Genomic DNA, 144,179 nt, shown 5'->3' with positions numbered 1-144,179 from the left:
TTGCAGACTATTACATCCCCTTTAATTGGCAGGGCAAGAGTCAGTGGGCTGAAACACAGGAGGTTCCTCCTGAACCTCAGGAAACACTTATTCATTGTGAAGGTGGATGAGTGTCAGAAAAGCTCTCCCAGAAAAGTTGTGCAGCCTCCTTCCTTGCAGATATTCAAAAGCCTTGCTGACATGGTCCTGGGAAGTTGGCTCTAGGTAGCCCTGCATGATTCCAGAGTCTGGAAAAATAGCTTCCAGTGGTCCCAGCCTCCACCATTCTGTGATTCTGAGTTTATTTAGACATATCCAACAGTTGTTATTTGCTAACCTGCTGTATTCATATATGCTTGTAGAAATATTCTGTATAGTTAGAAGAGTTTGCTTTTGCTGCCAGATATAGAACATATGAAATTACTTCTTCATGATCCCTTTTAAAATATATACTTGAGTTTTGTTTTCTTCTGTAATCATATTGCAGAGAAACTTCACATGTTTCAGCAGGATAAGGAAGGAAGGATGTTAAGCTGGGAACTCAAGAACATTTTCTTTCTGGATTATATGTAATTCATGGTTTACTAGAAGCACCTATGTCACAGGATGTAAGATGTGCTGTTTTCCAAATAAAAATAATAATAAGGTGAGATTATTATAGAAGAATAATGGAAGTATACAATGTCAATTATTTATTTAACGTTCTTATTTCTCAATGGTCCCTCACACTGGATTCCCTATCCCCATCCCTCTATGATGTTGGGAAGAAAGGCATATTTCTTGTGTTAGAAAAGGACATACACACTGGTTAGACCATCTACTTAATTATATGACAAAAGGTCAAAAGTACTGCATCAAACAATACAGACTATTGCTATGGATAAGATGTGCAACATATAAAAACATACAGCAGAAATTAGTGACAAAAATTGAAGATTAGTCCATGAGATCACCTGCAGCTACCTTTGTTGTTGCCTATGAGTGGCAGCTTGCAACTGTTCAGGCTAATATGCTTAAAGGCAATTCTGTGTAATTTTGGGATCCACAGCTACAGAGGATACTGGTCACTTCTTGCTTTTCACTAGCAGTTGTGGAAACAAATTTCAATTTAATTTGTTTTTAGTTTGTGTACAGCCATAAGAGTGATATGCATGATTATTCAAAAACTTTGCTTCAGATTTATCAGTGCAATGATGAAGATGTGGCTTCCATCGTTTCTATTAATACTTGTCAAGTAGGTTGTGTGAAAATATGATAGCCAGTTATCATTCAGGAATGAAGTATCATCCACTGTGAACTTAAAAAGGTGATATGCAACTTTTAATTTACCCCTCAGTCTTTTATAACAAAGCATCAAGGAGTAGACATCAGTTTAGGTTTTCTGCTCAAAGAAGTCTTGGGGTACTTCTTTACAAGGTGCTTTACTGTTAAATACATGAAAATATTGATGTTAATTTAATCAAATTTAAGTAAATGTCTTTTTAAAAACTGTAAAAATGTCATTGCTAGTTAATAGCAATGAGATATTGTTTGAGTTGTTAGTGTAGTCAGAGAAGACCTTAAAGATTTCCATGCAAGTGTTTTCTAAAATCATATTCCTGATGAATTGTAATAACTAGTTGGCTTGAGTGGGTGCAATTACCTCATAGCATGGGAAGGGAGTAAGGAAAAGTCCTTTTTAAAAGCTGAGCATTAGCATTTTCCCTTGTGGTATTGCCTATTTCAACTTCTATACCAAGTTTAAAAGAGTTGCTCGATACAGCAACTCTGTATTGCAAAATGTAGGATTCACAATAGCTTCAATTAATGTTGATTGGAGACACATGACTGGTCATCAGTGTTACTGAAGTAGTCTCTGTAAGTAATTCAAAATGCAAGAGTCAGAATGGTTTGGGTTGGAACAGACCTTTAAAAAGTCATCTAGTCCATCCTCTCTGCAATGAGCAGGGTCATCTTCAGCTAGACCAGGTTGCTCACAGCCGTGTCCAGCCTGACCCTGAACATTTCAAAGGATGAGGCACCCACTTTTCTGGGCAACCTGTCCCACTGTCTCAGCACCCTTATGGTAAAAAATGTCTATCTATTTTAAATCTACATTTTTTTACCATAAAAACATGACTCCTCTATCACAACACATCCCTCTAAAAAATTTATCCTCATCTTTCTAATGAGCCCCCTTCAAGTACTGAAAAGCCACACTGAGGTCTCCCCAGTGTCTATTAAGACATTAATAATTCTAACCATCTTTTTATTGATTTAATTAAAATAGTAGTTACTTTTTGCACAATCACAAATAATTTACTTATTCATAAGACACAGGGTTTGGCTGAATATTCCTATTATTAATGAACATATTGATTTCAATCAGTCTGCTAAGTCCATGGGAAAATATTGAAAGTAAGTCTTGGAGTAATCCATTAGGAGGATTAAGGGAACCAGGAAACCAATTTGTATGTCCAAATGGCATATGCTTTCAGTCTGAAGAGGGGTGTTAGTGTCAAAGACAATGCACACATGGGCCACATGGGAAATCTTGGTGGCTTGCAGTGGCACTTAAAAAAAAAAAAAATAGGTCACTATTTACAGGTCCAGAAGGATCATTTAGCTGATTTCTGATAGGTAATGAGTTAGGATAAAGTTCCTTGAGATTCTTGTTTCTTTGGTTTCTCTGTAAGGGAATAACACATTCAAGAGTGCTTCAGGCACACAGCGAGGTTGACACTGATGCCATATTTTGAAGGCACTCACACATCCATCAGTGTGCTCTGCTTGTGTTTACATCTTGGGATCAGCTGGAAATCAAAGGAAAAATAAGGTTGTGAAAATTACCACATTATTAAAATATGGCTTCATCAAGTGAGATCCAGGTCGCAACAAATAAGGGACACTTTAATTTTCATTGTTCTCTGTTTTAAAAGTATCTCAGACATGGGTATTTCTCTCTCTATGTGTGTTGTCTGTGGGTTTTAGTAGTAGAAATGAAAGATTAAAAAAATGCCACGAGATTAAAATGCTAAAGAATTCTTGTCAGCAGGAAATGTCAGGTTAGTTATGGTGACAGCACTAGAAACTCAAATGCAAGATTTCAAACTTAAACAGAAAAAAAGGAGGTAGTGTTTGACCTTTACCCACACAATTCCTACTTCATTTAAGCTGAGTCCAGTCATTTAAGACTAATTTACTGGCTACACATGATGGATGGAAATCGAAGCTCAGCTGTAACTGTAGTGGATGTTGCTTACTCACTTTATATTACAACAATTATTCAACCACAAATAGCTGCAGTTCAACAGTTTGCAGCAAATTGTATAATTTAGTAGAAAAAATAAAGAATATAGGAGAGTCAATTTGAAGTAAAGAAAAATGCCAAGGTGGCAGAACATACTTACTTAAACCTGAATTTGCTCAAGAAAGAGAAAATGTGAATATCAAAATGTATCAAATGTATACAGCTGCAAATGAGATATTTTTTTCTATTGAAATTTCAACTGGCATTGCTCTTATGCAGTTAAATGTTGCTGGTGCAACTGTTCCTCTGCTTCTCTGGTGTAAAGCAAAAGTTAATTGAGCCATAGCTTGACTTCAAGCTTACCACTAGTGTAGTAGAAAAGCCATCCCTAACGTTTTGACTTGTCTTTATCCCTGACTTACATATCACATATGTCATCACATAAAGAAGAAGAATTCAAATCTCACTTTTTTATATTTTTACTAAAGTAATAGAATGTTAATTATTGCAGAGATTTAGTTTTTTTGGAAGAGACTAGAGGTTGAAGCATTCACAGCACTTCCCTTTGACTGACAGATTCATATATTCCCAGTGTTCAGTAGCTTCCCACAACAGGGATGGTCAGAGTGGCTACCACTGCCCACTCTAACTTCCATGGGGATGTCCCATTCAGAAAATAAGTCACTCCAGTTTTCAGGTTTTAGTGCATGGCCCTGTAAGTACCTCGCAGTAGTATATTTTCAGGTTTTTTACTGGAATTTTAATACTGTTCTATAAATTACTCATTATTTTGAGTTCCCTCTTACTTTGAAGAAAACAGCTCTCAAAATATTAACCAGACAAAAGCTATGACTAGGAGCTAGTGATGAACAAAGCAGTGTTTTAAAGAACCAATCTAATTAATGAAAATTAATGTGTAGACTCACAAAATACTTAGTAAGTATATCCACATAAGTTCCTGGTAAAGAGAAATTGTGAGTTCTAGTGGTATAGCCTATTATAGCATTTTTTTAGAAATGTAGAAGCTAAGAACATATGACTCAAGTACAGAGAATGTTCAGTTTTAGTGGAGTCAGTTATTTCCCTTGCAGCTGTGTTTAGACCTGTATCAGATTTCAGAAATCCCACTTGGGTGATTCTTGGTTCTCTTTCACTGTTCTTTTGAGTTTATTTATTTTTTTTTGTTTATTTTGAATATGCAGCCTTGGACGTTGCCTTCTGAGCTTCAGAAAGGTTTAAAAAAAACCAAGAGTCCTAGAACTGCTAAAGTATATGTATATGTTAGAATCAGTTTGGAAATGTTTTCTCTTCTATGTACACAAAATTGGAGTTCCCTATAATCTCGCTCAGGTATAATGGGAGAGAAAGGAAAAGCAGACATTTTGCACAACATATTCCCTTTTCCTACTTGCAGTTCACATTTACTGATGTGATAAATGACTGCTCTGCTCCATGCTGCTTCCTCTTCAAAAAACAAGTGAATAATGTTGATTCTTTTTTCTGGAACTAAAACTGCTGTTTCTAGGGTTCGGTTCAAAGTATTCTTCTTCACAGTCCCCCATAGCAAGAAATGGAGGACAGCAAACAAAACCAGGCAATTGTAACCCTTTTCAAACAAATGAAGGAGTACTCTGTACCCAAAGTGACAGCACTCATGACTTTTTTCCTTCCTGAGCAAAAAAAGGAGCAAAATCATAGTAGCAGCTTTTGTGAATACAAGCAGGAAGTCTTGTGCCCGTTTGGCATACAAAACTGCAAAGGATTCCCTTTCCCCATAGAGATTTTGAACTTGTGCTCTCTCTGCTGCCATAGTGGATGCACTAGACCTGACTTGCCTCCAAGGCCCCCAAGGATCCAAAGAACTGAACCTGGTATTTTATAGAAATTAATATGATTTATAGACTGCAGCCTCAGGACTTCCCCTGAGGACACTCATTCTGCCTCTTGGTGGAAGCATAAGCCAACATGTCCTGAAACTAAGGAGGAATAGTACTGTCAGCTGGACATCTCAATGACTGCATGAAGACACCAGTATGGACCCCCTAAAGCATACATGTATTGTTTATAAATGTCCCCCCTGCCCTCCATCCTTCCAGCAGGCTTAAACCCCTTTTCCCACTTCCACCTAATTCCGGATACTACCTGTGTCTTCTGTCTCTCCTTGGAAGTTCCTAAGTACATCTGCAGTCTTATTTATCCCTTTTCCATAAATCAAAGGTTAATACTGAGGCAGGAGAAGAAAATCCATAAAAATATTGCAACCAGAGAAACAACAAGTGCCCTGAAGGAAAGCTGTGAGTTAATCAATGATTGTTGTGGGTATCCTCTGGCATAGCAGTCCAACTGTCATCTTTTTTTGTTTGTTTTGTTGTTATTGTTGTATTCTACACTCAGTTGTTTCTAATTTTGAGATAAACCACAATTTTATATAATAATAACATTTTATTTACATACATGTTACAAAGCAGTTCTCAGGTCTCTTGCCTGCTGCTTAACAGCAAAGGTGTGCACTTGTGTATGTGTGTGTATTTTAGAAAGGTTAGGTGATTTATCAATTAAAAACATTTAAGAACAATGGTGTAAGGGAATAAAATTTAGATGACGTGGTGTGATGTTTCAGCTGTTAGCAACTTAGAAACAGTTGTTCTTGTACAATTACAGTGATGGATTCCTAAGCAGTTTTCTAGCACAATATCCTAGGCTGAGGTGAGGCAGAGCATTTGCTGGTGCAACTGTCTCTGAGCTAAATAAAACTCTGCTCTTGGTGTCAGGCTTCTCAGGAAATGCACATTAACAGAACTGCAGATGTCTGGGGGCAGTGCACAGTCTGAGTCCTAAGTGGAAACACATCACAGAAAACATCCCACAGCAAAAGATCACACTTGTCAACAATTTTGGAATCCTTTGTAAAGGTCCTTAACATTGCCCTTGATTTATGCCGTTGTCTTCACTGCCACTTGAACAGGCTTTTCCCATATGGACCCAATTGAAGCCAATTGAATATCTCACTATTGAAGTGAGATATCTCCTTAAAGAAAAAAATCAAAATCTTAATCTTAAAAGAAATAACAACATTTTGCTACTTCTAAGAAAACTAAAACTCTTGAGAGTATCAGGTAAACAAAACTTGAAGCATTTCTATGAAGTTGCTTAGTGCTGCTTACTTTTAAAGATGAGGAGAGTGAGAACTGATTTAATGATTTTGCAATTTTATGGTTATATAAGGGCCTAGAAGTTTGAATTTGACCTTGATTCTCAGAACTTCCCTCTGGACTCTGCATTTATTTGTTATTGTAATGTGTTTTCTCTTACACAGAAGACTTGTAGCAAGTACATGAAACTTGTGACTGTTTTCTGCTTTCAAAAATATTTCGTTTTGTTGCTTGGAAATGATTTTGTGTGGTGCAGCCAATAAACAAATGAAAAACATGAGAGCCAAACAGTTTCACAGCAAGGACTCCTTAACCATGAGATACGTACAGAAGGACTGTCAGGAAGACCGCTGACATCACTGTGTTTTGAAATCATCTTTTTCTGAAGCACATATTTATAATCCACGTAATCACCATACCAGTGTCACACTAGGCCAGCAGAAGTAGTCTTTCTCTTTAAGAATTCCCTTTCTTGTAAAGTCTTCAGTGTTGGATATAGAAAAGACACATGATAGGACCCTCATAGATTAAACTTGCTGTTGTCAAACTAAGTAACTATCTGGATGTTTGCTCTCTCTGCATATATATATATATATTTATATATATATATTTATATATGTATGTATACACTATTACGTCATTATTTTAGAGAAAGATGCTTTAGTCAGAAAAGTTTATCAAATACTATATCTAGCATTTTTAAAAGCTATAAGGGATCCTTATGGTAAAATGGAATATGAATCTTTAAAACTATATATCTGTAGTTTTAAAAACTATATAGTTTTTACTAAATCCAAAATGATTCATCAGAAAAAAGTGTGCAATGCTTGTATATTTGTAATACATAACATAGAAGAGTAGTACAAACATCCTTAGTAAGAAAAGCTTAGCAAGTCTCCATGAATGCACTTAGATGTATCAATTGCAATCAAAGCACCAAATATAAAATCTTGATACCAGGAAGATGGTGAAACATTCAGGTTGGTATCCATTGAAAAACAAAAAATGTTGAAATCAATATAAAAATTAAAACAGAACAAGATCTGGGGAAATACAGCTAGAATCAAAATCTCCACATTAGTAAAAATGAAGGAAAAATAACATGATTTCATTTCAACAGCAGCAATGAATTGCAGGTAAAAAAGTTTGTATCGATGTACTTTTGCTTCCCAGGGTTCTAATCTATACTAATATTTTTTAAATATACTGAGGGATTTTTAGTTAAGTGGCACTGCTTTTACTTTCCTTCATTTAGAAACACTTTTCATTTTTTGTAGTGCTTTTTTAGAAACTTGACAGGAAAATGCACTTCATGTGTTCCCTAACAGACACTGTCACCAACAAGCAGCACTGGGGATGCATATTGCTTAAAGATGTGTCAAAACAACTTTTTGTTTTTAGTTAGTCAGTAATGAGTTGAAAGGATGTATTTTAAATCTAAAAAAAAAAACAAAGGAAAAGTTTTTCTGTAATACATATGACATTTGTAAAGTTGTCTGAGGTCCTTTTGTTACAGTGAAAAACAAACAGAACCTTTAGATGCAAACAATGTCAGTATAAGAACTTTTATCAGATTATTAAACCTGAATCCAATAAATGTTCTCTGTGTATGACTTGCTATAAAGAATAAGTCTGAAAACATGACAGATTTTATAGAAATTCTACTTACTAACTCAGGAACTGCACCATGAACCAGTCATTCAATTCTTTTTTTTCCATGTCAGTATAGCAGAAAAAAGAAAGCTATATTTATTTGCAAGTTGTCCAGTGTGGGATGCTGAAGATTGTGAGGAATCCACAGCTATGATTTTGGCAACAGAAAAGTTCAATGCAAAGCCTAATGCAAAGGGCTGAGGTGGCTTTTTTTTTTTTACTTTTTCTTTACAAAGACAGCGTTTTTTTCAGTGATAATTTTTTAACAAAAACTGGTGATGAAAACTGTCATCCATTCAGCTCGTGCCCTAGTAGAACTCCCTACATCCTTATCAATTCCAAACCTGTCAAAGTTATATTATGAATATTATATTGATATGTATTAGAATATTAAATACATGTTATGTTACAGGGCAAAAAAAAAAATCTACTAATTGCCTTAGAATATCCTTTCTTTATAAATATGAAAACAAAATCCATTTTGAAATCTGAAAGTATAGCATATTGCAGCAGTTTTTTCCATAAGGAGAATGCTTTCAGGCAAGTTACTATCAGACTTCAGGCAGGTCTACAGAGATAGTGTGTTTCTTGGTGTTTTGAGTGTAGATGGATGTACTAACCAGTTAACTTTCTTTACTGGTGTAGCTGCTGTTGTAATTCTAGACCTTTTCCCGAGAAGCTTGGCTAGAATGCAGCTTGCTTAGGAATGCTTCTTTTACCTATCCTTGCTTCATTCCCTGGAGACAGCTTGGCTAAGTGGGTGAGGTTCCTTGCTGTGAGCTTTATGAATAGAAAACTGCTCTTTGTCAAATTTAGTTCTCAGTGTGCAGCATTTCAGGTCCCACTTCAGACTTCTCAGCTCCACAGAGGAGCATAGCTGAAAACAGTGAGCACAATGCAGGCTCAACACACGTCATTTCAGCAGCACCATTCTCAGTGTTCATATCAGAACAGGAGCTTTAATAAATACACCTTGAAAACTGTTCCCAGACGTTGCATGTAGAGGTTCATACAAGAAATATCTGAATGATTTCCAAAGTAATGCCGTCAACATCAGGAGAAACTCAATATATCTTGAAGTTTCCCTTACCTTCATCAGGTCCCCCGAAAAAAAACCCCTGAGGAACTAAGAATACATGATCCAGGGACAGGATGGGATACTCTGGCAGAACAAGGCTGTAAACATAAGGGATTCTCACCCACTGAGGTACACTGAGGTACACACTCACCCACTAGACTGTTTATTCACTCTGTCTAATTCTCTGGTTTAAGTTTAGGTCAATGAACTTAAATGGAACAGCTCTGGTACAGTAGATCAAGACACCTCTCCTAGATCTGTCCTAAAGGTCTGTCTTTCTATATGAGAAAGACACATACAAAGCAAATCTGGCCTGGGACAGGAAGAGAAAGATCACTGCAGAGGGGGAAGTCACAAGGCAGGCAGTGGTGTATTTATCACTGAAGCAACTGTGAAGAAGAAATGGCAAGAGAAGGGCCAGAGGGCAAAATCTGGCTGGCTGTATGATTCCTTTTGTAAGTGGCTGGGGTGAAGCGTGGGAACTTTGCAACTAATTTAAGGCTAAGCCCTACAAAGAACTCTTTTTTTTTTTTCTAAACTGTCCTTATTTCTTGAAATGAATGACTTATTATTACACACAGCAAGATAAGACCTACTAAGTCTAGGTTGCTTTCTGTTGCCATGGATATTACAAATGTTGGTTGTGGTTTACTCCCCTGATCATGAGCAGTACTAAAATTTTTCAGCTTTTTGTGGTTTGTATTTTTCATTACAAGAGCAAAGTGAGAGTGCATTTTTCAGCATTAGAGCAGCATGGATGCTTAGGCTGACAGAAAACCTCTCATACAATGGGCAATTTTATGATGCTGTGAATGCAACTTACAAGCTTCTGATGCTGCAGAAAGAGCTGTGCAAATTTTTTGTTTTCCCATGTGTGCCATTTCTAGTGAAGTGCACAACCCATGGAGTGTTTGGCCAGCAACCCTAACTGGGCCCACTGGAACTCACTCCAAATTTTGTTTTCTCTAATGATGAGCCAGATTAGAGTTGGTGCTTCAGACTGATGGGAAAGAACATGTGGGCTCACTTTGCTTTCAGGACATGGGGAGGCAGAATGTGAGTAACTTAGTGTAAGTGTAGGGGGTTGCATTTTCTTACTAATATTTAAGCTATAACTGCCTTCAGGTTTTTTACATCAGTCTCTGAAAATAAGAATTTCATTAGCATTGTTCATGCAAGGTGACATTTTGCACATTTTAGATCCTTTTCCTTGATTTTCTTTAATTAATTATTATTCTGAGAATGAACAACATATATAAAACCTATCTCTTCCAAGGAATTGATATAAAATTATGAAGTTCAATCAGCTTAATGCATGGTGTGTCACTACAGTGATTTATGAAGAAGAAATATGGGATTAAATTAATGTCTCAGCCCCATCAGATGTATGTGCAAAAACATGCATTTCTGGGGAAGGAAAGACAGATATGTCAGTACTCTACAGTCATTTACTGGGATCCCCAAAATACCATCCTTGTGCAAATGTTATATGCTTCCACCTGACCAGTTCAAATACAGACTCATGTTTTTATTTTTCTTTTGTGTCTGATGAAATGTTTATGTCTGATATTTGTGCGTGATGAAATGAAAATGAACTGTGAAATCGAAAGAGACTGTGGGATTTAAAGGTTAGTGGTAGACTCATGGGAAGTCACTGACTTTACTTGACACAAGCTCACCAACTGCACTGTTTAAGAGCACTATATGCTCTTGTAAAAAGTAAATAAAGCCATCATAAACTGCCTCTGTTTTTTAGGAAACACATCTCACAATTCAAAACAATATATTTGAGTCTGTGGAGCTTTAGGTAAAGTTCTGACTGGAAAACAGATACCTCTATTGGCACATACAACATTGCATTGGAAAAAAGAATACCATTAAAAATCAGGCTTGAAAACCTTTATGCAAATGCTATATAAACATCAATTACTTAACGTGTTTCTTATTGTTTCCCCTGAGATCAATGCAACATAAGACTGAAGGACATTCCTCTAAGTCACCATCATTCTGTTCATCTTCTTTACCAAAAGCCCCCATATATTTATGCCCCTAAGAAAATAACCTAGCTCTTAGTGTAGTTGAAACTCTCAGGTTGCTTTTGGTTGGATGGAAGATTCGTGTTATCATGAAGTACAAAAAGACTGGTTACTCAGCTGGATAACTTCAGGTGTATTTTTTGGGTTTGGTGAAATATTGAATTATGTTCCACGTTGCTTTCTTAATGCCACCTAAAGTAATGACAATACCTTTCAGATCTTTAAGATTCTTTCTGGACTGCCATACATAGTTGTTATTCTTCAATAGAATTCATAACTCCTGCAGAGGGTACAAGTTATAATCAATTACCCTGCTGTTACTATGACTCAGAGTTTAAAATTCCCTGTTGTATTTTACAATCTTTTAATTAGACCCCTGTTAAAACTACTAGTTTAACATGTGATAGGAGATTAATGATGATTTTTTCTTAAGACTACCGTAGTTGAGAATGATGAATTATTTGATTCAAAGATTAGAAGTAAAGTGAGCTCATGAATAATGAAGAATTTACCAACTAATCTCAGCTTCAAGTTAAAGTTCAAGTACCACATATATAGCAAAATTCTATACTTTCTCAAAATTGTTCTTGGAAAAATGTCTCTTTTCAAGTATTCATACATTCAGAAAAAATGTATTCTTATTTTTAGACTGAGACATGATGCTGCAAGATGCACACTTAAGAAGTATTTATTTGGAAACAAATAGGATATGCCTGTACTATTTAAATGATCTCACTTTGGAAAGTCAGTTAACTGGCCTGAGGAATTTATATTCCAGACAATAAGATGAAACAAACTGAAGTCAAAATAGCAATTCCTTTGAGAGAACTATTACATTGGTGCATAAGACATAAAGTAAGAAAAAAATTCTTCTGCAAGTATTCCTTCAATTTAAGTAACAGGAAATATTTAATTGTCCTCAAAAAAAAAAGCATATTGAAGTCAGAAAACTGAAAGAAGACATTTTCAGTGCTGCTTTAAATGTAAATCATGCTGCCTTGATCAGCCTGCTCATACATAATATTATTTTGTAATGCTGCAAAAGTTTTTATTCTCAGAGAACAAGAAATAACATTTTGGTATTGACATTCTGCAATGCACTTCTTAGCATAAGAAAAATAAAAGTGTTAAATGTGCAGCCAGTGTAGAAACCGTTAAAAGAGACAATGGAACAAAACAAAAAATTGCAGATCAAAAGTTACTGTGTACAGTGTTTCAAAGGGTAAAAATCTTCATTCATTCCTCAAAGAGCACCTTTGCCGGTTTATTTTCAGAGTGAGGCTTTCATACAACTTAAAATTAAAGACTAAATCCCATCAAGCATGTCAAAAATACGTACAAAAATATGTACAAAAATAAGCCTGCAATTCAGTTGGAGAAATGCTGGGAAAATTATCTTTCACCACCTACTGCCACGAGAGAATGCCTGAAGACCTTAGCAAGATTCTTCAGGCTCTAAAGAAAATTTGAAACTAAGATGGAATTTGAACTCTTTCTTTTCAAAGCCACATGAAGATCTTTTGAGTTTTGGCTTAATTCTCTTGGCCTGTCAATGGAGGTAGGAACATAAATGACAACCATTTTTAAAGTTTCATCAGGCATAAGTCTTTTGAGTTTTGTGTTGGGGAATTTGGGAACTTGAAAGCAATGTCTCATTTGTATAGTATGTGGGTAGTATTTGGATGTTATTATAGGTAAATATGTATGTATCCCATTAGTAGTCAAACTCATTGCAGGCTCTGTCCTTCGCACAGTCTGTTGAAGGTAAACCCCTGCAAGGAACTTGGCATCCACAGAACAGGGTGTTGAACAGGGATAACTGGCAGGAAGTGATTATGTTTACTTCAATTCTTTGGAGAAACTGAGCAATTGCCAGTAATGAAAGGCAGATCCTTGGCTAAGAAGTGCTTGCTGTCAGTCACTACAGTCTTTTCTCACTTTCCCACCTCAAAAGAGCTGAGCTTCTGGACAGGTCACAGGAAATTAAATTGCTATTGCTACTGCTTTCTGTCTGCTACCTCCTGGCACCTCATGACTTCCTCAGGGTCTTGTCCTGTCATTTGAGGGTTTCAGCTCTAAAGAAGCAACTTAAGCATCATTCTGATGATTAAAGCCATAATATCTGAAGTGTTTGTTTCTTTCAGAGAACTACAAAAATTTTAAAACATTTCTACATGTACATGTACATAAGTATTTCATGGCAGCTCTAGTACTGATCAGACCAATTATCACTTCTCACTGCAACATGTCTTACAGCTCTGACAACCTAAAACATTATAACTTCAGTTTTACAAACCTTATGTCTCCCCACTGATGTGAACTATTTTGTTTTGTCCACGATTCAAAACACTGGCAAAATTCTGGCAAATGTTCTTTTTAGAAAGCTTAGGTTTGGAATATAACTGGAAATTCCGTGGAGAGCCCTGCCCTTGGGTCACAACAACCCCATGCAGCGCCACAGGCTTGGGGCAGAGTGCCTGGAAAGCTGCCTGGGAAGAAAGACCTGGGGGTGCTGTTTGACAGCAGCTGAATATGAGCCAGCAGTGTGCCTCATGGACAAGTGGAATCCTGGCTTGGATCAGGCATAGTGTGGCCAGCAGGACCAGGGAAGGGATTGTCCCTCTGTGCTCAGCACTGGTGAGGCCACACCTCGAATCCTGTGTCCAGTTCTGGGCCCCTCACTGCAAGGAAGATGTTGGGCTGTTGGAGCGAGTCCAGAGAAGGGCAGTGGAGCTGGGGAAGGGTCTGGAGGGTGAGTCATACAAGGGGCAGCTGAGGGAGCTGGGGTTGTTTAGCCTGGAGAAAAGGAGGCTCAAGGGAGACTTATGGCTCTGTACAACCACTTGGCAGGAGGTTGTAGCCAGGTGGGGGCCGGTCTCTTCTCCCAGGTGACAAGCAACAGGACAAGAGGAAACGGCCTCAAGGTGTGTCAGGGGAGGGTTTGATTGGATAACAGAAAAATTTGTACACCAAAAGGGTTGTGAAACATTGGAAGGGGCTGCCCAGAGAAGTAGTGAAGTCACCATCCCTGGTGGTATTTAAAAAACGTGTAGATGTGGCACTTAGGGACATGATTTAGGGGTGGACTTAGCAGTTTTACGTTTATGGTTGGACTCAATGATCTTAAGGGTCCTTTCCAACATAAACGATTCTGTGATTTAAGGTTTGTCTACCTGTTCTGTGTTCTTAATCTCCCCTTCACAACATTTTGAGTTGTGAAGGAGAAAGGCACCTCAAGGTACCTCAGTGTCTGGAGGTTCAGTATTTACTTGAAGCTAAAAACCACAGGAGTATCTGCCCTTCCTTTAGGGCTTGTCCAGACAGACTGGGAAAATGCCAGACTGCTACTCCATTAGTTCAACCATGGAGGTCTGTGCAGAGAATTTTCTGATTGCCTCAATAGAGGACATTATGGTTTTGTGCAAAGGTAATCCTGTTTTTCCATTTCTTTTTCTTCACCAAGAGATGTGTGATGTTTATATTGTGCACTGAAAGAGGAAAAGGTCTCAAGAAGAAAAATATAGGCAAACAAGAAACTACAGACTACATCAAAGTATGCACTCAAGAGTGATAAATTAATCCCATTTATTTTCAGATTTTGCAACTAGGGTGGGATGGAAAGATATATTCTTGCACATCAGTTTCTGGAGGCAGTAATAAGTAGATTTACAATGGTTTGAGGGCCTGGGGGTGGGAATGTTAACAATTTTCACAGAAACTTTTCCCTCCATGTAGTTTTTCCAAACATTCAAAACCAAAATCAAACACATGAACTATCTATGAGCTACTCTCACCCCAAATAAACATTTATTTTGCTTTTCCTTTTTTTTTTTTACAAATGTTAGCTTGCAGGAAACTAGCAAGATCACGTGGGCTGAAATAGAATAACAGACTTCTGCTTCCCTGCCCCGTGTTAGAAATGACCACGATGCACTTTATAAATACAATTAGAGGAACATATTTGGTGGTTTCTATTCTTTTCACAGCAGACAAAACCCACCTTTCCTAACAGCCTTGTTGCAGAAGCCAAGAACTGAGTGTGGAAATACTGACTGACAGATTTTCCCATCATGTAAATACACGTCCAGGTTTCTGCCAGGGCCTTTTGGTGTGATAATGTACGACACAGCCACGCACACACACGTGTAACAAAGCCATCAGGGGTGGGCGTTGGCTGAGTTTATGAGACTCTAGTTTGCAGATTGAACAACTGTGAACAATTCAGCAGTTTTCATAAATGCTAACGTCATGCTCAGGAAGAGAAGAAAAACATTTAGGCTTGACCAGCTCACAGCCAAGCCGCTGCTGCCCCCCGGTGTCCGCCACGCAGACGAGCGGGGCTGCGGACACAGACCTTTAACGACAGGCAGGGATGGAAAATGTAACCTGGAAGTGAGATAACCTGATTATTTGACTTCGTTCTTACCTCCACATCACAAAAAACAGCAGAACTTTCTCGATCAGTTAGCTCTGTAGGATGAATAGTCCTTATTTAAACCGGTCCTGCAATTCCTCTGAGAAGTCATCTGAGGTGATGACCTTTTCTGATCTTACCAACTGGACAGTGACAGCAACTATTAACTGCCTTCAAATACAGCCAGGATACAAAATCTCAATTATTTTTCATAATAACCCTTAAAGGGCTGCTTTGTTCCACTGTTTGGATTATTCAGGGTGAAGAACCTGCTTACACAGGTTACACACTCTTCCTTGTTTTTAGTTCCTTATATTCAGTTATTCAGTTTGTGACTTTATATGCAAATTTTGAGACAGTTCATTCAGAATTTAATTAATAGGTGCTAAAAATTTGGGGAAGATATGATGAATTCCATATATTCAACACAGAAATTGAATCTTAGCTCTATTAAAAAACCCTGAACACAACTGAGGCTTCACTAGTGTCTTTGTAATGGATTATGCCCTAAAGTCTAAATTTATTCCTGCATAGCCTCCAACAAGAAAAGACAATTGTTTAAAGATCTTAAAGGACTTATGTGTTTCACAAAAAGCAGGGTCTTAAAGTCTGTCTGCACCCAAAACTGACCCAGTAGGACACTGCTTACATTACAACGGCTAAAATCTGCAAACTTATTGGAAACAAAAAATAGAAACAAATCAAAATGTTATTAATAGATATCTTGACTTTATTTATCCCTAAAAATCCTAAAATTTGTTGTAAAAAGGAAATCCCTCTGAGGCAGATAATAAGCTAATACATCTAGGCAAGCTTTCTAAATGTTTAACCAGTCTTGAAAAATATTACAGACATCTACAAATGGAGTATTTTCTTACTCAAAGTAAAGTTTCTGGTTCAATCAGATCACTGCTACTTATGAGTAAATTTCCTAGCATTTGAAAGTTTAATTTATTTTATAGGTCATCCTGGCCATGAAATATGCAAGTGAGTGTGCAGGTGAACAAAAGTCTTTCTATCTGCCTCATGCAAGAATCTATTACAAGAGTTGTGCTAGAGAAGTGCTCATATAAAGAAATATGAAAATAAGAGGTCTTTTCTGCTTGATGCAAAGCTCTAGACTCCTTGAAAAATAAAGTTCACTGAAACTCTTTGAGGCTGGAAAAGCTTTGGTGCTCCAAAAAAAAACTTGTCTTTGTTGAGCATATTTTTAAATGAAGGGTTTTCGAGCATGAGTAAAATCAAATCATGTAATGTGCACAAAGATGGTTTGAAGTGTGGATACCTCTCTTTCTTTGCATTTTTGCTTGCAGGATCAAGGGAGTTTAATCATGAAATTGTTTTCATAACCCTCTGTCATCCTTCGTCCTTTGCTGTGTTTGTTTTAAGTTAAATGTGCTTGTGACAGTTGACAGAACCACAGGTACAAGTTTTAGAATGATGCAGCAGTGTTAACAGTATAGAAAGATTTCTCTTACCCATCTTCCTTTTACATTTCAGTTTAATTCAGTATGTAATGAAGGGGCATGAATGTGGTTATGCTATCATGGTTAATAGAAGAAACAAACATGGAATAATTGCACTTTATTTATAAATGGTAGATAATAGCTCTTGGTCATGTTTATCTCTGTCAGCAACAGAACAGTTCTTGCAGCACCCCACTTACACCAGGATAGAACACCAACACTTGTATTACTGAAATAATTTCAATTCACATGGTATGCAGAATGTAAGAACACTGTGACTAGAGTTGTTCAGGGCTATGATTCCAGCTGTCTGATCAAAACACTACTGAGCTATCCTGTCTGCTGCAGTTCTTCACAGCTCTAATTGTCATGGAAAAATATTTCTCACGCCTCCCCCTTCACCACAAAAAGCTTTTCAGCAAAACAACGGCAAGGTCTGGTTTATGAGAGAGGTGCACAAAGAGTGGGTTGTCTCACAGAACACGTTCTGACATCGGCTCCAGATTTGCATTTCCATTACAAAGTATCCTTCCCTACAAATAAAGCACAGCTGGTAAGTAGACTTACATCCTCTCACCTTGATTAAACAGGCTTTGAAGAGAGGAGCTGTGCAGGGTTGCAGTGAACAGCATCCTACTCTGGAGGTACTAGTGTGCTTATTGAAGCATGAGCATTGTGTTTTTATTCCGTGTTTATGTGTTACCCAGCATGATGTGTTCGTGGTTGATGAAAAAAGACCCTCGGTGACGCACCCACAACGCAAATGAGAAATAGTCATCATGATATTACCACGATGGATCCTTCCAATTCAATTATGGAAGCAAAAAGCCACACTTCTGAATAATATATTTGTTATAAAAACAGATATAGAACAGACCTTCACGTAATTTAGTAGATTTTCTTAGAAAATTAGGACCTTAGGTTATTAATGAAGGTTACTAATGAAAGATCCTGCTGTGGTGCTATTATTTTCTTACCTCAGACTTGAAAAGTTCTTTTGAAATCTAACAAATGTTAGATGGATGTCCAAATAGATGAGTGGTCTGCTCATTTTATAAAATGTGTTTTCTTCCGGGTTTTGAATGGTATTACATGGAAATGGATGTTATTTCATTCAAATGATGCAAAGGATATACTCCTATCTGTTTGATTCAAGGAGGAATGTCATGACCTCTTTTAAATTGAAACAGAGCATGAATCACAAAAATTTCCACCCTCAAAGCAGAACTATTTTGTGCATCTGAAGATTTATTCCAAGCTGCAGAAATGTGGATTAAGGAAACTCAATGATAAGAAGAATTAATACTTCAGTGATAACTGAGCAAACTATAAATATGAAATGAAGATTTAGAACTTCTTCAGAATAGGGAAAGAAACTATACAAAGAGGATATACTTTCTGCTGTATTATTCTCAACTGCATCTAATGCTAGTCTGATTTCCTTGCATTTAATAACCATGCTAATTTAATTAATTCTAGAACCATTCTTGGAATCAGCAGTTACTTCATTCTTTTCAGGTCACACCTTTACTACAGAGTGACACATTACATTTGGAGGCTTTTCTGATGAAAACACATGCTCTACTGATGTGTGTGTATTGAATTTGGGTACCTTTTAGTTTGACAAACTATTCCCTTCGTAAGACATTTAATGTCCTTACATTCTTATCAGCTTAAAGAAGAAGACTTTATTGACAACTCAGTCATAGAATCACAGAATCACTGAGGCTGGAAAAGACCTCCAAAATCATCAAGTCCAACCTTAGACTGAACACCACCAGGTCAACTAAACCACAGCACTGAGGGCCATGTCCAGTTACTTTTCATGCACTTCCTGGGATGGTGACTCAGTCACTCCCCTGACATTGGCCCCACTGATCCAGCCTGTGCAGACATCTCTGCAGAGCCTTCCCACCCTCCAGCAGATCAACATCCCACCCAACTCAGTGTCATCTGTGAACTTACTGAGGGTGCACTCGAGCTCCTCATCCAGATCATTGATAAAGACATTAAATTTCTTTACAATTAAAAATATTAAGCTGTCCCCAATACTGAGCTTTGGGGAACCCCACCAGTGACCGTCCACCAATTGGATGCAGCTCCATTCACCACTCTCTGAGCCCAGCTGCACAGACAGTTTTTAACCCAGTGAGGAGTCCAAGCCATGGGCTGCCAGATTCTCCAGGAGAGAGCTGTGCAAGACTTCAGCTTTGTTGCAGTCCAGGTAGGCAACATCCACAGTCTTTCCCTCTTCCACTAGGTGAGTCACCTGGTCATAAAAGGTCAGATTGCCAAGCAGAACCCACCTTCCCTAAGGCTGGGCCCCACCTCCTGGTTTTGCTGCATATGCTGCATGAAGGACACTCAAGATAATCTGTTCCAGGAACTTCCCTGGCACCAAGGTCAGGCTGACAGGTTTGTAGTTTTCCAGATTCTCCTTCCAACTCTTCCCTGTCATTTGGGACTTCCCCTGTTAACCAGGACTGATGATAAATGATGGAGAGTGGCTTAAGTGAGATTTTCTGCCAGCTCCCTCGGTACCCCTGAATGAATCCCATCCAACCTGATAGACTTTTGAGTGACTAAGTGGCACAGCAGGTCACTAACTAACTACTTCCTCCTGGACTGCAGGGGGTCTGTTCTGTTCCCCATCCATGTCTACCAGCTCAGGGGGCTGGTTGCCCTGACTGATAACTTATCTTTCTGTTAAAGGCTGAAGCAAAGAAAATATTAAGAACCTCAGACTTTTCCTTATTCTTGGTGACAATTTTCCCCCCTCTTCATTCAATAAATGATGGAAATTTTCCTTGGTCCTTTTTTTGTTGTTAATATATTTATAAAGGCACTTTTTATTATCTTTCACAGCAGTGGCCAGGTTGAGTTCCAGCTGAGCTTTGGCCTTCTAATTTTCTCTCTATATGAACTAATTACATCCTTGCACTCTTCCTGAGTTGTCTGCTCCTTCTTCCAAAAGTCATAACCTCTCTTTTTTTCTCAGAGTTCCAGCAAAAGCTCCCTATTCAGCCAAGTGACCTTTTGGCAGATAGGGACAGCCTGCTCCTGAGCCTTTAAGATTTCCTTTTTAAGTGTGTCCAGCCTTCCTGGACCCCTTTGTTTTTAAGGACTGTTTCCCAAGGTACTCTCTGAACTAGTGTCCTGAACAGGCCAAAGTCCACCCTCTGGAAGCCCAAGGTACAGGTTTTATTGACTCCCTTCCTTACTTCACCAAGAATTGAAAACTCCAACATTCTGTGATAACTGTGCCCAAGACCACCACATCTCCCACCAGCCCTTCTCTGTTTGTGAACAGAAGATTTAGTGGGCACTGCCCCTGGCAGGCTCACTTACCAGCTGTGTCAGGAAGTTATCCTCCAGACACTCCAGGAATCCCTTAGACTGTCTCCTCTCTGCGGTGCTGAGTTTCCAGCAGACGTGTGGCTGGTTAAAGTCTCCCACAAGAACAAGGGCTGGTAATCGTGAAACGTCAGCCAGACACTTATAAAATACTTCATCTGCCTCTTCATCCTGGTTGGGAGCTCTACAGCAGATGGATGGTCTCCCACCAGGATGTTTGCCTCATTAGCTTCCCCCCAGTCCTCACCCACAGGCACTCAGCCTCATACCACTGCCCTGGAGCTCTGCACAGTCAGAACACCATCCAGTGTACAGAGCCATCCCACCCCCTCTCCTTCCTCACCTGGCCCTTCTGAAGAGTTTGTAACCATCCACTGCAGCTCTCCAGTCATGAGAGTCATCTCACCACGTTTCCATGATGACAACTATGTCACAGCTTTCCTGCTGACAGTGGCTTCCAGCTCCTCCTGTCTGTTACTCATGCTGTGTGCACTGGTGCAGATGCACTTCAGCTGAGCTATTATTTCACCCCCAACACTGACGTGTCACCCCCGGGCTCATCTCTGTCACGCCTGGTCTTATTCCCTTTCCCCTTCAAACTTAGTTTAGAGCTCTCTCAACCAACCCTGCCAACTCAGCAATGCCAGAGATGCAGAAGACTTTTGCAGGCAACACTGATATGTGCTATGCTCCCATGAAATATTTGTCCTTTGAGGATTATTACTGAAACATTCTTCTCTTCCCCAGTCTTCCTTCTCCTACTCTGGCTTTCACTTCAAGTCGGTCATCTGGAAATTAGTCATTTTTGCTGACATGTTGACATTTTTACAGTGAAACCAGCTTGCTCTAACAAAAATTCATCTGTTGCCCTTTCAGGTGTCTGTCGAGGGGTCACAGCAGAAACTCAGTGTGTTCTTTGCAGTTTTGACAGCATGTCTGAATCTTCCAGGGGTATAAGAAAGAAGTAGAGGAGATCGTTCTCTATTTTTTCATCACTCCCTAGACTGGAGATATTTTTTATTTCTGGTTATCTTTCTCTTGAGAGCTGCATTTCAAAGAATTGAGACTTGTTGGGGAGGAAGAATTTTAAATACAGTTTCCAGACAGGAAAGGAAATAATGGAAATTACATACTTAATCTAAGCTATTTTCCCTCAGGCCATGCAGCAGCAATGCAAAGTCAGAGGAGAAAACCCATTGCAAGGACACACCATTACATTTACAGTACCCTGTGACAAGATAAGGACCGATTTCATCTCCCTGTTGAGAATTATTCTCCTCATGGTGCATAAAATGATACATTAGTCACTCATTTGCAGAGTTCTAACCTAAACAGCATCAATGGGGGTGTCTATGCAGTATTCCACTCTGTGGCTGTTGAACTGCAGTGTGTTCAAACAGCCTCAGTGGGGGACCAAAAGGCACCATCTCCTGCACTCTGATCCTCTCTGAACCCGACTCTGACATCCCTGAGCTATATCACAGCCTTAAGGATAACCTGTTGGCCTAGGTTCCCAAAAGGGCTCTCCAGCTTTTGTCACTCTTAAAACTTCAAGAGAATGATGACTGAACAGCATTACTTTCAGTGGCTCTTTAAAAGTGATCAGTAAAGTGAGCTATTGTCCACATAAGTGAATAACCTCCAGTTGGGAGTCTTACTGATGTCTTTAAGCAGAATTCTCTGTATTTTCAGTAGAATTCCCTGTATCTTTAAGCTCTGAGTCTTTAAGCAGAATTTGCTGTCCCTGCCCCTTCCTTTGATCTCTGTTGCAGATGGAACATGATGGTATCATTCTCACCTTTAACCCCTCCTTTGAATGTAAGAAGATGCTATCAGGTGTATTAAGCAGATGTTGCTCAATGTTTATAGAAAGCTTTTGTAGCTTATGACCTGCCTGGTAATTGTCTGAGAACACGTGGTGCTGAGCTGCAGATCACATCTTCTTTGGCACTCAGCCTGGGGTTCTGCCTGTTCTGAATTGAACTTTGTTCAAAACTGAGCAGGAGACACCTCCCCAGACAACCACCAGAGACCATCAGTGACCCCTGAAGAGGCCCATGCAGGCGCAGTGACCGCAGTATATAAAGCTGTGCAAGTTAAACAGTTATGCAGTAGGTAGGCAGTAACTGTGTACTAAATAGGCATAAATTCTCTCACCTTTTACTTCTTGGTTTGTGGAAAACTTCCACCTTGCACCCTGCACAGAATAAACAACTCTTCCTTTTGAAACCTGACCCTTCGTCCGTATTTAGAGAGTTCCTAAAATCGGCGACATTATAGGACTTTCAGGAGGGATAACAGAGGGACTTAAGACTGTTTTCATCCCTAAAATGGGATTTTTCCAGCACTAAGATAAGGATACTTCTAGAATTTCACCACTTTCCAGGGCTGTATAAGTGAGAGATTAATTTCCAAGAGCAGAGTGCTGCAAGCACTAAGTTCACATCCGAAGAAAATAAGCTATGATTTGCTCGTTTGTTCATTTTGTGATCTCCACTTTTGTCACACCTGCAATCAGCCTGCAGAGGTGTCTATGAGAGTGCTGAATGGAAGGTCTGTTCTTTTGAAAATCCAGACATGCCATGCAGTTGATGGGTAATCCATGTGCCAGAATGGGATCATTTTTAAAACTGCAGTCCAAAATGCTCCTCATTTCCCAAATGCTACAGGTTTCTTTTTCTTTCTAGAAAACACCTAGGATGCCTAAGGACGCACTGAAATTAACTTGAGATATTAAGTTGGGATATTAGATAGTTCCCTAGTTGAGATCTACTTAGGGAATTCACAGTAGCTTTCATCAAATCCCACTTACCTTACATTCTTAATAAGAGGTAATAACTGATGAGCTCCTTCATTCTTTCACCCACTTTTTTCTTTTTTTCCTCCATAAGTGTGAGGAATATTTTTACAGTGCTATAAATACTTGTTTTCATTGGACTTTACATAAGATACTGCTCTGTGTATGGTGACATGCACATTTTATTGCAGGTTACTTGTGTGTTTGGAGGAACATATGGGTCCAAAGATCCAGCAAAGTACTGGGGAATCATATAAGAAAACTGAGTCTACACGAGTACAATTGTAATGATGTATTAGTCAGGAAGCACATTTTTTAACTACTGGATAGAATAATACACCCTACAGAAGTATCCTAGATGAACAGACACCCAGGCAACAAAACAAGGTTGTATTCCTCTCTGTATCTGCTTGGGACTATATAAAAGAACATCCAAACTCAACACTAATCAATTTGTGATCCTTCATTTACCACTTAGCTGCAAATCTGTAGAATGTGAAAATGACCAGGCCTTTGATTTAACAGCATTATCACCACCTCTGAGATTTTGCAGTCAGATTCCAAACATCCCCATCTTCTACATCTGCAGACAGAAACAGAGCACTTGGAAGGGTCTGCAATGCATGGGCTGTGCTTGATCATCTCTCCAGATCCCAGCAGTGTCTATTTTTAACGTCTGTCTTGTGTAGGAAGACTTTTAATAACGGTATCCAAGACTGCATTATTTTTTCCACTCATCTCTGGTGCTGCTTTTGGATTACATAAGTATATTGCCAGGGCAATTCTACACATTTTTCCAGTACTTAATCTTGTGGGATCTTTTTTGATACTGTTTAACTTTTAGTTGCTTTGCTTGCTTGATGCCTTGAACTGCCCAGAGAATGCAAAACCTGTTTGGTGTACATGTTTTCTTTCTCATATTGCCACCTGCAAACTCTGATCACTTTTTCTTAGCTGTTTGACTCCTTATCACTTTCCTTTGAACTGACATCCGTTCTGTTACTTGGTTGTTACTTTACTGTTTCACTGCTCTGAACATACCAAACATTGAAGGTCCTCCTATACATATAAAACTTTTTTAGCCTTCAAGCTGTGTACAAGAACACTGTATGACCAAACATGGGGTGGAGAGACTGGAGACTTCTCCCACACCTTCATTCACACTTCCTAGACAGACAGACATTTTATGTTTTAAGAACTACTCTCCCTGTTCCAAGGCTATAGCATAATTAGGCTGTAGAATAATTAGTAATTTTCATAGAGTTTTCATCCTAAGGCTTTGAAGCAATATTATATCAGAAGGGTACAGAGAATACAGAGGTTTTCAACAAACCTGTTTTTTGTAATTGGGTACACAGCACATGCTTATTTTATTAGGTACTCTTGATATATGCTCTCACTTTCATTCAAATTCCCACCTTTAAGTCTTCAGTAAAGCAAAAGGAGAAAGTACAATGGTATAATGGATGACAGTTATACATCCTTCCAATGGACAGCTGCTAAATTCCTAACTTAAGGTTGAGCCAGTTAGTTGAGATTCTTTGTTTCTTCCCTGCTCTTGTCTAAAACTAGATCCTGTGGGAGCATTCCTCACTGCTTGAGAAGGAGAGCACTCCCTAGATAGGTGGTAAAAGGCTGACTCAGACTCTGACTTCAGGCTGTAATTCAAACCAGAAGTGGGTGCCCTTACACAGAGTGAAAAGAATTCTAGAGCACATTTTGAGAGTGTTCTTGAACCCCACTATAAAAAAATAAAACAGCCACAAAAGGAAGAAAAAAAACCCCAGATTAATCATGAAATTAGAACCCAAGGTTCTTTTCACCTGAAAGTGCAGAATACTCATACACTGAGCTGAGCACTTGAACAAGTCAACATTATTTCTGGTGAAGATTACATCCATGAGGATAATCAAGTTGTCCTTAATTCTTGATCAAAAAAAATTTCTCTAAACATTTTCTTCACACTTTCTCTTTTTGGTACCTTCCAAAAAAAATGACTTAAACGATTGCAAGTTTCAATTTCTTATACAGGTAGAAAAAACTCAGCAAAGTTCCATCATGCCTGTGACAGTAAAAGATCAGCATATACATCCTTGCCCACTTTTTTTCTTGCTAGACACCTATTAAAATGTCCATCTTGTTGCAAGATCTATTGTATAAGACAGCTCAAGCCTTCAGTTCTGCTCTCCATGTTTGGGACTTGATTTAAAAGAGCTGAAAGGAGCACCACTGACTCTCTCAGTAAAAGCTTGGCAAGTTCTCTGAACAAAGGCTGTGAGGGAAACCTAGGGAGTGCAGCTCTGCCTAGAAATACTCAATCCTAAACCAAGAGGGCTTTAAGAGTGTCCCACTTACTCTGCAGAACACCAAAATGGGCAGTGTAACCACAGTGACATACTAACCACAGTGTAACCATGGTCCAGTGAAAAACAACTGTTCTTCATATTCATCCCCACTCTTCTGGTGAGGGCCTGGAGATGTTCTAAAGTGAGCAGAAACAGTGGATTACTTCAAAACCAACAGACCAACACGAGAAGTACCACATCAAGTGTGTCAGGGTTCCAGACATTCTGTCATCTCTGCAGCATTCTGTTCAAAACTAGGACGTCGGTTTGGGACCCTAGCCAGAGCAGATCATCATAACCAATGGTATAAACCATGTCAAATTTAAACCAGTGTGCTGAGGCAGTAACACCACAGACACTCTGCCTACACCTAAGGTTCTAAACCAACCAAGGACAAATGAAGAACCCGCTGCAGCCCATTCAGCAGCAAAAAAAAAGCTGGAAAGCTGGAATACTTTGTCCTCTGGCTGGCATTTACTCTTGCTTCAAGTGGCCATGCCTTTTCAGTGCTCCAGGCAGCCTAAAGCTTAGTGACAACCCTCCTTCAATTCAGTAAACTTTGTAAATGTGTGCTTTAGCCCTATGCAACTGTGCAAGACTTAAGAAAACAGCTAAGTTTAAGTTACATTTTTACATTTGTGAGTGTTCTGCTCAGTTCTGGCCTACAAGAGGCACAGCACATGGTCTTACTGACTATAGTGACTATTTGTAGGGAGCAAATGCTTCTTGCATACAAGAAATTCATTGTAGTAAAGCAGGATTATTTCACCATAAGAGCCTTTTAAAATAGTAGTATAGCAATTTAACAAGACAAGATTATTCTCAAATAGTCAAGCAGTTCCAGTCAGGGAAAAATAGCAAAAAATTTCTATTCTTCTTGTAGTTTTCTGATTGAGAAAAAGTCTACTTACCTGCAGATACAAGAAAGATCAAAACAGGGCTGTAAAAATGCTCCTCTAATACTAATCTTTTAAAATCATTAGAATTTTTTAAAGATCAAGCTGTGATCACTAGAATCTCTTTGCTTTCAAATCTTCTTCTACTGTTAAGCTCGGAGTCTGTACAAGTAGAACTTTACTCCAATTAAAAGTGTAGCTTTAATAAATCAATTTCTACTCACTCCTCAAGCCATTGGCTGTCACTGATCCAAACAGTACAGCATAGGTTTAATGCAAATGTAATCAGCTTTAAAAACCGCTCTCTCCACACTGAAATAATGTGCATGTTGGACACAATATTAGTATTTACGTCTGTAAACACACGCTTGCAATGGTGAAATGATTTTAATTCATTATAAAGACCACTGAACTATCTTAGAGAGTAAGTTCTGTGTCTCATCCATAAAAAGTTGGGTGACAGTACAGATCTCTTCTTGTGAATTACATAGCTTAGTCACCAACATCTCAGAAATATAGTGTCCACTGTATTTCTATCCTGAAACTGCACATTAAGAAGTGAGTAATTTTCTCAGCTGTAATGGAATGTCATCACATTATGCCCCCCTTAGATATCAGCATGGAAACACGGTCCAGCTGCCTTTGCCATCCACTTTTACAGACCATTTTGCTGGCATGCACTCCACAGTTCTGCTTTACCATTCACAACAACGTCAGCAAGTACCTCAGCACATAGGAGCTGAAATGCTGAGCCCTGGACCATTCATAACACATCACAACTTACCTCTGACCAGGCTGCAGCTCTGCTACCCTTTCAGCACAGCTCTGTCTCCCCAGTAGACTCGTGCTCTCCTATCCAGAAGAAGACAGTTTTCCCAGTTATGTGAGCAACTCTCCTGTTTCAGTGGCAGGTCTTTTTTTTGAGGATGATGGTACCTGGACATCTGTGCCCTACACTGATTGATGAGTGTTTCTTATTAGGATCTTGTTATTTTTAGAAATGTATAAACCCCTAATTTAAGAACCCTGCAACTCACAAGAGGAAACAAGTTACATGGGTCTTAAGCTGTGCATAATCCATTCCCTAGTGGCATCTCTTCACCCCATGTGATGAGACCCTTTGCTTTTCATCCTACAGATTCATTTTCATATGTCTTTCTGAGGTCAGGGGTCAAGTGCAATTTTGTATTTGGTGCATTCTGAGACTCCAAGAAGCATAAGTCCCATGAAGGCTATGGATGCACAGTGCAGCAGCTGGAGAGAAGACTGTACGCCTTCTCTATGGGCAAGCTGTCAAACTGAAGGGCAACAACAAAACATTTGGATCAAGAATGATTTTATTCCTGTCTGTCTTTGTTTTCAAACTAGATTTTCAAAACAACAGCTTGAACAAGGGAGGACAGAGCAGGTAAACTTGGCTAATCCTTGTTAATCCTTCATACACAGTAGAAGATTGGTTAAAACCACCAGGGATACACTCAGCCTTTAAGGAATGGGGTTAGTTCTGTCATGTCAAGTAGCTATGATGCACTCAAAATGGGTGAAAAATAACTGAAAAGTAGCAATTATCCAGACAACGAGAGTAAATGTTTTTCCTTGTCACAGAAATCAATGTGAGTGCAAAAAACAGATCTTGTGTATTTTCTGGAGATAGAATAGCATTGCAATGAATAAAAGGATTTTGTGCACTGTTCAGTGCAAACAGAGTAAAATACAAACTACAGGCAAAATAATGACATAATGTGTGCTAGAAACACACCATCATTATGCTTAATTTACACAAAGTTCAACTTTCAAATGGAATTGAGTTTAGCCTGTATTTTCAGACACCCTATTTTCAAATGCATACTTATAGAAAATGGCAAAAAATAATTAAACTCAGAAGCAACGCTAAACAATATGAAAAAAGGAATATCCTTCAACTTAGTGAATATCAGTAGTATGATGTGGACCCTAGGGAGGTGCCCAAGTAGGGGGGAGATGGACTAATAGTTACTAAATACTAGTAAACTGATAATGGATTACAGATGCATTGAGCCATGTGTATGTATATCAAGGTATTCACACTGTTCCTAACAAACAGTCCATAACTAAGCCAGGCTCCAGTATGAATAAAGGGATAAAGGAGTGAGCTGTTCCCCATTCCTCTGCAAATCTTATGCTCAAGAAGAAATATTTACAACTGGTAAGTAAGAAAATGCAAAACTAAAAGGAAGTTAAAGCTAAGAGAGAAAAAAAACAAAAGGCCCAGGAGTTCATCAGCTGATGGGCTGTGCTGATATGGAGAAGCAATTGCTGAAACAGATAGAATTATTAGTAGTTACTATTTGTGTTACCATGGAATGTCCTTTCTGGTGTGGTCCTGTACATTTATGCACCCACAATGTTTTTTTTCTGCATTACCTCATACATTGAAAATGCTGCCATTAAATAAGGGCTACATAAAGGTATTTTCTTGGGCAGCAGCCATCTGGATGCAGTTTATCTCCTCAAACCTTATGTATGGAAATTACCCTGGTGGGATAGAAAAAGGAATATGATAGGCAAAGAGTTAATAAATCCAGTTCAGAATTAACCTTCCATGGACTGCACTCCTTCTCATTTTCCCAGCTTTACAATAAATAAATAAATACATTGTACATGGGTAGTGTATAAGTTTCTAATTCAAGAGTATTAATGAGAATGTAGGGGCAAATTTACAACAAACCTCTTGATCCAGAGTCTTGAGGTGGTCTGTGAGAACCTGTCATCAATCTTCAAGAGGAATTAGTCAGCACTCAGGAAGAAATAGGAATAAACCAACTGAAAGTTGAATAGATATATAGTTTGTATATACATATATTTTTTCATTTATATGAACCACTAATTTTATAACCTCCTAAAAACTGCTTTTCTTTCACCACTAAAAGTTTGGAAACTGGGTTTTAAGTGCTACTACTCTGTGGGCCTTAGGTAGAGTCAACTTTTCTGAAGACAGGGTGGCACTGAAAGAAATCCCACAAATATTTATTGCACCTTAACAACAAAGGTGCTTATGAATTTCCTTATCTCTCAAGTAAATAAAAAGAGATCACTCACTTGCCGTTTTCATACTCTGAAAAATTTATCTTTCCTGGTGCTATGATAAATAGTCACTGTGCATCCAAATTTAAGTTTCAACTACATTACTTTCTCCGTCTTCACTGCTCAATTTTTCAACGTATCATAGTAATTTTCTCATCCATCTCCTCTCTGTGCTAAGCTATAGGTGTTCAAACAATGCTTTACACTGGTTTTTTCAAAGCAGTACTATAGGTAGTTAAATGTAACTTTCTTTTTGGTGAATCCAGCCTTTCACTTTATTACAATACTTATGCCTGACTCCTTTTCCCTCCCACAGCAAACCCTTTCATTTATCACTGGGCTGACTTAAATTCAGAGGTGGAAGCAGGGGGGAGGAAAAGACCTTTGCCAAGTTAACCTTAAACAGCAAGGTTATTTATGTATATCCCTCTCTTTCTTTCTGAGCTCAGATGTGAGCTGATGTTTGCTATTGATACTGAATTAATGACCTGATCAGCAAAACTATTCTGTCTCAAAAATCTTGCAAACCTTAATGATCTGGATGGCTTTCCTACTGAGTGCCTGTGCCATTCAGTAAAAAAATTAAGGTAGCAACTAATTCACTGTACACACTCTGTTTTAAACAAGACTAATGCACACAGAACTTTATTGTCCCTGTTGATGTCCCTTTCATTTTTCACCTCTTCCACATTATGTCTTTCATTTGTGTCAGCACCTGTTCCAATGGTTTTCATGTTATTATAAAGAAATTCAGAGGTGCATACTGTGAAAGGAGTTATTTTATTCAACAAGAAATATCAGTGACATATGATAAGGGTTCCTCATCCTGGGGGTATGAGTTCCTAATTCCTTTCTTCTCTATGTTTGGTCTTTTCCTTTCTTTTTGCTCCATGTTCTTGAAGAACACTTGGAGGTTTTGCTTGGGTCTAACCACATAAAATCCTTTTAAATTTCACTTTACCTTAAAAAACAGCCTGACAAGACTCATGATCTTAATAGCTTCTGTCTTCAACAGTGTCAGTCTTGATGAATCCTTTTTGAAACTGGCTTACCAGAACCATAAATTTCACATAAAGGCGTTTGTGGCTCCAAACCTTGTGTACAAAGTCCCTGCACTATGCTTCAGAAAGTCTTTCTACTCCTTTCCTACTTTGAGATCCCCTTTTATTCTGTAAATGCATCAGGGTTTTGGCTTTCTTGCTATCTTCAATGGCCCATCTACGTTCAAAACCATCTCAGAATAGCTATTGTATATTGTATAGTGTAATAGCTGTTCTCCACTAGAGATCCACTAAGATCCTTCTATTCATATTTCCATTTTCCTGCACCTAAAGCATTTATAAAAGGAGAGGAGATAAAAAAAATCCTACTTCTCCAATTTCTATTCCACCTCTTTTCTAGAGATGCATCTCTCTACAGAGGGAAGAATATAGGATTATTATGGAAAGTCTGGAGGATTGACGTAAATTGATGACGACAGTAAATTTAAATAGGCTCCTGGACACCATATTGAGCAGTAGAAACACATCCTTGTTCCTCTTTTGCAACCTGTACTCTGAGTATGTGTACACTTGGAAACCTTCAGTAGGGTGATGGGAGCAAACTGTTAAAGCTTGAGTGGCCACACTTGCCTTGCAATGCCAAAAGGAGTCCTACCCGTGCCTACAGAAGGACTCCCACCCCTGCCTCCTGCACGTGCATTTGTGCAGCCATGAAATGAAGTCAATTGTGGAACTGGCTGTCAGGAAGAAATGAGCCCAATAGTTATTTTTGATCTCCACAAGTTCCTTGATCTAGTTAACCCTGTAGTCACATAGACAACTGTACTGGAACAAGGGAATGGGCACAAGTCATGTGCAACTGAGAGTGACTGAAGGATTGGCTTGTTTAAAGTATTAACTGAACAGCAACTTCAGCCCTTTTTGGAAGTGTCTTCAGCTAAATTACAGGTAAGAATTTAGTATAAAATAATTTAGTGCACTGAGAAGGAATACTGAAGAAATAATTGTTGCAAAATGTGTTGATAAAGAACAAATTCCTTACGCAGACAGTTCTTGAGTCAGGACTGAAGAGATTTCCTGTTAAAGATTTAGTGATGTGCCTTAAGTGTCATTCAAATGGTTTGTTATAGCTCTTGAGAGTAGATTGTCTGAATTTCCACTGAGATTTCTGCTCCCCATGGAAGAAATATAAAATTCACTTACTCTAAATTATTCCTCTCCTAATTGCCTTGGTTCTAATACTGTCTTGCCAGACACATTCAGTGTTTCACCACTCCACTGAAATATCCCCAGAATGCTATATTTCCCAGCACTTATTATCTTTGTGACAATAGTTGGAATCAAATATTAACATTAGGATTGACCACAGCTTTTACACAGAACATCATCCACTGAAGGTGGAAACTTGAAAGCTGACCCTTTTTCCTTCATTCTTTTGAGCTCAGCTGTTTAACTTCTTTTCCAGTGCTCTTATGTGTTTCTTTTCCATTCTTCTTTAAGCCAGACAAACAACAGCCAAGTAAAGCATGGGCCTTCATATTTTTGCTTGAATGACTCCACTAATAAATGCCAAATGAGAATGCATACAGGGTTTGTAAGAAGAACAAAGAAAAAATGATCTTTCACCAGCTGCAGGGTCACCAATAACACCCATGGATTTAACTGTATTTATATATGAATTACAGTCAAATTCAGCCTAGCTCTTCTTAGCTATATTAACCCTGTAAGACTTACAAGAATAAACAGTAGAGGACCTGGTTACTTGGACAAGCGCAAAGCTCACTCTGGTACTAGCAAGGGATATCCAATTAGACATTTAATCTAGTTTTACTTATGTTCTTTGACTGCTTACATTTGGTCTGTTCCTGACCTTTTAAGCTTGGACATGTGTCTTGGATGGTGAATGTAACGGGTTATGTACATTTTCTAAGAAGATAACATTTTCTATAACCGTTTGATGATTAATTGCTTAATACACATCTAAGATACCAAATTCCCTCCCAGTGGTCAGGGAAAAAAAAAGGAATTTTAAGAACTGTAAATAAATACTTATAATAGTCTATTCATATCTCCCTGATAAACAGTTACTTCAGAATAGCAAACTGAGTAGCCTTCAGAGTAAAGATGGACTTTAGCAGAGGATGTAAACAGCTCCTGTGCATGCATTTCAATAACCCTAAAATTCATATATTTAAAAATTAGTCTATTTAAAGTACAACATCAATAATCATACTGTTCTATTATTCACAGATGCTGTCTGTATCATTTCCAAGGCTGTATATTCTTCTCGTGGTTTTTTTGCACCCATACATTGCTGCATCATTTGCAACCACTTTTCCCATACCCTAACTTGCTAATTCGATTTTAATTCTTATTTACAATTTTTCTGTTAATTTGAGAACAACTTCTTTCAAGTTATATGATAGGACCATTAGCCATACTCTCGTCAGTGCTGAAGTTCAATTTGCAGGCTCAGTTTACGAAAATAATCCTTACTTGTGCACCTTCAGACTTCTATAGAATCTGTCAGTGACCTCAAGTGTGGTTATATCTCTTCTTTGTGGTATTGAAAGACGTCCAGTGCAGCTACAGAAGTGGTTTTAGATTTCACTCACAAGTTCAATTTTCAGGTAGAAACATTCACCAATTACCAAACATTGTGCAAGGAAAACTCAGCCAAGTGAATGTGGGTTGGTTACAGAACATGAACACTCAAATGGCCAATGCCTGCACTTGCAAAGTGTTTCTTATTGCCCACTAAACAGAAAAGTAAGAGAAATACAAGACAGAGAAACAAAAACGTAGATCGAGCTTAAGTTGAATGGGAAGGTGCTTCCAAGAAATTTTATTGTAAAAAGACCTCTCTAATACTGTGGATTACATTTTCCTCTGCTAAACCACGGGAACATGTTGAACTAAACAGATACTAGGCTGTATATTCATTTTTGTAGTCTTTTGTTTATAAAACATGAACTGCACAGGATCCTCAGAAAGCAAGAAAATCCAAAACAGAGCCTGGCTCAAAGTCAGGTTGGAGAAGAATGGTGAGGAAAGAGGAGAAATCCATAACTAAGGGTAAACTTTTTCCAAATGAGGTTGTATAGCAGTAGGTATAACTGCACATTCCACTTGGATCCTTTTTATTTGTGTTTTGGGCACAGTTCTTATGCAAAATAATTTTCGTTTTCTTGACTACTGCATACCAAGATGATACAAAGCCACTATTATCTAAACACTCCAGGGAACTGTTAGAACAATTCACTGACTGCTAGTTCTGGGTAACAGTTTTAATTGCTTTCAAACATTGTACTTGGTTTTTTTATCCGACTTCTTAGTTATGTTTTGCGGACATGAGGGAACGAAACAGTTGCATAAATACTAAGCACATTTTTCTCACCACAGCTCTAATTCAAGCCCTAATTTGTTATTATGAAACTCCAACATTTGGAACTGAAAAGAGTTTACTTCATGGGAAGATAACAAGACAGATTTTCTTATGTTGCTTAACTAGGTGCATACATTTAAAACATCGTAATTGGTCCATGCAGAGTCAAGCCTTTCTTATCATTACTAAAATGCCTTTCTTTTATGACAGTAAGGGCAGACACAGCCTTCTGCAGTTATAATGAGGCAACCTCCACCAGACCAGCAGTGCTCACTGCTCCCTGATGCTGCTCAGATGCCACACCACCCACCTGCAGCTTTCTGCAAACCCTGCTTCAGCCCTTTGGGCTCAGAATGAGAGGTGTCAGGTGACAGAAAAAAGATTCCTGGGAGTCAAGTGCTTTCTGAAGGGGCACTGTCTCCTTAGCAGTGAGAAAAAACCACATATTATAAACAAAAACCTGAACTGAGACAGTGCTGTTCCCACCACCCTGAGGTCATGCTGATCCATGAAGAAGTTGGTTTCCTCCTGAGTCCCTTCAGATGTGACTGACTTACTGGACTTGTGATTAGGCAGAGAACAAGGACAAAATATAGTGGCCTGACACTTTAGATGACAAGGAGAGTCCCAGAGTACAAACTCGTATTTCAGCATACCAGAACAGAGAGTCTTCAGGCCAACTGTTCTGTTCTGGATTATAAAAATAGTGTATGGAACAAATAACCACATGCCTACTGTCTTGAATTTTCCCCAGCCCCCCTCACTTGGTCTTTGAACAGGGGGAAGTGACGTCCCTCCCCTCTGCAGAGGAGGAGGAGGAAAGACCTGGCTGCACCTGACCTGACACATGCCTGTGCTTTCTGATGACAGGAGATGGGATTGCTCCCGTCCTGTAACCCCAAGATGTCTCTTCATGGTGTTGCATCCTCTGCTTCTGAGGATGAGAAAAGGCTCCTTCTTGGCAAGGCTGAATGTACCTGTGGGGTTGAGTGGGGCTGGGCAGAAGAGGAGACATCTGTACAGTTATTGCCCCTTTGTAGTATGTGACCTGTAACACTGGGCAGTGCTAGTTGGGAAAGAAAAAGACTGGATTCAGCTCCTGGTAAACCCACTGTTGGTCCTGGTAATCATGCTGAGGTAAACATTTTCTGTCTTGCAGAGGTATCACGTGAGAAAAGACCATTCCTTGCAAATCCAGAATTGAATTACCCATCCTCTTGTATTTCTTTGCAGAGGGCATGCTTAAAATTACAACTGTGCCACTTGACCATGTGGATTAATTTTGTTAAATTCTATTTCTGGGTATTCCTATGTTTTTTTCTTTGGCTTTGTTGCAGTGCAGGGGGCATGCAATTCGACTTACCAGAGCAGTAGCTCTCTAGCACTTGTAAAGAAAGCTTGGATGGAGGATGACTGAGTTACAAGTCATTCTCCATGTTAATTGCTGCATCTGAATGTTTCATCTAGTTTCATCACCAGTTTCCCTGCAGGAGGAGATTCTCCATGATGAGGAGAGGCCAAAAGAGGAGCAGCAAATTGTTCAGCAGCACGTTCAGCAACTGTTTTCTATTTTGCAAGAGTTTAAAGGAATGAGGGCAGTCTGCCCAAATCCCCCTCATGTGACCAAGATCACAGCAACACCCTGGAGCCAAATGAACAACTGAGCTCTTATGCACTAGTACCAAGACCCAGCTAGAAGACCACAGTGGAAGTCCAGCTTCAAATACAGTGAACAGGATTTTTAATCTCAGCAGGTTGCTCAGCTGGCTGCTTTTCCACTATGGGACAATATTTTAATTAAATTCCCACCTCACCATCTTTAGCGTGTGTTCCCATATGACTTGATGTTTTTCATAAGATCTTTGAAAATTCACCTCTTTGTCCTCTGTGACCTTTAAAAAACAGGAGGGGGGAAAAAAAGGCCGTCTGCCCTATGAAATTTGTGACTGTTGTTTTTTACTTCTACTTTAGTTCTATGATTTTGTGTTGTAGGGTTAGGATAAGAATGGGTTTCATATGCTCAGATGGATACTTGAACTGGATCATTATAAAAATAAAAATCAGAGCCACTGCCTGCAATGCAGAGGTTTTGGAGAAGCTAAGGACAGAATTTTAGCTTCATATAGAAGAGTCTAGGTATAAACCATAATGAAATATGTTAATAGGAGAAAAATTTCTGTTTCTTTTGTGGACAGCAGCTGTCTCCTGTTTCAGGGCCTCTTATTTTTTCACACTTGAAGTGAAAAGCAAGGCATTTCATTCACCTGTTTCTCTGCATTGAGCTATGTCTCCCTTTTGGATATAAATAGGTTGCCTTATACCATCAGTTGTCAAGCCAGCTCACTACTGTTTTAAATCTGCCCTTGAAAATTAATGGTGTGTTGTGTAGCTCTATCAATTAAAAATGTATTTTAGCAGACAGTTGTCAATGTATGTAAATGGGAAGTTATTTATTATATTATATGTTTATTATCTGTTGGAGGAATCCTGGTTACGAATTAAACATTCTGATTGTTGCTGTATGTTTTTAATATACGTATTTTATGCTAGTATCTATTTGCATGCATGTATGTTATACACTAAAATGCATCATTTTATACTTGCCCATGGTAGATATGCAAAAACTGAGCAAAAATCTTCTGTCTTGGGGATACAGGACTTAAGGGGACTATTTTTATGCCCTCTCCTACAAAGTGGATAATTGCAATGTAAACAGCTCCCCTTTGAGAATTAAAAGCTTGTTTCTGACACCCCCACCATCTGATCAGTCGAAATAATGAGCAAAATTAATAAGCAGTATCCTTAAACACGACAGATAGGGTACTTATCAACTCTTAAAATGAAAGGCACTACTTTCAAGAAAAATGTTTACAAAGTTCTTTGCAGTTTGGTTGCAACCAAACTGACACTTTTCTCTAACCCAGGGAAAAACTCCATTTCACACTTTCAATTCCCAGCAGAAAGGAGTTCCTGAACTTTTCAAGCAATGGATGGCAGCACAGGATAGTGAGGAGCCTTCTTTGGCAGTGACAGTACAGGATAAGCCGGGAACAGGAAGATCAAATCTTTAAAAGCTGTGTCTTTTGCTGCTGTCTGACTGCTTTTGGAATCCAGATCTTATCTACCCTCCTACTGTGCCTCGTATTCAACAAGGCAGAAACAAAATACAAAACAGGAGAGGACTACAGTTCAAAGAAATCAAATAATGGATTTTAACATTAAGACTGTAGATGTTATCTTGCTGCAGGAAAAAAATCAAATATTTCATTCCTCTCAGGAAAAGGGACATACCTTGCTGTGAGATGGTAAAAGAATCTCAAATCTATTGTCACTAACTGATTGTGAAGCAGTAAAGTATAATGCCAACAGCTTAGGAACTAATCAGCTATTTAAAGAACTGCTTGCCTTCTTAAATCGTTCTGTAAGAACAGTGTAAGTGGTGAGGTAAGATTGTACCAAACTTTATTACAGGGTGGTAATAAAGTTGTTGTTCCTTTTGAACAAAGGATTTTGAATAAAATATTGTTCTTTGTGGGTGCAAAAGTATACTTATTTTTGGACTGAACAGGCCAGAACTCTGCCCTCCCAAGCATGAATCAGACCACAGCAATTTCAAAAGTTGTCATAAGTTCTAACTGAGGAAAAGTTTCAGCTGACTGTGAGTTTCAGACACTTGTCTATGCCACATGTAAAAGTCAATTTAAAGTTTAACTACCCTTTGTAAGGTGGGTTCTATCTAAATTATTATTATTATTATTAATTATTATTATTATTGTTGTTGTTGCTGCTGTTGTTGTTGTCCCCTCGGCAAAGTATAATGGTAGATGATGACTGGTGGTCAGCTGATGTGTAGGGGTCCTCTTAGATCTGGCCTGGTTGCCAGTAAGTTTTGCTTCAGGTCTGTGCAGTCACATTTATCATTTCTTCTTCCTTGTTTTGTGGGTTTGGTCAGGCTGGTGATTCAGAAATTAACAAACACACACCCATGCTCCACCTCCTTTCTCACTGTGAAGGGCTTTTTTATGAGCTTCCTGCTTCCAGGACAGCTTCACAAGATGATTTGAAGGATCTGTTCATGGTTATGAAAAAGAGATTATTTTACATCAGAAAAATTAATAGGGATTTTCTTAATATTTTGGATCTTGTAGCTAAGGGTGTTGTTACTACCGTGTAAATTAGCAGTACTTCTCATTAGTTGGATTTAACCTCAATCATCAACAATAAGACAGGCACAATAGCATCTTTTTACTAGAATTGTGTGTTGCAATAACTGCTTTCATGGTAAAATATGCTTTTAAAAATTAATTAGCAGACACAAAAAATTTTCCACTCAGCAAATGAATGCATTCATAGCTAGGCTACTTCTGTTTTCCTGAAGAAAACTTATATTTCTAATATGCCTAACCTCCCCTGCAGATGGCTTCTTATCATGCTGGAAACATTGTGGCTCCACTGGTGTTAGAGAGAACAGAACAAGTCTCTATGAGACAATTTGGTAGGCTGACTTCGACTGGCTGCCAGTCTCCCACCCAACTGCTCTCTCGCCCTCCCTGCTCAACAGGACGGGGGAAGAAAACACTGTGAAAAAGCCCATTGTTTGAGGAAAGGACAGGGAGATCACTCACTCACCAGTTACCACCATGGGCAAAGCCAACTCCACCTGGGGACAATTATTTACATTCACTGCCAATTAAGAGCAGGATAACAAGAAAATAAAAAGTCTAAAAACACCCTCTCCCCACCTCCCTCTTCTCTCAGGGCTCATTTTCATTCCTTCATTCCTACAAACAAACACACACACACACCCAAGCAGTGTACATAGTGCTTTGTCTCTAGCACTTCTTCCTCATCTCGTCATGCTCTTCCCTTGCTACACCATGAGGTCCCTTCCATGGGATACAGTCCTTCAGAGACTTCTCCGAGGTGGGTCAAAAACTACCAAAGGGATGTTCCACACCACGGAACGTCCTGCCCAGTGCACGAGCTGGGGAGAGTTGGCTGGGAGGTGCTGATGGCTGCTGGAGGACTGTCTCGGCATTGGTGAGCAATTGTGTTGTGCAACACTTGCCTTCCTTGGGTTGTATCTCTCTTTTTCTCTCCATTACTGTTATTGTTATTAATTTTACTTTGTTTCAATTATTAAACTGTTCTTAACTGAACCCACGAGTTTCACTGTGTTGTTTTGTTTTTCCTGATTCTCCCCTCCGTTCCACAGGGAGCAGGGCTGGGGAGAAGGAAGTGAGGAAGAAGCAGAGGGGGGGCATGGCATGGTTAAACCAGGCTAACTATTCTGGTTTCAGACACTTAAACCACCAGGTGACACCAAAGTTACCCCAGGAAAGTTCTTTAAAACCATCAGAAGAGCTAAGGACTTACCCTAACTCACTATACAAAAAATAGTAGCGTGTTCCCTAATTTCTTAATTATTAATAATGAGAATGCATGTCCTTGAAATATCAGTCCCCAGAAGGATGTTCGTGACTTCTTAAGGCAAAATTATTAAAAATCAACAAAACTGTACAGCAAGGGAGTTGGTGTGATATTTAAAATCAATGTCTTTTACTCAGGTGGTTTTATACAGTCTACCAGCTATGTAATATTGCTCCAGCTTTTAGCTTTCATTTATACTTCTATATGTCACAAGGGTGTATAGGAGATCAATACATCAGGAGAGTTTTGGTCTTCAAAAGAAAACTATACTAAAGTGACACAGACTAACAAGATGCATTGCCAATGGCTAGCTTTTATTTGCCCTCCACCACTGCATTTTCAAAATTAGTTTTTAATAATCTTGCATGAAATTAGCTGCAAGTGAGGAGTTGATGCTGTGCTGGTTGCACTGATGGCTGTAGTTCTCCGTTGTATTAGTCACTAAGGTCCAGCTCATCTGGCTTGAAAGCCCTTTTAAGAAGAGGAGAGAAGCTGAAACCAAAAAGGTGACAACATTTTTCATGCCTATTTCAACACCTTTGGTGTCGTTACACCCCTTGGTCCCTTTAGTGCAAAAATAAAAAGATGGGGTTCTCATCTTTACCCAGGGTTGTTCCTTGGATCTCAGGGCCTGGATCTCACCAGGCAGCTTTCCTGCTTATTCAACAGGATTTTTCTGGTTTCCCTGTGTGCTCTGCAGCCACAATACTCATCTCCCAGGTTTTATACCTGAACTGTTGTACAGGTGCATTCCTGCACCCTGGCTATGCAACTGTGTCACAAGTCTGTACTTGTCCCTTTGTGGTTTAGTGTTATCTATGTATCGATTCAGGCTTCCTGGCATTACAGAACGCTTACAGGTAGGCACCAGTTATGTCATTAACAGCATTATAGTGTTACAAAATGCTTACATATTGCTGTCATTTACCCTATTTTGGTGTATTTATGGCTATGTTCAAGGCACACAAATATTAATTACACTCTTTTGCGTGTAATCCTACTTTATAGGAAGGGACAGTCTTCTATCTTGGCTACAATTTATTTCAAATTAAACGTTTGGCTTCCTCACGCTCAAAAATCAGCAAAGGCAAAAGAGCTCTATTTGCTGATTTCCATGTGAATTTAGCTCTCAAAGATAATGAATCCTTGAGCATGTGAGTTTACCACAGAAATACTGTCAGGCACTTGAGCTGTAACTATTAATTGGGGATCTTTAATTGTAAGAGCACCGTTTTGCTGTGTTGAAGCCCTTGCTCATGCCTCAAGGCCCTCCAAAACTGTAGCATTCCATTTATTGGCAGTTGCTGTCGTGCAGTGCAAACAGCAAACCCCAGTGGTACAATACAGCATAATTACTCTTTCTGCATGGCCTTCTCCAATAACTATTTTTCAATTCCCTTTATTCTGAAATATGATTTGTATTCACTTGTCTTCACCGCAGACAAGCAGTTGCCACCATGCATGCCTACTTTAGCAGCACTTTGGCTACCCTCTGGGACTACCAGGGCACTTAAAAACAAAGTCTTTTACTGAACCAGGACACTTAAAAACCAAGTCTTTCACTGAAAGTGGTTTCGTGCCATCTACCAGTCATGTGACATTCCTTCAGCTTTTAGATTTCCTTCCAATTTCCTTTACATTATTAGGGTGTTATTGCAGGTGGGAGTGGAGGCTTTTAGACAAAGTTTATTACAGAAGCCCTGCCACTGAGTCACAAGGTGCAGAAAGAATTCCCTAAACTCCTTCTCTCTCTAGGTGTAGCTGGATCCAGTCTCAGCCTCAGATTTTGTCTGGTTTAAATTTATTGAATCACTTTGTCCCACAGGTTTTAATGATGGTAAGCTGAAAATATTTATATAAAATAAATAATTTATTATTGCAAATAATCAGACAAAAGATCTTAATCAGAATTATTTGCTACATAATATAAAAGCTAAAATTACTGGTAGTATAGCATAACGTAGTATAGTACAGTATAGAAAATCAATTATTGAAGCAATGATATTAAAGCTAGCAAAAAGAAATAATTATTCATTAGAGATCAGTGTAACTCACCCATACCAACGAGATCTCTTTCTCTTAACCTCAAGGGGTATCCTCGCCCAAGGGAGGAATCTGCACACACACATCTCAAGAAGGGTTATGTTGGAAGAACCTGCCCCTATGAAAGTGGACTGGACTTTTGCAGTTAAAAGTGATTTACTGCCAGTCCTCTGACTCCAGTGCTTGCCTCACCACCAGGATGTTAACTCAGTGTTGAAACCAGACTGGTTTTAACATCTCCTGGGCTGGCCTGGAAGCCCTCTCAGCCCAGAGAGGGCATTTGCAAATAAGGCATTGCCTTGGTCACATTCCAGGGGTGATGTCCTGCCACAGACATAGGAGACTGATACAACTATTAGGACTGGTTAGCTTCAGAGTTTCTACCATTACAATTGAACTGACTTCAAAAAATGGTATTGTTTCTTTATCTATCTATTTATGTATTTGTATATTCCCATAGCCAGCATCTTGTCTTGAAACCGAAAAGTTCTTGGCAATTTCTTTGTTGTACATTTCATTTTGTGAGTCTGCTTATCAAGTGTATGTGACATGCAACCTTCCAAAACAGCTGCATTTTTTACTGAGAGCAAACACCTCTACTACTAAAACATTAAACATCATGGTTAACACATGACATCATAAACTGTGAGATAACTAGACAAATCCATAATATGCTGGGTGAAGAAATGGCTGGCAGGCTGGACTCACAGCTTCAGTGTGTGGGTAACACCAGGCTGGTATTACCAGTCATCAGTGGGCTTCTGCAGGGCTCAGTTTTAGGGACAGTGCTCTTGAGTGTTTTTATAAATAATCTGGATGCAGGAGGCAAACGTACATTATGTAAATTTGCCAGTGATACTGAATTAGGAGGAGCCATGGACTCCCTCCAGGGCAGTACAGAGAGGTCTGGAGAGCTGGGTAGTCACCAACCATTTGAAATTTAACAGGAGCTAGTGTAAGATCCTCCCCCTAGAGCAGGGTAATCCTGCTTATACATACAAAATGGGGGATGAGAGATTGGAGAACAGCCCTGCAGAAAGAGATCAGAGTGTTTGGGCTGATGGCAAGTTGAATCTGAGCCAGCAGTGCCCTGGCAGCCAGGAGGGCCAACCCTGTCCTGGGGGCATCAGGTAAAGCATTGCCAGCCAGAGGGAGGGGATTGTCCTGCTCTGCTCTGACCTGGGGCAGCCTCACCTTGAATATTGTGGCAGTTTGGGGCACTGCAATATGAAAAGGATACAAAGCTATTCTAGAGTGCAGAGGAGGGTGACCAGGATGGTGGAAGGCCCCAAGGACAAGACTTATGAGGAGAGGCTGAGGTCGCTTGGTTTGTTCAGTCTGGAGAAGAGAAGGCTGAGGGGTGTCCCCATCGCAGTCTGCAACTGCCTCAAGGTGGGCAGAGAAGGGGTGAGTGCAGACCTCCCCTCTCTGGTGACCAGTAATAGGACATGAGGAAATGGAACAAAGCTGCATCAGGTAGTCCTGCAATGGGCAGGGAGTTGGACTCGATGAGCTTTATGGGTCCATTCTAACTTGAGATTTTCTACGATTCAATAAACTTCTCATGGGTAGTTCAAATTTAAACCCTGGAAAAACTAACTCAATGTTAATTTTGAAAAATAAGGATGTCACTTGACTTTTACCAAATTAAGACCCCTTAAATTTGGTCTTGTGTTTATCAGTGTTGCAAACAGAAAAGATACCAGTCTAAACCACACATGTTTAAACATGTTTCTGTGTTTCTATATTTCTACCCACACACTAACAGCTACTTGGAAAAAGCCTGAGAAAGATGCTCCAGATGATAACAGCCACAAAAAATGGAAGTGACAAATCTTTTGAACTGAGAGGTGAGAGCAGCATTAGTTTTAATATGTAGCCTCCTGTTTCTCAAGTCAAAGATCCATTTTTACCTAAAGAAGAACTCCCCAGTATGTATTGCTACACAATCAACTAATTGTCATTTCATGACAACCAAATAAAATGCACAAATTCATTTCTCAGGTGAATTTTGTCCCCACATCAAGTCCGAGGGTTCCAGTAGGAACTGGTTGATTTTTTTAAGTAGAATATTTCCTGAAGAAGTGGGGGCTTTTTCAGGTAAAATAAATTTTTTCCATAGGGAAAAAAGAGATCACCTGAGGTGTTTTTTTTTTTTGTGATTATCTATGGAAACTACACTTCTGCAAGTAAGTCAGTATGCTTTTTTACATGCTCATCTCTCTATCTTGTTACCCCAAACAAGTTCTGGACCTGCTGGTTTATTCAAGTTAAACTGTCATTTAAATTTAAAAAACTAAATTTTGAAAACTTTTGTGAAAGCTGTGATTGGAAACAGCATAAAAAAATTTACTAGTGGTCCTTGGTCCAGGTAAGAAGATCACACCAAAACGAAGAAAAAGAATCCTCAATGCCCCAAGTTTTCTCCTGTGCTGACAGTGAAACTTCAGTTCCTGATTATCTGCATGTGTAAACAAAGCCACACATCCACTCATCAGATACAATTGTTTTAAGCAGTAACAAAAAAAAATGCTGCTTTCTGTTTTGTGGTTTTGTTTTTTTTTTTGTTAGACTAATCTGAAGTATTTAAAAGCTTGTTTTCATTTTTGGCAGAAAATAAAATCAAACTTTCCCCCTTTTTTACCATAAAGAAAAAATGTTGAAGCATAGGAGCATAAAAAACTATCGGTTTTGTTGCTAATCTTTTTGTCACTTTTTTTTTAAATAGATAGAGAGGTTTATTTCTACTTTCAGAACTGTACTTGGAGAACTTATTTCTCTGTTTTTTATGAATATTAAGACATATAATGAGCTTATGATTTTGCCAGATAACCAGGGACCTTAATAGAGCCAACATAAAGACTAATTTAGTTCTCAAGGGATTAATTAAGCTGATTTGAAGGTACAACAAATTTTGTTTTGTTTCACTTAGATTGCTAAAATAAGGCCAATAATTTGAGGATTCTCCTCGCTCTTCAACAGATTTACTTCCTTATGGAAGGAAGAATTTAAAAACTGACAAAAGAGGGAATAATGAAGTTCAGTTTCTTTGTCAAGTAGTGAAGAGTTTGCACTATAACTATATACAAATTCAGCACAGTGAAGTACCACCAGTTCTGTGTCACGAATTTATGCAGTAATTGTGTTTCTGTCACACCACTCTAAGTTCCATTCCTCCTGGTTCAGCAGCCTACCAACTTCTTCAGTTTTGTGTGTATGGGTCAAACACACTGGTCAAAATAAAATCACAAAGAGGAAACAAAAAATTGAGAAACAAGGGGGAAAACAAAACAAAGGCAAAGCATATGAAAAGAAGAGAGAGAACAAATATTTCTACAGGTGAGACCACTATCTTAAATATTTGCATTTGTGTACAGTTATGATTTAACTTGAAACCACAAGAGCTCTCAAACAGAATTAAGTCTCCCATCCCCAAAAAATATACAGTTACAAATCTGTTCAGGCCTAGAAGTGCATAGACATTGAGTTTTACTGGCCAATGGTCACAGATCCAGAGGAAACAGAACCTCCAGGGAAAAAGGCTTACAGAGTTATCAGATCAGTCAGTAAGTTTAAAAAAGCTTTGGAAGAACAACCTCCTCAAAGCATTTAATTTCTCTGGTATTCAGGGAAGAGACTTTAGTTAGTATTTACAAATAAACGGTTTTGTATCAAAGGTAGTCTACTGTATCTTCAGCCTCTGACATAATTTTCCCCAAAACTTGTAAAGACTCGAATATCTGACCAGCCACTTCAGTCAAAATGGATCATACAGTGGTTGGGATCACTGTATATTTTCAGTTTCTGAGCAAGTTCTGTTTTCTACATGTTCCATTTACACTGACATGTTCTGAAATTAATCACATTCTATGCATTGTCTCTGAAAACTTCAAGGCAAATGTTTACTTTTCTTGAAAACGTAGGCATGTATCAAGTTTCCAAATTCTGCCATCTAGTGTACTGCAATATATTTGGAGCAATTCCTGATAAAGGTAGTTAGCACAGTTTTGTTCATGTTATAAGTTTGTAGTCCCAGACCGCTGACAGTAATGGGACTGATGCTAGATTGGTTTAATATTTGTGAACTTGGCGTGAAATTTTACTTGCCACTTGTAATTTTGAAATTCTCTTTAATCTTTGAACTCTATGACAAACTGCTACAATCCTGATATATTACTTATACATTGGTAGTTATCAGCTGTATTTAGATCTTTTTACTTCTATTCACACTGACCCTTACAGTCACATTTCACCCATGAATTAGAAGATAAAGAGAAGGAATGTACATGCATGTTCACTTTTCATATAACAGTTATGACCTCATTTGTTTCACAGGAATAGCAGCACACACTTCCCTGGCTTGGAGCAGGGCTAATCAGGAAAAAATTCTCAGGAATTAAGTGGGATTATGTTGACCTGTCATCTCTCCCCAGCTCCCCTCAGAAAATGACCATGAAACAAAAAATCCTCTCCCAAAGTCTTTAACCTTCCTTTTCTCAGCCATTCCCATCCCAAAATAAAAATCCTTCAGATCTCCCTACTTGATTACCCTTTCTCAAGAGATGTTGTCAGTGTGGAATAGGGATTTAGTACAAAGTGGAGCTCTGTAGTTTGAATACCTCAAACTGATATTTATAGGTTCATGGCAACAATTTCACTCTAATCCTGTTTCCATCAAAAGCCAAATTTTCCAAATTGTGTCTAAGTCAAATTTTCTGTTTAAAGACAAGATTATAATATTTCCTCTGATCTAAATGCACTCGTCCTGGAACCATTTCCAAACTAGAGGGGCCAGCGTCTTGTCCGTGGAACACTCTTCCTTGGCTCACAGGGACAGAAAGCCACCTCCCCTGTGATCAAGATGCAAGGCTCAATATTGTCACCCATAAATCAACCAACTTCTAAACAAGCCAGCCAACCAACCAGCCACCGGTGTACAGGAATTATACACTGTCTTTGGAATTTCAGCTCCCCCGGTGGCCCCACTTAGTTCACAGCCCCCTTTCTGAAGCTCACAGATGAGTACCAGAGCAGAGAAAGAGCTCAGATCTTTGATTTGCATATTTTTAGCAAACATTTTTATGCAGACTCCACTGTGGCTGTGTTTTCTTTCCTTCTTTATTTTTTATGCAACAAAGAGCAACACTACACTCACTTAAAAGATCAGAATTAATTAATCACCAATTAGGCTGACTCACTGAATAAAGCAAGCCACAGGCTTCGCTTAGTGAGTCCTGCATCTAATCTTGTAATAAGCACTGGCTTTTGTGTCTTCAAGTGATGTGTGTTGTCTCATATTTGTTCCAGTGTTTAACTATACATCCTGTTAAAACAACAGTTCCTTCCTGAACTTTCCTGATATCATCTGACAGCCATTGAATCTCAACACACCTTCATCTCCAAGACAAAAGAACTTCTGGCCTAGCTGCAGCTGTGAGAGTCAGCAGCACCTCCATGAATCCACACTCTTCCTCCTCTCTGAGGTTTCTTTGTTCACAGGACTGCAGCATTCCTGCAAAAGCATCTGTTGCTGAATGTCGCTGCCATGCTCTTGCTCTTCACACAGTATTTCCTCGTATTTGCATGACTAGTTGTGAAGAATTAAATTTTCACACCGAAGGTGTGTAGGAAGAGGAGAAGTAGCTGTTGTGCGGAAGTAACTTTGCCTAATGAGACCACTTTTCAATCAGATATGCTCCTCAAGTCTGTTAGGTGCCTGTTGCCATTATATCCACCTTTCAAGATCTCAGTTCTCCCTACTGTTGCTGTAATGAGACACAGCCTCTACTGCTGCCATGTGTAAAGAGGCTCTTTCACTGAGGCATGCTGGTTGCTGACACTACATGCTCACTTTTCCTTGCAGCATTATTCTCTTTTCATAAACCTGGATCATTTCTGCACCCAGTAACTCAGGACAGCAAGTCACTGGTGCAACTTCGTCTGCCCCTCTCATTTCCAGTCAGCTGTTCTCCAGTATTTGAGCTTTATCAATGTGATAATCTCATACCTCACAAAAAATCAAATACTATTCTGATAGTGCAAAGTCATCTCTGGGCTACTATTCAAACACCACTGTTCTGTATCTTCTAAAAGTCACAAACTCTTTATAAGTAAAGGAAATGAGAAAAATATGTGAATGGAAATTAAAAATTAACAAATCTGTGTATTTACTCAAGACACTAATAAACTTTCTGACTTAAGAACCAGGCTTGTTCGACGTGTGATTTTTATTTCTCTGTAGGTTTTTCCATGTAACCAAAATATGGAACATATGAAAGAACTTTCCAGCTAACAAATGACTATTACTAACAAAACCTTCTTATAAATTTAAGCAGAAGAAAAAATAAACACTTAAACAGACTTCTCCTGAGCTTGGACAGTTCCTTGCCTGCTAATGATTCATTAACCAAATTTAATTTAATGATTTCTAGAATATGATACTTTTTAAAAAAGAATATTTATTAGTTTTGCATGACATTGTGAACTTGCTATGTGTGTGTGCTCTTCATTGATGTATGCTTTGCTTGAGAAACTCAGGTCTTCTAGTCTTCCTTTCTTTTTTTTTTTTTTGTTTTTAGGTTGTGCTGGTTCTAAGGGAGTGTTCACCCAGTCTAACAATGAAGAGTCCTTAAGCCTGATGACCCTCTCCCAGAAGAAGGATGCTGTAGCCTGTAAGCATAGCTTTTCCTTCAGCTGGGAGAATTGGTTTAGAAGCAAAAGATCACTCAGCACCAAGTCACCAGGCGAGCAGGGACGTGGATCAAGTCAGTCCAGGCACACAGTGGTGTGCTGCTCTAGACTACAGGTAAAATGAGGGTAGTCTGCAGATCCCAGGTGTTTTTCCACCACACGTTCCAGAGGGAACATGAGTCAGAGCTTCATGGGTGTTTCACAAAGAATCTATGTGTGACTGCTCCTAATCTTGTAAGTTAAAGACAATTGCCTTGGTAAAGCTCTGTAAAGACTACCTTCACTGATGGGAACTATGGCTGTGGGCACACTTTTGGAAAGAAAAAAGTGAAAACCATACTTATATTGATGGTAGAATAATAAGCTGGGAGAAAATTGCCATCCATTATTAATTGAGCACTTGAAATGCTTTCTAGAAGGTCTGAGCAAAGGCAAGATTTGAGAATGCTGTCTAGCTCTACCAAGGTGAAAGCACACTGCATTTGAGTTCATGAGTTTCTAACAGGGAGAAAGCAAGTAGGTTACTGGCACCTACACATTCTCATTCTAGTATTTCTACTTGGGAGTCTGTATTACTGCTCAGGGAGCCAATGGCAAACTGGAACTGGCACCTCCCTTTTCTCTTTTATCGGACTCATATATAGACACCATGGCATCCACCATGGATGTGGCTTCCTTTTCTTTCTTATACTTCCCAGATCATTAGGAACTTTCAGGGCTGCAGGAAACTGGAATAGTTCCATGGACCTAAATTCTTTTCTTTGCCAAAGATTAAACAACATTTTTCAAGGATCACTGAATCATGGTGCATGCAAATAAATCAATCTTCTCTGAGGTCTTTGTGTTGAAGGATAATGGCATACTGTCAAAATAGCAAATTAAAAAAAAAATTAACTCTTGAAGAAATAAGAATCTGAAGGAAGAGTGTATCAAAAGAAATGTGTGTGTTCTGCTCATGCTGTCATCATCCTGCAGCTAGTAAACTAGTAGCCATCTCATGAGTCATGCAGAGGGACCAAGGGACTTTATTCACATTGAAAACAAAGTCTTATAATGGGCAGACTGTGTAAATAAATAACTTCCCAGGTTTGATTAGAACTGTCCTCAAGAACAAATATCCATCCACATAGACCAAAATTACTGAGGATGATACTCTATTCACATATGCACAGGCATTCCTCAGCAATTGCATTCTTGAATAAAAAGGGTAGTTATCAGAATTCCTGCTACACTTCTGTTCAATATTAGTCCTTGTTCAATCTCCAGGCTCTCACAACTGCTTGAAACAAACTTGAAACAAACTGGTGCTAGGGAAAGTCAGCAATCTCAATGTGCCATGATTTTCACACTTAAATATAGATATAAAATAAGATAAAATAGATGTAAATCTAAAGTTTCATTAAAAATTTGAAATCATGTTGACAAACCATAATAGTTGTCATTATACAATAAATCCATAGCTATGTGAATTTACATGTGAGATTCGTATGAATATGAATCTTCTTTCCCATCTTTCCTTAATCTTAATTCCCTTTTTCTTCTACCACAGAATGCAAATAGTGAAATCCTCACCCTATTAAAATTTCTGGCAAAACTCTCAAGTCTGAAATGCAGCCAGGATTTTACTCAGTAAATCTGGTTGACTACTTTCAGCATTTTAACACTACTACATCGTATAATTATTTTTTCTGTGTTGTTTTCATGCTACATACCTCTACCAAAGCTTGTATTTGAATGAAGTAGCATGCTAATTACCTGTGAGTGCATGTTTATAGAAAAAAAAAATCTGAATGTTATTTTGCCAGGCTTAAAATAGAGTACATGTGAGCTGCAGTCCTTTGTGCTCCTCTGATTGATATTCAAAAGCATCTGAAAACCTCTTTTGATTTCTCACAACAATGCAAAACATCTGATACTTTCAGCATATTTCATACAAAATGTCCTCAGCGATTTCCAGCTAAATTCTGTGCCTTTCTTTCATTTATGAGGATGATTCTTTTGTTAGGTCTTTTAAATTTCTCCACGATCCCAAGAGATGCTGTGAAGTGAGATACACAGGTATCCCCAGAAATGCCAAGGCAGTGGAAAGAATTCAAAAAGTTTATTTAGAAGGCCAGAACACGAGAAACTTACAAATTACCTAACGGTGCAGTTTATGGACCGACCTCCAGAGAGAAAAGGCGAGTTCCTGCCCTCTCAGGGCCTCTTTATCCTCTGTTTCTCCCCCGCCTTCCCAAGGCCTCTGTGCCTGTCAGTTGGGGTTATCTCCCTCCTCTCACATACCAGAGAGGCTGAGAACTTCTCTTGCTATGTGGGGGGCAGAAAACATTGAAACTGCCTTTGAGAAACAGTTACCTTTTAGGCAGAAAGCCTTCCTAGCAAATACACAGTTTCTACCTTTGGCGTTACAAATTCTTCCGAAAGGCAAACTACCCCTACAGATGCTTTGGATCACTTTGGGGTTAGGGTATACTCAAACTCTTCTCATGTAAAAGAGCAGGCATGGCTGTAACCAGAGCTAAAGACCAGTCAAAGTAAAAGCACTCATAGAGTTATTCTGTTCAACAGTATGCATGTACCACATAAAAGGCAGAGCATTAACAGAATCTGTGAAACAAATAGGAATATTTTAAGATTCTAAACATTTTCAAAAGACGAAGATACCACTGGATTAAAGAGCAAGTAATTCGGGTTAGCTTGCTTCTTATTTAATAAATTTAGAGATGAACCTTCTTCTAAGATGATTTCTACAGACACACACACACATACACGTGCATGTGAAAGGACAGTTACAAATAACCCAGATTAACAAAAAAACAAACCAACCTATTCTTCAATACAGTGCAGAAAGCGCCTGGGAAAGAAAGGTTGTCATGATGCCTAGATCTCTTGCACACACATTTCACAGTGATAAGCCACCTGATAAGTAGGTTTTGATGAACTTCATCTTTCTTGCATGCCAGGGTATTCCACAAAGGCAGAAGCATTAAACTTCCAGCCGTGATTTTCACTATGGGGTTTCACACAGTCTTTCGAGTGTCCTGTACTTGCAGAAGAAAAAAGGCCACGTCTTTCAATTGTGTTGGGAATCAATCCTACAGGAAAACAATGCAGACATTAAACAATTGCTCCTGATATGCTGCTTCTGAGGAAACATTGCACACTGCTCTATACTAGCAGCGGGTTAGCTGAAGCATAATGTTTACACACACCCAACCCTACTCCCTCATTTCATACCAATCCCTCTAAAATTCCCTTAGCCTGTTTAGTCTTCTTTTCAAGGTAGAATTGTAGAAAAACACCCTAAGGCCTGGACCAGAAGATATCACACAGACACAGTGAACTTCAAGCTCAGAACTTTGGAGGAACTCCAAGGACTGTATGTGCCGTGAAGAAGATGAAGATGAGTAGGAAAGGGTCCCACACGCCCCCAGACCCAATTCCCAAAGGGGTGTGTTGGGGGCAGAACGGGGCAGAACCGGGGGTGGACAAATTGGGATTGGATGGACCTTATTATAAAATCATTGAACCTCTGTCTGAGGGCCCCGTGATGTGTATTCCTCTAGACCTACACACTCAACTAAAGGACCTGCTCTCTTTGTCTTATCTCATACACTAAACTGGCCTGGAGTCTTTTTCTCTGAGGTCTTTTAGGCAACAGTTACTGGAGGTTCCTAAGCACTAATCATGCTGAAAGACTGAGGTTTCTGATACAATGAGGCTGTGCCATCATCTACCAAGAAGAGATGCCCAACTAACCAGAAGCAGGATGGAGAATAGGACATAAAGTTTCCCCTACTTATTCAATGGGATCTTTCCTCCAGGAAGAGCTGGAACTGTTTTTGTAAATTGCAATGGACTCTGCCATCTATTACTTACAGCTATGGAATTTTGTACTTCAGTTTTCTCCTACTTCACATTTGAGATCCACCTTCACTAGAAATAAAGCTCTGCTTTGGCTCATTGCTCTGATGAGCTCAAACTTGGCTTTCCAATAGTCACAAACATGATTATTTAGGTTTCTAAGAAAGTGATGTTGTGAAATCCATCTGCTACAGATATAATCTAAAAAAATAATTATTGGTACAACTGTGGCTCATTTGATCCCACACTAAAAGGTTCTTTTAAGTAAAGGGCTCATAGTGAGACTCAGCAGTAATAACTTGACACTGAGGTTTTGGGGAGGGATCTGATTCTTTCCCATGCTGCCAGGTAGTGTTTAACATATGAACAAAACTTTGCTATTCCTGACTAATTGAACTGCTTTTTCATTTTTCTGTACTTACAGGGGGAAAAAAAAATCCAAGTAGTATTTGATACCTTATTTTTTCAGCCTACCTCTTTTACTGTGCTCCTCTAACTGTCCTGCGGCATGTCTTCCACATATAATGATCTGGTTTCATTCATAAGAGGACTGAATTTTTATTTTATTTTATGAATAACTTTAGAGAAAAAGTTGTTTAACTTTCTGCTAAACTTTACTATTGGTTATGAATTCGCTTCATTGAACACTCATTCTTTTTCAAAGTACTTTGATTTTAAGGGTATATGCACATATGAATCCTCATGAAACTTACAACAGAAGTTGTATATTTATGTTATTTTCTTATGTTTTCTAATGTTTGTGCAAAGACTTAAAAGAATTTTTATTTCTATACTAGGCCCTACCTGCTTTAAAACAGCTATCTGTCTTTCTAGCACATTTAAATTCAAAAAAGCTGTTCCAGCAGTGTAAAGTCAAAAAAAGTGGTGCTTTATTCTAAAGCTGCATTGCCTCCAAGCAGTGGCAGAGCCTCCTGCTTCAGTCTTCTCATACAATAGGAAGCTAAGAAAGTGTACTTTGCCTTTCTGGCCCTATGAGAGGGCCAGAAATTCATCAGGAATTTACATTCATATATCTACCAAAGCATTAAGACACAAACCACATGCCCACCATCCTAACCTGCACTTAGTTAACCTTGTTACCTGAGCTGAATTTCATATCTTCTTTCTTTCTTCCTCATTTCTCAAGTGGTGGAAATGAAATGAAACAAGAATTTGTTCCCAACATGCTTGACTGTGGCAGGAAAAGCAGTAGGTGGCACAAAGAGTGTGCAATATGAATAGCTGACTTTTGCAAATTTATCTTCAGATTATCCTGGAAAGGTGAAAGCATTAGTAATAATGTAGGAGAGGAAGTCTGCCGTAGTAGTGGAGGAAAAAATTGTTATTCAGGGCAAAAAGTTTTCACCCTGAATAACAGAATATTATGTTCACAGAATCAGTTAGGATTCCATGGACACTGGACATTTCTGACACTGAAAAGTATATAATTTGTTTATCATTTTTATGTGTCAGTCCTTTAAGTATATTCAAACTTCACTGTAAAGCTAATTTCTCAATACCAGGTACATAAGTATCCTGCTGACATAAACACACCCTAAGCAGAATAAAGTCACATGGTAAGTACTCTATTTTTTTTGCAAAAAGTTGATTCTTCAGCCAGAAAAGGGATTGAGAAGCTGAGATGTCTTGGTTGTGTATACTTCTGAACATAACTTTTTTGATAAAGCTGGACTTTTCATTTTACCTTCGATGTTGTGCATCTGTCAGTAACCCCAAAAGACTTAATACCTTGCACATCTGTGAACTCTATTTATGCACTATTTTAAAACACGTAATTTCTCAAACATAGTGCACAAAATTATATGCTCTGGAAAAAAAAAATGTATTCCAAATCAATTGCTCCAAGTAGATACTTAAAATGCAGGACAAAAGAAAAAGGAAGAGTATGCATGTACAAAGTCTTGTGGGGACAGAGCTGTTTTTCTCACAACAGTCCTCACAGCACTGGGCTTTGCATTTGTGGTTAAAACAGTACTGAAAACACACCCGTGTTTTGGCTGCTGCACAGCTGTGCTTGAAGAGCACCAAGGCTTTCTCTCAACAGCCCCCAGCTACCACCAAAGGCTGGGGGTGGGAAGGAATTTACAAGGGGACAGAGGTAGGACAGTTGCCCCAACTGGTGGAAGGGATTCCCTGTCCCATGGGATGTTATGCTGTGAGAAAAATCTCTTCTTTCAATTTATAAAGCGGCAAAAAAGAAAACACTTGCAGGACAAGGAAACTTGCAGCAAGGAGTCCTTTACTGCAGCACTGGGTGCAGTTCCATATATGTATAGTCAACAATGCTCAACAGTAAAACCTGGGGAAAAGGAGGAGCGGGGGGTGACATTTGTCATTGTGGTGCTGGTCTTCCAAAGCAATCTCTACATGGTCTGAGGCCTGTCTTCCCAGGGAGTAGATGGACATCTGCCTGACAACAGGAAGTAGTAAATAAATTCCTCTTTGTGTTTTGTTTCCATGTGTGGCTTTTGCTTTTCGGGTTAAGATGCCTTAATCTCAGACAATGTTATTTCCTCCTCCTGTCCTGTTAAGGGGTGAGAGTGAGAAAGCAGCTGAGAGGGCCTCTGGCAGCCATACAAGGTAAAGTACAATGTATTATATTTATCCTTTTTCTGCACTCCTTGGAAAAAGAGATTGTATTTGTAATTCTTAACACCAATGTTGTACTGAAAAGATATTGTATCATGCTAATACAACACAATGCTGTTAGGATAAAGGAGTTACAGTTTTGATAGATAGATTATCGCATCACCTGGACTGGTATTCATTTTCTGGGTCATTAAAGTAATTATACATCAAAAGCAGCCCTTGACAGTTTTCAAGGTAGGATGGTGGGAATCGAGTAGAATCAAATTTACTTTAGAGTTTCTGAATCTTTGAGCACTGAATTAATTTCTTCTGACAAATTAGAAACAGGAGTTCAGCACTAAATGTAAACCCTACTATCTTGACAGATTTCTGCTGTGATTATAAAATCTGTTCACAGGTGTGGTAAATGGTCAGAATTGTAAAGTGTTGCTTTAAGACAGTGAAGAATTGATGCAGCTTGTTGGGAAAAACCTGAGCTGGGCCCTTTGCTTATCTTACATCTGGCTCAAACAAGGCTTAACAACTGACTGATGTCTGGAGCAAAGCAAGGACTCCTGTTCCAGTGTGGTTTCATTGAGGCACAGAAAAACATCAGCCTCTGTACCAGACAATTGCCACACTCCCTTCACTATGAAAAGAAAAAACAACCCTTGTTATTAATCTGGTTCATTAAGGAGACAACATGCAGACAAAGACCCTCTGATGAAGGTCAGACAGCCTTTACTCTACCTCAGAATGTGGAGGAGAACCAAAGTGTTTATTCTACCTCTTCTGTCAACTATAAATCCTGAACAAAATTAACCAGACTCTCATTAAGCTCCATTAATATATCAACTTATGCACCCCTCAGGATGCAAATGAAAATGTTTTGTGCAATGCATGCAAGACTAAAGTCACCAAACCCCACCTACAACATGTGATTGTTCCACCCCTTTGGGACACAGCAAAATATATAGTATAAAAGAGGGGTTTTCAGGGCAAAAACCACTGGAGTGGGGAAAAACCTCTGGAGGAGGAAAAAAAATCTCTGGAGAAGGGAAATATCTCTGCTTGCTTGAGATTGGTTGGTGGATTGTGTCCCTTCTCTCTTGAAGGGACACCCTTAGGTGAGTGTCCTGGGTCACACAGAATTCTGGTATCCACCTTTTGTTTTCACTTTTCTCCAAATGTGCCCTTCCGGTCTTTTTGATGTTTTGCTTTCTTTAAAGAGTTATTTTTTGACTTAGATCCAGCTGCACTTCGTGTCTCTCTCTGCGTTGGAGAAACCAGGGGTATTAAATCCAAGGGAGGAGACTTCTGTCCGAGGTCTCCGCCCCTCCAAACTGACCCAAACATTTGAGTGTTATGTACAGAACCTTTGTGCAAAAAATGCTGATCAGTCTGTTCATGTGGGTGTGGCACCTAGCCATGCATATATTCCTGTATGTGCTTTTGGCAATTATATTTGTCAAAGTGGGAAGAGCGATTAGGATTGCTTTGGTAATGTGTTGTCTGAAATGGGTTCATGACACAATGACATTTAAGACAATGGAATTTATTTGGGATGTGTACTCGATGTTCCCTGCCTGCCCTCACCCATGTTGCTACCTCTGGAGGGTTTATTGACAACACCACTCTGCCTGAAGGGGGCACAAATGAAGGAGATTTTGCCCGGCCTTTCTCTGCCTTCTCTTTCAGGTCTGGTAGTGGAATCTTTGGGAACTTAAGAGTTCCCCCTAACTGCCAAAGATTCTGTATTCTTGCTGATGATTCTTCCATGTTTATTCACTCCAGTCTTCTCAGCATTTAGAGACAGGGTGAGGATTTCTTGGGAAGCTACTCCAAGATCTGCCCCAGAGATTAGGGACGCTGTCCAGAAACCTGCCCCAGGGACTGGGGACCCTCCGCAACAGCCAGCTCCAGACATGAACCACCCTGACTGGATGGGGATGGGGGTGGAGATAGGCCGACTGTTGAAGGAATATTCTGTCCCAATAGTTTGGAATCTCCCCCCTGACCAAACAGTGATCCCTCCTAAGATAGCAGAGTGCCTGAGGGAAAACCGCTCTATCAGTTCCAGAGAGGGCCAGCTCCTTGCTGGACCCTGGCCAGTACTTACTGCACAATGGTCTTCACTGTACAGCACCACCTACACTCAGAGGGGAAGGAAAGTAGTGCAACAGAAAACAAACCAGCAGACAGCACAGTCACCCAGCCTCCAGCCAAAACAACAGCCACAGCCAGTGCAAAAGAGAGAGTATAAAACTAAGTCTGTACCAGGAACCAGGGCCCTCACAGCCAGCGGAGGGACCAGAGCTCACAATCATCACTGAGTCCCTGCCCTTAGACGTGCTGTGTAACCTGTGGAAAGACCTCACTCGATGACCAGATGAGCCCATGCAGACTTGGCTGCTCCGAATTTGGGACATGATCCTGGAGAGCACTTCATGAAGGCCACCTGGTTAGTCAACACCAGAGGCTCTGTCAGCCAAGCTGGCCCTGCCCAACCAGAACCCCTTCACACTGCACATGGGGGTAAAGTCCCTATGGTGCACGTGAGACATATGTTAGGGAAAAGTTTGGATGAGTCCTGCCTCAAAAAAAGGCAAACCCATCCCTGGGATTGTTTTTGCTCAAGGACCAGGTTTTACTTGGTGGGTAATGCAGACAGATGGAGAAACATGGTGCATGCACTGTGAGTATTTTTGGGTAAAACTGTCTGTAACATTGTACATATACCTGTATACTAATGTATATAGATGTATATAGATGTATGTAGTTGAAAGGTGTTAATTGGGGATATTTGCAAAAAGCCAAAAAAAAAAAAAAAGAGGGATACAGAGGTGGATAATGACCCGGGTTACATAAAATTCTGGTGTCCACCTTTTCTCTTCTCTTTTCTCCAAATATGCCTTTCTGGGATTTTTTTTGTGTTTTGCCTTCTTTAAGGAGTTATTTTTAGACTTACATCTGGGCGTACTTGGTCTCTCTCTCTATACTGGAGAAACCAGGGGTTTTGAATCCAAGGGAGGAGACTTCTGTCCAAGGTCTCCACCTCTCCAAACTGTCCCAAATTAAGACAGTGAGCTTTACACCTCCAACTGCATTGGAGCACACCCCAGAATATTCATTTTCATACATATATATATAGAACTATCAGAATATCTCTTACTATACTTGCTGTTCTGGCCCATATTAATGATCTGTAGTGACTCTGCATTTATCACTGGCAATCCTGAATACGCTTTTCTGTTGTTCTGTTGCTTCAAGAGACATCACTGTTCATGAATCTGGATTGTGCAAAGTCCTTACTGATTGCAATCACACCTATAGACCTGTTATTGAATGTGATCAGAACTATAATGCTGGATTGGTAAACGGCACCTGTCCTTGTGCAAGTTCTTCTTTTGAACCTGACCAGACTTAATTACAGCGCTAATTGGTTATAATGAGAAGTTAAGCCCAGCCACACCCAGGCCCTCTCATCTCCGAAGACCAGCTGGAACACAAGGGGAGTTATTTTCTGCTAAATTCCCATACCCTTAATGAGATACCAGGTTCTTTATTTACTGTCTTTGAAATGCATGTAAACTGACCTGAATATAACTGCAAAATAGTAATAGTGTTTAGATTAGATTAGACCATGCAGTATTGCTGTGTTGGGTAAGTTACATACCCAAGTAAACAAATAATTAAATGTTGCATACTTTTCCTTTACACTACGTTTTTCCAAATGCAACAGTAGAAAACATCAAAATCATGTATTTTTGTATTCAAAAATATATAGTTTTCTAGAATCCTGCCAGGAACTGCTATATTTTAGATATAATTCTTGATCTTATTATTTATGACATTAAAAAGTGCTAGTGACCTCCACAATGAGGTTGTCCTTTATTTCCAAGGTAGATGCAATTGCACCTAAATAGAGATGAATATGTCTTGGAGTAAATATTTGCAAATTGTGCAGATCAGTCTTCAAAATTATGTTAAATGTCTAAAAGCTAATTAGCAATTCATTCATTACAAATAAACATGGCTAATCCAATCCAAGAAAAAGGTATGTCTCATTTTGTCACCATCTTGAATTCACCTGTTAGACATCCCACCCAAAGTGAACTGATCAAAATTAGGTCAATTACTTTAGTGGTTTTCTGCAGTACTACATGCTGCTACAAATATTTGCTGAGAGATACAAGCATTTGTTCTTTCCTTTAAATTCAGCACAGTCTAATAAAAGATACATTAGTGAATGTATATTTATTCAAAATATTGACCAAAAAGGTCTTTTTTCCTACTTCACTTCAGGTAGTTTTAGAGCTAAATGAACCAGATGCACAGCCGTTGTGAATAGGAATGGTCCAACCATTTATTGTTCTTCTTACCTCTTCCCCCCCCTTCCCAGTATGCAGATCTAAAAAACACCCTATTTTGTGTTTTATGTAGATACATTTTCAATGAAAAGGCAGCTTCAAATCCCCACATAACTTTCTTGTTACCCAACACAGGGTAATCAGTAGGAGTGCACATCAAAAGGGCAAAAGAAGGCAGGACCAGTTGGCAACAGCACAGCTTCAGCTTAACTTGAACCAGTCCTGAAGCATCCCCTGAGAATGAAAGACATGAATAGGATACTTCCCACTCTTATTTTACTTCTTTTCAAGCTCAGATTAATTTTTGACTGCCTAGCAAAGTGGCAGCCTGTAGACTTGTCATATCTGCTGAGCTTACAGATAGCCTGTGGACATCCTGAGTGTAGAAGTGTAGAAGTTCCGCAATTTCACTAGTCATGAGCTTTGGTTGTTGTGCAAACAATTTTCTCTTCCTGAGAAAATGAAGTATAAACTCAATCCAAACACCTCTTCAGTCCTTCTCACTGCATTTTTACTGAGTAATTTACTGTGATTATTATGGTCTTTATCATGTTATCATTAGACAACTGCTGTATACAAATGCGGAAATCAAGTAGCAGTATCAAGATCTTGTTTTTCAAGTAAACCAAACTTGTCAGACCTCTCCATATTATAGATAAGCTGTTCCTTAGAATCACTCCCATCTTGATGATTGATTCAGGAAATTAACTCTCCACGATTCAATAACAGTGCAAGACTACCATTATTTTACTTTGACAAAGAGGCACAAAAAATAACTGCGAACTGACACAACTATTTCGCGTTAATACAGATATAAGAGTGGTTCTCCATTCTAGGGTTAAGATTACTTTCCTGCAACATACCAATTTGTTGGCAACATTATTCAGTTTTGCAGATTGAGAACTATTAATTATTAAAAGAGACGTTGATATAAAACTTGCATTAGTTTGAAAAGGAGGTAGAGGTTCAGTACGCCAGCCATGGGAACAGTCTATCTTCTGCTGCTGTTGGGGTGAAAATCCAGTAAACCTGGGCAGACACTTGTGTATCAATTTGATCTGAGCAACAATGAGGATTTTTTGCATTTTTTGCAGTTTCTGCAGAGAGTGCTCTTAGAGAACACCAATAATGATGCTGTCTTGTGCCAACATCCGCTTTTTAGAAAATGTTTGCAAGAGGAAGCTTTGATCTGCTGCTAATAGAAGGGATTGGATGCTATTGTTAACTCATAAAGTATCCTGTTTACTAACATGGGACAGATTACAAATGGTATGTAAATGAAGGTAAGTTTAGGAGATAGAGGTGTATTTCAGGATTTTGTTTTTAAAGCTGTTACCAAAGATAGGATCTCTCATCTATAATTTAGAATCATAGAATCATTTAGGTTGGAAAAGATCTTTAAGACCATGGAGTTCGAGCACTAATGTAACACTAAGTCCACCACAAAGCCATGTCCCTCACTGCCACATGTACGTGTCTTTTAAATACCTCCAGGAATAGTGACTCAACCACTTTCCCAGGCAGCCTGTTCCAGTGCTTGGTAACTCTTTCAATGAGGAAATTTTTCTTAATATCCAGTCTAAACATTCCCTGACACAACTTGAGGCCATTTCCTCTTGTTCTGTCACTTGCTACCTGGGAGAGGATGCTGACCTTCACACCCTTACAAACTCTTTTCAGAGAGAGATAAAATCTCCCCTCAGCCTCCTTTTCTCCCGAGCTAAACAACCCCAGCTCCCTCAGCTGCTCCTCACGGGAACTGTGCTCCACACACTTCACCAGCTCCACTGCCCTTCTCTGGATACTCTCCAGCACCTCAGTGTATCCTTTGTAGTGAGGGACCCAGAAATGGACACAAGATTTGAGGGTGTGGCCTCACCAGCACTGACTACAGAGGAATAATAACTTCCCTTGTCCTGCTGTCCACACTGTTTCTGAGACAAGCCAGGATGCCGCTGGTCTTCTTGGCCACCCGGGCACACTGCTGGCTCACATTCAGCCAGCTGTCAACCAGCACCCCCAGGTCCTTTTCCACTGCACTGTTTTCCAGATACTCTTCCCCTAGACTGTATCACTGCACAGGGTTATTGTGACCCCAGGGCAGGACCGTCACCTCAGCTTGTTGAACATCATACAGTTGGCCTCAGCCCATCCTGATCCCTCCGCAGAGCCCTCCTACCCTCCAGCAGATCAACACTCCCACCCAACTGAGTCTCATCTGGGAAATGACTGAGGCTGCACTCAATTCCCTTGGTCAGATCAGTGATGAAGATATTAAATACAGCTGGCTCCAGTTCACAGTGGCAACAGGGCTTATGACTGGCCACCAAATGTACTGGATGTAACTCCATTCACCACTCCCTGGGCCCAGCCATCCAACCAGTTTTCTACCTCGCAAAGAGCATGTCCATCCAATCCATGAGCAGCAAGTTTCTCCAGGACAATGGCCCAAGAAACAGTGTCAAAGGCTTTACTAAAGTCTAGGCAGACAACATCCACAGCCTTTCCCTCATCTTGTCGTAGAACAAGGTCACCTTAGCCAAGCACTTCGTTCTTCTCACACCAAAGTTCTCTCCTGATTATAACTATGACTTCCAGAATTCATAAACTACCTACTAGATCACCTGAGCTTATTACACAGGTATTGGTATATCAGTTATATACATGTATTTATACACAGGTAAACTAAATAGCTATGATACAAATATCATATATTATTAAGTATATTATTAAGTTCATGCTAGATAATATATCTATTTCTAATGTGCTGCAAAGTTCAACAAAACTTTAGACTATACAGGTATAGTTTGTCTTTGTCTAGATTAACTGGAAGTAAGAGGACCAGACACTGCAAGAGTATCTGAGAAACCACCTGAGACTTTCTGAAAGCAGGAGTCAGAAGACAACTTAAAGGAAAAAAAAAATAAAAAAAAGAAAAAAAAAACCTGTTTGCCTTACACAGATTGTTAACTTGTTATTAATTATGTCCATTATGTACTTTAGTTTAGATATTGTATGTAAATAATAAGCAGATAAAAGGTATTGGGATGATGTTTCTCTTTCACTAAACTCTGTTCTTCAGAGGTTTTCATCTGCAAGTGCCTGAAATTTTCTTTAGAATTTATTCTTGCAATTGAAGTATACTCAGTGGAGTCACCTCCTTAATAGGCTGACTCACTCACTCAAATTTCTCAGACACAGAGAACTACCATTTTGATCTGTTGCTGCAAGTAATGAACATTTAAGGTGTTAGTCTCAAATCCTTAAAAAAAATAATGCCTGCATAATGAGTCATGGAAGAACATCTCTGACTGTAAACAAGAAAAAAATCTTTTTCATTGAAGACATGATTTTCCTCTTACAGAACAATTTCTTGAACTCCCTATTGGAGACCTAGCTAATATTAGGAAAAAGCAGAAAGAGGTACTAGCTAATATAGATGAGGCTAATCAGTGCCTGATATTGCTTTGAGGAAAAATGTTCAAAACCAACAGCAGCTTCTTGGTGCAAGCAGATAATACCGGTTCACATTAAATCACAGCCTGCAACCATCAATAGCCTGTTGATACCGGAACACAGAGATACAACAACAAAAAGTGTGCTTTCAGAATTGAGCTATTTTGGCCAGCTGGGTTGAAATGACTGGTAGAGAAGAAGCTCTACTAAGTATGTATCTTTGTGTTTTAAAACTCATACCTACCATGCTGAGGCAAGTTCCCCATTTCTCAGGCAACAGTAGGTTTGCAAGGCAGGAATGCATTCCTCCACTGTTATTTGTGATGACAATTTACATTGAAGAAATGTAAATATTCAGCTAGCAAGATTAAACTGAAGTAAACTAATACCTCTGGTGAAATATTAGCTGTCTTCCAAATTAGGAAAGTCATGACATATGCTTCTGACATATTAGGAAGTTCTTATCTTCCCATTGCTCTCTCTTATCTTTGACATCTCTAGGTTCTATTTCAATAGCCATGTGTAAAACACATTAATATGTATCTTCTTTTGAAAGGCATAGTAGCTTATATTCTTAGTGCCACTTTTAACCGTGGCGTCACTTAAATGTATTTGGCATATGTCTCAACCCATTTGTGACTCAAAGGAAGACTGAAGATTTCTGTAGGTACTCTTGAAGTGTACAGATCACCATCATTTTCTTTACTGTTCATCCCAAGGCTCCACCAAGAGTTTCCCACCTTCCTCTTCTAACACCATCATAGCTGTTTTGTAATGTGAATTCAAAACAATTTTTCCTGCAGTATCACAAACTTGCTTTCTCCATCACATAACTATTTAATAGTGTGATCTTCATTTAACAACGTTAGCTACATTACGTACTTTAATTCTGGCATACTCTGGCTGCATTAAAAAAAAGGTGAAGAGTGCAAACTTTCAGGATCTTTGTTTTATAGGACTTTTCAACTTTGGTGATGGGTAACGGGGAGACTGTGGTACCCACTTTTTACACTTGCTGAGTAAATTCCCTGCTTAAACTTGTTACACGCTTCCCAACATCTTTTATATTGGATAGTCCTTGTTTTTATGTGAACATCTCATTGTAATGATACTACACACAGAACAACTCTTTTTTTGCATCCCTTTCTGAATCACTTTAAGTAGTAGTCCTGGTTCTCAATTTGGCAAATCCATGTGAATACCCATTTATTCATGGAAATTAATTTGCTAATTACCATGTTTCCAAAGGTGGTGGCTTTATGCACTTCAATTTACATTTGTGATACAGAAAAGTGTATGATTTTTCAATGTAAACATACACAAGAATAGCTTCTCTATTCTACCATGTGGCCTAATTCCTCATAATACTATCCAAGCTGTAAGAAACAGTAACCAGAGGGAGGAGTGAGTGTAGAATAAAACAGCAGAGCCATAGTAGATTTTAATCTATCAACAACATTTTGCCTTAAGCATACAGGCCATTGGCTGCATTGTTTCCCCACACACTTTGCCTTTTCTTTTCACTTATCCAATTTAACCAGCAATACAAACAGCTATAGGTTCAATCAGGCTATTGTTGATAGAAAGCTCTAAGAAGTCACTCCACCATGTAAAACATGAATATATCTTACACTGCAAATATCAACATCAAGGTAATGCAGACACAAAATTTAGTCAGGAAAGACTTTACAAAATAAAACAAAGAAGTTTTATCTGGTTTGTTCTACAGTAAAAACCTCTAAACTGTACTGTCTCTAAACTAATACTGTCAATTTGGTCATTTGAAAACCGAGCTTTTAAATGTCCTACAATACATAATTGTAAAGCTTATGTCCTTTGCTAGCTTTGCTTTTGATAAAAGAGAGGAAAAGACGGAGAGCCACAACTGTCCATCCAAGAACCATTATGGACAATGGTAAGTTACCACTCCTAATAAATAATACAGATCCACGAAATTGGTTGTCTCTTACATGGAAGGCAGATGAGAGGTGGATATAGCATCTTCTGGTCCTGCTCTCAGGCTGACAGACATTTCACAGACAAAACCAGTAATTCTGAATGTTAAGGTATGGAAGAATGTAGTGACAACCACATCTCCAAAGAGGTTATTTTTCTCATTAAAATAAGCATAAACGAGCACCAACTCCACCCACCCCCAGATTTGGAAGAGTAGGAGCACTTTCTAGGCAAGCTGTAAAGCCCATGAGGTTCGACCTGACCCTCCCCCAAACACACACACACATTTGAGTTGGTTCCAACCCAATAATTAACATAATAATCCAGTGGAAAGGCATTGTGTATGAGCACTGTAAATCTGTTTCCAGTGTTCAAACACACAATAGATGCACTTTGCAGGCAATTCTACAGTTCTCATACACTAGTCATCCAGGCTGCAGGAAAATGTAGTTGGCTTCCTCCTGCCCAACTACACAGATTTTGCACTGCAAAATAATCCAGGATACACATAAGGATACTCTCAGATCTGATTCAGCTAGGATATAGTCTGGACCCAGTGAAATGCTTTTAAGGTTTCCCCATTTGGATGTACTCAGTGCCCTTCAAATCTATTCACTCAAGTCTTACTATACTCTTCTCCAGTATCAGACTTGCTTATCTGATGCTTGAAAGCTTTTTATCCATTAACCTTGTGTGTATGTGTGTGGGTATGTGTGTCTATTTGCAAAAAGCATTTATTTTCAAGTTGATACTTTGGAGACATTACAATCCATTCTTACTACTCGCATATATTTTTCCTTTCTGTAAGACAACAGGTATATAATGTAATACTGAACATAATTAAAAAAGTCTTTAAATCAGACAAGTGGTCTCCGTTCCATCCTTTAAATAATGTTTCATTCCTTTCTTCGATCCCACGCTCACTACCGAGATGCATTAATTAAACAATTAAAAATATTAAACGCTATACAAATACAAAACTCAGTGTCAATTTAGTGGTTGTTTTCTGCTCCTTTCAATCTAGAGACATGTGGTCAATTCACATTTCTTTCACTGAATCTTAACCCAAAGAGAAGTGCCAGAAAAATCTAAACCTTCCTGCACTAATGGGAACAAGTATCTAATAAAAATCTGAAATTATTCAGGCCTGTGTGAGAATTGTCTAACTTGATGTATTTACTAAAATTTGTTTATCACAGAATTATGATGATTTTGAAGTCAAGGACTTAGGCAGAATATAATTCCTTACATGTAACTGTTAAAAATAACAGGTTCTGGATGACATTCACAAGCAATTGCAAAGTCTTAGTAGTTTAGATATTGTGTCTTCAATAAGCTTGTGCAATGACTCTGAAATTATACATTACCAGTAACAAGATAATTAGTTACTTTAACATAAGCAAATTAACTGCAGTAGCACTGTATCTTTAAAAATGCCTGTATAATTGACTGTATTAGTTCCTATTTTCCTCTGTATCTCATGCTCCTCGATCAGTTGAAGTGAACTCAAGCCCTCAGTTTTACTTAGCTCAGAGCAGAAGAATGAAACTGGTTCCCACACTCATGATAAAAGAGGTGGTACAGAAGGGAAGATTTAGCTTTTCCCATCAACTAATGTGGTTGCTTATAGTTCGATGTCAACTCCTGCTTGCTCCTAGAGCCTGCTGGTGTGAACACTGTCCTAGAAGGATGCAGAAGAAAGGAACAGTTGTCTAAAGTTACATCTTGTTTGTATTTATGTGAGGAGTCCAGTTTAATCCTCTGAAATATTTCTGGATAAGATATTTAGTACACATTAGCTAATTACAGTATAGATAACAGCTTTCGTGTCTTTTTATAATTCTTTTTTTTTAACATTAGCACTGCTTTGAGTTTACTAAAAACTGTAGGTGACATTCCCCTGATATCTCTTGATTCAGAGGAAAATAATGCTTCTGTCTCATGCACTTGTATGAGCAGCTCTCAAAAGTTGTTTGAGAGAGTTCAGAATTGCTCTACAGAGAAGGACGCTCAGCCCTGACACAGGATGAAGACATTAAATAACTAGGATTTTCTTAATAGGATAGTATGGAAATTCTTAACTGCACCATAGAGAAAAATTATGTTGGGAGGGACCTCTGAAGGTCACATAGACCAATTAACTGCTCAAAGCAGAGTTAACTTCAGAGTTAAGATGGGCTTGCTCAGGGACTTGTCCAGGTTTGAAAATCTCTGAAGATGGAAATTCCACAGTCTCTGGGTAGCTCATTCCAGGGTCTGATCCCTTTATGAGGAACAAGCTGTTGTTTACATTGAGCCAGAATTTTCACTGCTGCCTCCTGTCCTTTTGCTGTGCACCTCTGAGAAATGTTTGGATGGTAAAAACTATAGCCCACCCATTCACATTGAAGAAAACTGCTTAGAAGCACAAATTTAGATATCACATAATTAAAACAAAGCATATACAGATGGCAAAAAAATACTATCCTTGTGAAGGAAAAGAATAGGTGCCCTGTAATTCATGTTGAATTTACCTCACCTGCCAAAAGTGACTCTCTGTAATATAGTTGTTCCCCCATATTTTGCATTTCCGTTATGAACAGCTAAAATAAATTTTCAAGAAGCTGGTTACACTGGAATACACTGGCATAAATAATTGGAAAACTCATTGCAGGCCTTATCTAGATAGATAGGTATCTTGCAGCTAGATTATGGGATCTACCTCTATCTCTGAGCAAGCGAGACACTTTTAACACAACATTCCTTTTGCGCTCATTCAGCACCCCATTTTTAACACCGCTGTTGGTTAGACAAATTTTATTAATAATCACTCTAGAACATGCATTTCATGTTTCAACTGCACTTCTCACTACAATTCAGACTTAATGGAGGAGCCATATGGGAGCTGTGTTCCAGCCAAGTGAAGTAACAGTCATCCTCATAAGAGGCCTTAATTTATTTATTTGTAGTCTCATTTCTTCTTATGTTCTTTCATTTTTCAATACTCCCTTTGCTACACAGATCTCTGTATAGAAAATAATATTGCAGTACTGGCAGCAAAGCTCAAAATGAAGAACAGGTGTTTTTATTTTAAAATAAAATTGATTTCACCCACACTGTCAATATCCACATACTCAGAAGCACCAAGAAGTGTGTGTCCAAGAGGTCTGTCATCTGTCAAGCACCAGGTGCCACTTAGTGTGCTGCCGAGTGTCTTTGCAGCACTCAGATTTCGTTGACAGTGCAAAGGACAAGGCATGTAGACTATCAATCCTCAGCATTTCTCCTAGGTCCATTTTTAGGTGACTGCTGAAATGCTAGCTTTGGTTGTACTGGTTTTACCTCTTAGAAGATTATAATCACCCTGTCCCACCTCTCTTACTCACTGGGATTTACCAACTGTCCTTTGACTCACAATCTGGGTGTCCTGCAATGATGGACACAGATTTCATGGGATCTTGATGATCTTCTAAGAAAGGGGTCATCAGCACATTCCATGTCTCCACCTCCTCTGCTGCTGTTTCTTGTTTGTCCTGGTACTTTCACAAGCAGACACTCCCATCAATACCAACCTACATCTTCCTGTTACATTTCTCTGTGTCTAGCTAAACAAAGAGTCATTTGTCAGGACTTAGCAGCAGCGATGCAGTTGCTGGCCCCAAACTGCTCCAGTATGTGCTCCAGTATGCATGAATGCCTGCTCATGTGCATGTACCCTGCAGCAGTCCTGACACCATTCACAACCAGCTGCTGTGCAGACACTGTGTGTGAGATGGTGAGAAGGTGAGCACAACACGCTAAGACAGAGGCAGCAATAGCTTCAGCCCCCCAGCTGACAAACTACAGCTGCAATCTAAATCCCTGGCTGGCATTCCCTCTTCCCACACAGGATGCACACGAAGGTTACTATTTGGAAAATCCATGTTCCTTGTCTCCTCTGATTCACAAGTTGTCTACAAAGAAAGAAAGATTTATTTTCTACCTGCATGACCAAAAATCGTACCTTTGGATTCTCTGCAAACATAGGTGAAAAAACTTCAGGAATCACCTTACTCAATTGTGCTACAGTACAAAACAACAATCTCTTAAAACCCAAGGTGTTTGGATACTATCCTGTTGCAAAGACTGATGATTTCTGCGAGCAGTTAAGACTTCCTTGCATGGTAAGCTTTTTTTTCTGGGGGTTAATTCTAAACATCTCCTAATAGCAGGAACTTATACATTATTTTGCTTTCTTAATGGAAGTAAATCCACTCTAGATCAAAAATTAATAGGAAACATTTACCTCAGTATTTTTCAAACAGTCTTCTTTCTGCAATGTCTTTGCTGATAGGCTGGTTGGCTTATTTTAGATTCACTTGGTTCATTAAAAAGTCAAGACAGAACGGTTTGAGTTGACTTTCCTATATTTGTCAATACTGATTTAATTTCCATGGGGTATTATTTATTTTTTTATTATTATTCCCAATTATCATATGATTATATAATTTTTTATCAATGTAGAAGAGAGTTAAATTGAAACTTTCACCAAAAAAAAAAAGTGAAATCCTAACTCTGCTCAGACAGGAATATGTTTTCCACAGTGAAACATTTGAATGAAGATTGTTTGAGTTTGTTTAAAATATGATAGATTGCTTTATAGCCATCTGTATTGTAGGACCTGCAGGGTACAGAAAACAGTATAAAAGAGTAAACTAATGAACTCCATATCATGAGATGTGTTCCCAGATTACAAATTCATATGTTGGATCTGAAACAGCACAGTGAAGTCTTGTCAGTCATTGCTCAGTACATTCCAAAAATACGTTTGTGGAAGATTGAGAGAAAATACATTTTAGAACCATCCACTTACCTGTGACATGTTCACGTTAATTTTGATTTTAAAAGTATACAGTACATGGAAACATTCAAGATGTTTAAAAGGCACAGGTAAGCCACAGAAAAGAATGAAGGAAACTGTCCTGAAATTATAATGACCACTAAACACTATCACTTGGAGGTTGAGGTGATCATTAACTACCTGCTTTATGTAATTGAACCTAAATGCTATGTATGTTTCCTTTCCGAGTTAAGAAGGAAAGAAAAGATTTAACATGTAGGTACTGAGAATCTCTGTAAGTTAATGAGCTCTCTTAAATCTTACCAAGATTTACAATACATTCTTTATTCTGCATATTAACTGTATACTAGAAATATATGTTGTCTAACTGCTTTGTGTTGGCTCCAGACTATGGAAGAGTGCTCAGGCTGACTGCTCCAAAAATGTTAATAAACATAAACAGACTGAAAACAATTATTTTTAGACTGCAGACTATAGAATTTCATTACATGAATTAGTCTAGTTAAGTCTGGCACATGGGAAAGCCTTAAGAATCTTCATCTAGGCACATATGTCCACAAGAATGTTCAGTCACAGTAACACTAACAGGTATTCATGTACGAATTTCTATTATTGCATAATAGAAAGTAACAGAAAGTTGAGGGATAAATCAAACCAGATTAAAATCTTTTGAGAAATCAAACAAATAGCACATGTCAAGGTAAGAACACTTGCTCTAAATTTAACTGAATTGTACAAACCATCATTAAAAAACTAGGCAAAAAAACGTGCTCTGCACTAAGAGTGTGGCAAATATTAGCAAGGGACAGAGTAAAAGTGAGTGCCAGTAGTGAACATTTGCAGTGAAATTTTAGATTATGCATATAGAGAGAAACATACTACAAAAAATTTCTTCACTAAAATGGTAGTTAAGCACTGGAACAACCTGCCCCCAGAAGTGGTGGAATCACTATGGTTGGATTCATCTAAGAGATGCAGAGATGTGACACAGAGGGACATGGTTTAATGGTGGACTTGGCCATGCTGGGTTAAATGGTTAGACTTCATGATCTTAAAGGTCTTTTCCAACCAAAACAATTTTATAATTATACATCAAAATCCAGTATTTTTTTAAAATTCAGTTAGGGATTTTTAGTCCCCTTGTGTGAATGTTTGCTCCCAGTTTTGGTTTTGAAGGTAATTTTTTTTGTAAATCTCCCCAGAAAGACATCGAGGCACACAGGACAGTTATTTTGTGAAAATACTACTACTTGCAAATGGATGACTCCATCCTTCGTTGACTGGTTCAATGCTGATGAGCAGTGTTTGCTCAGTGCAGCATCACATTGTTTCCATGAAGACATATGATGGATGCAATGGAGTGCATCACGTTCTGCTGGGTGCATATATACAATTCTTATATTTGATGGCTCGGCTGTGGAAGGTAATTCATTGAAATAGTTGTGAAGATCTGTGGGTAAGTCTTCTGTCCACTCTTCTGATGCAATTTGGTTCCATTTGTTATATGGTCTCCAGGAGGCCCAACTGTGATGAGTCTCACAGGCCTGTGCAGAAATGAAGTTCCTGCTTTCAATATATTTAATGAATTCTTATGGAATTTTCAAAGCAGAGTGGTATAAAACAACTGTATGAGTTATCACTTCACATTGTATTCTATATAGTTGGCCTTTTTGTAGTTTTTCTTGCCGTGCTAGAAGCGCTGAGCCTCTCAAACTACATTTGCCTCTTGTTAATCCTATTTTGTAAATAACTTTTCAGGTTCTGTTGCAAATGCAGTGGGTGTAAAGTAATTGAGGCTTTTATGCAAGCATATTTTTTTAGATGGTTGCTGGTTTTATGAAGGAACTACTAACGTCTAAGTTTAAATGCACCTCCTAGTCCACAGGTTGCTATTTCTGCTCATGTTCATCATCCTACCAGAAGCTTAGTGGATAAATATCACTATAAAAACAGCCTAATTTGTATCCTTAGACCATCACAGTTGAGACCACTAAAATACCATAAATCATTCTGCCTAGTGTTGTACAGACTCCAGTACCAGCACAGAACAGAAAAAGGCCTAATTTCCTTTTTACACAACCCATGCAAAAGAACCAGCAAATGCATGTGACCTGGAAGTGACATGACTGTAATTAAAAAAAAAAAAAAAAAAAAAGTAATGGAGATATTAGATGAAAAGTGAACAAACAAATGAAAATAATAAATACAAACTACAAGTTATGCAAATACTGTGGAAAACTGAAACAGAATGAGGCATTATGCTCATAATGTAACTTGAAAATAGCTTGTAAGATTTGCTAATTAAACCAACACTACTGGGAGAAAAATCACACAAGATTATCTACATAGTATTTTCCATCTTGTATAGAAATACACTTGCCTTTCTTAAAACTAGATCACTACTTCATATTTTTTCCTCTCCTCTCCTCTCACTACTAAGTCTTTGAAAAAACAGTCTTCCTATCTTATTTGAAAGCTATTAACAAGTTAGGATGACATGCCTCTTTTTCCAAGATTTGTCACAGTGGTTTTTTTTTCCTTCCTGCTGTGTACTTTTTTACATTATTCTTTGGTTTCCCTAGAAAGTTTTAAAGCACATTACAGAGACAGTACATGTGTCTCAAATACTTCTGTACCTCCTTTAAAACAAAAATTCTCAGGATGGAAATGATGGTCATGTATTTGCAAAATAAGTTGTTCATCATTATGTGTTTCAAAGTCCACATAAAGGAAATAATGAAGAAAAGGTATATTTTGGAGCATGTATCTTCCTTGTTGGTCATACAGATTTCCTCTACCTATATGGATACTATAAAGGGGAAAATGCTATACTTTGTCCAGCAAAAGGCTGAGAACTACTGCTTTTGTGTATGTGTGTGTGAAAGTGGGAAGATACAGGAGTGAGAGAAGAAGGGTTTAAATTTCTGCAATAGTAGTACAATCCATTTGGCATTTTCTCTTGCTCTGACCAAAGCAAGTATTTGAAGAAGGGTCTCATCTCACATGACAGAAATTTTTATCTGTTTCAAAAGAATATTGGGTTAGTATCTGTGACTCTTCTCTCATTTATTAGACTCACATTATTATTAGGTCCATTTATTAGACCCTTTCCTTTCAGTAGTGTATCATTCCTTTACACATTGTAATAGATCATTCATTTATTAAAAGGGTTGTAACTACACTGATACAAAGCAAGACTTTTATTAATAGAATTGAGACTAAGCTGTGAAAAAGAATTAATTTTGCCACAAAGACTTCCCCATCAAACCTCCAAAACCTCAGTTAGTTTTTGCATTTTGCCCAAAACGAAGATTTAGTTTATTTTAAACATTTTTTCATTTACTTTTTACATATGTTTCAATTCTAAGCAAATTCGTTGTAAGCCAGGTCCGATAAATTAAATACACTGATCAGAATTCACCCTCTCTGTTAGCAGAGGGTAGACACCTCTGACAGATCTTGAGTCTCATTTCAGTAGTAGTTGGAGAATCCCTTTAAAGCTGAGTTTCATTCACTACTTTCTGATGTATGCAAAGATTAATTTTAAAAAAGGTAAGTTTTAATGTAGATCACCAGTATTTGATGCTTACTGCTGTTTTACTTAAATTGTTAAAAGACAGGTGTTTAGTATCTGTAGACAGGACATTACATAAGTGCAACTATGGCATTCAGTAAACCTGCTAGAAGGCGGCCTCTGTTTCCCTTAATTTTAAATAACTTTTGCATCAGCTTTATAAAAACTTTCTTGGAATAGAAAAATTTACCAGGGCACCACTTAAAGTTACCCTTTAATAAAGAAATTAAGTTCCCTTGCTTAGTATCTTAAAGAAATTTAAACAACAGGCTGGCTGATCCCAGCATTTAAAGATGTTGATTGAAAGTCAGGCCTGGAGGCAAGATGTCATTCCTCCTTCAAATTCACATCAAGCAAAGATTTTCCCACTTGGGTTAAGAGGCTTCTGATTCTACCATCAAGTCAACAGAGCACTGTTTCTTCAGTACTTAAGGCTGATTCTTCTTAGCCTAGGAAAAGAATGTTGTTAGAAAAGAAATTTTTTCTGGAACTGGAGGGAACCTGGTTCCTACCCAAAACATTCCAACTGCCTTCAAAGCTTGTGGGGGATTTCAGCCATACTACTCCCAGGGAAACTGCAGCACTTAAAGCATTTCAAAATTCTAAGAAGTCTTTGTACATCACTTTTTAAAAACAAAACAAAACAAAACAAAACGCTGATTAAGTTAGAAGACAGTTTGCAGGATATTATTAATTAAGTTGCATTCTGAGTTCACAATATGATTGTCTCCAATCTAATTTTTCATGACTCTTAAGGTACAGGAATCCAAATAAAGAATGTTTTGTGGGTTGTCATGCATTAAAGTTTCTTGTCTTATGTTGTTGTATTAAAAAAAGTCACATTATGTCATGCCAAGCTCTAATGGAATGATTTCCAGCCTAACGGAACCTGAAAGCTAGGAGCACCAATGACAGTTCAGCACGTCCATCAGGACTGTGTCAAGAACTTGTAACCTGTGCTTTTTTCAGCAGGGATTTTTGAAATGTTCCTCAACTCTCTTTTTTTGTTTCCCTGCTCCATAGATGACAAAAAAGGCCACAGTTTTAAAGGAATCCTTTTGAAGGAACTACTCATCCTCAATTCCAAGAAATACTGCCATCTCTCTCCCATAAAGAAGAAAATTCAGGACAAAATGTAGTATTTGGTTTTGCTTTTGTCAGCATCTGAGGGCCTCTGTTGCTTACAAACACTTTGCCATGTCATATGAAATGCTAATTAGATGTCAGAGAGCTGCACACTCTGGGGTTTCTCTGTACAGACATGACCACCTCCACCTCCTCAGATAACCTGGACGGACATCAGGAACCAAGGTCTTGCTCTGGCAATCCACAGATTCACACAGTCTGGCTGTGGCAGGAGGTCAGATCCAACGCTGCAAGGGTTACAGAGTTTGTTGTGCACTGCCACGCCTACAGACAGTCAGGCAGGCGCTCTTGGCAATTCAGAAGAAAGAACTCATGGCCTTGATGGGCAGCTAATTTCAAATGCTTCTCAATCAAGTGATCAGTCTCCTATGCCTGGGAGATCATAGCACCTCTGATGGGCATGCAATGGGAATTCATGATTATGCCTTTCTCCTTCCAGGCATGAAAATGCTCTCTCCTTCTGTGGACAATTGCCCGTATCCACAGAGAACTTGGAAGAGTGGGTAGCTCTTGAAAGCATGGATAGCATCCGAGGATCCTTCTACGAGTGTTTTCCAAGGTAATGGCTCTCCCATTGTTCGTAAGAGAAGAAAACAACTACGACCACCCAGACACAGCCCAGGATTACCAGTTTCCCAGTTACAGTTTCTCTTTTAAATTCCTCCTCCCGAACCCCAGCCCCCAACACAATGACACTACAATGTCAGCAGCGTGTGCAGGGTGTGTGCAGGACTGAATGCAGCCCTCGCTCCTAGGACGGCAGGTATCTCTCCAGAAATTAGTCTTTGTTGATTTCACATTTGGTCTGATGACTTCAGGATCAACAGGACAACGCCCGGCTGCAATCAAACAGTATTTAATTCAAGAAGCAGCCACATCCCGTTTTTTTTATGTGGCCCATAAACAGAGAGACAACCCTGTGGTACAGCTGGAAGGCTTGTGAGTCGGGGTGGTAACAGCAGAGGCCAGCAGTGCACACACTGTGATCTGGCTCCCGGGATACTTAGACGCATCTAAACTCAAGAAGTGTATCTGGAATTGGTTCTTATATGTGATGGACTGAACGGAAGCTTCAGACAAAGTTTATCAGAGAGACCTTCCCATTGACACAGAGGGGTCATAAAAGGCTCCTTTGCTTTCTAAACTCCTCAGAGATGAGTCTAGGTGTGGCTGGATCCAATCCTAGTCCCAGACTTAGTCAACAACTTAGGTCTAAAAAAAAATTGCACAGGTGTAATTGAACCTTTATATGACTTTATCCTGCAGAATTAAATACAACCCTGAAAATCAAATACATTTATGTGAGGTAAATAATTTATTTTAATTTATGATAATGATTAAAAGACTTTATTAGACTAAAAGACTATTCAGAATTGCAACTACTAGTATAGTGCACTATTTGTTAAATTAATAATTTCAAAGCTAGCTTAATAATTATTACACAGAGATTGATGCTACTCACTATAACATGCCACACTAGAAGGTGAGGGTAACTGAAGTTCTTGTTAATAGGCCCCTTGAGGCGGATTAGAGTGAGTGGATATTGAACAATCAGTGTTTACAAATATATATAGATAATTAGGGTTTAGTTTAGAACGACTTGATTGCGATGGAAAGCATGTATGTAGCCATTTTGATTATTATTATTTTCAATATAGCAGTATTTAAGCATTAAAATAACACCTTAGAAAACGTATAAGGAAAAGAAGGAAAGAGAAGGAAAGGATAAGAGTAGATCCACCTGTGAATGCAGCACTGAGCCTTGATTGTTGCAATTTAGATGTCCACTGATCAAAGTGGTGGTCACAGTCTTGATCCCTCAGGTGTGAGGGAAGCCCATGGAACAAAAAGTTCAACGGGTTAATATTCAGAATCACAGAATCAGCCAGGTTGGAAAGGACCTCTGAGATCATCAAGTCCAACTCCCCACAATATGTAAGAAGCTTGCTACTTCTCTCCTAGGTGTTTTGGCATTTAACACTAATGGTTCTGAAGATGACCATTATCTGTGGTTTGTCAGTTGCTGAACAGATCTTGACTACTTGCAGGTTTTCCATAAACTGCCCCCTCAGGTACTGTCTCTCAGCTTACTGGGAGCACTGCAGGACAGCCCGTGATTTGTGAAGTGATCCCCCACCTCCTTTTTTCTGTTTCCCTAATGCATAGGTGAGAACATGTCTTTAAAGGAACCCTTTACATTTTGAAGGAACTACTCTTTTCTCCATCCCAGTGGTGTTGCCTCTCTTGAAATGAGAAGACGATTTCATGCAACATGCTATCCTTCGCTTGTATTGTTTACAAAACACTCTGCCTGCTCAGGTGAAATGCTTGTCGGCCTTCTGGCACCCACACTACACTCCTGGGCTCCTTCTTCAGCACCAAGCCTGTCTGGGTTCAGGAGCATTTGGACAATGAGGCAAAAGAGGCAGCTCTGAGGCACACGGGGCATCGCCGAGAGCTGGACTCGATGATCCTCGTGCTGTACATAGCTCAGGAAGGAATAACGGAGAGCGGAACCTGGAGGGTTCCTGTAACAGCCTCTGTAACGAGTCAAACCAGTCCAGTCCAGTTTGTTCAGAGATTACATAACCAGAGCTAAACCCAGCCCCGCACGGGAGGATCGCGGTGCGGGGTCGGCCGAAGTTCAGAGGCTCAGCAACCACCTGGGGTCCACAAAGGATCCCCCAAAAGACCCTCTCAGATGAACTGCGCAGTCTCCAGTGACTTCACGAGTGCATCACCTTGAGCCCGGCACGGACGCCGGGCGGAGTCATCCCACCGTGGGCCGGGAGCTGCGAAAAAGCAGCGCCCGCTCCTTCGTGCTACACTGGCCCTAAGGCGTTTTGTTCCCGATTGGCGGTGACACTCGTGGGTCCCTTTAACTCGGGATATTCCGTGACTCCGCGACTCTGTGCAAACACCACCAGCGGCCCCCCCGAGCGCCGTTCCGAGGTGCGGACGGCAGCCCCCCGCAGCCCCGGCCCCGCCGGCTCTCAGGCGGCGGCGGGCACGGCCCCAGCGGGCCCAGCGCGGGCGGGGCCGCTCGGCGCTCGCCGCAGTCGGGGCGGCGCAGTGCGCCTGCGCGGCGGCGGCGGGGGGGGAGGGGGGGGCCGCGCGGGGGCGGAGGGTGACGGCGAGATGCGGGCGGCTCACTATTTGGCAGGAAGGTGAGGAGGCCTCTATCCTGGCGTCGGAGCTCGCGTAGGGAGAGGGGGATCCAAATGTGGCAGAGGCGAGCAGGAGGCAGCGGCGGCGGAGGGGGACGAGCGAGGCGAGGGGAGCGGCCGCGCGCGCCGCCGCTGCCGCCGCCGAGGAGCTGAGCGGCCCCCAGCCGGGCAGGGGCCGAGCGGCAGCGCCCGCACCCCCCGGGCGCCCGCCCCGCCGGCAGGTGAGCGAGCGGGGCGAGGGAGGGGACGGGGGGAGCGCAGCCCGTCGCGCCGCCCTTGGCCTGGCCCGGCCCAGTACCGGGCAGAGCCGGAGGGAGTCGCTGTGGGGGGACCGGCGCTCCCAGCCCGGCCGCGCCTCGCCTCTCCTCTCCCGGGGCTCACATCGTTCATCCCCCGCCCTCCCCGCCCGGAAGCCGCGGGCGGCATCGGGGCCGCGGGGGCCCCGGTCTGGCATTGCCGTCTGTGCCCTCCCTTCCCCCGCTAGCGCCCCGGCTGCCTGGCAACCCCCCGCCTTTCTGGGCTCCGGGGCTCTGCCGCCCTCCCCCGGCACGGCTCCGCGTCGCATTCACCCCGAGGGGAGCGCTGCCCTCCCCCTTTCCCCGCTGCGGAGCTATTGTGTGCGGGCCGGGGCTGGGGCCCGCCAGGGGCTGCCGGCGGATAAGCGGCCCCCGGGGGAGGTGGAGGCGGGAACGCGGGACGAGGGGCCGTGAGGGCGGCGGGGGAGCGGAGCCGCGGGAGGGTGTGCGCGCCCCGCTCGCCCTGCGCTGCTGCCATCCTTTGTCTGCCGTGCCGCTTTCCCCTCCTCCCTCGCTCCTTTCCTCCCTCCCTCCCTTCCTTTTCCCTCCCCGCGTTCCCGTCTCTCTCTCTCCCAGGCTCCAAACGCTGCTGCAGCTGCAGGTTTGTAAATACTGGACCAACACTCACACGCACACACACACACAACATGGCTGACGCTCGCCCTGCTCCTCCAGCAGGGTCTCCGCCTTCTCCCTCAGTCTCCGCCGCTTAGCCGCTCCTCCGTGCAGGCTTTTGTTTCTTCCCCCCTCCCCCCTCATCGCACATCCAAAAAAAAAAAAAAAAAAAAGGAGGAAAAACAATTCACCCTCCTTATTTGCGCGCATGGCGGGATTTCAAGGGTAAGGATCCTCGCTTTGGAAGCTTTCTCCTTTCGTTTTGCCGTTTACAGCAGAATGAAGCCTAAAATCAGCGGTGATTTGGGAAGCTGGCAAGGCCTGGGGCGAGGGAGGAAGGGAGGGAAGGAAGGGGGGAACTGGGTGAGCCCTGCTGAGAGAGGCTCGATTGGAATGTGCGTATCTTTTTCTCGTTTTGGGTGGGGGGAGGTTGATGCACCGGAGTGCTGGCAGAGATGAAATACTGTGTTACACTTGCAGAATGATCTAGGGCCGTTTCTTTCATTTCAGGACATAGTTCGCTATAAGGGATCAACTCGGCACAGTCACATTAAAAAGACCTGAACTAGTTATGTCAGAATAGGCATTGTGTAGGTAAAACCCGTAGCATAGGCTTTTTGGATTTCTTTGCTTTCCCTATACGTCCTTGTCAGTATCTTGAACAGCTTGCAAATTATGGGATACAAAACTGGAATTAACACTTGCCAGGTCTTTGTGTTGCTAGTTTTCTGTCATAGATTAATTTGCCCGAATTAATTTGCACGAACCGAAGCATTTCCTTTATGCTAAAAGGAGCAGGCCTGCTTTTCGGTCTGGGTTTTTTGTTTGTTTGTTTTTTTCTTTTTCCTTTTTTTTTTTTTTTGGTTGTTAAAAAGGCATGGCATCCTGAACTTAAGTGAGCTCCCAAACTATAACAAGACACTGTGCTGTTGACCTCTCTACTAGTGCAAGGCAAATGCTCCTTTCAGTACCCCCCACCTCAGTTATTCAGAGCACCCCCTTCTGGTTTTGATAAATCTGGTTTGGTTGGTTTTTGTTTTTGTTTTTTTACTTCTTGTGACGTGAAACCAAAACAACATTTGAAGGTAGTTTGAGCATATCTAAAGTGATCTACCATTAAACAGTTTTATTTCTAGATTGGAACCTAAGGGTGAATGCTAGAGGTGAAAAGACAGTGATGCTTTATATTGCTTTCTAGACATGTTACTGTAATTCATAGTAAACGTTCCACTTTTCAAAGATTATATTTAAAGACATGGTCTTTGTTGAATCGTATACACATGGATAGCCATGGCTGAAAGTGGTAAATGTCCTAACGAACTATGTCGTCTTTGTCTGCTTTGCTTTAGAAACTTCTAGTGCAGAAGCACTGATATGACATAGTCACACAGCTTTTACTGAGATAGAAATGAATACTGCAATATAGGAATTAAATATAATATATTAATACTTCTTTCCGCTGCTTTTTCCATCCCCATTAACAAACATTGATTAACCAGAGATGAGGAGGAAATAATACGTAGAGAGTTTAAAACAACGTAAAACTTAAGAGGTGTCATCCAAGTTACAGGATCCTTTTGGAATGTGTATCTACGTCATGGGCCCTGAGCCAACTGTGCTACTCTTAGATGGAAAAGTCCGAGCAGAAGTCTGTAACCTCGGTAGATTCCTGTAACAGTCTGTTATGGGGTTTTTTTTTTCTTTTTACATTTTGCAGCCTGGAGGCAGTATTGGTAAAGCCACCAGTAGAGCTTACCACTTGTAGTTAATTAGCCATTCATTATGATAGCCACTACGTTTTGAAATTATTGCTCTCTTACTGAAAATGTGAAATGTAGTGAGGTATTCAGCTCCTCCCTCACTATAGGCCTTTGCATACTTAAACCAGTTCTTAGGCCGAAGAGCAAAATAAACGAAATAAAAATAGGCCATCCGCAACACATCTGTTTAAATAATTGATCACTTAAAAGCAGTCATGTTTAACTCTTGTATGTTGTAGTTTTTTTGCTATAACTGAATTTTATTCTGTAAAATTTGGCTCTACTTCATTAGCTTCTGTAGCATCTTTAGCTTGCCAGTGCATCCTTCTCTGTGACACCTAGGAGATCTTTCTTTCTGTCTTGTTTATGTTGATTTAGTCAAAAATCAATATTGTGGGCCCATGAGGAGCACATATGGTTGAAGAACTTGCCAAATCTTTGTGCCTAAGTGAAGACACTCCAGTGTTTTTGCCATTGTGAGTAATGCTAGGCTATGTTTAACCAAATTAAAAAACCTGATACTAGTAAAATCTTCTTTTCAAAAACTGTTTATTGGCAAATGGGACTGAGGAAAAAGAAGACTGCAAGAAAAGCAGTTGCAGGGATCAGCTTGCTGGAAGAAGTTAGAAATCAACTAATCTCTTTAAAGAAGGCGTGCTTTTCAAAGCATCTTCTATCAAGTATATCATGACTCAGTCTGGTTCTAAATATTTACAAAATTATCATTTAAAAGATACAGTCCTTAAGGTAATAAACACTTGTAATTGATCTTACTCTTCAGTACTTTCTTTGTATTTTTTCCAGGTATTCCATTGACTTCTTACCCTGTATCTTTCCTTGCTGTCTATTGCCAGGCTGCACTCTTTGACATTTTCAGAGCTGTAAACATCTAGCTGACGCAAGAGCTGTTTTAGAGTGTTTTAATGTAATGCATAATTTGCTTAACGTTTGACAAATGAAAGATTTTTAGTAGGATTCTATTTACTGAAGCAAAACACTGGTTTTAAATTTTTTTCTGAGAATGAAGCCTGTTGCTGTAAACTTCTTGTGCTTCCATTTTGGTTTTGCTTATCTCCTTTCCTTTCTTTCCCCAGATAATAGAAATATCAAACTTGACATCTTGATGGTGTGGCATGAGAATATGTTTTTGTTGGTGCCTAAAACTGATTCAACAAAGAGGTTTAAAAACCATTTTCGGAAGCTGTTCATTGAAGCTGAACCAAAAGAGAGAAAGTTATTTCCTGTTGTATGCTTAGATAGCTTGTTTCTCATGACGAGTGTGAGAAGATTTTTTTCTTTTGCTGTTGTTCTTGTTTTCCTTCTCTTACCACATTCAGAGTTCGGTCATTTTGTGATCTGAAGGCGAATGCTGATCTTTCTTCACATGAGTTTTTGTAATGAGTACTTCCTGTATATCAGAATGTCCCACTTGCTGTCCAGGTGCTGTCTGGATGTCAACATCCCACATGCCTTAAAAGAATGGGGAATGTAGCTTCTCTTGTATAAATGTGTGGACTGCTTCCACCCATATCTCTAAGACATGAAAACCTATTGAGATCCTTGAAACAGTGCAGGTAACTTATGTGTATTTATCTATGAACAGCTGACTGTAGAGGCAAAGGGGCCTCGTCACTGATCCATGTCAAACAGTGGTGAAAGAATTTAATTGGAACTAACTGCTTTCAATATGTGGTGGTTGCAATTAACTTTCTGTTGCAGTGTAACATGTGAGTTTGCTGATGTCATACAGAATTCAGGAGGTGAATGGATTTGACTATCAGGTTGTGGAGTCTGGTTCTGCAAATCCAGGTTGCATTTTTCTGTTTCTTTCCTGTAGTGTATGTTGTGAAACTGCTGTAAATCTATGCTGTATGAGGTCTTGAATGACTGACTGACTTGGAGACTTCACTATTGTAAAGGTTCCACAAAATGCTGAAATGTATAGAAATAGCTGTGATTATCTGTAGTGACTACTAGTCCTAACTATTACCTAACCATATTTAAGTGTTGCAGTTATTGCAAGATGGTTGGGATGTTTTGAAATATTTTCTGATTATTTTTTTGAGATCTGCTTGCAGAATAAGTGTTACTGTAATCACTTGCAAGTAGGTTTTTATAGTCTTTTTGGTAAGACTATAGAGCTTATAAACCCCACAAAACTAATTTAGTATTAGTTTCATTTGCAAAATTCTTTCCTAGTGTGTGGAACCAAGGCAGCTTAAGTTCAGTGCATTATCTTGTGATTTCGTTTGAGATTTTTAAATAAGGAAATTTCCGGCATTCGGATATAATGTTTTGTGAGCTGAGTTGCATAGGAGAAGGCATGTTCTAGAATAGTTCCCCGGTGACAATTCTGCAAAGTTTTATTGATAAACTTTTCAAAATGCCTTGACAAATGTGTTGTTTGCTGAAATTCGGTGTAGTGCCTAGGCTTCTTCTGGTAGGCAAAGGTTAAGTACTTAGCATGGACAGTATCCCGTCTGTTCTTCTACATGTCTGTGACTTACTTCTGGTCTTCACTGTGCACTGTAAAAGTGTCTGCAGATTAGACTACCTTTATTAAATTTTTTAGGAATGATAAAAAATAATAAAAATAATACTTCAAATGTGTAGTTTGTGTAACTCAACTATATAATTATAGTTGGAAGAGAGTTAGCTATGTCTGATTCTGGACAATTGCTTTCCTGTCCTGTCTCATAACCATGTATGTTTTAGACAATGGTCTGAACATCACAGTGAAAACACAATGGGGGCAAACATGTTAGAGATCAAATTACTTCTTTCTCAAAACTTTAGTTGCAGAGAGCTTTGTTAAATGGATGTAATGACTTTTTTCTGCACTAATCCCCCTCAGAAATTCTTTGTTTTAATGGTGAAAGATGACCCACAAACTCTTTAATGGTTGTTTTGCTGTCCAGGGAACTGCAGATGAAATGTTGTGATGATGAGATTTTGTGAGGTGTGATAGGCCAAAACCTCTGACAAGAATATGTTCAAAAGTAGCTTAATGGTAGATTCTGCCTTTCATGCGACTTCATAGGAATCTCACTCTAAGTGCTTTTAGGGTTAAGGAATATGCAGATTTTTGATATTATTGGAAACCACAGATTGTTGGATGCTCTTATGGCTGACCTCTGGGCCATCTCTCTCTACTACTGAAGGGAGGAGTGAATAAGCATAGAAATCTCTTTTTAGTCCCTGGACTGCGGGCATAGATCTCAGGTAAAGTACATCTCTGTCTTCTGCACCTCCATTTTGTCAGTAAAGCATGCTTATATTAGGTGCCAGGCACAAGATGAGAGGGCAAATAGACTTTCCTGCCTGTTCAAGTTGGGGGGGATATTTCACTCCTGCCTTCATTTACACCTGTATGTACACACCAGTGGCTTGTATGGAGATAGATGAGACAGATTAATGTTGCTTCATGTGTGGCTGTGACTGTATTAACAGCCATAACAGTGGATGGAAAGTGCTGTAATCTTGGTGGCTAACTGGGGTGAAATAGGCATTGCATTACAGGTAGTTTTAGGCTGGAGGCTTGTAGAACGTAGTTTGCATGGATTCGTTTGAGGCAGGTTTTTTTCTTTTATTTCCTCTTATGTGTAATTTAATTGAAGCAGGAAAAGTGATGGTGTGAATAAATATCTCACTTTTCAGTCATACTTAGGCCTCTAACCACATTTCTAGAGGACTTTATATTTGGGTGGGTACAAGAAGCAGACATCAGCATATAAGGCAGAGGCATGGTTGTTCTTGTGTGTGCTCTGCTTATCTGTGGGACAGGCTTCTCAAAGGCCTCACCTGCTTTTATGGGGAAGGATATCCTGCCTTCTGTGATCCTGTTTGCTGGAAGGTACCACATTTTTTCCCTTTGCAACTTTCCATTTCTCCCCTGTTGTGCTGCTCAGTTAAATAGACTCAACCTTGTTTGGAGCACCACTGGACAACTTAGTCCTCTCTGCAAATAAGTATGTGCATTTCTGAAAGGGAAAAGGGGTATGGGTTTTTTGGGAGGATTGTTGGTGTTATTACCAATGCCTAGGCTGATGCAGAATCTCAGGAAATACAGTTAAATATTTGTTGGTGAATCTAGTTCAGGTGAAATACAAAGCTTTCTGGAGAGAAAATAAGATTACGAAGCCAAAAAAAAAAAGACTATCTCTACCTGTTGCTGCAAGTTCTAGCTCTGAAGTCCTATCATGATCTGTTTACTTACTCATTTCATTTCCACTTGTGCTGCATGCACAGTGGAGTAATTCCAAAGCAGTGTTTTTGAATAGAGCTTATGACCAGAGTTGAAGAAAGGAAAACATACTTACTGTGGATCAAGCGAGGCATAATAGAAAACAAGTTATTCAGAGGTGGTCCTTACTCTGAAAGCTGTTCTGACTTCCTTCTTGCCATCATTTTTGTCACCTTTCTGCAACTACAGAACAAGAGGAATACAGTGTTTTAAGGCAGCTATTTCTGAGCAAAAGTTTTCATGAACGCATACAGATGTTGTGTTAAAGTCCATTTTTTCACAGTAAATAACTTCTCAGAGCAACTTGAAGAAATTCGTCATTCTCATTAGTTTAATGAGTATGCAGAACCATACTAGTTTCAGAATTAATATTTTGTATGGTTTTCTTCTGTGCTTTTTAAAAAACACCAGCGATGTGATGATTGGTCTGTTCTGATGTCTCCACTGCTTTTAGGGAGAGCCACTGGTTTCAGAGCTTATTTTTTTCCTCTCACTATTTTCTTTCTCATCCCCAACACACACACACGCTTTAAGCAGGACATATTGTGTGTTCCACCAAAACTCTGAAAGACCTGTACACAAGCAAAGAAAATACCATGTAATGTCACAATGCTGGTTGTTCTCGTCTTATAGAAAAATGTATGATTGGCAGTTTAATAAGTTATGGTTGTTCTTGCTGGTGATTTCAGTGTTGACTGCAGTATCTAAATTAATAATAGTGCAAATATCTGATGTAATTTCTCTACAGCTATATGGTTCTTTTAAAGAAACAGTTTTCGGTTTGAAGTAGTATTCTTTCACTGACCCTCCGTATTTATAAAAACCAGTGTAGTTAGCAGTAGCTAGAGCACATAATACAGTGCTGAAGTTTGTTTTCAGTGCCTCGGTGTTGCTGCAGATTACAACTTTAACATCTATTGCAGCTATTCACCATTTAAAGGTGATAATCTCTTTAGGTTGAGATTTGTATAACATTGTAGACATTGAGTGAATATTCTGCAGTTGATCTGGAAAAACTGAGTTTGCATTATTAGCTGGTAGCCATGTCAAGAGACCTGCCATTCTTAACAGCAGGTGTTTTCACTTTAGTGATTTGTGTTTCCAGTGTAAACAGTTATGTGAATGCATTTGAGAGCTGATTTAATAATAAGCTGAAATGGTTGAAGGTGAAGGAAATGGTTAAGACAAACTCAGTTTGTAACTGGCTGCTCAACTTTTTCAAACTGCAGATTAAAGGCAAAAGATGACTTTCCCTGAATCCTTTTTGCAGTTTTGTTGGGGTTTTTTCCTCTGTTTGTTGCAAAGACAGGATGAAAAATAGTAGTGATTTGAATTGTCTAATGCTGTCATAAGCTTTTTTTAAAACCAGGTGTGTAGTTAGAAATTTCTCTGCTTTGAGTATGAACTTAGTATTTATCAGTGTGATCATGCTTCAGTTTGCCAGAATGGTATTGTTTGCTCCTTCATTGCAGTAATTCCTAGCAGAGTTGTCTGTTTTGTTGTGATTAGAGGAGGCCTTAGCTTACCAATAATTTCACTCTAATTCCTCCTCCCAGCTGATTTAAGAAATAAGAGAACTACATTTTTATCAGAGTATAGTCAGTCAGTGTTTGTGTACAGTGGAGACCCAAGTTAATATCTCTGATTCATTAAACACTGTTATGATTGTACTTACTGTGGTGTTGATTATGGGAAAGTACATGTGTCTCAAATCCATGAAAAAATTGACTCATAGTACATCTTGTCATAGTTTTTGTGGTGTATAGAGCTTATGTGGGTAACTGCATTTTCTAACCTGGTCCCTTTTAAGTATTTTGTGGCCCTGCCTTTTGTTTTTGTTTTGTTTTTTTTTTTTAACTGAATTGCTACTTATTTGTCAATAGCCTTATTGGTTACTTATTTTGGGGTTCATAACAATTAAATTTTGACTTTCTAATCAGTGGTGTGAATAATCAATACCTTATCCTAAGAAGAATTTTGAATGCTTACATGTTTGTTTGCTTTTAAAACTTGCAGGTGGTTGCTGGGGCACAAGTTTTAAGTATGGATACATTAATTACTTGGCTTACTTTCACACACACTTGGTGTGTTCTGGCCCTCTAATCCAAATTGGTGGACTGCCACAGCTTATCTTCAAGACAAATGGTGATTATGTCAAGAGCTGCAGAAATTGGACATAACTGGCAAGAATAATAGTATATCATCAAAATTCTTGATCTTGCAAAACCATCTGATGTCACAAATTCTTAAGTTTGGCTTAGGAAAATATTTTTATTAGGCCCTGTTTCAGTGTAGCATTGCAGTGGCATCTTGGCAGTGTACTCAGTACTACTGGATTGTTGAGAACTGGTTGTTGTACACTTCAAATGACACTTAGAAAGATCAGCCAGCCTCCAAAAGAAAAGTAAACCCAAGAGTTTGATTTGCTGTGATCAGTGAACCTAACAGACTTAGCTAAGTGCAATAACTTACCACTCCATTACCTTCTAACAGCAGGGTTAGGTATGTTTGCCCTAGGCTTGCTCTTCCAGAATGTTTTAGTGATCCTTTTGTCTTTGGAACACTGCTTCTTTGACTAACACAATAGAAATTAAACCTAGCCTTCAAAGAAAGGCTGACCTAAGTATGCACAATGAGTAGACACTTAAACAGACAACAGGGAAATGCTGGACTTTTTCAAATACACATTTCCCTCTCTAGTTTCCAGAGACTTGACTTTGTAAATGTTAGCAAACCAAACTGAGTAAACTTGCTTAAAGTTCTTATAAATTATTTGGGTCAACTCCATCTGTAAGAGCATGAGTAAGAAAAAATTACATTATAAGACTTGCATTTACCACAGTGATAGAAAGCATAGTAATTGTACAGTAGTAAGGTGCTGCTGTCATGTCCTGGACAGCTATTATTTTTGTGCATATATTTTTTTGTGTTCAGGGGGAGATAGCTACTTATCAGTAAGGAAAGTTGCAGTATTATGGGGTGATTTGGATTGGAAGGGATCTTGAAGATGATCTAGTTTCAACCCCTCAGCCATGGGCAGGGACACCTAACACTCAATGAAGTTGTTCAAAGCCTCATCCAGCCTGACCTTGAACACTTCCAGGGATGGGGTATCCTCAACTTCTCTGGGCAGTCTGTTCCAGTGCCTCACCACCTTCAGAGTAGAGAATTTTCTGCCAATATCTAATCTAAACGTACCCTCTTTCCCTTGGAAGCCATTTCCCCTTGTCCTGTCACTTCACACCGTGGTGAAAAGTCCTTCTGCAGCCTTGTAGGTCCCCTTTGGGCACTGGAAGGCTGCTGTAATGTTATCCCAAAGCCTTCTCTTTTCCAGGCTGAACAACCCCAGTTCTTCCCTACCTGGCCTTGTAGGAGAGGTGTTCAGTCCTCTGAGGATCTGCTGAGAGGCTCACCTGGTCTATATTTGCCATGATGCAAAAGCATGTGACTTCAGGCAATTGCAGCAGCCTGTGACAACTTGTTACCATGGTGTCTGTGCAGGTTCTTGCCTTGTGTTGAAGTGCAAGGTAATTTGCAGGAGACTGAACAATTACGAGTGGGTTAAAATTTACCTTTGGATAAAGTGATGCAAGGAAGGTTATCATGACTTTGAGTAAGTCATCTCTTCTTCAGATTTTTATAAAAGTCTTGTCTTGTAAGATTTATTTAAACGTGGAGTGCCATATAAGTATTAAATGATCAGTCAGTAAGTTAGAACATACACAAGGTTAAGTATTTTTGCATTGCCTGTTATGGGGATGCTTTAAAAAAAATCGTTGTACTTTAGAGTGGTGGTATAGTATGTATAAGGTTACAAGAAGAATTGTTGCAGTATAGTGAAAAGAAATTAAATATTTGTTACTAAGTATATAATAACTGATTTTTAAGGTGTTCAGATAAATTCCTGTAGCTGTTCATGATGATTCCATAGTAGAAGGGCAAAATAATACTGAAATTGAACCCTGTCTTCTGTTAGTACAGGCAAATCATTCATTAGTAAAAGAGATTGTGCATATCTGTGCTGTTTGAGAGAAGAGTAGACTAGAGCTCTAAAACGAGTCTTTAAAAATGCACTATATGTGTCTTCATTGTTTTAATACTAAGATGTGCATAATATTGCAATAGTGGGCAAATTTATTTTCTTCTTTTCAAAATTAGTTTTGCTCTACCAAAGAGTGACTTAAGGGTATGTGTGTAGATAAAGTGTTAGCCGTTAGAAAGAAAATCGACTAGAAACTTTTTTGTTTAAAAACCGCTACATAGATTAATGTGGAACTTAAAATTTGATGTTGACAAGCACATTGGTTTTGGTGTTTTTGTTTGTTTTTTTTTATTTAATGAAGCTGTTGTAAGCTCATTTAGCACATGTCAGTTCTCTTAGACATTTTCTGGCCCTTTTTCTTCCTCTGAAGAATTCCAGGATAATATAGAGCAGCATATAATTAAATATAATGAAGGAAGTTTTGGTCAGATGTTCCCAAACTGTTTCCAGTTGATTCAAAGACCCAAATAATGGGAGAAGCCTTGATCTGTGAACTGTTGAGCTGGATCAGCAGAGATGATCGTCTCTTGCAGGTGCAAGTGTCTGTTCAGCAAGGGAAGATTGATTAAAACCTCTGGACAGAGGTGGACTAATTCCCACACAGCAATACTGGACTGAATGTTCCATTAGTTTCACTAGAGAAACTTCTTGCTGCCTTTTATATGGAAAACAAAGGATGAAAAATAGACAAAGCATGATTAAAGTGCACCTTATGATGAAAGTGAAGTCATCCACTTTGTCCTTCTTTGTCCATCTTTTTAGCCTGCCTCTGGTTTGCTTATTCGGTAGCAGAATGGGGGTCAGTTCTGTGAGTCTGCACTTCCAGTGTTACTGCAAGGATTGCTCAGTGTATCATGGACATGCAGGTGTTAGAGATGCTATACCAGTTCCTGAGTTCAGAGAGCTGTAATAATTTGATGGTTATATTCAACACAAAACTAAGTACAATTGTGTTTGTGTTGTTTTCAGTCTAGTGACTTCTACTCATGGTAGTTAAATAAGGCTGCAAGTCAAGAGATGGTTGTGGAGCGGTGGAGAGTTAAATGTTCACAGGTTTTACTGAAGCATGGGGTGAGTTTATAGGTGCTTCCCTGAGGGTTGAGAGGTGTCCACTCAATCACTGCTATTAAAAGCTTGTGAGGGCAAGATGGAGAAATTCTTGCTGTTGAAGATGATTGGGTTAATATTTGTCTGTGTTGATGATGCAGGTATTGAGATGTTGCCTAAAAGACCTCAGAGAAAAAGACTCCAGGCCAGTTTAGTGTATGAGATAAGACAAAGAGAGCAGGTCCTTTAGTTGAGTGTGTAGGTCTAGAGGAATACACATCACGGGGCCCTCAGACAGAGGTTCAATGATTTTATAAAAAGGTCCATCCAATCCCAATTTGTCCACCCCCGGTTCTGCCCCGTTCTGCCCCCAACACACCCCTTTGGGAATTGGGTCTGGGGGCGTGTGGGACCCTTTCTTACTCATCTTCATCTTCTTCACGGCACATACAGTCCTTGGAGTTCCTCCAAAGTTCGGAGCTTGAAGTTCACTGTGTCTGTGTGATATCTTCTGGTCCAGGCCTTAGGGTGTTTTTCTACAATTCTACCTTGAAAAGAAGACTAAACAGGCTAAGGGAATTTTAGAGGGATTGATATGAAATGGGGGAGTAGGGTTGGGTGTGTGTAAACATTATGCTACAGGGTGAGAGATATAATACAGCTACATTAAAACCTACATTCACTACACATTTGCTTCTAAAAATCTATAAAAGTTAAAAATCAAAAAAAAAGCTCTGAGGCATCAAGGTATACTGGTAAAATGTGGTGAGTTTATAGGTGCTTGTGTATATGGGATTGTTTGTCTGGAAATTTGTTGTTACTTCACTTACTCGTTGTGGTTTTTAAAAAATCACTGTACTTTTGCTCCATAAGGATCTGTAACTTGAGACAAAATCTGTAATCTCTTAGAACAAAAGGTTTTTTCCTTAAGTACAGTGAAGTACTCTGAGGGAATTGTATCAGAAAAGACATTATTTTTGTCAGTCAGCTGACCTCCTTCAGATGCAAACATCATAGCTTAACTTACTGAAGCTATATTTGTAAGTAATAAACTTTAGGTATGCACTGAGAGCTTGTTTTTGTTAGGAAGATTAGTTTTTTCAGCTATAGAAGATGCTTGTGTAGGTATGACTTGTTGCATGATGTTCTGAGGAGTTCTGATAAACCAGCAAATAACTTCTTCCTAATGCCTAATCTAAACCTACTGTCTTTCACTTGGAAGCCATTCCCCCATTTCCTGTCACTACATGCTTTGTAGAAAGTCCTTCTGCAGCCTTGTAGGTCCCCTTCAGGTACTGGAAGGCTGCTGTGAGGTTGTCCCAAAGCCTCTTTTCCAGGCTGAACAGCCCCAGTTCTTCCCTACCTGGCCTTGTAGGAGAGGCGCTCCAGCCATGCGATCAGCCTTGTGTCCCTCCTCTGGACCCATTCCAACAGGTCAATGTCTTTCACGTGCTGGGGGCCTGACACCAGGGGGGTCTCACGAGCGTGGACTAAAGAGGCAGTATCTCCTCCCTTGACCTGCTGACCACTCTGCTTTTGGTGCAGCCCAGGACACAGTTGGTGTTTTCACCTGCAAGTGCGTGTTACTGAGTCACGTTGAGCTACTTCTCATCCACCAACACACACAAGTCCTTCTCTGCAGGGCTGCTCTTCAGTGCATTCTCTGCCTAGCCTGTGTTTGTGCTTGGGATTGCCCTGTCCCAGGTGCAGCACCCTGCACTTACGTGGCCCTCTTGAACGTCATGAGTTCCTCACAGTCCCACCTCTCAAGCCCATGTTCTTTGTGTGCAGCATTGTGTGGGCTGGGTAGGATTGCAGACGTAATTCAGTGGTGTGTTCGTTGCGCTGCTGAAGACGACCAGTGAGACTTGCTTAGCTTGTGTTCTGCAGTCTGCTTTATGCTTTTTCTGGATGGTTTTTGCTGCTGACTGAAGGGCAGAGTTTTTCGGAGGTGTTGGCTAGAAGTTTTGTTTGCGACAAGTAGCCCTCAGTGAGAAACCAGAAACCACAGAGGAGCGTGTATTGTGGTTGGTTTTGCAGACGGCCTAGGACAGAATGAAACTCTGCAGTGGTCCCAAGACTACTGGTATGAGGAACTATGTAAAAAAAGGTTGAGCTGCTTACTGAATTAGTCACAGTCAAATGACTGAAGGACTTTTTCTTTAAAGCAATGGTAAAATGGTTTATGTAAATGCAAGGAAAACTGAAGGCTGAAGTCAGGGACTAGGATAACGCAAGAAGAATGTAAGGGAGTGCTTGAGAAGTAAGATATTTCTAAGTTGTTTTTTTTTTTGTTAAAGAAGAATTCTTGGCTTGCTTTAGTTCAGTATTTCAGAGTGGCAGATAGCTTTAGAAACTATGATAGATTGGTAAGTGGTTTTGACAGGTGAAGGGGCTCTACCAGTCTGGAAGGGTAACTGAAGTGTGATAAACGTGGGGAGAGCCAGGCAAGCCTGGGTGCTGCCAGTGGCACAGACTTCTTAACCTGATACCCTCAATAGAAGCACTTCAGTGTGTGTATGTGGTGTCACTAGTCACTTTGGTTGTGTGCCTGGTAAGGCTGTTCTCAGCTCATAACTGGTTATTATGCATGTACTTAAAATGCTGTGAAATGTGAGAAGAGCAGAGCTGTAATGAACGTGGAAATAATTAATTTTGGTTTTATAAGGAAAGCAATGTGATTAGAGTGAAGCAAGTTTAAGGAGTGCTCAAATTTGCCTTTAATATTTGTTTAACTTTTACTAAATAGCAGTGCATCATGGCAAGTTCAAAAGGTCCTACTAGGAAAAAGGTTAGTAATGGTTTATAAAACAATGTCCCTGAGTTCTGTGGAACAAGTCTTCAAAAAATGTAACAGTGATTTAGAAACCTCCTTTAACTTATCAAGCAGTTGTCTGTATACAGAAGCTTGAGTTTAACTTCGGTATTTCTATGTTTGATCTTTTATTAAACGTAATTTTTAGATAAGGTTCAAATATTTTAGACTGTTTTGAGGATGCACTGTATCGTACACTTGTTTTGTGTTTAGCTTGCGTACTCTTTGAGCAGATTTTTTTTTTTGTATTGGTCTGAAGTAAGAACTCTAAAATCAAAACGTTAACATTGCTATCTTGGAGTTTCAACAGCTTGGGCAACAGCAGTTCCTGCTTCAGATCTAGGACTTGATTGTGGGCTGTGTTTTATTTACAGTGTTCTTAGTAGTACAGAATGTGCTGAAATAAGATGAATGGAAAACTGCCTCATGCTTTTAACATCTGTGTTGTGAAGTGAGGTTCTTTATCAGCTATTTGATCAAAATCATTTATGGGGGTACTTATTCCTACCTTCTCTTCCATTTAACAACTCTTATTCTCTTAAAAGAGTCTGAAGTCATAGCTTTAGGTAATTTTGAATGTACAAAGTGATTCTGATAAAACCCAAGTGTAAGGACATAAAGAGCACAGTTGCCTGTTTCAGGCACAGTCAGGGCCATAGAAGGAACTTGCCATAAGATAAGTCTCCACAACAGGAGCTTGAGATTAACACAGAAGGGATGAATTTGCAACAGGAAGATGCTATTTCCAGGCCTAGCAGAGATGAGGTCTGTTTAGTGCATCCTGGTTAATGCATCCAGACAAAAATTCCTGCTGTGGCAAGCTGCATGAAAGGAAGCAACTGCTCGTACCTGTATCACCAGTCAAACAAATATCACCTCAAGTTATGGGAATACACCTCCATGGATACCCGAAAGTTGGATTCTCTAAAGCTGGTACCCCCGTGCGAAGCAAGGGCGCACACTGCCAAGAAGCCCAGGGTGAAGAAGGACCAATGGGACACTGCTGGATCCATGGGTGTTGATGTACCTTCTGCTTGATCACCCTCTCTCACATTCTCTTACCTTTTCTCTTTCTATCTCTCTACCTCACATTGATTGTTAAATAAAATCTGTATTGTTGACTTCAGCATATGATCTCATTTTCATCTTATTTTGGGCAAAAGGATCTCTCACTAATTGGATCTTAACATTAAATTGTTGTTGTGGGCAGGATCCCTTTGATATGCTAGTTATCAGTGCAGTGCAAAGCTATTGCAGTGTTTTCTGGTGTGACCTGGAGCTGGTTTTTTTCCTCTAGGAGAAAGTCAGACTGACCTGATGGTTAAGAGGGAGAAAGACATTAACCCTCAGTGAGCTAATGACTGATTCAAAAGGAATGACATTTTGAAGGTCATTGGAAGGAATGACCTTTTGAAGGCTGAGTCAAATGGGTTGTCCCTTCCTGATGAAATTAAAGGGATAATGCTAATCCTTCTCCTCACGGTGTCATCTGGACACATAATGATTGGCATGATCCACAAGCGTTGGCTGATAAAATTACAGTTCTTACAAAAGAACATAAACTAAAACCAGGCACAGTAAAGGCAGTTGTATGTGCTGGTTTGGTGCTACCCTCACAGAAGCACAACAGGGGTCCTGGCTATTCAGAAATCTGAAAGTGAAATAAGATCTTTACAAGATTTGGTGAAAGAATTGAACTGCTAGCTAAATGAGGAAAATGGTGAGGCTTCAGGCAGAGGCAGTGCCTGTTGCTGAGGTTGAAAAGAGGGTGTGGGTGGAGCCATTGCTTGCTGCTGAGCACGATCATATTGGAAGGTTTCAGGCATGACTTTGGGATGCGTATAAGAGAGAATTTTATGGGTTAAAATGGTGCCATATGCAGCTACTGAGATATCAGTCTGGCCATAAATCAGGTGAGAGTGAAATCCAACAATTGGAATCCTGTCAATGCATCCCATGCATTTGTGTTGCAGTTGTTTCTCATCAGCAATAAAATTCCTAATAGATGTGGCAGTGTAACATTCAGTGTCAATGCAATGGGATGTTGAGAAGCTGGGTGTGCAAACTGGATGGCAAGGAGTTAAAATCACTGGAGTAGATGGAGCAAGTATTATTTGCCAGGCTACTAAGGTTAATTTATGGCTCCTGGGTAAGAAGTAGAAGTCTGCTAACCCTAACAAATCCAGGGACTACAATGCGTTTACTCCATGCAATACCTGCACCCCCTGATTTGAGGATTGCTGGGGTATCACGGTGCCAGATTTTTGCTTCAGCACAAAATGGAATTTCTAAAGTTATAGCTGATGTGGCTCCAGTAACAGCTGCAGTACCCAGTATTGCAAACCTGACAGCCACAATACAAGCACCCGCGTGCTGGGGCATTGATCGGGTGGTTTCACACTCCCTTTTCTCCTGTCTGACTGGTGCATGAGCTGAGCAGACAGTTGTAGTTTAGTTTATTACAGGAATTGAATGCTAATACTGCATCTTGAACCGCTACTGAATTGGCACTTACCTGGAAGAGAGGTAATACACCTTTAAAAGATTCCCACAGGGATGTAGGTGTTCCACCACTATTGCACAGGCTGAGCTTGTCAAAATTCTACAGTCTCACTCCCTCTGGCCATGAAATAAATCTGATCAGACCCCCCTGACAAAGTAGGGAGGCAACAACAGCAGTGGGGCAAGTGCTTCATGAAATAGAAGTTGAGATTCCACCTGAGAAATACCAAGTCCAAGCTGTTAAACAGCTTGAGCCCCTAAGGGAAAACCTGTCCACACCAATTGCTCTGAGACTTGTATTGTTTTATTTTTCCAGAAATGATACCAGGAATGCTGCCAGCACACCCCCACTGGAGATCATGAGTCACCCACTAGGGACAGCTCCTCTCAGAATTACAACACTGTGGTCCCCTCAGTCCTTCTGGAAAGCAGATTAACCAGTTTGAGTGGGGGACTGGACAGTGAATTTATATGAGAAAGCTCACAGAAAACAACCAAGGAGATACCATAATCACTTTTCCCCTAGGCCCCTTTAAGTTTTTAGTTAATTGTGTGGTAGGCACAGGAATAGAATTAACACTCAGTGGGTTGTTCCTTCTTTTTAATAATTGGTCTGTAGTAGGCCGAATTTTCACTTTGTATAGGAACCTGCTAACAGATGAAATCGAGCTGTGTGGAACCGATGGAAGTTTTAATTACCACCACACTTCATTGGTGCTTTTATCATAAGCAATTTATTGGGAGACAAAATATTAAAAGGATTATATATGACGGATGGTTTTATGTATTGTTTGATTTTTGCTAAGCTTATTTTGTCTTTTTACTGGGAATAAAACAGTATGGGAAAAGCTTTTACTTTTATATTACAGATGTTTTACTTTGTCTCAACAATTGAGAGTTGGGGAATTCAACCAAATTTAGCCTGGGAGTTGGTACAAGGATTTATGCATATTTGTAAGCATACAAATCAGGGAATATGTATTACTCTTCCCAGTTTTGCCTCAAAAGGGTTTAGATTTATGATGATTTGACTAAATTTTTAGGAGATATTGACAAGTGAACTAGATAATCTTGACAAAACAAAATAACATGTTACATGGGAAATGGCTGAGTCCCTCTCTCTAGACCAGAGAGAGGGATAGCCATGGACCTCAAATGGGACATGGGTGGAATACCAGCTGTATCATGTAACATATCATGTAACTCTTCCTGGAACCATTTATGGAACCAAATGTTATCACTCATTAGGCATAACATTGCAAAATGCCACTTCTGTTCCCTGTGTGACTGTACCATGGTGGGTTTTTCCAGATCTCCAAGATTTGTATTCCTTCTTGAAGATCCGATTGGGTTTCTGTTGGGTTTCCTACCACATGTCTAAGGGCTTTTATCTTTACTTCATTTCTTTTATTTATGCTAATCAGTATGGTAACTACATACATTCTGTACTGCATGTGCATCTCAGTTGTGGGTGCAACAATTTTACAGGAAGGTCATGACCAGTAGTAAAGCACAGTGTTTGTTTTTAGTCAGGATAAAATGACAATAGAGCTCTACTCTGTCCCCCAGAGCAATAGAGTATGGGCCCAGTCGAAGGATGTGTTTGCATGAAAACCTGTTGTATGAGAACTTTTTTGTGTTTTGCATGAGAACTTTTTATGCATAGATGGCCTAGTTGAAGGAACATACCCTAAGTACTGGGACTAGATGTGTTTTCTGAGACCTTAACTTGCAGGTCCAACAAGTGCGGAAAAAGGCTTTACAAAATCAGTTGCCATTAGATACGTTGTTATTAAAGGAACAAGGGGTATGTGGAATGTTAAATCTCACTAAAAGTGTGTGTTACCATTCGCAATGCAGCAGCATCGATTGAAGAAGGCGGAGCCAACATGAAAGAAATCACTGCTAATCACTCCAACCCCAAGATTGGCTTCCAGGAGTTATCCCCAACTCCTGGCTGATGTCAGTACTCTGATCCTTGGGACTCACAGGGTGGGGGCAGAGGCTAATGAGAATTGGGTTGATGACTGTAATTGGATTTTGAGTGGTCAGAATAGCTATTGAATGCTGTATGATTACTTGTCTTATTGCTTCTGCTGCTTCTGTCTTGTCTTCTGCTATCCACTACATGAACATCACCCTTGTGGATAACCTGTGAACCAAGGAAGAGTCCACAGAGGACCATCTTTGAGCCACAGGGTGGTATAATAATACTTGTCTGACAAAGATCACCCCAAGTTATGAGAGTATGCCTCTGTGGATACCTGGCACTTGGACTGAATAAGGGCGGTGCTCCCAGAAGAATGATTTGGGGACCCCCACCACTGAGAAGCCCAGGGTGAAGAAGGACCAGTGGGATGCCAGTGAATCCACAGGTGGTGACTGTCTTCTGCTTGATCGATCAGTCTCTCTTCCCCCTGCCCCCCCTTTTCTATTTCTTTCTGTCTCTCTAGCTCTGATGGTTAAATAAAGTCCGTATTGTAGACTTCAGCATATGGGCTCGTTTGCACCTTAAGTGCAAGACCAAGTGATGAAGTTCAGTTTTAAACTTATACTTAATAATAGCAGTTTTAAAATCATAACTTTTAATCGCTTGGAAATTACATTTTGCTGCTGCATGAAGTATTGATGACACTCAGGATAATATCAAACGTCTGAGAACATTTATTGGACTTTCTGCGTTAAGTGGCAGAGACGTGCAGTTCAGTTTCATAACTTTTGTGTGACAGTCTGTATGATAACTACTAATATTGCGTAACAATTTCTTCTTAATGTCTAGTCATGATTCTTTCTGTAAGCAGTCCTCTGACTGTTTATGAAGTCTGCCAAAAAACAAATGTGGCTGACTTGTTAGCACTTTTAAACTTCTGATTATCCTATCCTATCTATTATCCTTATCATATGATCTTAATTTTGCCCTAGAAGAGAAATCTCTTTATGAGAAGACTTTCTGTGCATTGATCCCACAGATTTGTGAACTTCAAGAGTGTGGTTTCTTTATCATAGCTGCACAGTGATTTCTTGAAGTACTTGGACAGATACTGGCAAATCCATAATGGAGTTTTTTACAGGATATGTTAAGACTCTCACCTGCATGCAGTGAACTGATACTTCCAGGTCTCTGATGGATCAGACTTCAATTTCTGCTTTTGTTTGCTTAGATTTGTTGGACAATTTGTAATAAGGCCTTTTTTTTTTTTTTTCTGCCCTGCAAAAAGAGCAAAAACTAGACTGGTACAAAAAAGAGCAAAACTATATTGGGCTTTTATAACCCTGAAGGTAGAAAGCAGTTCTCTCATGATATGTTAATACATACATACTGTTTTGAGTCATGTGTTCACATATGCTGAAATTGTTATCCAGATGAAAAGTTAAGCAAAGAAAGCAAGGAATTTCTAAGGAATTCCCAGATAGCAGACGAAAACACTGGTACTGGGCAAACAGATAAAGATCATATGAAAATTGGCGTGAAGGAGTAGAGAGGGGGAAGAAATAATATGAAACTCATCACTACAGTGCTGCTAATGTGGTCAACAGTTATGGCCAATAATCTGTAGCATTGGGGGGGAAGAAAAATAAGCTGAATTACACATGAGACCTTTCTGTGCTTTCACAGTACAGATGTCCAGAGAGCTGTTTCTCAGATTGCCATTAGACTCTACCAGGCTAGCAGCTGACCTGCTGTTTGAATCATCTCCGGGCAGTTTTTGTCTGGGGCAGTTTACTGTTCACTCTGCTTGCACTTGTGGCCTGCTGAGTAAAGTCTTTGGTCCTTGTAAGTGCAGTGCATGTCATGGGGTATCCTGTGGAACTGTGTTTATGGTAAGCCACTTGTTGAGACTGTCACTTCTTGAGGCCAGAATTCCACATTTGTGTTGGATGTGGAATTTGTACCGTATCCTGAAGGCTAGCATAGAATATCAGGCCAGTCAGATGAGAATCATGTGACCTGAATTCGTAGTTGTCCACAAAGTCTGAAATAATCCTTTGATTGCAGTAGGATTTAAATGCACTTTAGAAAGTGACAACTTGGTGTATTTCGAAAGAGTAGGCATTGGATTCTAGATGCCTAAACATTCCAAGAATGCTCTTTGGAGAGCCTTTGCCTCCTAAAGCTGAGCTTCCATAATCAGTTTTGGTGATGTGGCACCAGTTAGATCTATGGACTCTTATCTTGGACTGGAATACATTTGGGAAGTCTCACATTTTACAGTGACTTTTTCACCTATGAATTTTATTAATTTTAAGTATGTAGCACATATATGTGAATAAGACAAATGTTCTGTATACTTCTTTGCATAGTGCTTAGAATTTTGAAATTGATCTCTCTCCCAGTCATCCAGGGCTTTTCAAAGAGCATCTGCTCCTACCACCAAATTATGTCCCAGTGTGATACAGTGTGTTCTTCCTGTAATGTAGAGCAGTTGTCCTGCGTGGTAATTGTTGAATGTAATTACTCTGTGTTTTGGGGGTTTTGTTTGGTGTTTCTCTGTAGAAAATGAATGGTCCTATTTCCTTAGATCTTTTGTTTTTCATGCTACTGATGAATGAGTGCTCTAATGCAGACAAGAAGACATTTATTTTCTGTACTTTGAATCTCCCACAATAATGGGGGATATTAAACAATGCATACGTATTTATGTAACCATAAGGGTAATGTAGGCGAGGCTGAAAAATATTTACGCACTTGGAAGAAGTAACATCTTTTTAACATTTGTACTGTAACAATTTTATTTTTTTTTAAATCAGAAATAGCTGCATTCTAACATGGGTGCTGAGAGTCCTGTGCTCTCCTGATCTCTTTACTGGTGTTTTTATTGCAATTTAGAAGTGTAGTGAGGGAGTTCTGAAAGTTAATCTTGCAAGGTAATACTCTGATCCTGGGAATGTGTTAATTAAGTCCCTGAAATTAAAGAAGATAAGCAAGTTTGTTTAAAATATTGTTTCATAATACTGACTCTAATGAAGTTTTTACTGCTGCCTTTACAAAGTGGCTCAATTATACAGTCAGAGTTTATTTCAAATTACAGCCACTGCAAATCTTAAATGCTAAATTGCATTAAGTGAGACAGGCTGCTTTAATGATATGGTATGAGGAAAACATAGTGGAAGTAAAGAACAAACTACAGTGTGGTCTCTTAACAGCTGCATTTGCTAATTCAAAAGGAAAAAAACAAACCTGAATAGGAGACAGTGGAAATTACACTTCCAGGATTTCTCTCTGGCTGTTCTTTCCATTTATTTTGTGTGCATGTGTGTGTGTAAGAACTTTAAAATTCAGTATTTGTAAGTTACCATTTCCATGTGATCTTGTAAAACTGTACTAATGCCTCAAGTTAATGAAGATAAACTAAAAAAAAAAATTAATTAATCCACCTTTCACCTGGATCACTGTTTCTAACTCTATAATAGAGCAATGGTAAGGACATATGTTAAAAGACAGTTTAAATAAAACCTGCTCAAACTGTTGCCTGAGACAGAAGACTTCTAAAAGAGCTAGTGTCCTTTGTAAAGCTACCTGTCTTAATTCTGAACCTTTGGGATAATTCTTCAAAATAATTCCTGTCATAGTTGTTACTGTACTACGGTGCCTTCTGGCACCACCTGGTGGGCTCCAGCGTTTTTACTTGGCTGTCTAAAACATTCCTCCTGTATGCAGCTCCCTGCTGAGAGCTTCCACCGCTCTGGCAGCAGGAACAGACCTGAGAAGATGTGAGCCTGCCACTTTTGTCAGAGACTGTATAATCTGAATACAAGCGACAGGTGCTATTACCATCCCTCTCCTTCCAGGTTTTTACCTGGAAAGCATTTCCGCAGCAAATTGTTTCCCTCTGTGTTCACGATGGTAGAATTTAGGTGTACTGTCAGGAGTGATGCACTTAAATTTGTGGGTTTGGCGTCAATGGCACTAATTATCACTGCTTTTGTGCTACTAACGTCCCTCTTCAGTGGATAGTACGGTCATGAAACTTCATGAAACTTTCATGAGAGCGTGGTAAACAGCATCGTACTGTGTGTTGCAGTGAAATGCATGCAATCTTGTGGAAATACAGGCACGAATGATAACTAATTGGCTAGGGAATTATTTTAGGTGGTTACACTCTTTTCATGGAGTTAAAAGCTCACGTAAACATTTTAATGTTTCCAAACAACTAAGTTTGTAGAGGTTCACAGTGAAAACTGCAGCCTGTGCATGTTGGATTTTCCTTTATTTCCCTTTATGCTGCAAAAATTATTTTTTTATGTGGCTACATTTTTTCTGTCTTAATATCCTGTCTTCCTGCCTAGTCTGATAGTATGATTGTACTATTTTCATTAAAACTCGTATGGTTGACAATTTGTAGGGCTAACACTTGATATTCTCTGAAATACTCCGCAATAATTAGAGCACTATCAGACAAAGTAGTCATCTAATTTCCACATGGTTTTTTTTTTTAAAGTATGCTGTGATGTGGAAAAGTTTGTAAAAAACAAGCAACACACCTGGGCTGGTGAGTAGCAGCTCACAAGTCAAAACAATTTGTCTTTTAAGTGAAAGCTGCAGCTGCCCCGATGGTGACCTGTGGTGTCGAGTGTTGAGGAAACGGGTATCTGTCCTTAAACAGATACCTTAAATGGGTATCTGTCCATAAATTTTGTTTTCAGAAAATCAGGTTTTATGCCTTCTCAGTAATATCTTCAGAACAGTCAATGTGCAATTGCAATGTAAATTTAATTCAGAATGCTAGTGTTAAGCTCAAGTTTCATCTTCAGTAAGGTTTTGAATTAGTTAGTAGCTTAGTTTCTAGAAAATCAGCTTGAATGCCCGAATTACATTTTGACTTCAGTAGCCTTATGTTCATCCATAGGTTCAGAGAGCAGAGTGAAGCACTTAGTATTAAGTGCTAGCATATGAATTGTGACTTTTAAAGGATTAGGAAAAAATTTTCTGGTTTAGAGGTATGATGTCAAACTTGTGGCATAGTAATGATTGGGGACATTCCATTAAAAAACAACTTAACTGATAGAAGACCTTATCCTTTGAGGTGTTACAGTTCTCTTTCTAAACATAGCTATCTAATCAATGCGGTCAAAATACTTTATATTTTTACCATGAATTGGAAATAATGTGAGGGGGAATTATATAATACAGGTGTTAAAAATATTTACAGCTTCCTTGAATAATAGAGTAAAAGGGTATGTTATTTCCTAAATCTGAAGAATTTTCGTGTTTTGCGTATTTATGGAGGTGGTGATGATTTGGTTTATGTTTGGGGGGGTGCTTTTTGGTTTTGTGGGGTGTTCTTAGAGCAGAATATATAATACAATATATAATATATAATACAAGATTGCAGTTGTTTTTCAACTACCAGCTCTTCTGGAATATCTTCAGTTAGCTCTTCCTAAAAACTGCAGATTGCTGAGTGTTTGTCTCCCTATTGCTGTTTCTTCCTAGAGGTATTTCTCTGTGTTGCTTTATTGTTCCTAGAAGTTAACGGGTGGGATTCTTGAAGGAATTGTCAAGTGTGAGATGTAAATGCATTTTTCTGCTTAACAGCTTTACCATACCTCAAGGCATGTCCCTGCTGTGTTCCCTTATGCAGTAAGGCACAAGCTTAAGGTACACTTTTTCCCTCAGTTGGATCACTAGTTAAGGGAATTCTTCTGGTTTTAACCCTTGTATGAAAATTGATAACAGCTTCCAAAACTGAAATAGAAGATGGAAGACCTGTACTGATTCACAGATAAGAGAGAACATGATTGCAGCAGTGATATCTCTTAAGGAAATGATCTGATCTCACTTGCCTTAATTGTGGGCAACGCTGAAGTAGTGAATTATTCTGCATAAATTTCCAGAAACGTTACTCTTAAATGAGTTAAACTGTAATTATTCGAAAATATTTTCTTTTTTCAGGTGGCGACAAATTTCTGGAAATAAATCCTAGAAGGGACTTTTTGAAAGTTGTCCTCACCTCCCTCAACTAGAGGAATGTGATGACTAAATAAACACTCCAGAAATTTGATGAGTTTAGGTGTAGAGAGTTGCCAAAAACTTCATCAGATCTATGAACAATCGACTTACTTGACAAACTGGTGGCTTGAGCAGTCATTGCAGTGGAATATCCTGTTGAGTGTGAAAACAAGCATTAAACTAAGACTTGGTTAAAAGAATATTTTTTTTTCAAATTAAGCTTCTAAAATACTTCACCTGTTTTGTTTTTCAGAGTACTGTAATTGAAAGTGCATCTTCTACATTTGAGGAAGTATAAGTTCATGATTGAATGGTGGATTAATAAATAGTGTAATTCTAAGAGTGAGAAGATATCCTGGGAGTTGGGAAGAACTGGATTTTCACCCTAGTCAAGCAGCTTTGCTGCTCACTTAAACACAGATGAATGAAGACCCCATTTGGAAAATCACCAGGTCAGCGGTCCAGAGCTGATGCAGGTGAGGTATTTTTTCCGGGTGGTTTTTATTGGTTTTAAGGGATAACAGTGATCTTACTTTATTGACCTTTAAAATATGTTAATGATTTTATGCAGATGTTATTATTCTTGTTTTTCAAGAACAATGACTTTGGTTCTAGAAGCTGATAAATTGAAAAGACATACAAAAATTTAATTTAGCAGTGCAGACACGACCTTCATTTTGTGTTGCATCAAAAGCTACGATCAGTGACCTGTAGGGTCATGTCAGTCCCCTGTAGGGAAACATGATGCAGCATATTTGTTGTCACCAACCATTGTAAAGTGAAGCTTTTATGAAATTGTCAAGAAACCAACCAACTGCCATATCTAATTGAGAAAGGTCACTTAACTTTTAAAATACCCAAACCATAGTCCATTCTCGTGCTCTCAAATGCTCATCCGTTGAGAATTGGAGCAACTGATACTGGAAGATTTCTCTGTAACCCTTTGGGAACTTTCAGACCTATATTTTACCTGTGACTGGCTTACAATTTGCTGTTACTCATTTGAAACATTTACTGATTCCAGAGGTAACTACAGTGGTTTCAGAGGAGAGACCCAGGAAAATAAGAACACTTATTTTCCATGAGTTTTCATTCCTTCAGCTGCTGAGTGCTTTTGACACTGTCAGAATGCCTGTGGGAGTAGAGTTGTATCTCTGAGAGAACAGAAGGGAGAACAGGCTTGGGACCTGGTCCTTAAGCTCAGTCTTGTTGACTTCTGAGCATTAATGCGGCGCTGTGCCCAACTTCAGAGAACTGGCATTAGGTTTTCCAGGAAAGTGTTAGAAGAATTTTCTCTGACCACTCCAGTGTGACATGCAATGAACAACAAAAACTACAACACGTGAAACTTGTGTAGAGGATGGTTATGTGGCTGGATTTCTTTTTTCCTAAAATCTAAAACATTAAGCTAGGACGTTTTACTTAAATTTGTTAAGAAAAAAAATTGCTTCCTATTTGGTTCTTTTTACTCTTTAAACAAAATAAATTTTAAAAAAATGACGTACGTAGTTTAGGAGTCGCTTTTTCAATTGTTTGTTCATTATAGTTTGTCCCGTAACTGGCACTATGCCAAATTTGCCATTGAAATTGACAAACAGATTTCTTGAGATGTCATTTTTGCTTTTTAATATGCCTCTGCAGAAGTTAAAATTTGTCTTTTATCTTTTTTACTCTTAAATGGGTAGTCCTTAACTTACATTGAGTTGATTAGCATAGTATCACTGTCATTTAAATACACCCCATAAATCATACACATTTGGTCCATCTCTGCTTCTGGCATAGTTGTGGCCTAGGCTTGGGAATTTGTGGCTTTTGGTCACTTGCTGTTATGTTCTCAAGGAAGGCAGCTGCTGACCTCCTTGCTGTGTAGGGTTAAGGTTGATCATATTTGGTCTCCTGAGGCCAGATAGCTTGTACTGGTACTCTGGAACTCTGCCTGGGGATGGGCAAGGGCTGACCAAGAGGGCTGGGGTTAAAGGGAGGGAGGGACAGGTGACACATCAGTGGGTGCCTGCTGCAGGCCTCCCATCCAGGAGGATCGAGCAGATGAGAAGCTCTGCAGACAGATAGAGGCTGCCTCATGTGCACAAGCCCTGGCCCTCATGGGGTACTTCAGTCACCCCAGTGTCTGTTGGAGGGACATCACTGTGTGGCATAAGCAATCCAGAAGATTCTTGGACTGCACTGATGACCATCTGATCCTCCAACTGATAGAGGGGCCAGTGAGGACAGGTGCTGTGCAGGGCCTGGTTCTCACCAAGAAGGAGGAGCTGGTGGGGAATGTGAAGCTCATGGGCAGCTTGGGCTTCAGTGATCATGAAAGGGTGCTTTCAGCAAGGAAGGTGCACAGGAAGGTCACTGCTCTGGGTTCAGGATATCAGACTTGGGTCTCTTCAGGAATCTGCTTGGTAGACTTATCATGGGCTAAAACCCTGGAGGGAGGAGGGGCACAAGAAAGGTGGTTAATTTTCAGGGACCAGCTCCTCTCAAGCTCAGGAGCAATGCATCCTGACAGGGATGAAGTCAGGCAAAAACACCAGGAGGCCTGTGTGGATGAACAAGGAGACCAGGGAAAATATGGGCTCTCTGGAGGGAAACAGGAGACCTGGTTGCCTGTGATAGAGGTATTCAGTGACTTTATCTCAAATCTTCACCAGCAAGGGCTCCAGCCACATCTTCCAAGTCACAGAAGGCAAAGGCAGGGACTGGAAGAATGAAGAACCACCCACTGTAAGAGAAGAGCACATTCAAGACCGTCTAAGAAACCTGAAGGCGTGCAAGTCCATGGGACTGGGTGGAACTAGCAGAGAAAGTGACACTGTCCATCAGATTTGAGAAGTCATGGCAGTCCAGTGAGGTTCCCGCTGATTGGGAAAAGGGGAAACATAATCCCCATTTTTACAAAGGGAAAAAGGGAAGATGCAGGGAATTACAGGCCAGTCAGTCTCGCCTCTGTGCCTGGCAAGATCGTGGACTTAGATATTCCTGAAAACTATGCTAAGGCACGTGGTAAATAAGGAGATGCTTGGTGACAGCCAGCATGGCTTCATGAAAGGTAAACTCTGCCTGATGTAAAAATATTAAAATATTTCCTTGAAATAATGGATGTTCACACTCAGAGTTTTGCAGTCAGCTGGCTCAGTTTCGAGGTGGCATTTCTCAGTGATCCCATTACGACCAGTGCTGTATAACATCTTAGTGACAGGGACAGTGGGATGGGATGCACTCTCAACAAGTCTGACAGCAAGACCAAGGTGTGTGGTGCAGTCGATACGCTGGAAGGATGGAAGGAAGGAATGCCATCCAGAGGGATCTTGACAAAAACCTTGGCAAGTGGGCCTGTGCAAACCTCGTGATGTTCAGCAAGGCCAAGTGCAAAGTCCTGTACCTGGGTCAGGGCAGTCCTGCACTCAAATATGGGCTAGACAGCAAATGGAACACTTAAGGGTATTGGTGAATGAGAAGCTTGACATGACCTGGCAATGTCCACTCGCTGCCCAGAAGACCAACCACATTTTGGGATGCATGACCAGCAGGGTGACAGGGGTGGTATTGCCTCTCCAGTCCATTCCAGTGAGACTCCACATGGAGTACTGCGTCCAGCTCTGGGGCCCCCAACGTAAGAATGATGTGGACCTTTTGGAACAAGTCCAAAGGAGGGTCACAAAGATAAACAAGGGCTGGGGCAAGGAGCTGTGGTTGTTCAGCCTGGAGAAGAGAAGGCTTCAGGCTGACCCAATTGTGCCCTTCCAGTACCTGAAGGGGACCTAAAAGAGAGCTGGAGAGGGACTATTTACAAGAGCACATAGTGACAGGACAAGGGGGAATGGATTTAAACTGAAAGAGGGTGAGTTTAGATTAAGTATTAGGAAGAAATTCTTTACTGTGCAGGTGAGGCACTGAAACAAGTTGCCCAGAGAAGCTGTGGATGCCCCATCCCTGGAAGTGTTGAAGGTCAAGCTGGATAGAGCTTTGAGCATCCTGTTCTAGTGTCCCTAGTAATAATAGAAAAACTAATGTTGAAGGAATTCTTCTGGACCACGAAAGATTCTACAGGCAGATAATTCTGCTTTTGATCTTCTTATTAGAATTTGCTAAACATAAGGATTCTGTACTGTTCCATCCCCTTATCTGTAGCTACTGTAGAGGACAGAAGCTCTTACAGTTTTTCCAAGTGTCTAGCCAAGCAATTCAGTAGTATAACCTGAGATGTCTTTAAAAGGAGTTTACACATCTCCTTGAGACTTTACTGAATTCAGACAGTGCAGAATAGGAGGTTGAATTGTGGCAAGTAGGCATTTGGTCAGTTATGAGGGTGAGTTTCACATTGCATCTTCAAATATTTACTCTTGATATTTATATTAAACATCAGAATGCCACAGCTTCATTTATTAAACTGGAAGCTTAAGGTAGCCTGAGTTGAGATGACGAGTAGTGCTTAGTTGTCTTTGTTGGCTTTGGTTTAGTGCTCACTACATCAATGAAAAAGTTGAATCGTATCAAAAATATGAGGTTCCCAAGGGAAGAAGTTAGCAAACAAGGCAAATTCCCCTTCCCAGAGGTCTGCGTAGCTTCTGCTGTGTATTTATTGCAGATGCTGTAGTAAAATCTTCTTTCCATGTAGGTCTAGTGTTCCTGTTCTTCACTTTGAAAGAGAAATGCTTTTTACCTCCCTGCTTATGCACAGGTGTCAAGAGTCCTTGAGCAGAGGACAGAAAGCAAGTTCTTGTGCTGAACCATTCTATTATTTTGTAGTGTTTTTAATTACTTGAGCTAGTTTAGCCAATATCTTACGTTTCTCTCATTAGCCGGTAATGTAAAACATAACATACCTGTGCTCTCATTCTGGTGTTGCAGTGTCTCTGTTTCATAAGAACATTCTCTTTTTCTAACAGTTTTTTTAAATAAAACATCACCATATTTTTATCAAAACATGTTTTATTATATTGTGTATTAGTAGAACGCAGCCACCTCATATACAGAAGAGGGAGAAAGCTTTTTCTAGAGGTCGTAGTAAAGTCCAAAAATTTTGTGGGTTTCTAATCAAACTTTCTGCAATACTTTTTTTGTTTTCCAACTAAGTTCTTACAAACACGCAGTTTAATTATTTGGTCTTGTAACAGTCAAAAGTTGCAAGTAGAATCCTTACTGCAGTAATTGGCAGCTGTAGTGGGTTTCTGTGGCTGGATTTTGGTAGTGCAGGGCTACAGCAGTGGCTTCTTTTAGAAGCTGCCAGAAGCTTCCCCTGTCCCCTGGAGCCAATGCCAGCCAGCTCCAGGACAGACTTCCTGCCGCTGGCCAAGGCCGAGCCAGTCAGGAGCAACAGTAACACCTCTGGGATAACATGTTTAACACAGAAGATCGTGGCACGGAAAGAATTCCAGCCAGAGAAGAGTGGAGTGAGAACATGGAAACAGCAATGTAGGCACCAAGGTCAATGCAGAAGGAGGGGCAGGAGGTGCTCCAGGAGCCAGAGCTGAGGTTCCACTGCAGCAGGGTGGGGCAGCTCTGCAGCTCAGATGGGGCAGCTCGGGTTCCCCTGCTGTGCCCCTGCAGCCCATGGACGAGCCCATGCTGGACCAGGTGGATGCAGGAACCTTTAGTTGTATTTTCTCTCCCCTGTCCAGCTCAGGAGAGGGGAGAGGGTAGTGCAGCTTTGGTGGGCACCTGCCATCCAGCCACGGTCAGCCCACCACAGCTTCATGAACATGTTGCCCATGTCTGTCTCTGCAGAGCCTTCTCCCATGGTAGCAGATAGCAGGTCACTGATCAATGTTAACATGACATGTTTGTATTCTTTACGTTTTGACATTCAAAACAAAGACTTTTATGTAAGTTTTAAAATTATTTTTCAGTAATTCCAACATCTTTTATATGTAGGTCATGCAGGAGTGTCTGCCAGCATGATGAAGAAGAGGACTTCCCACAAGTAAGTTGTTAATATTTTTGCTAAAGTATAGCTCTCAGTAACTGCAAGTACTGTTCTAGAAATATATCTGTATTGTTCCACTCACTTTGTTCTTGAAAATCATGTGGAATAATATTCAGTCTATATATGTGTGTAGAGTCAGACTTTTAATTCTTTCAGGAGGGTGGTAGGAAAGAAAGCCCCACAGATAAAGACTTAAAACATTGTTTTGACTGTTAATGTGGTATTTGTCTTTAATACAATTTTGCAGTTCTTTCTGGAATCCATAGAGAAGGATATGCAAGCCCAAAATCATCCATGTGTACTGTAGGATGTCTTTTCTCTGGCACAGAGTTCATGCATTGTCACCAGGTCAATAGAAACTGCAAATCATGCTTATTGATAACCCAGTCTCGATGTAATCTTAGACAAATCTAATCTTGTATGCACTATTACTGTAGTTTTGGAAAAGATTTTTCTTTTTTTTTTTTTTAAATAAAGAGTATACTGAAATACTTCTGTAAGGAGGCTGCTATCTATGTGGGAAGGAAGGATACCTGCTTGTGCTACACTTTCATGGCATGTATTTTTCCATCTACAATATTTTTAAATAGTAGCAGCTGAACATTGGTGAGTAGCTGTGTGAAAATAGAGGTAATCTTCTGGGTATAATTGGTCTTAGATGTCATATCTGGCTGTATATCTGGTGGAAGAAATGTAAGCTGGGTAAGTGTGAAACTTACTAAAATGTTACTAGCTGCATTTTAAGTATAAAGTCATATAGTGGTATATCAATCAAAAGCAATTTGTTCAGCAGGTGTATTTTCTATGATTAACATAGTTAATCACTGCTAAACAGTGTTAACTGTTTCCCAGAAACACCACCTGATGTAAAACTACTCTAATCCCTTCCACCAGCTCATCATTATCCATTCTTGTCTATCTTCATAGAAGGCAAAGAGAAACATTTATTTGTCTAGGGACAGGTAGAGTTGGTTAAAATTTAATTTCTCTTGTTCTCTTTCAACCGCTCAGAGAAAGGAGTGTATGATGGGAAGACTATCAGAGGTGGGTTGCCTTTCGTACTTGAGGGTGGCTAGATTTGTCTTTACTGTTGTGTTAATATACACTTATTTAAATAAATAGGCTGTAAATTTCGTAGCATAAAGGCTTTTGTGGGACATGAGAAGTTTTGATCCTAAGTGTTATAATTTTGAGGCATTTAACTTGAGCATCCAGCTAAGTTTTATGTTAATTTAGCCTAGTTCAATTGTTTATTATTTAGTAAAGGTTTTTTGTATGAAGCCAAGATGATTTATTGTGTGCTTCTCTCTGACTTGTCTGAGAATGAGGCAAAGTAGTAGAGAATTGTTTATATTTATAGTTTAACACAAATCAGTAGGTTATGAATGATGATGTAATACTATATGCTGATACTACTCTGAGCCAATATGAAAGACCATGAGTTAGTAATGCACACTTTGTCACTGATCTAGTTATTAATTTAGTTGCTCTCATTTAAAGAAAAAGAGGAAGAAGCCTACTGGCACTCAAAGGCCGTTGAGATTTTGAATCAGCTTCAGAAGGTTTGCAGCAGAGGAAGGAACAAGGCAAGACTCAGTAACTGAGGGTGTGATAGAATGAGCAATGTGGATGAGCCTTCTGAACTATTCTTTCCTAAATGGTAGTGAACTGTTGAGCCTTTTGGAGATGGTTCCTGTGGGTATAGGGCAGTTCTTCCAAGTGCTCTGTCAGTGGGTAGTGGTGATCTCTGCTAATATGAAGCTGACCTCACTGGCATCAGATCAGTCAGTAGACTCCAGGATCTCATCCTTTCCACCCTTGGTGTATGAGGAAAGAATACAAGAAATAGTACAACTATGAAAGTCCTTTCTTTATAGGATCTCCAGATTTCATGTAGTTGGCAATTCAAAGACTTTGAGGTTCAGGTTATACCTGCTGCAATTTAAGTTCACAAGTGAACTTAAACATTTTGATATTTTGATCTCACTTTTATGCTAAAGTAGTTCTTGGTTTCTGCAACATGTGGAGCTGAGATTCACAACTGAATGACGGCTTTTGAGGGAGTACAGAAAGTACTTTAAAACTTCTGTCTTAACCTAATGTGGCTCATAATCTGAATATTATGAAAAGTAGTTAATAACAGTCTCTCATCACCGTTCTGCTGTTAGTGATAGGCTGTAATAAGATCACAACCGCATTAAGTTTTGGGTCCTATTTTTAATAACTTTTCTGCTTAGCATCATGAAAGACTTGAAAGTGTCCTGACCACTGCTGCTGTACTACCTTTATAATGTCTTACAGTTTTCCTCCCAGTTTTTCACAGTTGTGCATTTTTGGCATATCTGAGGGGTGTGGTTTTCTTTCACCCTTCTGGGTTTGTTTTTTTTTCCTTGTGGTGTTTTTCTGAGGTGAGATGATCAGGAAAAAAAAAAAAACAAACCATCAGTCGACCCTAAGTAGATGACTTTATAGGTTATTGGGGATTTCCATTCTCCTTTTTAAAGCACAACTCTCTGGTAATGGTTGATTTTTCTGCTGCCAGTCCTGTGCAGTTCTGCACAATGTTGGTTTCCCTGGCAGCAGCTGCCAAATAAAAGTTTGTGTGAGGACCATATAAACACAGCTTTAAAACCTGGAGAGGTTTCTTTCAGGCTGTGCAGTCTATAGTATCTGGCTCTGATAATGAAACTTTTCCACATAACTAGGTTTTACTTAACAGCTTACACCCTGCAAGATAAAGAAGAGGATCTGAAACTTTTGGGAATCAAAAGGCCGTTTACAATGGGGATGTGTCTGATGTGTCGAGCTATTTCCAGGACTTGCTCATTTCTGTTTCTCCTGGCTCCATGTTTTCCATGTCTAAATGTTCTCTAGTCTTCAAGAGCAAATCTCCATGGAATTTTAAAGATAATGCTAATGAAAGAGAGGGGAGAAAATTGCATTGGATCTTCTGGATATAGCATCATAGAAAGTTATGAATATTTGTGTTACTTGATGTATCACAAAAATAATACACTGCAAAGGAAAAGAGCATTGGTTACTTGGTTGTCTTACATGGAAGTACATTCTATATTATTTATTAATATTTAACAACTTATACGTGCTTTCTTACCACATGTTCAGGATGCAAGAAGTAGGCTTTCCTTAGGAGTTTAGTGGTTTGACTGTCTCATTTCTTATAGTATGAACTGCTGCAAAAGAGAGTGAGCAGCTGTTCAGTAATACAACCTTCAGACAAAAATTTGAACTGCAGGTACACCTGGCGGGTACTTGACTTGTAATTAAATTTGTAATGCATTTTACTCTATGAGGCATTTTAAACATAGTTACCCGTTTGAACTCAGTTAAGTTCTCTTTTTCCATAATTTTTTTTAGAATGAGTGTGAAACTTTTCGCCTTATTTTTCCAACTCAAAGTGGATTATGCTTTGTAGGCAGAAAGTAAAATTGACTATGAAGTTGAATATGAATAGTATTTTAATCTTTTTCAAAGGTGAGATGATTAGCAGCATAAACTGCTTAAACTAGATAAAGCAATGTCAGTTTTAGCTTTTATCTTTAGTTGTCTTTATTCCCTTTAAAATGGAGCAGTGTTTCATTAGAACTACATGAATGAATTACATGCAACACAAACTGAATTTTACTGTGCCAAGAACCAGCTCTCTGATCTCATTTTCTAGAAGTAAAATATTACTGACACTTACAATTAGAAATACATATATATATATATATATATATATGTAAACTTGAACAGAATTGGAATTTGAAAACATACTTTAGTTTTTGCATAAAATTAGAACCAGATTTGTGGGAGAGTCTCTCTTTACGGAAACTCCCACCTGTTCCAGTTGTCTGTGCTATCGAAGTTTGATCTTCAAAAAGCTCAAATGATCACAAAAATGAAATTTGACAAACCCCTGTGCTAAGATCTTCATGGTGAATTAAAGCCTGGAGGTGGTACAAGCTGCTGAAGGAATTGTGTGTCTTGCTTTCTATAGCTATGATTATATCTTTAGCATTAAGCATTCCAATATCACATAGTGAGTGCATTATTCTGAAAGAGCATTTCCAGGGTTTCAGTGGTATGGTTGTTGCCTTCTTTTTTTGGATCATGTAGAGAGAGTTCTGAGAGAGCATTCATTGTTCCTGGAGATATTTTTCTTTAGACACTACTAATCTAAGGAAGAGTTTTGTTTTCTACAACTTATACTCTTCTGGATGTTGCTTTTAGGCATGCTAGTTGCGTGCATAGATTACTGCCATTGAAAGGATGTGTGCTACAAGTAGTAGCCCAAAAATTGATTTTACAACTAGTTGACATTGAGGAGAATTTTGTATACTGTCATAATGTCCCTTAGTTTCTTCCATTTGGATTCAAAATTGCCAATTCGTGTTTTTAATAACTGGATAGAACAAAACTTTTACAACAGTTTCAGTGATTTCAAACTGTCAAATAGCTTACATCACAGTTGATCAGAACAGCAACTGCTATTCACCAGAGGGAATTTCCATGCCAATTCCATGAAAATAGCAGAAGGATAAAAAAATATATTTAATTATTTTCCACATAAAGGAGTATCTCTTTTGTGGCCATTTCCATTACATGCAGTTTTTCATTTCCCATATTAAAAGGAGCGATACAGAAGTGTTGTTGCTACCATGTGTCTTTAAAAATATTCTGAGTCAAAAATATCTGTAAATGAAGGAGGCTAAATTTCCTTCAGTTGAAAACAGGTTTGTTTTAGGGAAAAAGCAACAGCTTGGAAGAATTTTAGTCAGCCACTGGTAATGTTTGCACTGACTTTTGCCTCCTGGGACAGGAGTTGTTTACTGTTCTACAGAGAGCAACAAGCTAGTAAAGTTGTAATACTACCAGGTAACCTTGTGCTGTGAGACCTGATCAGGTGAGTTTTACTTTGGACATTCAGTGTAGCAAGGAGCAGAATAGTTCTTTTGGCTTAAGCAAACTAGTTTTAGAATTTGCTGTTAGGAAACTGACCGTTTGAAGCACATAAAAAATGTTTCACTACTTTTTAGTGTGTTTTTCTTTTTTCCGATACAGTGGGCTATGCTTTACGCCCTGATTTGAATAAAGGTGTGCTAAACTGTAAAATATATTGTGATATAAAAGCAGACAACTACTTTCAGAAGTAGAATTTTGAATATGTATGTACTTGTTTAATATTAATGTTTGTATCTGTGCACAGAAAACATAGAAACAATGTGGGACCCAGCAAACCTATTTCTCAGCCACGAAGAAACATTGTAGGCTGCAGGATACAGCATGGATGGAAGGAAGGGAGTGGACCTGTAACGCAATGGAAGGGCACAGTTCTTGATCAAGTTCCTGTAAATCCCTCTCTCTATCTCATCAAGTATGATGGATTTGACTGTGTGTATGGACTAGAACTTCACAAAGATGAAAGAGTTTCAGCACTTGAAGTTCTTCCAGACAGAGTTGGTAAGCATTTTAGTTTTTTTCTCCTAAATTCATATGCGTGTGACATTCATTATTAAATGTTCTCCACTAATCTCTGCAAACTTCCCCCAAGATAGCACCTGAACACTTGAAGGTTACTAGTCAATTTCATTTTTGTCTCATGACATGTAATCTAAAATGCTCTTAATTATTTTTGATTCCACGAAGTTTTGATGATACTAGTGAGTGCAATTGCTGTCTTCAAGTAGTGTGCAGTATATTCTGTAGGGGTTTTTTTTGATTAAAGTTTATGTTTCTGTTAAAATTTCAACTGTAAGACATCTTGACTGTGGTGTCTATTGTGTGTGTCTAACAGTAATAATGTCACATAAGTACATGAGGAAAACCTCGTGAGGGAAACCTCGTGTACTTCCCTCAAGTACTTTTAATAATGTGAGGAAGGCATTTTCTAAATGAAATAACTTGGTTAGTAATAATGCTTTTTGATGTTCAGAATTAGCACTGGATTGTTAAACGACAGTTTTTCAAACCACCAGGTTCGATGTTTACTCAAGTAAATACTAGTTTATAAACAGAATAAGCTATTCCTTCTTCTAAATGCAAAGCAATAGGTAGCAGTCTGTACAGTGGAATTAGGAGGAACCAAGCCTCAGAGCTCCGTTAATAACATCATAGAATTGTTCTGTGGTTGGCCTGTCTTTCTCTTCTCCTATCTGCCTCTCACTGTGCAGTGTCTAGTTAAAATACAGAGAGTCTTTGCTGCTGTGGCCTCAGTTGATCTCCCTTTACCTTGCATTATGATTGTTTCGTCATAGGGGGAGCACAGTAATACATTGATATTTTAACTACATTCTGAAGTTTTGTAAGTCTTCGGTAGTAAACTCTCTGGAATGGACAGTGTTCATTTTGTGTATGAATTAACTAACTTCCCATCGGATGATTTGTGTATGAATAAGGGTAAAGATTATTTTTCACGAAGATACATATCTGTGCTTTTGAATGAACTTGTGAAATGCTGTCGTTTCAGCTTCATCTCGAATTAGTGATGCCCACCTGGCAGACACAATGATTGGTAAAGCTGTGGAACATATGTTTGAGACAGAGGATGGCTCAAAAGATGAATGGAGGGGGATGGTTTTGGCTCGAGCTCCTATTATGAACACGTGGTTTTATATTACCTACGAGAAAGATCCCGTCTTGTACATGTACCAACTCTTAGATGATTATAAAGAAGGTGACCTTCGCATTATGCCTGATTCAAGTAAGTAGGCCAGTTACTCTGGCAGCTTTTTGTACTAAACATTTGTCTGTCTTTATTTCTGGACAGAAGAGCTGACAAACAAACACCTTTTTTGTTGCTCCCTTTAATTTTATTCTTTTTAAGTATCACAACTTTATCTTAACTATTAAAAAGGACTTGAAATGTGTTTTAAGTCTGCTTTGGTTTCTTCCACTTTTGGGGGTGAGGGCAGGGGAAGCTTATATGCTTTCTTACCATTTAAGTAGTAGTGGCTTTTAGGACACTTTTCTCTCTGTGCTCTCCACAAGACTATTGACTGTTGATGCTTACCTGTTTTCTAAACAATTCTGAATATTTGCTTCCGTCCCTGAATGTGAATGTTTCCCAGATATTTTGAATTATGTCCTTGAGTCAATGATTGGATGTTAGTATTTCGGAGTAGTATTTCTCAAATCAGATTTTAGAATACCTGGAAGTAGTTCTGTAAATTTGTTGGAACTTGCCATAATACTATAACTAAAATTTCTAGGGTACTGTCTCTTCTGAAATATAGGCTTTGCATATGTTAGGAAACCAAATTGTAGAACATTTCTTTTAAGCTTTTTTTTTTTTTTTTTGTAAGGGAAAATTGTATCACTGGATCTGATACTAAAACTTTGTCTAGGCTTCTAAGTGCAAGTATATGAGTTGAGCTTACATCTTTGCTGAGAAAGACTCTTCCCATAAAACTGATATTAAGAGGAAAATAACTGTGTGACAGTGGGACTGAAAAAAAAATTGGAAGAGAAACTTCTCAAGTTTGTGGAAGAATTTTCAGTGTGAATACAAGGCAATCTATTCATCCCCTGGTGGGGGATTTTTGTCTTTTCAGAGTTCTTTCACAGCTCTCAGAAGTGAAAATAAAATGGGTGGAGTCTGTGAGGGATTCTTAATTCAAACTTGGAGCAAAATTATTAATTTTAAAGCTTATTTCCAGAATAAAAGCCACATCAGATTTGACAACTGCTTTAGAACGTTTCTTACTGGAATACAAACCACAAGTTTGTCTAAATAGGGAACAAGATAAGAGGAGCTGAGAAGAAAGGTGTGGTTAGCTTCTTGTTCTCCATACAGTAATTTTTTTTTACCTTATTTCATACTTTTTCTGTGATTGGCTTGTAGCCAGTCCCTTGGCAATTGGCCTGTTACAAATCACGCGTTCTGGTGTCCAAATTTACCATAGGGTTCATCTAAAATACAAGGATATTTCTGGTTAGGTTTTGCTACAGAGGAAAATAATATGGTTATGGGCTTTACCAACAGCATTGTTCAAGTATGGAGTCTAAAGCCCCTTTCAGTAAGGAGTTTGCACCAACCACCATTTCAGAAGAGATGGTTTTGTTGCAGTGGCATGCATGCACTGAAAGTTTGAATAATATCTGTGGGAAGAGGGACGTTTAGTTTGGCTACCTTTTTGCTAAGGAGGCCCAGTGTCTTTTCCTGCCAGTGGCTTAAATTCAGTTATCCACAGCCATTTTCTATGACTTGTGCATAAGGGTTCCTGTCAAAAGATTTACTTCTCTTACCAATCAAAGTGCTCTTTTTGTCTTCCTACAGTATTGCTTGAGAATTTTTTCTGCAACTACTTTCTACAAGCATGGCAACTGTTAGGTGCTTATCTTAACAAAATTAATTTTCTACGTAATCTATTTATAACTTTTAATTAGTTTGTATGAGTTTTAAAGAAGACTATGCAGTTGTCTTCTGTGTTGCAACATTTTATTAATGTCTACTAAAGCTTGCTGGATTTATGTTACAGATGATTCACCTCCTGCAGAACGGGAACCAGGTGAAGTTGTGGACAGCCTGGTAGGCAAACAAGTGGAATATGCCAAAGAAGATGGCTCAAAAAGGACTGGCATGGTCATTCATCAAGTTGAAGCCAAACCATCTGTCTATTTCATCAAGTTTGATGATGATTTCCATATTTATGTCTACGATTTGGTGAAGACATCCTAGACGTCATCATGAACTTTTGCCAAATTTGTGGAACTATTAAATGTAAAATTTGTAGACACAAAGACTTGACTGCTTTCCAGTTTAATGAAAGCTTAAATGTCCCTGCGAACCCACAATCTCTGCCAGCAAAAAACTGTTTTGTTCTGAGTAATACAAACATGACACATTTTGTGTAAAACAACTCCTTTTCTTGAAGGAAGTTAATACGTTTGGGCAGGAGGGAGTTAAAAGCAAAGAACAGCTGCAAATTCAAGCTGTGTAAAGTTGATCTAGTATTGTAATCATTAATCTAAATTTTTTCATAGATTTTTACTTTTTCTTCAGCCTTGCACTCACTTGTTCAACTACCACATGAAAGTGTAGTTTGATATTTGATACGCCTTCTTTTGTAACATTAAATTTAATTTCCTGGATACTGGCAGTCCTTGTTTTCAGGGTTGGGACAGAGGTGACTTTCCTGAAAGGTTTAAACAGTTTGTGCAGCGTCAAGGAGTGCCTAACTCAAGTAACATCAATCTGCTGTGTTTCTACCCTTTATTTCAAATTTAGCTTTTTAAGAACTTGCAGTATGTGGAAATACTTGTGCATTTTTTACTAGTCACAGGGCAGTAGGATATCAAGTGTTTGAATTATGCACCTTTCAGTGAAAAGGCTTTAAACTGTAAAAATACATTTAATCTGTATAGCCAGTTAATTAGAAAATGCAGGTTAATGGCCCATATTTACAAGATGTAGGAACCAGTAAAATACATGCAACAAGGCTGCCTTCAATCCTAAATGTTGTACTTCTTTCTTTGTTATACACACTTCTTAGCAAAACCCAAGTGCTTGGTGCCACAACTTTAACAGTATATATGCTACTTCAGAAGACTTTAGACTACGCATTGGCATCAGTAGTCTCATTTAATATCAAAACCTAGCAACCTGAATGTTTGTGTGTGGACTTAGAAGCCTAACAGTAGTTAATATTTTACATGATAAGTACAATGTCACGCCAGGGGAGTGGGAGGGGGTGTCCTCTTGCATTGAAAATGTAACTTTGGAGAAGGAGAAGCATTTTTGTTGCCTTCTGCTCAGTCTGTTGCATTCCTTTGTGTTGGTTTGCTTTTAATCATTTCGGTTCAAGAAGGCATCTTCCCAATTTATTCTTTTTCTGGCTTTTCCACATAAGGAGTGTCCAGACAAATCTACAGTTTAAACCTGTTGTTGCCTTTTGTGGTGTACATTGTACTTGCTTTGAGATATGCTGTTAACATGAGCTTCATTCTATGAACACTAGAGTTCTGCATGCCAGTGGTGTACTATCTAATGGAAGCTGTAGGCAGTCTCAGTGGTTCAGTCATCTGCATTAGATTGTGGATGTAAATAGCAGCCCACAACTGCAAAATCCTTTCACGGTTTTGATCTTGCAAGATAGTTGTAAATGAAACTTAGGGTTTCTTAAGTGTGGCAGCTTTTAAAAGTATCAGAAACGCAACAACGATCCAGTACAGCAACAAAATTGTCATGTTACATTGAGGCAGAGCTCCGCAGGTTTCAAAGAACTGCTTCACAGGAATACAGTACATGAAGACAGACAACACTGTTGGTGGAAGGAACAAATACTCTGATATCCAACCATATGCCATTAGTGGAAGGATGCAGGAGAAGTACTGTTAATCAGAGGACAGAGGTCTGGATGACCTCTGTTGTGGGTATTCTTGATATTGAAGACTCAGTGGTTTAAGCCCCTTTCTGTCCATTTTTTTTGCCTGATTTCATATTTTAGCCTTAAGGCTTGTGCCTCATTATGCTGTTGAATGGTAATAAATACTCTCCGTATAAATATGATACCTTAATTCTTTGTCCATCGCTACTATATTGCAGTATGTCCAGTATTTCATCATGGGCAACCAAAGGCAGGCTATTGTCTTTCAGTGAATAGCTTCTTGATGCAGTCCTTATGCAGTAAGTACCTGAGTCGTAAACGTTTCTTGTGTTTGAACAAAGTGAGCAGATTTGCAACACAGTGTTTTCATCCTGCAGATCTGTTGTGTTTTCTATTGACTCTTAAGAGTCCTGCATGTAAATCTCAAAGCTGAGCCTGGCTCCATGAGCCCAAGTCGATATTTGTGGCACAGGAATGAGTGAGTGTATTGACTATACACAAGATACATGAATTACCTAGTACACTGAACTTTGGGCTATATATCTGAGGAATATAAGGTTTGTTTTGAAATATCTGAGGTTTAGGTCTACTGGAACAGTTTTAGCATTAGGCTTGCATTTGTGGGTTTTCTGCAAGCCTCTTGAATACACCATGTATTCTGCCAATTAGAGTATAATCTACAAACTGTTAAATTTAATGGTTGTTTTTCAGTGTCCCCATTGTCTGTTGTGTGGATATTTTCTTTTCACCTTTTTTTCTTTTTTTTCTTTTCTCTTTTTTTTTTTTTTTTGATAGCTTAAACCACCTTTTTGAGGCTTGAGACTAATTCCACTCCCTGCCCATCTGCTTTGGGCTTTGTTTTAGGCTCATGTTTCAGATCTGCATGCAGTGCTTGCGTTACCCTGGTAACTAAATGTTGGTTCCTTGTTATAGGGGTTCAACATTACTTTCCAAAATCACATAGGGCTTGTGATGGCACAAGCCATGGATCTTTGTATAAAAGTTATTCATCTTTCACATTTACCTGCTGTAGTATTGTTGTATATTGTGTGTGTGCGTGTGTGTGATGTCAGGCTGCCATGTAAAACTTTCTAAAAAGGGAAAAAAACACAACTTAAATGCAGACCATCCTTTTTTGCATGCTTAGAGGGTTAGAACATTCAATGTAATGAACTAAAGTTGCATGTTAAAATGTTTAGGTTTTTGTTTTGTTCTGTTTTTATTTTGTGTTCAGTTTTTTGTGAATTTGCTTATTGTGTGGTTTAATGGTTGTTAGTAGGATTAAATGCACCGGTGAGACGAGCATAGTGCCAACGGAAGGTAATTTTCCAGTTGTATGTGTCATACAGCGTTTGAAGGGACCATGTATTCTGTTAAAGAAAAAATAAAATCTCACTTGAATAGCAAAGCATTACATTCTTCTTCTTTCTTTTGAGTGCCAAACCCTAAACTACGTTGGAGTAAACATGGGGAAAACCCTTTTTATTGCAATAGGTGGAAGCCTTCTCTAAATGGATTGTTTAAACATGGGGGCTTTTATCTTCAGAGAGAAATAACTAGTTGCGTCAGGGAAATTAATTACCATAAAAACAGTTTCTGGTTCCTTGAAAATGCTGTGCATTTTGTATTTTACATCATTAGTGCAGTTAGGATGGTTCTTGGTATGTGTATAGTTCAAAGGTCTTCGTGTTCACATTTTCAAATTAGGTAGTGAATTCATTTTTAGAGCTTGGTTTCATTATTTTTATTTTATTTTGAACAATGTAGACAGTTCCCTGTTCTCTGCATTTAGAAGTATAAACACTTTAAATCTGTTACTTAATTCTGTAAGTAATTTTTATAATTATGATGTAACTCTATCCTTAAAACATTTAAAATAAACCCTTTATGTGCAACTTAAGCCTGTAAATTTGTTCTCATGAGCAAAATGTAGTGATGTGATTTCTGATTGTGAAGAAGCAATTTCTTAATTTTTTGTAATTAAAAGGATTTGTTATTTTAATGATGAGCCATGTAAGCTGGTATAATAATTGCCCTATGAATAAGTTTGCTTGCAAAGCCAAATCTTTATTCTTTTTTTCAAGGAAGTAAAAATGCTGGTTGGATGGAATTTGACTAAGGTTAAAGCATACTATTAAACTATTTCACTAAACACAGTAAAACTCCCCTCCAGGGGACTGTGCAGGTCTGTGAAGCAGTCTCTATTTCTAGAGGACACGAAATATTTCAGCAGTGGCAACCAGCAGAAGCATTTGGTGGTATTTTGGTGATTCGTTCATCTGCTTTGAATTAATAAAACTCAAAATTCAATTAAGCGTATTTTGCTGGTGAGAAAATGCAAAGTTGATCCAAATTAGAGATGATAAGCAGAGAAGAAAATATCAGCATGTTGTATGTTTTATAAAGTCCTATAAGTTGTTGTGAAGACTTTGTATAGTTAAATTACTGAGGCAGACTTTCCATGTTTAGCAGGTTTTCTTTATTACTACCTCTTTTCTGATAATATAGGGTGCATGGCACTTAAGGACATGATATAGGCGTGGACTTTGTAGTGCTAGGTTAACAGCTGGACTGGATGATCATAAGGGTGTCTTCCAACCTAAATGATTCTGTGATTCTGGAATACATTTTAGGCACCAAGATCTCTAGGTGTATACTGGAGAACCTGGAGCATGCCAGCATGCAGTTGGGATCAATATCTGAGCCTCTTCAGTTCCCCTAGTTCCCTGTCCCATTGGTAGTGTCTGGTTGCCTGAGACACTGGTCCCAGTGAGGGTTTATATTGTGTACATCTGCGATTAGGGAGAGTCTAAGACTTTACTTTGGCGGGAGTATCACCTCCAAAAGCCAGGTGCTTATCTGTGTGAGCTGGCTACAATAATTAGATGTACTGACATTTTATGACTAATGCCTGAACCTGTTCTGTATTACCAAACTTCTGATAAACCAACTTCAGTTTGGTGGCATCTTCCACTATAGCAAAAAAAAGAGGAGCCTTATAAAAGCAGAGGTGTTTTTTGTTCTCTGTTACTGCAGGAATGAAAATGCTCCTGAAAGCTTGGTTACTTACGAGCTCACTTAGAAGCAGCTCTTTTGCCAATGCTTTGAAGACAGTAGTGTTCCACAGATGTAGGATGGTGGCAGTAGGGGTCCTGTCCAGAGCTACAGCTTTAATATTACTGTACTGTGTTTTCACATTTGTCAGGTTCGTCCTTGGGCGTATGAACAGGTTATATTTTGGGGGCGGGGGGGAGGATAAAAAAAGCTGCTCTCTGTTCAGTGAGTTATTTATTTTTACATGAATTTTATTTTTTTTTATATTCATGCTGTAAGCAGTTGATGACATCAGGGAGCTCCGTTGTTTTCTGGAAAGGATAAACTTCAGTAAAGGTGTTTTGGAGGAGGTTGGGTTGCTGCAATTTAGGATCATTAAGGTCTAAAAGAAGTAAGAACAGGTCAAAGAAACTATAGGTATGTTCCTTCATCCTCAACCACTGGATAATAGATTTTCACTGGTTTTACAGTGTTAGAAGCTTTTTTTTTTTTTCAATCCAACTCCTGTTTCTTTTTCAGTAAGTTCCTGCCTTGGAATGTTACATCACTTAACTCTTTGCCAATATCAATACCACACTGTTTTAATTTATTTCAGAATTGGCAGCCTGAAAAAGTTATCAAGCTAGTGAGCATTTTTTCTGCTCTTCCCACTGCCCTGTGAGTTTCCTGATTTCCAGACTCTCGAGTGTAGAGCTGCATGTGCACAATACACACTTGTGTATGCACAACAGAAAGCAGCTGTAAGGTGGTGTCAGCACTTCCCTATTCTACTTAGATGTTAATTACAAATTTCTGCACAGTATCCTTCTGGAATCATATATGATTTGCATAACTTCACTTGTACACAACTTGTGTAAATGTTTTTTCAGCCTGACAGTTTAAAAACCTCTCTGCTTTGGCACTGGTTCCACCCACACCCATGCAATTAATCTTTAAATTTGCTTTCATTCAATGGGGTCTGACATTTACAGGTCCTTTTTGAATATTTTGATGCCGTGTTGTTCCTCAGGTCTAAAAGACTGATCTGTTCAAAGCTGACTTTAGTATTGAAAATGGACATCTGTACATTTACTTTGATTTGCATAATCTTGTTACTTTGTAAGGATGTTCCACCGTGACCTCACATGTGAGAGGTGTATTTTTGTCAACTAAAAAAATCAACACAACACTACTTTAAACGCTCATTCATGTTGATCAAAGTGGTTTCAGATAAACAGACACTATTTTAGGAGGGGAGAGGAGGTTTTTTTCTTTCTTTTTTCGAAGATTGTTCAGTGACAGGGCAGCATTCATCTGGGTTTTGGGCTGATGCTTCTTAGTCCTGCTGCACTAACTAACTACATATGGTGTATTCATGAAATGGACTGTGGGATGACTGCTTAAATTATGTTCATAAAGACCTTTACCACTGCAGCCATGCACTGTCATACTTTCCATAAAAGCTGTCATTAATTTGATTTTACAACACTGTTTACTAACTTCTAGCCATTTTTAACTTATATTTGCCTAACTTAAGCTCTCATTAATTTAATGAGTCAAAACAAAACTAACCTTTTAATCTGTAACAGCAAAATAAATCAACACTAATAGCAGAAGCACTAGAGAAGATAAAACAATTTTAAGGTTATATCTAAAGTGTAGAAAGAACAGCAATTTTTGCAAGCAACTTTTTGCTACGCTGCTGCACATTTCATCATGAGAACTGAAACTGGGTCTTGCTGGGAATCCTCAGTATTTCCCAGCATTGTTCACTCATTGGGTTCTCTGCCTTAAAAGGATATCAATTCTGCCTGGCACAAAATTCCCTTCTATTGTTAGTGTGGCTCAGCATATTGTCTACTCAGAAGCTGGCAGACAAGAAGTAAAATTAAAGGGCAAGTTGCAGTGGAGCTTTATGAAACAATGAGGTAAAAAAGCTAACTACTCTGATTCAGAACTTCTGATGGTAGGGGAAAAAAGAACCCCAGAACAAAACTAAAGGACCCATTATCTAATGATCATGAGCTGCAAATAAGAGTTCATTCTAAAAGAATTGAAAGTAAGACTAAACAAAAGGATGCTTATAGTGTGTAAGAAATCTATTAAGTTTTACTGAAGATAATAAAGATTAATTATTGCTTACAAGGGGCAGTGCTTTCTAACACTGTAGATACAAACATCCTGGCCTTTAACTTCATATTGCAAGACTAGAAGATGCATAGCATTTTGACTTCCACAGATTTAGTCTACTACATGGAAATTCTCATATTTAAAGTAAACTGTGCAGGCAAATGGCCCAAATTAACATCATATGTGCTCCAAATTCTGAATTTTTACTTCCAACAAATACCACTCTTGCGGATTACAAAATTACAACTACCTAAAATTACTACTAATTGTTACTATGTAATCATACTCCTCCAGATAATCTGAAAGTTCGAAAAGGAAGATCTGAATTGCATCAGATTTTTAAGGAATACGATCATGTATTCAGGAAGGAAATACCTGAAGAGTGCTGAAAACCTCACCACAAAAAGCCAGTGATGCACTTCATGCTTTGTTTTGAGATTCTCCTTCATGGAATATAAACATTTTTTGCACTCAGCATAGGTTCTGGAGTACAAAGATAAGTGATGCTGATGAGTATGTCTTTTTGAGTCAATTAATAACAAAGAAAATATGCACTGTGCCGTTAAGACAAATTTGAATTCTGTAGATCTTTGCTTTTTGGTAAACTATCGCTGCAAGCATTTTAGAAATAACTAATGCCATTTCAATGTTTGTTTGGGTTTTCTCACTGGGATTAGTCACCAATCTTGAATGGCTACCTGGCAGAGTAAAGGTGCAGAGTAACCACCAGAGAAAATGGTGCCATGGAGTGAAGTCACCTGGGACTGAAACCTGTCCTGCCTTCGAGGATGGCAGTGAGACAACAGGCTCCTGCACGGTATGGCAGCGACTGAACCTGCTGTTTACTAGCCTTTCTACCAGAGCTGTAAAGGATATAAATAGTTCTGAAGCAGTAATCTCTTATGCACTGGGCCAGGTTAAGGTTATCCCACTGTGTAGTGCTGTCTTTGCAATGTGATTCACAACAGGTAAGGAGGGCTCTGTCTTGGTGCTCTGGTATTGGGGGTGTCCTGTCTCACTCCAGGTCTGTTACTTGTTTTCAAGATCCAAATTCAGAAAGAATTTGTGCCCCAGCCAACTGGAGATGTGGAATGAAATGCGGTCTTACTGCGAACACCAAAGACTTATGCTTTGAGGCTTCTTTAAAACTTAGCTGTCTGTTTATGGAGACAACATGTAGAGCTTCCAGGTCCTTGCATCCCAAACCCGACTTCCTGCCTCTTCTCCATGTCCCATTTGCAGTGGTCTGTTCCTGTGGTTTAGCCCCACAGCCCTCCCTGGAGCAGCCATTTCTCAGAGTTAGCAACCTTAACAATCTCTTGGAGAAGATGATTGAGCTAAAGTGATTCCTCTTCTGAATTGTTTCAACCATAGCACAAGTTTTGAGTTGAAGTTATTATTGGAATGCAAGAACTTAAAATAGGTGTAAATTGTAGTAGTATAAATGCCAAGTGCTGGCAGCAGAAAGGTTGTAGGGGTGACCTCTGTGAGAAAATAGATGGGGACACAGCCAACCCCAACAGTCCCACTGCAGGACACGGCTGAGCCCATCAGCCAAGCTAATGGCACCTCTGGAAAGAATAATAGAGAAGGGGTACAAAATGCTGCAAAACAGCTGTGAGAGAAACGTGACATTATGTGAGAGCAACAGCCCTGCAGACACCAAGGTCAGTGCAGAAGGAGGGGCAGAAGGCACTGCAGGCATCAGAGCACAGGTTCCCCTGCAGCTCATGGTGAAGCCCATGGTGAGGCAGGCTGTCCTGCCACCTCGAGAGGACAACAGTAGAGCAAACACCCAAGTGTAGTCACTGCAGGACCCCATGCTGCGACAGCTGAACATGCCCTGAAGGAAGCTGCAGTCTGTGGGAAGTCCACCCTGGAGCAGGATCCTGGCAGGACCTGTGGCCCTGTGGAAAGGAGCCCACACTGGAGCAGTTTTTCTGGCAGGAACTGCAGCCCAGTGGGAATCCACACTGGTGCAGTCTGTTCCTGAAGGACTGCAGCCCATGGAATGGACCCACATTGGAGCAGGGAGGAAAAGTGAAAAAGCATGAGGAGGAACGAGGAGCGACAGCCTTCAACTGAAACACAAGAATTTCCAGCTCATGAAGAAGAACTTATGTACATTGAGGCTGGCAGAGCACTGGAACAGGTTGCCCTGGGAGGTCATGGAATCTCCCTCTCTGGAGACATTCAAAACCTGCCTGGATGAGCTCCTGTGTCACCTGCTCGAGGTGACCCTGCCTTGGCAGGGGGAGTGGACTGTTTGATCTCTAGAGGTCCCTTCCAACGCCAACAATTCTGATTCCATGAAGGAGCAGCAGAGATGAAGTATTATGAACTGATCACAACCCCGGTTTTCCAGCTCCCTGCACCAGCTGGGAAGGAGGAGGTAGAAAATTCAATAGTGAAATTGAGCCTGGGAAGAAGAGGGAGGAAGCTATATTTGGGTTGGTCTTTCTTTATTACCATCCTTCCCTATTTGTAATTGGTAGTAAATTAATTTTCCCTAGGTCAAGTCAGTCTTGCCTGTGATGATACTCGGTAAACAATGTCCCTGTTTTTGTCTCAACTGATGAACTTTCTCAGCACAGTTTTTCTCTCCCTGTTCTATTGAGGCAGGGGACTGAGGGTGTCTTCTGGCAGTCATGCAAGGTTAACTCACCACACTAGCATAAGGATTCATTCTACTCAACAGCCATGTGTATGATTATTTTTTTTCCCCTTGGATAAGATGATTTTCTATAGAATTGAAAATCAAAATCTCATAAAATGGCTCAGGCTGGAAGAGACCTTAAAGACCATCTAGTTCCATCCCCCTGCCTTGGGCAGGGATGCCCATGAAAATTATGTGATTATATGAAAATCAAAGTTAATGAGGCACAGGCTAGCAGGTAACACCTGATTCTTTGACATCTTTCAGCCTCCCACATTAAATGTCATTTCAGAACTCTAAAATACAGTCACTGTTTTCTTAACTGATCTTCAACCAAGAGAAAAGGTGTTATATTCTTAGGTTTTGGTTTTGGGTTTTTGTAGTGGAGTTTTTAACCTGTGATAATCTTCTGGTGACATTGCTCTCCCAATTATTTCTCTGCTTCTAATGGTTTTAAAACTAGAGCACATGATACTATAGGCTAGGAAATATTATGTATTCTGAGAACGTCTGTGCAAAGGGAAGGTCTTTGGGATTTTATAGTGGTTAGATAAAGCATGAGCAATACATATGGCAATCCCAGCCTTAAAATAACATTCCCTTCATACAAACTTACATTGGCTTCCCCAGGACCTGTTCCTTTTTTTGCTAATGAAGAGGGTGAAACGGGAATGGGGGCAACACAAAAACAAAGCTGAATACTCAAAGTATGCTCTGGTTGTATTGGTGTCACATTCTGAGTATGTAATGAACATAATAATCTAACAAAACAATAGGTCATTTCATGTTATTTCTTAAAGATGAAGCTTGAAAATGTATTATTAGGTTGAAATGATGCCATTATACATGGCAAGCCTTTTACTAGTGTCCTTTCCCTTTCTGTAAATAAAAATAATATAATCCTTTTGTTCTTTAAAATATAAACCTCTCCATGAAAACTAATGTTCTCCTGAAGTCACTGGTTTGATTAAATCATTCAGTCAATCTAGCTGGAAGAGAGGCTACTTGAATAAAACAGTCTGAACTCAAATGAAACTAGAGCAGAATTTTACTACAGTGTTCTTCCACTTCTGCAGGTACAAATGCTGTTCCCTGTTGCCATGCAGCTGCTGCTGTATTAGATGACTCTGCTTTGCTTCCCTGTTGTACCTGCTTGGGAGTCAGAAATACTACAGCACTGGTATTTAGACTATCTGGCACTATTTGGCAATTTTATATTCTCTGATCAGGATAAAGTTAGATGCAAAGGATGGTTGAATCAGGCTTTTCATACTTCAAGGAGAAATTCACATACCTTTACTATTTTCCCAATGTTCAGCACTGCTAATTTTGAAATAGAGAAAATGAAAAGAATGTCCCCTTAGTTGCTGCACTTCCTGTAACAGACTTTTGACATATTATTAGGTTTCAGTATTTCCTAATTAAAAGGAAAAATATTCCTTGCAAACTCTCAAATCCAGCTAATATAGAAGTATTTGTAAAGGCATTCTTTCATCCTTGCTGTATGTGCTATTGTTAATTTACACCAGTAACTCATGTTAAACTGGGACCCAGGGATATGTTCCAAATGTTTGTTTAAAAATTGTTGTCATAGAATTATAGAATCATAGGACATATTGATTTGGAAAAGACCCATGAGCACCATCTAATTCCAACTGCTGGCCCTGCACAGGACACCCACAAGAATCACATCACGTAAGAATGACAAACTTCGTCCCAGTATCCCTCTTATTAAGGAAAAGTAAGATTACTTACCTTACAGCTTGCCTTTGGTGTCTGCTGCAGCATGTCATTAGGTACCTGACAGTTTGAATAACATTAATATAATTGTAACTTTAAAAAAACACATGTGCTGCTTATTTGGTTAAATTTTCCTACTTGAAAAAATGACAGCATTATTTCTTTTGTGTTTGGAGGTTATGTAGGGGAAGTAGATGTAAGAAGAGCTGGGGATGAACCTTCACTAAATATCTGTACCACTGCTGACTGTGTAATAATGACCCATGTGTTTGGGTCTCATGAACCCAGCTGAGGTAAAAGTGTTCCAGATATGTCAGCTCTGAGGAATGCTTTCAGTATCTAATAACTGCTTTAGTTGGCAGGTTGTGCATGGTAAAATTTAAATTTTTTTGGCTCAGTAATTCTTTGTGTACTGGCTTTTTTCCACATCCCGTTGGTTAAAATGTTTGATTGATACAAAGAAGCTTGCTTTTGCTCTTTTCCCACTGTGTATGCTGTGGAAAGTAACTTTACCTGTTTTCTCGTCGATAACTCCAATTATAACAACTCTCTGCTGTAAAGCATACTGTTATGTATTATGAAAGTGAATTTAAAAATCCAGCTGTTTTACCTAGTTGTATCAATGACTGCTACATATTTAAGTCCTCAATCCACTGGTATGTAAGAATAGCAATACTTGAAGTCAAAAATTCCAGTTTGATTTTGTACAGGAATAAACTGAGCACACGTCACCTCCTGCACACACACACCTTTCTTTTCAAGGTCTTCTTTTGGAACGTGTTTTTCTTCTATCCACTTGACCCAAGATTTTTGTTTATCTGCTGTCACTTTCTGTCCCGATTGAGAGAAACAAGGTATCATTTTAAATACTTGAAAATGTGAGAGAAAGCCCAAAGCAGAACCCCAGAAGTAACATAGCAATGTTGTGGGTTTTTTGGTAGCATTCATCAAAACTAATCACCTGGTTGTAGGGTCAGTTCGAGTTGGGAGATGCCTTCATCTGCCCTTCTCTTACCCGTTTTTCCTTTTATCATGCAGATATTGCTAATTAAAAGACCGTTTTCTTCTTGTGCAAAAGAAAATAGTTTAAAAGAAATGTTTAAAAAGAATGTTTAAAAGAAAATAGTTCATTCATCATTATTTTCTAAGAGATATTTTATATGCAAATTAATCATTACAAATTAGGCCTTTTTATTTATGTTCATGTGTAAATTGCAATTCTGATGTTCTAGTGGAAAAACAAGAAGAATTGCTCAGGTGTTTGAAAAGTGGTTTTTATTCAAATGCAGCCTTTCTCCATTTTCATGGACTATTGGGCTATGTTGTTTTCAAACCAAAGTATCTCCTTCCATTACAGGAATGGTATTTGAAATAACATAATCCTCCCGTCTTTCACATCTCCCATCAATCCTTTCTCCAACTTTTGAGTGCTGTTTTGTGCTGTTCCCCCCTTCAGACTTCAACCTGACGTCAGAAGTAGAAGAAAGAGGTGCTGTGAGTGTTACACTTCTTAAAACAGCACAAATGAGAAATCAGGCTCATCTGAGTCTTTGATTTGCCATAGTCTGCCTCTGTGAGACTGCTTGTGAAAGGATGGAGTCAAAGCCTTTGAAACCCGTAGAATGACCAAAAAGCAGAAAAAAGTTTCCATGCAAGTTCAGGCTACCATAGGTTCACTGTTGATATTCCTGCCAATTTCTCCTTCAACCAGTGAAAGTATATTTTGTCAGATATTATGAACTGAAGCAATAAGGTTCACTGTACACGCAGTTTTAGTGTGAACTATTCTTTTGCTAGCTCCATTAGACACTTCGAGTATCCATTATGAACACTAGAATTGGTTCTGGGAGGTTCTGATAATTTTTTAAAAGATAGATTCTCTTCTAATTGGGTATTGTGTAATGAAAAGGAGACAATGTACCAGGTGGGGTTATCGCCCTACCCTGATCCTTTAATTAAACTACAATTTAATACCTCTGTGGCCAAATTATCTTTAATTCCCTTTTTGTAGGTTGCTTTAGGCAAAAAAGAGATTGCATATTTGTAATACAATGTCATTTTTATTAATTTCTAACTCAGTATGAGCTGGAGGAAAAAAGCATTATTCAACCCAAGCACACGATAAATGCACTGGAATAAATCGAAAATTCCTGTCATCTGCTTGGACAGAGAACAGACAGCCCCCTTTTATAGCAAGAATTCAGATGATTTTCCATGATATGAAAAAATTCAGTGCTGGACAGCGGCAATAAAGAAGTTTGGTGCCAAAGCTGGCCAAGCCTTGTGGCGAGATATTCAGGGGAGAGGCCGTGGAGACCACGGTGAGCTGAAGGGGCCCGACGCTGATGGGCAGGCGATTACTGCTCAAACTTATCTAAAGTTCGACGTCTTCAGCATGGCTTGAGCTGTCCGTGTGTCCTCAGAAAGCCGATTTGGCCCTTGCAGGAGCGAGGGGCAGGGGCCGGGGCGGGGCCGCGCCTCCTTGGCTGCCGGGTGGGTATAAAAAGGCAGCGCCGGCGGCTGTGGGGTGATGGGGTGGGAGTGTGGCTCGGCTGGGGACAGTGTCCGCTGAGCCGCTGTCCTGGGCGGGCCGCGGGAGGAGGGTCGGTCCCGGTGCGGGGCCGCCCCCGGGCAGCGCTCGGTCCGCATCCCCGGCGGGTCCGGGCAGGGACAGGATGGTGGATGTGTTCAGCGGGAGGCTCCTGGTCAGCAGGGACGGCCGCAGCGTGGACCCCGAGGAGGCCCTGCAGAACAAGGTCGTGGGCTTGTACTTCTCGGCCGGGTGGTGCTCGCCGTGCCGCGACTTCACCCCCGTGCTCTGCGACTTCTACACGGAGCTGCTGGAGGAGACTGAGCCCCCCGCCCCCTTCGAGGTCGTCTTCATCTCCTCCGACCACAGCGCAGAGGAGATGGTGGGCTACATGCATGCCATGCACGGCGACTGGCTGGCCCTGCCCTTCCACGACCCCTACAAGCAGTGAGTACCGGCGGGGCGGGCCGGTGCCCTCCGCCAGCATCCGTGCCGGCAGCCCTGCCCCGAGGGCCGGGAGAGGGCGGGGGGTGGGCACGGCATCCAACAGGGCAGTCTCTGACACAGAGACCTCCAGCTCTGCCCCGCCGACCCACGCCTGCCCTGCCGCCCGTGTCCCCGGAGCCCAGGGTCTCCCGGCCGTGCCGGGCTGTCCCGGGCTGTCCCTGCGCTCCCGGGAGCCGTGCCGCCGGCTGGCACACACCGTGACAGCCTCTGCTCTCTGCAGGGAAGTAACTTGGCTTTAGCCCGTCCCTTCTGTAAAGAGCGCGGTTTTGCGTGCTCAGTTTAGGATCTAAAACATCTTCGGGGAAGAGTTAAGCAAAGCCCCCATGTATTAACGAGACGACATGAATAGTGAGTTAGAAAGAAACCAGTGCCAAATGAGGATCAGGTGGCTGGTTTTCAGCGCGGCAGAAGTTGTTACTAAGGTCGTTCTGCGTTGTTTAGATTAATGCTCTGGGAAAAAGGCAAATGAAGAAGCAGCAAAACTCGTAGCTGAACAACTCGGACGAGAGCAGAGCAAACTGAAGTATTGCAGACAGGTACGGTATCAGCTGGAGTTTAGCGGTGGCACGTTGCACATGGTGACTTGGATGTAAAATTCCTGTGCTGATAGATTTCTAAAGGGACGTTCCTGTAAGTAGCTTGCTCATGAAAACTGCAAAAGAAAAGGACGTGACTGTGTGTAAGTAACGGGGGTGAAGCATAATACCAGGAACTGTTTTGATGACCCAGGTCAAGGGTAGAGACTCATTTGAATGACTTTGAGAAATCCGATTTAGCTCCCACCGGGAAGTACAGATTGGGATTACGGGGGCAGAGGTGAGGTGTTTAACGCCACTGAAATGCGTGTAACTGGAGAATTAAAATAAATGTAAATCCTGGCTAAGGGATTCTGTGTTCTGCCCCCTCCAAAATAAGTAGGTGGTGGAAAACATTGTTGCAGATGACATCAAAATCAGGGATATATCTTTATAATATAATGTGAATTTTATCTTCATGAATTAATGTGAATTTTAAATATAGATTGGTTAATGAAACTCCCAGCCAAATTTACTCTTCTAATAAAGAACTCTATCGTAGTGCTTCTAGTAACTTCTAGCTTTCATTTAACTCTAGATCCACCCCCGTGTGCTACCTGGGATAGAGCTGTGTAACACCCCAGCTAAAACTAAATGGGGAGAGGGTTTACTAATCTTGTTTTGTCAGTGCACTTTGGCAACCTCGTTCCTGGATGCCAGTTGCCAGTTGATGTTACACCTTTTAATAACAGTTTCCACTGACTTTAAACTAGATTGAAATGGTAATGTTATTTTCCATAATACTCTAAAGTCTTCCTAGGCAGTAATTGACTTTGATATCAACTAATCATAACAGAACACAGGCAAGTTTCCTGATGGAAATGTAGCACTTGAAGTCCCCGCAGCCAGCAAGCTGTTCAGCGTAGCCCGTGAGAATGCGCTTACAGCTTCAGCCTCTGTGGATTAGAGGTTTATTTCTGACTGCTCTTGCTCAAGTCACGTGGAATGGAGGTACAGAGATTGATTAATTGGTTTTCTGTGGCAGCCCACAATGTCCTTTAGAATCCTGCAGAGAAACATGGCTTGTCCCGACAGATAACTGTGAGATCATAGTGGTTTACTGAAGAACAAAGTGCGGAGGGATACGAAAAGGCAATGTTTTTAAAGTTGTGTTTCTTGCACGTACCAATAAAGGTCTTTGTGGAGGTGTTCAGGGTGCTTAGGTTGGATTAACTGCTAATTTGGTGTCAAGGATACTGGTAAATCATTGTAGACTTAGAGCAGATGAGTGTGTATTCATTAAACCAAACTATAATTCTGGCTAGGTATTAGTTCTAACTAAGAATATAATTTTAAAATTGACTAATATAATTATTTTATTAATAATATTTATTAACGTATTAATCAATAATTTTTAAAGTTCCATTGAAAATAATTTGAATTGGTTATTTTATGGACTGTGTAAAAAAAGCATTTCAGTATCCTCAGTGAGGTTAGGATATCTTAACTAGTTATTCCAGTGTTTAAGATACATAACTGCAGCAGAGACTGATGTCTCTTCTAGACACAGTAGAGCCAATTTTAAGTCTGCCATCTAAAATACATTTCAGACAGAAGTGAGGAGTTTCCTGGTGATGAATTTTGTCTTGTTAAGAAATAGCCAGCATTTCTACTCATAATAACACTGCAGTGTTAAGACTACCTTCAGAGAAGCAAAATGCTGAATTCAGAGCAGGATTTCAAGACTCTTCCATGCTGTCAGTCCTGACTATTTCCCTGGGATGGGACTGCACCTTTACTACTTCACGTGGTCTGTGTCATGACTAATAGGAAATACTGTTCTGATGCTTTTTCTTCGGGTTAGTGTAAATTTTTTGTTGCCTGAGGCACAGGATTTTGATCCCTGAAGGAGAGTGTGAAGACAGTCTAGAAGGAGGTAGTGGGCACTAGGAGGAGAAAGGGAATAGCAGAGAGGAAAAGCAGGTGTAGGACAGAACATGTCAACAAGAAGTGCTAGTAAATGGGGCTGACATTTTAATTGTCAGACACGCTGCTGTGTTTGTACTGAACCCTGTTGTCAAAGGCACCCTTCCCTGTGAGGGTGCCTAGCACGTGCAGGAGGTCTTGTAGGCTTCCAGACAGACAGCAGGTATTTCCTGAGACCATGACCTGTGCACCTCAGTGAGACTTAGAATCACATAATTCCCATAAAAGGAAAATAAAAAGGTTGTACGCATATTTTATGTTAGGAAGCTTTAGGTATGAGGGTGCATTGACACCTGCAGGAATATTGGAAGGGGGTTAGTTGCCAAAAACAGAGGCAGAAGAATAATGTAAAGTGTCTTAGCAGTTCTTAGTGTTTTTGGACTTCTCTCTCAGAATCTCAACAAACACTTTAAAATTGAATCCCAACCATGTGACGTGCGTGCTTATGCGTCCAACCTTTAACAGTGCAGAAATTTCACTTCATTCACTTCATGTAGAAATTTCAGAAGTAAAAGAAAATACTTACAGCTGTGCATTAGAGGGTGTACTGCTAGAAGCAGATTAGCAAGGTGGCCATCACTTCCAAGTGAAAGCTGTTAAAATTCAAATGTTGTCAGACGTCACATTACACATAAGTGCAATATGTAAGTTCCCAAGATTGCATTAAATTTGCCCCATGTTGTTTACATCCCAAAAACCCTCTTGAGACACTTAAACCTTTACATGAAAGTGCTCACTTATGCCATGGATCAGCCTGGTTAGGCAGCCAGGCCCCACGCTGTTGCTGGGTATCTCCCTGCCCCTGTGGGGTGGAGGAGAGAAACTGGAGGGTGAAACTTGTGGGTTGAAATAAAGACAGTTTAATAGATAAAGCAGAGGTGAACACACAGGCAAAGTAAGATACCAAATTCATTCTCTACTTCCTGACGACTGACATTTAGCAATTTCCAGCACAACAGGGCCTTGATATGTAGTGGCTTCTTAGGAAGATAAATGCTCTGACTCTGAATGCTGGTTCCTTCCCCCTCCTTTCTTCAGGAATCATAGAGTTATATGTTATGGAATATTCTTTGACCGGTTGGGATCAGCTGTCCCAGATGTGTTTCCTCCCAGCTCCTCGTGCATTCCCAGTCTACTCGCTGACATGGCAGCATGAGAAACAGAAAAGGCCCTGGTGCTGTGTAAGCACTGCTCAGCAATAGCTAAAACAATGCTGTTTTGGTAAGAGATCTAAAACATAGCACCCTGCAAGCTGCTGTGAAGAAAATTAGCCCTGTGACAGCCAATGTCAGTATTATCTAGAAATATAAAATCCGCACTCTCCGAAATTTTCATCCAACCTTCTCACAAGGATCAAAAGACCTAACAATTGCTATGACTTCAGTTTGTCTCAATCTCAGTGTCAGGTGTGGGGCTAGGAGCTGGGCTTGTTGATCCTTGTGGGTCCCTTTCAACTCAGCATATTCTGTGACTCTGTGAAATGAACGTTGCCCTTTCGTGTCCAAACCTTCACGGCCACGTTCTGACAAAAGATTTGACTGAAATATTCCCTGTGGCTGTCCAAAGGTTACTCATTCAGTCTTCCATAGCTATTTTTTTAATAGCTTTCCTTCTGCTTTGTCTGTTTGGATCTTAAAATTTTTCTAGTCAGTAAGGCAGTATACCTTTACTCTTAACTAGGGACACTGAGACAACTGAGTAAGAATGTCATCATTTACATCACTGTATTTTACTCTAAGAGTTGAGTTTGCCTTTGTAGCTCGTGATATTTCCGTTTATGCTTAATGATTTCATAGGTTGTCTTTGCAGTTAGTCCCATGGCACATGTGTCACTTGCACAGGTGAGTCATGGGATTTTAGATCCCTGTAGGAGAGGGTGATCTTAACAGGTTTTAAAAAGTCATTTTTGTAAGCACAAGTACACAGTGGTTAAGAAGCATTGCTTGCAGAACTGTTCCTGAGCCACCTTCAGGCCCATTCTCTTGCAGGTTGCAAATGTAAGCAAAGTCTGTGCATTCTTTGGTCTGATTTGATGCAAGAAGCCTTCAGCCAAGAGGCTGTGTAAACAAGATGCTGTGCTGGAGTGGATCATCCATCTATGCATTCCCTCAGGAAAGCAAAGTCTAAGTTTCCAGTCTCCATAGCAAATCACCTTCAGCTTCCTACTCTTCTGTCTCTGCTACAATTGTGTTGGGCATCCCAAGCTAATTTATTGTCCACTGAACCAATAGAAAGTATCTTCCACCCCACCCACCTTGTTTGTCATTCAAGCGGTATGAGGTGATGGGATTTTACATGGCTTCTACATGAACTTGCTTTGGAATGTTGTCAGTGTTTTTCCTCCCATTTTAGCAGGTTTGGGAAAGGTTCTATGGAGATTCTTGGTTGATTGCTTTTATTTCAGAATTCACACTGAGAAAGCAAACCCATTTCTATAACTTATTATTGCTGCTTCTGTAGTATTTCCTGCATTATTGTACAGCCAATGTAATGGCAGAGCAGACTCCTTCACCCGTTGATTTTTCTTCTCTTAAGCAAAAATACAGAAGGGAAGTCATGTTTCAGGAATGCCTTGTCTGGGCCAGTATTTCACTTAAGTGTTATTTTCTGTATTTTGTCTTCTTTTTTTTTTTTGCCCCCAGGAAATCATGGAGAATGTCTTTATATCAGTACCACGTGTTTTTTAACAATGTCTATATTTTTTTTTTTTCTACTCAAAGTTCTTTGAGTTTTGAGCCTCACCCAGCAAATGTTCTTGCTTGTGGTGATGGCGCTCAGGCACTACATTTTCTTTTAGTATTTACATTTTGTTTTGAAAGAGAGGTTCATATTTTGGAGTTTGGCTATTCTGTTATTGTTTGTGTCTGTCCTCTGGTTCTTCTAAAGGCGCTTAATTTCTGTTCACTTTGATTGATATAAGACAATGCAGGAACATGATTTTCCACACAACAGGTCATATTTGTTTTGGCAAGGTTTTTACTTTCAGCTGATCTCTTGTAGTTCACCTAATCTATTTCTTACACCCCTTCTGAAACATGACTTCTTCCTCAAAACTGATTACCTTTTTTGCTGGAAACAATTTAGACTGCACACCCCTTATGCCTCAGATGTAGATGTTATGTTCCTCACTTTTCCTGTTAGGTGTCTGTCACTGTAGCTTGCATTCCTGCCACTAAAATTGTGGGATGTTGCTTGTGAGGCCTATGTGCTGGAAGGTGTTTTCTTTAACTTCTAAAATGAACATTTGTCATTGTTGGGATGGACTACAACATGTAATATTCAGCAAGAAAGTTTATTGGAAAGAAAAATGAAGCAGCAGCAGCCACGAGCTGCACTTTACAGCCTCTTAAATACAGCTCTTTTGGTACACGTATATCACACAGATAGGTCAGCTTACATACACAAACTACAATTCTCACAGCTATAGGTGGATTTTAGCTGGACTTTCTCTGGACTTTCTCAGTCCTCCTTTCTCACAACATTTCTGTGCACCTGTCCCTGTTTTCCTTTGATGTTTATATTTTTCTCAGTCACTCTGTTCAAAACAAGTCCTTGTTCTCATGAGACAGTGTTCCCTGTTCCCACGGGACAACTCTCTCCTGCTGTGCTCCTCTGCTCTCTCAGGATGCATCAGTACATTGTCAGGACCAGGGCCTCCATTCTCAGCCAGTTTCTTGTTCCATACCAGGGGTCCCAGCCCAGCCGAGATTCCCCACAAGCATTAGGGTTTTATTAGAATCAATGTTTTTTCATTCATGGCTCTCTTGTGTGAACAGCTACTACAAAGAGTAGATGTGCCAAGGAGGTGGGTAATAGTTTTTCTGTCTTTCAGCTTACTTTGAAAAGGGTGAGGAAACCACTCTGGTATGGTTCTGACTCTTTGACCATCAACCTGTTTCTCTGACTGATGATTTGTATTCAATAAAGGTTTGCTTTTCTTCTTTGGACATTCAGTGTTAGTGAAAGTAGTGGGTTTGCTGTTGCCGTGTGTTTGGAAAGGATTTGGTTTTGCAGTGTCCTTATAAACGTGAAAGGAAGCTTCAGACACTCATTATCTGCTTTTCTTTCTGAGTTGGAGCTGGGGCCATGAGCTGGGTCTGGAGTTCCTGGAAATGCTTGAAACTAACTCCTCTAATTGATCTGCACTCTCAGGAACTAACTCTGCTTTTGTCTGAAGTCCATTGAGAAGTTTAATGAACTCGGAGCTCACCTACAGTCTTGTAACTGCTGCAGCTGTGGTTTAACAAAATTCATGCCAAAAAGTTATTCAGTCCTAGTGGCTAAGCTTCAGTTTCAAAAATTTTTGTCCTGAATTTTACCTTCTCATTTGCACTGAAATGTCAGCCTTTTAAGCAAGGTGAATTCCTTGCACAGGAGATACAATCATTCTATGAAGATAGATCCTTGTGCCTTGCTCTTTGCCTCTTCTTTATTTTGTCCTGTAACAAACAAACTGGTGTTAAACTCTTTTCCTTGGGGTGTTTTTCATCTTGCCATTTCCCTGGCCTGTATCATGCTCAACTGAGGTGGCTTCCTATGCGGTGTTCTCTGATTCTCTCTCCCGTTTTCCACTTTAGTTTTTAGTTTCTTTAGTTTGCATCTTACTGATATCTTCCAGCTCATCTATATAAGCAGTGAGTTCTGTTTTACTTTGTCACGTGGCTGATAGTGCACAAATATCAGGCTTCCTTCTCTGTCTTGTTTAATTACTAGTCATGCCTTGTTATTTTTTGTGTGCTGGTGTCAGGAAGTGTTCTTGTTTCCCTTCACAGGTTTCGTGTCCTCACAAATGTTATTTTTGTTTCCTGCATTAATAGCCTGGTTTCCACGTGGCTTTAAGTCTCTGGAAGGCTCTGCTCCTGTGGAAACTGCAGGCAGCAGGGAAGAGCAGTCACAGAAAGGATGCTGCTCTGTCCCAAACTCACCACTTCTGCTCTCCCATGGTTCCTGAGTGGAGCAGCCTTCATAAGAGATTAGGACTTTTCTTAAAATACTCCCAATGGTGTGCTTTATTTTTAATTTGTTGGTTTTTTTTTTTTTCCCCTCCTCAGTGATCTGAAGAAGAAATACAACATAACAGCAATTCCTAAACTGGTGATTGTGAAACAGACTGGAGAAGTCATTACTGACAAGGGAAGAAAACAGATCAGAGACAAAGGGCGATCCTGTTTTCGGAACTGGCTTGAGAGTGCAGATGTCTTTCAGAATTTTTCTAGCTAAAAATGGCAAATGGAAACAAGAAAAGGCATCATGGAAAACTTGGTAGAGCTCTGAAAAGGCTGTTGCCTTGTTCAGAATAAGAAGGGTAAGGCTTATTTGTCTTTGCTTGTAAACAAATTTTGGGTTTGACTTCAAGATCAGCTACTCCAATAAGTCATAAAATGCAATTATTGTTTTATTTGTTTTGTTCTATCTGTCTACTGTATTCAATATGAACCAAAGCATTCCTGATAATACTGAAGAACTTCAAAAGAATAGGCTGGTTTAGATGGTAATAATGGAAAACTGTACAATCTATGCAAACACTTCTTTTGCAAAGTCAGTACAGCAAAAATAAATGCAGAAAGACCTGTTTTGTTGATGACATGTTTTTTAGGTGATTATCGCATTTTATTAAGAAAATTAAATTGTTTGCTTTAATAAATAACTGTTTATGAAATGTCTTGTGTGTCTTCCTTATTCATCTTAAGAAGATAATCAGAAAATATTATGATTTTTAAACAGAACACGTTTGTCAGTAATGAAGAAATATTTTTTTTTTTCGTGGGACTTATTTATATTTATTTATAGTTCTGCTTAGTTTTCTTTACCCCTGGATTTTAAATCTTGTCCCTAATAAGCTAAATTTGGGATTGGAATGAGATGATCTTTAGGGTCCCTTCCAACACAGGAGTTCTGATACCTCAAAACAACAGAAGTGGTTTTTCTGCAGGCACTTTTTTTCACGCCTGGGGTTGAAGGGTTTCCACTTCACCCTCATTTTATTGATTGCCATGTCTCTTCTGCAGTCATTGGCTTACTGATCTCACCCACAGCTGTCTCCCTTGTTTGTTGAGTAACATTTGCCTCCTTGTGAGAAATCTCAACAAAGAGGGTCTGAAATTTAATGTGTGTGAATAATTTTATCATTTAATAACACAATTATGTCATTTTCTTGTAATGGAGGAAAAAAAAATCTTCCCTGAAGAGTGAGAGGGAATATTTGCAAAAAGTGATGTGCACTTCATAGTATGTCAAAGGCCCGAGAAACTGAATTTAAAATGAAAAATAATAGCTCTAGAAAGTGTTCAGCAGAGTTGTGAGTTTTGAGCATCTTACAGCTGTTCTTAAAATTGCATCTGGGCATACCACAGACAATTTCTGATTTTTGCCATCTAACCATATAAAAATATTTGTGTTCTTTTCCAATGAATGCTAAGGCCCTTAGTGAATTTTTTTGCCAGTGATATGTAGGCACTGCCTGCTGTTCTGAGACCAGCTCATGGCAAATATATTTCAAACATAAGAATAATAAAAGTGCTTCCAAAAGTTTTAAAATATGTTGCCTGAATGTGGAATAAATTATACAGCAAAAGTATCCACTGTGACCTATTACCAGGCATCAGGCATTACTTCAGCCAAGTTAACTTGTTGCATTGTTTGTCTATATGCACATATATGGAAGGAATCAGTATTTTACAACTGAGATGGACTTAGGTCCTCTGAATAATTGACACCAACTCAGTAACATGGATCTGAAGTAAAATTCAGCTGGGAAATTCATAATGATGCAACAAAGATATACACTGCACAAAATGCTTGGTTTGCCTTGAATCAAGGAGTGTTGCTTCTGCACATCAGTGTTTGGAAGCCCAGGAAATTTGTTTTTCTCATCAGTGCTGGAAAAATATATGTGTGACATGGATGATTATCAATGAATACTTGTACTTTTTCAGTGTGGGGAAGAAAAATACATTTTTTTAAAATACGACAGTAGACAGTAGCACCATGATATTGACTGATGCTGCACACTCATAAGGAAACCAGGTGAGGTTAAGAGGAGGAGCATCTTCCTTGTTTCACTGGGCAAGATACTGCTCATTATTAGTAAATGATTTATGGATCAACACATGATAAGATTACTTAAGAAACTACGGTGTTGATTTTTTTTGTTAGAATTTATAGAGAATTGCTTTACTAAAAAAATGTGGCAAAGACTGTGAGTTGATGCTTTGTGAATTGGTCCATTGGGATCCACTGGCTTCTGTGGGACTGACTTGCTGCAGGTGAATGCTGCAGGATCTCCTTGACTACAGAACATATCACCTGGGAAGAGTCAAAGCAGGCTGGTGGCAGATTCAGACACGAAATAAACATTATCATCAGAAAGGCTATGAACACCTCTCTTTGTTAATCTTTAATTTCTGTAACTCCTCATCATATACAACCCTGCTACCCACAAGGCATTCCTTCTTCCTCCAGCAGAGCTGCTGTTTGCAAACTTTAATAGTCCTTTTCCCGTTCAATATTGTCAAATAAGTAAAATATTTTTATTAGTGGAATTTTTAAAAGCAGGATTTCTTATCAGTGCTATGTGTTTTAAAAGGAAGAAGAGTGCCACATATTTAAGATGCCAAATTTTCAAGGATAATTATTTTCATTATTGGTCTCTGAAATAAAAAAACCCAAGCACCTTGTCTCTGTTGGCATTATGGATTAATTTTTAATTCTGCTTTTTTTTGATTCTTTCTGAGTTAGGGTCACAAGAAGCCTTTCAGCCTCAGTCACCACAGCCATCTCCCTGCTGAATACTCTTTACTGAGGGAACATTTTTAATCTGCCAGCACCAAGCTCTTGACTTTGTCTGGCATATATTTTATGCAGGTCTTCTAATTAGCAAATTAGCTGTACCAAATGAATTCTTATTTCTGTCTTGTGTTTGCCTTACAGTATCATTGTAGTAGTACTGGTTAAAATATCAAAATCAACGTCTGACACTAATAAAAAATAAACACACAATTATCTTGTCTGTGAGCAGTGAGCAGCTATAGAGACCCTCAAAACCGAGAAAATGGAATAGTTGAAATGAAGGGATTTGGGACCCACTTGAAGTTTGCCTTCATCTCATGGCAATGGCCACTGGAATTTAAGCCTGGGCTCCTGTGGTTTGCAGAAAAGGTCTCTAAACCAAAACTAACTTGAAAAAATTGTCATTGTCTGTGTGCTGTTGCTTGGATGTGGTTTGGCAGCAGCTCTCTTGCCCTGTTGCTGCTGACTGGCTTGTGGAAGAACACAGACCAGGTAGAAGTGCTGAGTCAGTCCAGTATCTACCTTGAGTTAAAACTAGTACCAAGCACACGTGCATGCCTGAAGGTTATATTTCAGTCCTTTCCTCGTGAAGTTAAACTTGCCTGTGACTACAGTTCCCTTAAGTTTAACAACTTCTTGTTATGGATAAAATAGTGAACCAAGTAGAAAAGGCCAAGATCTTCTTTTCTGTGTGTTATGTAGGAAAAGAAGTTCATCGATCCAGTTACAGGATTTCAGGTCATCCTCAGCTGTGCTAAACATTTAGCTGGTAAATACAATAGTAATGGCCTGTCACTAGTCATCTCACACAAAACCTTCCTTAAAGAGATGGGATCTGAAGAATGTATTAAAATATATGTGCATAAGTGTGATTTTTTTTCTTAATCTGTGTTTAACTTAGCATATTAATGCAATTTTTTTGAGAACTTGCAATGAAAGGAGCTTTCATGCTCACACATTTCAGCCTTTGGATCCGTTATATACAAGATTCTTCTGCAAGCTCTGTTGAGAAAAGTGCAAGTCTTATGCCAGAAAGCGATGTGGCCATGATAAATACCTGTGCTGTAGACCCAGTTATGACTGTCAAAACTCCTACATTTTCTCTGGAAACAGAAAAATGGAAATTACCAAAGTTTTTGTCACACCCAACCTGTTTAATTTTGAGATTTGGGCTGAAGAATAAAGATCTAAACTAGATACTTGGAAATTTCTTGAAATGGTGTAATGATATCTTGATATGCATTTTTAATACTAACTTAATCTTTCACTTTGCATCTCAGCTGAGGGTACATACAAAATGAGATATCAGCAGCTCTTCTTGCAGTAAGAGTAAAAACTAGGCTGCAAAGGGGTCTTCTTCAGAGCATAAGTAATAGTTGATTCATACTTGACTGCATTTTTTTTTTTTTTGCTTTTCATACCGTTTCCATCCTGTGCACAATCTGGTTTTGCCTTTTGGTTAAGACCAAACACAGGTACGAGTCAGTTCTAACTGTTATGTGTTCTCCGTGCAGACAATGTACCTAAATGGGCAACCCTACATTTTCTTCTGTCAGTTTCCATGAAGATGGACACAGAAATGAGTAAATCCAAAGAGAAATGGATTTAAGCCCTCTACCTCCTCAATTTCATTTAAATATCTCTAGATCATGTTCAAAACATAACTCTCTGATATTAAGAAATGCTGCCAGTGCCAGCTGAAAAAGTCGCTATGAAAAGTGCCATTTCTGTCAAAACCTGCATTTAAGGACAGGGGTACAGTCCCAAAGAAATACTTCAAGCAGAAGTTGAAGCACAGGGGTTTTCCTAGACTACTTCTTACTCTCTGGGTAGGAACTGAGATACCAAGCCCTAACAATTCAGATAGTTAGACAAATGTGTGCAGGAGGCTGTAAATAGACACAAGTACTGCCCTGGAAATGTTTGTACTACACTATTCCAGTAACTCTGTCTACTTAGATTTGCAGGACATTGATAAATCAATAGATTCTTGGAACAATAAACAACCATTTTGCATAGGCAGTAGCTAAACATGCTCAATCCTTCTTACACTAATAACCTCCAGAGCATGCACAGGGCATCAAAGAACATGTTTTTCAGAGATTGCTGTTTTTCTGAGCGTAACATGAGGTCACATTTCCCATGCAAACATAAAATTTATCAACATTGCTGTGCTTTGATAAAAAAATGTTTCCAAAGGAAATTATTTTACTTGAGTAAGTAAGGCTTTGTCCCAAAACAAGGCTGTTTAGCAAGATTATGTGCTTTGGTAGTTTCAGTTTGGTTTTCAAAGGCGTCAGGTTTCTGGTAGGACAGCCAGGGGCCCAAGTTCTATTTAACAGCTCTCTTAAACATACAAGAGGATATTTTTAGCCATGTTTTATTTGTGCAGCCATCTACCGGTTATGTTTATTTCCAACTTTGAAATTAAAAACAATATTGTGAGCCTCAAATAGTACACTGGGGTTTATAATCTCTACTTCACTGTGCAAGCGACTGTCACTCTGCTCCTAGTTTCTCCCAGTATAACGTATAATACCGTAATGAATGCCATCTCTGAAGACTGAGATGTTTGAAGGGTTCCCTGGAGCTCCAGGTATGCTAATGCATTATAGTTTATATATACTGGCATGCAGTTGTATCTTGCTGGCATCACCAAAGCAAAATTCCATCATTTACATCTTGGCACCTTCTTTCTACAACGTCCTAAAGCTTCTACCACACTTCTAGTCCTATGTGAAGAGAGAAGAGACTGAAGGGCAGGCAACAAGAATGAGTTGAGAAGTTGATTGTATCCTGGTGTCTCAGTCCTGT

At 39.6% G+C, this 144,179-nt stretch overlaps 2 protein-coding genes and 1 long non-coding RNA gene across 7 annotated transcripts; 2 read left to right on the top strand and 1 right to left on the bottom strand.

The window, feature by feature from the left end:
• Positions 1–67,307: 67,307 nt before the first annotated feature.
• LOC116780151 lies at positions 67,308–76,768 on the bottom strand. Its single transcript, XR_004354353.1, has 2 exons — positions 75,527–76,768; positions 67,308–70,609 (listed from the first exon to the last, which is right to left on the bottom strand). It is a non-coding gene; the product is annotated as an uncharacterized LOC116780151 (long non-coding RNA).
• On the top strand, positions 76,602–120,380 carry SPIN1 (spindlin 1). 5 transcript variants are annotated; one of them, XM_032674699.1, is made up of 6 exons: positions 76,602–76,737; positions 102,477–102,699; positions 108,104–108,152; positions 113,362–113,615; positions 114,622–114,855; positions 116,633–120,380. In XM_032674699.1, the coding sequence occupies exons 2-6, from the start codon at positions 102,648–102,650 to the stop codon at positions 116,830–116,832; spliced, it is 789 nt and encodes a 262-aa protein (XP_032530590.1). In that variant the 5' UTR covers positions 76,602–76,737; positions 102,477–102,647; the 3' UTR covers positions 116,833–120,380. The 5 variants fall into 5 exon arrangements, with proteins under 5 accessions (XP_032530590.1, XP_032530586.1, XP_032530588.1 ...); XM_032674695.1 differs by lacking the exon at positions 76,602–76,737 and adding an exon at positions 76,888–76,952; XM_032674697.1 differs by lacking the exon at positions 76,602–76,737 and adding an exon at positions 76,959–77,173.
• Positions 120,381–130,574: 10,194 nt separating this feature from the next.
• NXNL2 (nucleoredoxin like 2) lies at positions 130,575–139,233 on the top strand. Its single transcript, XM_032675739.1, has 2 exons — positions 130,575–131,016; positions 138,629–139,233. The coding sequence occupies exons 1-2, from the start codon at positions 130,715–130,717 to the stop codon at positions 138,795–138,797; spliced, it is 471 nt and encodes a 156-aa protein (XP_032531630.1). The 5' UTR covers positions 130,575–130,714; the 3' UTR covers positions 138,798–139,233.
• The last annotated feature ends 4,946 nt before the right edge of the window (positions 139,234–144,179 follow it).

Source organism: Chiroxiphia lanceolata, chromosome Z, assembly GCF_009829145.1.
Source record: "Chiroxiphia lanceolata isolate bChiLan1 chromosome Z, bChiLan1.pri, whole genome shotgun sequence".
Classification (NCBI taxonomy): Eukaryota; Metazoa; Chordata; class Aves; order Passeriformes; family Pipridae; genus Chiroxiphia; species Chiroxiphia lanceolata.
This window is presented reverse-complemented; position numbering and strand designations above follow the sequence as displayed.

Bases quoted from the DNA above. Each gene is read 5' to 3' on its own strand.
- SPIN1 (XM_032674699.1), top strand. From the start codon at position 102,648: ATGAAGACCCCATTTGGAAAATCACCAGGTCAGCGGTCCAGAGCTGAT. The intron at 102,700-108,103 runs GTGAGGTATTTT...TTTTATATGTAG, and splicing joins GCGGTCCAGAGCTGATGCAG to GTCATGCAGGAGTGTCTGCC. The intron at 114,856-116,632 runs GTAAGTAGGCCA...TTTATGTTACAG, and splicing joins TCGCATTATGCCTGATTCAA to ATGATTCACCTCCTGCAGAA.
- NXNL2 (XM_032675739.1), top strand. From the start codon at position 130,715: ATGGTGGATGTGTTCAGCGGGAGGCTCCTGGTCAGCAGGGACGGCCGC. The intron at 131,017-138,628 runs GTGAGTACCGGC...TCCCCTCCTCAG, and splicing joins TTCCACGACCCCTACAAGCA to TGATCTGAAGAAGAAATACA.